Source organism: Phocoena sinus, chromosome 1, assembly GCF_008692025.1.
Source record: "Phocoena sinus isolate mPhoSin1 chromosome 1, mPhoSin1.pri, whole genome shotgun sequence".
Classification (NCBI taxonomy): domain Eukaryota; kingdom Metazoa; phylum Chordata; class Mammalia; order Artiodactyla; family Phocoenidae; genus Phocoena; species Phocoena sinus.
Window position 1 is genome coordinate 32,898,475 of NC_045763.1, and position 124,912 is coordinate 33,023,386.

Genomic DNA, 124,912 nt, shown 5'->3' on the forward strand with positions numbered 1-124,912 from the left:
ATTGTCTTTGAATGATTCTTTGTCCATTTTTCTATTGGAGGGCATTTTATTGATTTATAGTGTAGTATAAGGATATTATCATTTTGTCAGTTTTGTAATACATATTTTTCCAGCTTGTTGCTTGCTTTTATATATAATTTATGATTTTTATAGCACATAGATTTACATTTTTTGTACATGTGAAACCTTCTATGGTTTTCATACTTAGCTAATTCCATGGAAACAGCCTCTAAATAGTCACCTTTACAAAACTCATTTTGAGGGCTTCCCTGGAGGTGCAGTGGTTGAGAATCTGCCTGCCAATGGGAAGGGACACGGGTTTGAGCCCTGGTCCGGGAAGATCCCACATGCTGTGGAGCAACTATGCCTGTGCGCCACAACTGCTGAGCCTGTGATCTAGAGCCTGCGAGCCACAACTATTGAGCCTGTGTGCCTAGAGCCTGTGTTCCACAATGAGAGAAGCCACCACAGTGAGAAGCCCGCGCACCACAACAAAGACCCAACACAGCCAAAAATAAATAAATTAAATAAATAAATTTTAAAATAAATAAATAAAACTGATTTAATGTGTTATAAATTGTGCTTAAAGATATCCTTGCATTCAACTATAATTATTCCTTTTGAATAAATTCATTAAAGTGGAATTATCATGACTGAACATGCGATATTCTAAGACATTTAATATATATTCCTGAATTGTTCCCCAGAATTGTGTTAACAAATCTGTACCCCTCCCCACAGCAGTATACAAGATTACTGGTTTTCTACCTCCTAGACCAAATGAGGGTATCATAATTTTAAAATCTTTGCCAATATAACAGGTGAAACCAATTTTATTATTCTATTAATTTGTATTTATTTCTAGTGAGAGCAAATTTTTTTTCATATGTTTATTGATCATTTTGTTTTTTAGTGAAAGTGCCTGCACATATTACCTACCTTATTTTTCTATTGGGACATTTAATGTATTAAATGCTCCCACAATTGCATTTCTCTGAATTTTTCTTAGATTACTATTTTTGCCTCTTGTTGGTGCTATGTTATTTAATGCATGAAGTTTTGTGACTTCAGTTATAAAGTGGGGTCAAAAAATAGGCCTGCTGCTCATAGTTAATAATAAAGATAGGCCCCCTTTGTTGGGACTTCCTTGGCAGTGCAGTGGATAAGAATCCTCCTGCCAATGCAGGGGAAACGGGTTCAAGCCCTGATCCAGGAAGATCCCACATGCCACGGAGCAACTAAGTCCCTGCACCACAACTACTGAGCCTGCGCTCTAGAGCCCGCGAACCACAACTACTGAGCCTGTGCACCACAACTACTGAAGCCCATGTGCCTAGAGCCCGTGCTATACTACAGGGAAGCCACCGCAATGAGAAGCCTGCACACCGCAACCAAAAGTAGCCCCTGCCCCCATTCGCCGCAACTAGAGAATAGTCTGCGTACAGCAACGAAGACCCAACGCAGCCAAAAATAAACAAATAAAATATATAAATTTTATATTTTTAAAAAAAGGATAGGCCCCCCCTTTGTTAAATACCTACAATATCCCTGATACTTCTTAGGTACTTCTCATATATTATTTCAAATGTTCATAACCACCATTTTAATCCCATGTTAGAGATAAGAACACCGAGGCACATGAAGGTTACGTAGGTTGAGGTCACGTAGAGAGCAAGTGGAGAGCTCTTTATTATTTCTAATCCTCATGACAACTTGTGTGGTGTTATTTTCTCTGCATTCCAAGCACCCGTTTTCCATTCTTTCTAAGGTCACTCACAGGAGCCCCTTGTCCAATATGGTATCTTGTAGGTGGTTTTTGGAAACAGCAGAGGGCTGGTGAGTCAGATAGACAGCAAGAACTGTCTCCAGCCTTTTCAGAGGGCAAAGGTTGGTGGAGTGGACAGTACTCTCCAGCCCCCTCAGAGGCTGTGGAGGTAAATCCCCCACCAGTAACGAGGAGCAGGTGTGTGGCCATGGGATCTCTGTCTCAAGAAGCCATGGAGTGGCTGCCCAGCTGGGTTCAGTACCAGAGACCAGGCCAGAGGAGCCAGGGGAGAAGTCATGAGCTTCCCCAGCCATGACCTTCAGTAGGGTACCCAAACAGAACCAGCCGTACCTCAGGGTACATTAGCACCAGATATGTAGGGATCAGATCAGACCCATCACACCGTTTTGGAGATTAGCAAAAGGCACAGAAGACAGTGTACAAACCTGAGGTCCCTACTCCATGACACCATAAGAGCATGACCAGAAGAGGTCCAGGAATCAATGAGGACTTCAAGAACAGAGGAAAGAGGGCTTCAAGAATGGGTGATACACCTGTTTCCTGGTAAGAGACAAAACCAAGAGAAAGACTGTATTATTGGTGAAAAACTGAATTTGTGTGGCAATTTGCAAATCTGGGCCACTTCCTGTTCAGGCACTAGTTGTATAATATATTTGGGTAATAGGGCCCCACCTTGCTGGATCAAGGGAAATTCCCACCTTACTCGAGGGTACTGACAAAGTTATTTGGAGGTCTGTTGAGTCTACCTGGATGAATATTTCAAGTATATGGTTCTTAAAGAGCTGAGAACCTAAAAGCCTTCTTAAACTCAGGAACTGATTGGAAAGAACCAAAAGAACACCATTGTCGAACAGGTTTAGTCATGTGAAGAACATTTCGGTATCATCTTCTAAAACATTTTTTTATAAAGTAATTTCTCTTTAAGAAAAATAAGCAATAATATTCTGTCCTACTATGCTTGTTCATTCATTACAAATAATGGTTGCAAGCCTCCAGAGTTGAGAGACTTCTGAAGACACAAAGTAGGGAATAGATCCAACTGATCCTACTCTTTACCAGGAATCACAGGGACAAGTCATAGATGAGAAGTTCCTTTGCACTTGTCCCACTCTCCTTGGAAATATCCACCCTGTTCCATTTTTCTGGTGACTTCTTGGTGCAGGGAGTGCCATTCTGGAGTATCCCAGCTTTGGTGGAGAGCAGTGGTTCTTGCATCATAGATGTCCCATCTCCTCCCTTCCCATCATTTGGAAGAGGTGATAGAGGGCAGGACTGAGAGGTTTATGGAGAGAGGAGGAACTCTATGACCTCGCAAGTGTTTCTCACACACTGGAGCAGTACCCATCTCTCTCTTGGCATTTGTTGGAGATTGCCCACTTCAGAGATTTCACAGGAAAGGGCTCTGGACAGGAAAACAGAACCCTGGTTCTAGTCTGAGCCCTATCCTTCTCTAGTTAACCTGGAGCTAGAATCTGGTTGGAGTCTGCATTTATTCTGGTGATACATACAAAATTTAAAGACTAATTCTTTGATTCCTCAAAGAAGTGATTCTTAACCTTGTTTGGGTTATGCATATTTTTCAAATCTAGGACCCACTCCTCAGAAGAGTGAACACACCCACACACCCATGAAATTTGTCTTATAATTTCAGAGGGTTGACAAGGCACTAAAGTCCATCTGTGGACCCAGGTTAAGATACCCTCCAAGCTTTAATGATATTAGGAACATTGTGAAGTTTGACCTCCTCAGCACAGCAGACAAGGTCCTTTATAATATGGCCCTTTGCTCCTTCTCCAGCTTTTCCTAACACTCATCACATGTACCCTTTCTAACAATTCACAGTTCTCCTTTTCCACTTCTGCCTTTTCATGAATACGTATATCTCTGCCTGGAATGTCCTCCTGCTTGATTGCCTGGAAACTAACTCTATTAAGACAGAGTTAAGCACTTCTTTTTGTGTGTTATGGGTACCAAAACAGGGCATTTTGATGGGCTGTTTGATCAATGGTATCAAACAGTCACTATGTCAAATCTCCATGTTAACATGTAAAAACAGTGTTTCTTTCAGCCAGTGTGACTGGAGAGGATTTTCTGTCCCCTCTTTCCTCTATTCCTTCCCCTGCTTATTTCTAATGGAAAGGGATTCTTTCAGCATAATGAATTATGATCAGAACCACCATTCCATGAGAGGCAGATAATATTAATAAGAATTCGATTTCTATGTCTTGTAGATTCTCCCATCTGAAGAATTTGCAAGTTCTAAGGCTACTTTTGCAGAAGAGTGACAAAATCTTCTGCTGCTTTTCCAGGATGGGGTCAGGAATGATGTTATCTATGACTCTGACCATCATAAACCCTGTGGCAGATGCTGTCTGCTGGCTGTCCACAGCCATTCCCAGCCCCCTTCTCTACTGTTGCTTTCCAGTATAGGGCCTGGAAAACCAATCACACACTTTCCCCACCACCTTTGTAGTTAGGGGTTGAGTCATGCAGCCTGGTTCTGGCTAAGGAGCCTTAAAGGAAAGTCTGCTGGGAGGTTCTGGGGAAAACTTTGCTTTCTTGATAAAAGGGATTGAAGACATTCTTTCTTCCTCTTTCTGTCTTCAAAGATGATGTGATATTTGGAGCTGTGGCAACTATTTTGTGACCATGAGGTGATTAGCCTGAGCAGTGGTTCTCAAACTTGAGTGTGCAGCAGAATCATGCAGAGGGCTTCTTAAAACACAGACTGCTGGGACCTATTCCAGAGTTTCTGATTCCTAGGTCTGAAGTGGGCCTGGGAATTTGCATTGCTAACAAATTTTCATGTGATGCTGATGTTGCTGGGCTGGGGACCACTCTTTGAGACCCACTGAATGTGAGAGTGGGAATCCAATAGCCTAATGAGGGCAAAGCAGAATGATAGAGTCTGGATGATGATGGCCTTGTCAGGTAGCGTAATCAATGTAAATAACTGCCCCGCCTGTGGATTTCTTGTTCCGTGAGAAAATAAACCACTGTTTGTTTAAGCCATGGTTATTTGGCTTTCTTATGACTCACATTCAAAAGCATTCAGAACTTACAGAGAGCTGGACTCTGTGGGGAGGGCAGATGGAGAGAAAAATCCAGAAGGATGCTTATTTGAGGCTAACTTAGCATGGAGTAAAAACCGCCTCAACAGGAAATATTTTGAAACATTTCTCAGAGTCCATGGGTATGATTATAGTAAAATTGTGGTTTTTTAAAAATGTTAGGTTAACTAAAAATTTTTTTTATCAAACTAAAATGTTACAATATATTAAAAGTCTAATTATGCAAGGCTTATAATGACAAATGATAATGACCTGCCCTACCCCTACCCACCCTGCTCCTACTCCTCTGAGGCAACTGTTTTCAGGGGGGTTTTATGGGGTTTTTTAATCTTTTTTTTTTTTTGGCAATCTTTTTTTTAAAAATAAATTTATTTATTTTAGTTATTTATTTTTGGCTGCGTTGGGTCTTCATTGCTGCGCATGGGCTTTCTCTAGTTGCTGTGAGCGGGGGCTACTCTTCATTGCGGTGCGTGGGCTTCTCATTACAGTGGCTTCTCTTGTTGTGGAGCACGGGCTCTAGGCGTGCGGGCTTCAGTAGTTGTGGCTCGCGGGCTCTAGAGCACGGGCTCAGTAGTTGTGGCACACGGGCTTAGTAGTTGTGGCACACGGGCTTAGTTGTTCCGTGGCATGTGGGATCTTCCCAGACGAGGGCTTGAACCCGTGTCCCCTGCATTGGCAAGCGGATTCTTAACCACTGCACCACCAGGGAAGTCCCTGGCAATCGTTTACAATGCCTCTTGTTTCTTCTGGAATTTACAAATTTACCTAAATGACATGCTTATACTGCCATTTTATATCTTTTTGGCTTTGTTTATTCATGTCCTGCTATGGAAGATGAGCATTTAGATTTCTTTTTCTATATCCTTCCCCCCCACACACACCACCTACTTCCTGTCCCACATCTTCCCAATATAGTTAAATAACAATATTTTGCTCAATTAATACTCAATGTCTCTCATATTATAACTAAATATTATTGACTGCTGAGCCTTGTATTCACTGATTACATGTTTTCTGGCTAAACTTTTTTTTCCTCTGGAGTCAATAATTGCTCCATTTTTTATTTGCTTAATTCTCTATGAATCTATGATTAATTCATACCCCTTATCCTCTGACAGAAGAGAATTTCGTCGTGGTTCCAACACATCACCTAATCTATAAATTTCATTTTTCTTGGCACTGGCCATTCTACTGCTCCAATCTGGGGTAGCTACTCTGCTGTATAACTGTCACCCTGGAATTTCCCTTCTCCATCACACTGGGAATAACCTCTATCTTTTTCCTGTTGAATTCTCTCTTTTTTGGATTTGGTGTTTCCCTTTTCCTTGATTTACTCTGTCATTTTGGACAAAGTATGCATGGGAGGTGAATCAGTTAGGTTCCAACAGGAAGCATATGGCCAACACAAAGAGGGCAATTGAAAAGAGTTTAAAGAAGGGACCATTTTACAAAATGTGGGCAGGGTTAAAAAAATTCAAGGGGCATGATGTACCTCAGGGCTAGCAACAGCCGGAAGCTGCTACCCTCAAAGCTGAAAGGGGCAAAAGGAGCTGGTGTTCCCAGAACGTGGTGAGAGCCACAGCCACAGGAGAGGGCCACCCCATAGGCACTCTGGCTGTCACTTAGGAATGTGGTGGTTCTGCCAGCAGGGAGAAAGCAGGGAAAATAAATAATTCAACTTCTATTCACTCCTGCCCTCTGATATCCCACTCATGCCTCCAACTGGCTGAATTCAACCAGAAGCCAGTGTGCAGGGGAGCTGAGCTGATACCTTACACAGAGGTTGCCTCTTCGGGCACAGAGCAGGGTGAAGGGTGGAGAGTGGATATGGGGAGTGAGTGCAGTGGAGCACAGCCAGCATAGGAGGTAAAATTTTGAAATCTAGTGTATCTGAAAGTGTCTTTACTCAGTGCTGCCTCTAGAGCAATAGTTCTGCTGGTATAGAATTCTGGGCTGGCAACTCTTTTTTTTTTTTTGCTTTTTGAAAACATTCTTATTGGAGTATAGTTGATTTACAATGTTGTGTTGGTTTCTGCTATACAGCAAAGTGAATCAGCTATACATATACGTATGTCCACTCTTTTTTAGATTCTATCCCCATATAGGCCACTACAGAGTATTGAGTAGAGTTCCCTGTGTTATATAGTAGGTCCTTAATAGTTATCCATTTTATATACAGTAGTGTGTATATGTCATTCCCAATCTCCCAATTTATCCCTCCCCCACCTTTCCCCCTTGGTAACCATAAGTTTGTTTTTTACATCTGTGACTCTATTTCTGTTTTGTGAATAAATTCTCTTGTACCATTGTTTTAGATTCCACATATAAGCAATAACATATTTTTCTGTGTCTGACTTACTTCACTCAGTATGACAATCTCTAGGTCATACATGTTGCTGCATATGGCATTATTGCATCCTTTTTTATGGCTGAGTAAAATTACATTGTATATATGTACCACATCTTTTTTTTCTTTTTGAATTTTATCTATTTTTTATACAGCAGGTTCTTATTAGTTACCTATTTTATACATATTAGTGTATATATGTCAATCTCAATCTCCCAATTCATCCCACCACCACCACCCCTGCCACTTTCTCCCCTTGGTGTCCATACGTTTGTTCTCTACATCTGTGTGTCTATTTCTGCCCTGCAAACCGGTTCATCTGTACCATTTTTCTAGGTTCCACATATATGCATTAATATACGATATTTGTTTTTCTCTTTCTGACTTACTTCACTCTGTATGACAGTCTCTAGATCCATCCACGTCTCTACAAATGACCCAATTTCACTCCTTTTTGTGGCTGAGTAATATTCCATTGTATATATGTACCACAACTTCTTTATCCATTCATCTGTCGATGGGCATTTAGGTTGTTTCCATGACCTGGCTATTGTAAATAGGGCTGCAATGATATTGGGGTACATGTGTCTTTTTGAATTATGGTTTTCTCCATAATTCAAAATTGATTATTTTGAATTGGGTATTTGATATTGGCTATATGCCCAGTAGTGGGATTGCTGGGTCTTATGGTAGTTCTATTTTTAGTTTTTTAAGGAACCTCCATACTGTTCTCCATAGTGGCTGTATCAATTTACATTCCCACCAACAGTGCAAGAGGGTTCCCTTTTCTCCACACCCTCTCCAGCATTTGTTGTTTGTAGATTTTCTGATGATCCCCACTCTAACTTGTGTGAGGTGATACCTCATTGTAGTTTTTTTTTTTTTTTTTTTTTTTTTGTGGTACGCAGGCCTCCCACTGTTGTGGCCTCTCCCGTTGCGGAGCACAGGCTCCGGACGCACCGGCCCAGCGGTCATGGCTCACGGGCCCAGCCGCTCCATGGCATGTGGGATCCTCCCGGACCAGAGCACGAACCCATGTCCTCTGCATTGGCAGGCGGACTCCCAGCCACTGCGCCACCAGGGAAGCCCCTCATTGTAGTTTTGATTTGCATTTCTCTAATAATTAGTAACGTTGAGCAGCTTTTCATGTGCTTCTTGGCCATCTGTGTGTCTTCTTTGGAGAAATGTCTATTTAGGTCTTCTGCCCATTTTTGGATTGGGTTGTTTGTTTTTTTAATATTGAGCTGCATGAGCTGTTTATATACTTTGGAGATTAATCCTTTGTCCATTGATTCGTTTGCAAATATTTTCTCCCATTCTGAGGGTTGTCTTTTCATCTTGTTTGTAGTTTCCTTTGCTTTGCAAAAGCTTTTAAGTTTCATTAGGTCCCATTTGTTTATTTTTGTTTTTACTTCCATTACTCTAGGAGGTGGATCAAAAAAATCTTGCTGTGATTTATGTTAAAGAGTGTTCTTCCTATGTTTTCCTCTAAGAGTTTTAAAGTGTCCAGTCTTACATTTAGGTCTCTAATCCATTTTTTAAAATTTATTTATCATTTATTTTTATTTTTGGCTGCATTGGGTCTTTGTTGCTGTGTGCGGGCTTTCTCTGGTTGCGGTGAGCAGGGGCTACTCTTCGTTGTGGTGCGCGGGCTTCTCATTGCAGTGGCTTCCCTTGTTGTGGAGCACAGGCTCTAGGCGTGTGGGCTCAGTAGCGTGGCACATGAGCTCTAGAGCACAGGCTCAGTAGTTGTGGCACACGGGCTTAGTTGCTCCACAGCATGTGGGATCTTCCCGGGCCAGGGCTCGAACCCATGTTCCCTGCATTGGCAGGCGGATTCTTAACCACTGTGCCACCAGACAAGCCCCTCTAATCCATTTTGAGTTTATTTTTGTACATGGTGTTAGGGAGTGTTCTAATTTCATTCTTTTATATGTAGCTGTCCAGTTTTCCCAGCACCACTTATTGAAGAGACTGTCTTTTCTCCATTGTATATCCTTGCCTCCTTTGTCATAGATTTTCACAGTACTGATTCTTCCAATCCAACAACATGGTATATCTCTCCATTTGTTTGTTTCATCTTTGATTTCTTTCATCAGTGTCTTATAGTTTTCTGAGTACAGGACTTTTATCTCCTTAGGTAGGTTTATTCCTAGGTATTTTATTCTTTTTGTTGCAGTGGTGAATGGGACTGTTTCCTTAATTTCTCTTTCTGATCTTTCATTGTTAGTGTATAGGAATGCAAGAGATTTCTGTGCATTAATTTTGTATCCTGCAACTTTACCAAAGTCATTGATTATCTCTAGTAGTTTTCTGGCAGCATCTTTAGGATTCTCTCTATATAGTATCACGTCATCTGCAAACAGTGACAGTTTTACTTCTTCTTTTCCAACTTGTATTCCTTTTATTTCTTTTTCTTCTCTGATTGCCGTGGCTAGGAGCTCCAAAACTATGTTGAATAATAGTGGTGAGAGTGGACATCCTTGTTTTGTTCCTGATCTTAGAGGAAATACTTTCAGTTTTTCACCATTGAGAATGATGTTTGCTGTGGGTTTGTTGTATATGGCCTTTATTATATTGACGTAAGCTCCCTTTACGCCCACTTTCTGGAGAGTTTTTATCTAAATGGGTGTTGAATTTTGTCAAAAGCTTTTTTTGCATCTATTGAGATGATCATATGGTTTTTATTCTTCAATTTGTTAATATGGTGTATCACACTGATTGATTTGCGTATATTGAAGAATCCTTGCATCTCTGGGATAAATCCCACTTGACCATGGTGTATGATCCTTTTAATGTGTTATTGGATTCTGTTTGATAGTATTTTGTTGAGGGTTTTTGCATCTATATTCATCAGTGATATTGCTCTATAATTTTCTTTTTTTGTAGTATCTTTGTCTGGTTTTGGTATCAGGGTGATGGTGGCCTCATAAAATGAGTTTGGGAGTGTTCCTTCCTCTGCAATTTTTTGGAAGAGTTGAGAAGGATGGGTGTTAGCTCTTCTCTAAATGTTTGATAGAATTCACCTGTGAAGCCATCTGGTCCTGGACTTTTGTTTGTTGGAAGATTTTTAATCACAGTTTCAATTTCAGTGCTTGTGATTGGTCTGTTCATATTTTCTATCTCTTCCTGGTTCAGTCTTGGAAGGTTATACCTTTCTAAGAATTTGTCCATTTCTTCCAGGTTGTCCATTTTATTGGCATAGAGTTGCTTGCAGTAGTCTCTTATGATGCTTTGTATTTCTGTGGTGTCCATTGTAACTTCTCCTTTTTCATTTCTAATTTTACTGATTTGAGTCCTCTCCCTCTTTTTCTTGATGAGTCTGGCTAATGGTTTATCAGTTTTGTTCACCTTCTCAAAGAACCAGCTTTTAGTTCTAGTCATCTTTGCTATTGTTTATTTTGTTTCTAATTTCATTTCTTTCTGCTCTGATCATTATGATTTTTTTCCTTCTATTAACTTTGGGTTTTGTTTGTTCTTCTTTCTCTAGTTCCTTTTGGTGTAAGGCTAGATTGTTTATTTGAGGTTTTTCTTGTTTCTTGAGGTAGGCTTGTATTGCCAAAAACTTCCCTCTCAGAACTGCTTTTGCTGCATCCCATAAGTTTTGGATCATTGTGTTTCCATTGTAATTTGCCTCTAGGTATCTTTTTATTTCCTCTTTGATTTCTTCAGTGATCTCTTGGTTATTTAGTAATGTATTGTTTAGTGTCCATGTGTTTGTGCTTTTTGCTGTTTTTTCCCTGTAATTGATTTCTAATCTCATAGCATTGTGGTTGGAAAAGATGCTTGATATGATTTCAATTTTCTTAAATTTACCAAGGCTTGATTTGTGACCCAAGCTGTGATCTATCCTGGAGAATGTTCCATGTGCACTTGAGAAGAAAGTGTAATCTGCTGTTTTTGGATGGAATGTCTTATAAATATCAATTAAATCTATCTGGTCTATCGTGTCATTTAAAGCTTGTGTTTCCTTATTAATTTTCTGTCTGAATGATTTGTCCATTGGTATAAGTGAGGTGTTGAAGTCCTCCATTATTATTGTGTTACTGTCGATTTCCTGTTTTTTTTTTTGAGGTACGTGGGCCTCTCACTGTTGTGGCCTCTCCCGTTGCGGAGCACAGGCTCCAGACACGCAGGCTTAGAGGCCATGGCTCACAGGCCCAGCCGCTCCGTGGCATGTGGTATCTTCCCGGACCAGGGCACGAACCCGTGTCCCCTGCATCAGCAGGCAGACTTTCAACCACTGCACCACCAGGGAAGCCCAATTTCCTGTTTTATAGCTGTTAGCAGATGCCTTATGTACTGAGGTGCTCCTATGCTGGGTGTGTATATATTTATAATTGTTATATCTTCTTCTTGGATTGATCCCTTGATCATTATCTAGTGTCCTTCCTTGCCTCTTGTAACAGTATTTTAAAGTCTATTTTATCTGATATGAGTATTGCTACTCCAGCTTTCTTAGATTTCTATTTGCATGGAGTATCTTTTTCCATCCCCTCACTTTCAGTCTGTATGTGTCCCTAGGTCTGAAGTGGGTCTCTTGTAGACAGTATATATATGGGTCTTGTTTTTGTATCCATTCAGCGAGCCTGTGTCTTTTGGTTGGAGCATTTAATCCATTCATGTTTAAGGTAATTATCAATATGTATGTTCCTATTATCATTTTCTTAATTGTTATGGGTTTGTTTTTGTAGGTCTTTTTCTTCTCTGTGTTTCCCACTTAGAGAAGTTCCTTTAGCATTTGTTGTAGAGCTGGTTTGGTGGTGCTGAATTCTCTTAGCTTTTGCTTGTCTGTAAAGCTTTTGATTTCTCCATCGAATCTGAATGAGATCCTTCCCGGGTAGAGTAATCTTGGTTGTAGGTTCTTCCTTTTCATCACTTTAGGTATATCGTGCCACTCCCTTCTGGCTTGTAGAATTTCTGCCGAGAAATCAGCTGTTACCCTTATGGGAATTCCCTTGTATGTTATTTGTTGTTTTTACCTTGTTGCTTTCAATAATTTTTCTTTGTCTTTAATTTTTGTCAGTTTGATTACCATGTGTCTCTGCATGTTCCTCCTTGAGTTTATCCTGCCTGGGACTCTCTGAACTTCCTGGACTTGGGTGGCTATTTCCTTTCCCATGTTAGGGAAGTTTTCAACTATAATCCTTTCAAATATTTTCTCGGGTCCTTTCTCTCTTCTCTTTCTGGGACCCCTATAATGCGAATGTTGTTGCATTTAGTTGTCCCAGAGGTCTCTTAGGCTGTCTTCATTTCTTTTCATTCTTTTTTCTTTATTCTGTTCCACAGCACTGAATTCCACCCTTCTGTCTTCCAGGTCACTTATCCGTTCTTCTGCCTCAGTTATTCTGCTATTGATTCCTTCTAGTGTATTTTTCATGTCAGTTATTGTATTGTTCATCTCTGTTTGTTTGTTCTTTAATTCTTCTAGGTCTTTGTTAAATATTTCTGGCATCTTCTTGATCTTTGCCTCCATTCTTTTTCTGAGGTCCTGTATCATCTTTAGTTGTTTTTCTGGGGTTTTATCCTGTTCCTTCATCTGGTACAAAGTTCTCTCCTTTTCATTTTGTCTATCTCTTTGTGAGTGTGGTTTTCCTTCCACAGGCTGCAGAATTGTAGCTCTTCTTGCTTCTGCTGTCTGCCCTCTGGTGGATCTGGGCTGGCAACTCCTTTTCCTTGGGATTTTGGAGGCAATTTCCATTGTTCCCTGTCAGAGTTGCTGTTGAGAACTCTGTGCCATCCTGATTCTTGATCCTTTTTATGTGACTTGTTTTTCCTTTCTGGAAACTTATGATCTTCTCTTTGCCCCAGTGTTCTGCTATTTGGTGAGGGGTAAGTTTCTGTTATTATACAACAGGGTCCACAGAGTAGGCCAGGCCAGGTATACTTGCTGGATCCCTCCTAGGCCTTGAAAATGCAAGAAATATGAATATCTGTGCCCACTCCCCTGCATCATTACATAGTTGCAATGCAACTGCTCACATGTGATGTCTGGTCACTGTTATGCACCTGCAGGCAACATAGCATGATTGTAGTGATGGTGAGTTAGGCTGGGATTCAGACACTGCTAGTACAGACAACTCTGCCTCCCCTCCCAGATTCGTACTGGTTGATAGTCATGGGAGGTTTTATTGTGAAACTAAGAGAGAGAAGGGAGAACAGAGATGTTTAGTAGCGGTAGGGAGCTCAAGTTGTCTTGAGGAAAATGGTGAGTTTATATGGCATTGAAGTCTGTTCCCCTCAGACTCTTCAGGTCCCTGGGCAATGGGCCTGAGTCCTTAGGTTAGAGGGAGAGGTTCAAACCCAGCTAAGCTGCCTTTAAGAAAGACTTTGTGAGGACTTCCCTGGTGGTGCAGTGGTTAAGAATCCGCCTGCCAATGCAGGGAACGTGGGTTCAAGCCCTGGTCCAGGAAGATCCCACATGCTGCGGAGCAACTAAGGCCGTGTGCCACAACTACTGATCCCGCACTCTAGAGCCCACAGTCCACAACTACTGAGCCTGCATGCTGCAACTACTGAAGCCCGCGAGCCTAGAGCCTGTGCTCTGCAACAAAAGAAGCCACCGCAGTGAGAAGCCTGTGCACCGCAACAAAGAGTAGCCCCAGCTCGCTGCAACTAGAGAAAGCCCGCGTGCAGCAACGAAGACCCAATGCAGCCAAACATAAATAAATAAATAAATTTTAAAAAAAGAAAAGAAAGACTTCGTGAGACTGCACACCAGTCATATGGGGCCCAGATGACAATGTGTGACAAAGCTGGGGAGAGGCCATCCTCTCTGTCCTTGCAAGGAACCACCACTGATCACCTGGAGTCCTGAGAAATGCTATGGACAGCAAGAAATAGTGCTGTTGACAGAGACACAGCTTTCTCACAGTGCGCTCCATCAGCAATGGAAAATCGAGGCTCTTCCTAGAGTCTCAGGTTGTGGAAATAGACAAATGGGAAGTGGAGCAGGAGAGGAGGGGCGTGTAGCTCAGCCTCAGAGCTCAAAGAGTTGGCTTCTGGAGCAGATATACATTTGCAAGGCAGTGGATCTGCAATCCACTGCAAGGCAGGGGAAGCTTTTAAGTAATCACAAGTTCTCTACACTGAGAAAAAAAATTGAGAGTTGGCTGAAGAGAGTTATTGAATAGACTATGAGTTCACTTGAGACCCTTAGTTCATTTACATGTGACAAATAGTACAGAGCTAGCAATAAAATGGAGAACCTAATTATCCAGCTTTTATTTTCAATTTTTATTTTACATTGGAGTATAGTTGATTTACAATGTTGTGTTAGTTTCAGGTGTACAGAAAAGTGATTTCATTTTACATATACATATATCTATTTTTTTTCAGATTCTTTTCCCATATAGGTTATTATAAAGTATTGAGCAGAGTTCCCTGTGCTGTACTGTAGGTCCTTTTGGTTATCTCAGCTTTCTTGATGAAAGTTATTTTATTGAGTATTACCCTGAATTGGTAAAGTGTCTGACCAGTGGATTAGAAACTGCTTTATTTCAATATGTGACTCAGAAGATGTGATCTCTTTGCAAGAAGATATACTAATGATATTCTCCCATAGCAACAGTCCCAAAATATTCACCATACCATTTTTTTGGTAGTATTCTGGGCATTTTACCACAGTGACTACTCTAATATAACAGTTTAAAAACAAGTTTCTATTTTGTACTTTTATTTATGTGAGATGGGGTTTCAAAATATTCTGATATAAAGATCAAGAAGAGAAATCACCTGGCAGTTGAGTATATGTGGTGTCAGGTCTCTTCAATTCATCCCGATTTTCTGAATTCCATAGGTATAATCAACCAAACTGTATCCAGTAGCCACTGAGACAGAGAGGGAACTCTTCTCTCTGGCAGTAGCTAATGTGAAATAGTTTTATGACAAGATAACACAGTCAGATTATGGAATAGAGGGAACATTTTTGCAAGAATTGTCAAGGAAAAATTCAAGACTTCAAAAACAAATATATGTCCTTGGGGAGAGGAGAAGTTTGCTTTGGCCATATTCTCAGACCCTGGGATATGTATTCACTTTCCTCTGCTTTTTTTTTTTTTTTGCCACGCCACCTAGGATCTTAGTTCCCCGATCAGGGATCGAACCCATGCACCCTGCAATGGAAGCATGGAGTCCTAACCACTGGACCGCCAGGGAATTCTCTCCTCTGTTATTATTATTAATAATAATAACAATAATAATAATAGCAGCTAATACTTGATGTATCAGTTGGGATAGGCTCCGTTATGCCTGGGGGTAAACAAAATTCAGTGGCTTAACACAAAGAAAGCTAATTTCTTGCTCATGCTACCTATCCTTTATGGGTTGGCAGCGGGCTCTCACTTATTAGCTACTCAGGAATTTAGGATAATAGAGCAACCACTGTTATGGACTGAATGTTTAAGTCCATAATTCCCCAAATTCATATGTTGAGATCCTGCCCCCTAACGTGATTGTATTAGGAAGTTCTGCCTTTGGAAATTGATTAGGTCATAAGGGTGGAGTCCTCATGAATGGGATTAGTGCCTTTATGAAGGGACCCCAGAGAGCTCTATAGCCCCTTCCACCACGTGAAGACACAGTGCTAAGTCCCCTGCTGTGAACCAGGAAGCGGGCTCTCACAGAATCTTTTGGTGCCTTGATCTTGTACTTCCCAGTCTCCAGAACTGTGAGAAATAAATTTCTGTTCATAAGCCACCCAGTCTATGGTATTCTGTTATGGTGCTAAGACAACCACCATCTCGAACGTTGATGGTTTCCATGCCAGAGGGAAAAAGAATCTGAGAAGTCTCAAAGCAGTAAATAAATGCTTCAGGCATGCAGTGACACATATCCTTTCTGCTCAAACTCATTGGCCACATCCAACCTTAAGAGGGCCATGAAATAAAACCCTACCATGCACCCAGAAGGCAGAAAGCCAGAGATACTTAGTGAAAAGCATTAATTGTCTATCGCTCACTGAGTGCCAAGAGCTATTCTAAATATATTACAGGCATTACCTCAGTTCAGCTTCACAAAAATCCTATGAAATAGGTGGATTTAATATCATTATCATACACATTTTACACAGAGAGGTTAAGTTACATGATAAAAGTCATACAGATAGTAAGTGGTAAAGCTCTTTTAAAGCTTTAAAAGATTTAAATCCAGTCATTCTGGTCCCGTAGTCTGTGTGCTTAACCACCAGACTAGGCAATCTCTCTCTAGATGGGAAATTTTGAGAAGGATTGTCATAGATCATGGAGAGCCACTAAAGGGTTTTTAATCAGGAGAGCTAGTCAACCAGATTTGCCATTTAGAAAGCTCTCTCCGAAGAGTGGGGTGAAGGATCAAATTAACTAAGGTTAGACTATAAGTCAAGAAGGCTATTTGCATAGTGCAGGGATGAAGATGAGAATTTGAACAAAGGCACAATGATCACAATTAACCGGGTAATCTTGAGCCTTTCTTTCATCAACTTGAGACTCTGTTTCATCATTTTTTGAAAACTGATTATGTTAATACCTATCCTGATGGGGTTTTCTGAGGATTATAATATATAACATAAGCAAAAACTCTGATAGTACTAAGGCTCTTGAATCATAGAGATCTAGATTTAAAATCCCAGCTCTACTACTCCCTAGATGAAGGAGTTTATTTTTCTAACTCTCAGTTTGCTCATTTGTAAAATATGTGTTAAAATAAGAAAATTTAAGTAAGTTAAAGTAAGAAAAATTATTACAAATGGGATATAGGTTGAGAAAATTAGCTTAGGAGGAAGGCAGAATTCCTTCTAGAGAAAGAACTGATTTTGTTTAGGAAAAATACCTTAATGAACTTTTTTGTTTATGAAAGTCAAATCTCCTCAGGCATGGCTTAGAAGGAAAGAGCTTTAGACAGAGAATCAAATTGTTTTGATTGATAAAGTAATAGAAAATTTTAGTTTTTCTCTGATGAAAGTTTTCAGGGCATCCTGATGTTTTGGGGAAAGTAAAGAGATGGAGGAGAGTTTGCCTAGAGATAAGATAACTCTGAGCATCTGGTCTTACCAGCTTCCCTGATCCATCCTTCCCATAGCAGCAGTGACCTTTTAAAACCACTAATTGAATCATGTTGTTCCCCTTCCCCGCAGGACAGTGCCTGATACTTAGAAGTTTCTCAGTAACAATCTGCTAAACGAATGAATGAATGGAATGAGTGAACAAAAACATTTGCCAGATGGCAGGTGGGTCCCTAAAGAAAAGGACAGCCATTGAGAAATTCTGTACTTACTACACTCTGCAGTGAGGGTGGCTTTGGACAATGGTGTTTAATAATCATTTTAAAGTAGTTACCTCTTCTTTTACTGTAATTACCCCTCCTCTCCACCCCACCTCCCCAAATAACCTTCAGTAAAGGTCTGCTGCACGAAACTGCACTATTTGGGGAGGACTGAGGAGTGAAACAAGAAAGTGTCTAGGGACCAGGCAAAACAATGCCCAAAGATGTCAGTAATCACAAGAGGAGACCTAATGAACAGGGGGACCAGGAATTCAGCAGGAGCATGCATTCCAAGTGAGAGGTAACCAGAATCCTCTGAAAAGCTGGGGAGGTTGTGATGTCCTCTTATCCTGGGTTAGGAGGTTGGGCCCTTCTATTTGGCTGTTGAAGGAAAGAATAAGCTGGAGGACTTTGGAGTATTCACAACCACCACGTTACGTAAGGATGGTAAATATTTAACTCGTAGAGAGGTTTTGGGATTATATTGGGCTAATGCATATAAGGCGCTTAGCATAGCGCCTGGCACATAGTAAGAGCTCAGCTAATGTTAATTGTTGTTTCCCTTCGCTTGCCTCTACTCTCTCCACTCGCTTTCCTCCGGCTCCATTCATTCTTTTCCAAGGACATGCAGGGGGCGGGCCCACTTCCCCTCCGCCCCACCCAAGCTCCGCCCCTCACTTCTGCCCCGATTGGTTCCTGAGAGGCGGAGCGGAGGGAAGAGCCCAGTCCGAAGCGGTGGGGGCGGGGCGCATGCGCGGGCTGGGAGGGGTGGAGGAGGAGAGGAAGAGCTGCCGGAAGTAGGCGGCAGAGGTGGTGGCAGGGCTGGCAGCAGCTGCCAGGGAAACCGAGGCGCGGGACGCAGGGCTCACAGACAGGCAGGCCTGGGAGTCATCTCTGCGCCCGGCACGCAGGAGGCCTGAGCGCCCCCCTTGCCTGGGCTGAGGGTCCCTGCCTGGTCCGGCAGCCTCGTCGGGACCCGGGTCTTTCCCTAAGCCCGCCAGGGGGCGCCGCGCTGAGGGGCTGCAGAGTGGGGGGCGGGCGCGGCTGACCCGAGAAGGGGTGCCGGGCCGGGCGGTGGGAGAGGGCTCTTCCCCGCTCAGGAGGTGCCCCTGGGCGGGGGACCAGGAGTCCTCACCTCTGGACTGAGGCAGGGGTTTCTGGGGGCGAGGAGTGTGCGTCGCCCTCTGCCCCCGCCGGCACCCTGGCCATGACGGGCAAATCGGTGAAGGACGTGGATCGGTACCAGGCGGTCCTAGCCAACCTGCTGCTGGAGGAGGATAACAAGTTTTGTGCGGACTGCCAGTCTAAAGGTAGCGCATCCCTCCTGGCGGGCGAGGGGTCCAGCCTCCGGGCGGCGCGGGGGAGGCGGCCTGTGTGGTGAGGGGGCGGTCTCTGGAGCTTAGGTGGCCCGGATCATCTAAATGGTAACGCGTGCTACCGTTGCTGATGAGGCTGCTAGGTGTTCTGCGGCGCCGGGATTGGTGTGGGGAGAGATTGGGAGGGCGAGTGTGTGTGGTTGGGGGGTGGGGCGGTGGTGGTGTGGGTGGAAGTGGCGTGGTGTGTGCAGGTGAGAATGTCTGTATTTCAGGGCTCTGAATGAGTTCTGGGCCGACTGTCAGTCCAGAGACAGCCCAGAGCTCGCAGCCTTCCGCTTGCAAAGCTGGGGGCGAACTGCGGTGGTGCGCGCGAGGGTGGGGGTGGGGGCGGGGAGAAGCGAGATGACGGGGAGGAAAACTGCTTAAATGATTTTTAAAGGTGGTGAGCGTCGCTGCCTGCTATTTGGTTAGCAGTTCCATCTGTCATTTTACAGCCTTGCTGAGATCTGACAGAGCGCTTAGGTGGCTTTCCTCTTTCTGGATGTGTGGAGGGGGGAACTGCCTTATGCAGTGACACAGTGCGGACTTCTAGACAGCCTAGCCCTGGCTTGTGGAGTGTGTTGGAGGCCTGATGTGTGTGTGGTGGCAGAAACTAGCAGACTGTCTGTAGTGCAGGATTGGTTTAATCAGTGCGGAGGAGGAAGCAAGGGATACATCGAATTTGTTGCTTTCATGGCCATCACCCTTCTAAAGATGAAATATGACCATTGTAGATTGGCAGAGCCATTTAGTCTTTGTTTTCTGTGCCCTCAAAGATTCATGATTTGATACAATTACAGATCAGTATGCTACGAAAGCTTGGTTATTAGTGAAATATTTGCACTCGAAATTGATAGATTATAAATATTTTGTTTCCTTATTTTCTTTCTGAATTCTTTGGAATATAAATTGGAGAAGTTGGGAAAATTCTTTTTGGTTTGGGTAGAAAGGGATATATTTTGGGAGCTATTGTTAATTTACTTTTGTTCATAATGCAGTGAATTTGCCTGGATTGTTTGCCATATAGCATGTTGGGCGTATAGTACATAACAAAGGTTCAAATGTATTTATATTTATCAATATTGAGAAAGGAAGTATATGCTTAATTGACGCTTTCACTTAATTACCTTTTATTTTAGAGAAGTAAGGTTTTGTTTTTGTTTTTTGTTTTTAATTTTGGCTGCGTTGGGTCTTCATTGCTGCACACGGGCTTTTCTCCGGTTGCGGCAAGCTGGGGCTACTCTTCGTTGCGGTGCGCGGGCTTCTCATTGTGGTGGCTTCTCTTGCTGGGAGCACGTTCTCTAGGCACGTGAGCTTCAGTAGTTGTGGCACACGGGCTCAGCAGTTGTGGCTCGCGGGCTCTAGAGCGCAGCCTCAGTAGTTGTGGTGCACAGGCTTAGTTGCTCCATGGCATGTGGGATCTTCCCAGACCAGGGCTCGAACCCGTGTTGCCTGCATTGACAGGCGGATTCTTAACCACTGCGCCACCAGCGAAGTCCGAGAAGTAAGGTTGTTTAAGGAGAACAGGAGACAGAAACTTTAATTTGGACACCTCGTATTATATTTTAGTACCCTTTACCAGTGGATAAATGGCATTTGCCATTAGGAAAGCAGGTCCCCAGACTTCTCTCCTGAATTTTTGCATTGGCAATAATTCATTTTAAAAAGTACTTTAGAATCAATTTACGTTGAGTAAGTTAATTTCTTATAGTTGACTCTTGTGAGATCTTGTGCTAGATCTATTGGAAGATTCGGTTTAAAATTTAAGAGTCTATCTCTTGGTTTTACTCAAATTCCCTTGTGTCCTCAGTTGACAGATCTTGAGTCACAGTGAAGCAACCCACTGGAGTGAGCATGGCTACATTTGGGGAGTCAGATGCCATTCTGATGATTAGTACCACCCCCATCCCCTATTTTGCATACCACTCTTATACTTACTCATATTCCTATAAAACATAACATATGGAAGAGAGGTTGATTCATCACTTCTTCCTCCAAATTTTCCGTTGCTCTTTATCAACAGAATTACTGGGGATCAGGTAATAAAACATTAGTCAATTCATTCTTAATGAGAGCTAGTAACTGCTGGTTTGTAAACTTTATTAACTGCTCTTGATAGTAGAATTCTGGTTTCTGAAACAATTTCTTTTCACAAATTAGCTTTACATTTTGGCTTGGTGGCTTCAGTGACTCGGCCATTGTATTAAAAAGGAGATGACAATGTGTCAGTCAGTCATCTTTCAGTTAAGACATTTGTTGTGGCCTCAGTTTATCCAGTTTGTGAATTAACTAGCCCCTTCCACTCTTTGAACTCCTTTTACTCATTTTCCCTCTCCTTTTTCCTGATTTTAGTTGTTGTAATCATCATGTGGACAAATGTCAGACCATGGAAGGAAGAGACACTTGCATCTGTAGATTAAGTTAGCTGTTAAGCTCTGGTAAAAATAAATAATAATAATACACTTAGTGGGAGGAGGAATTTTAAAGCTGTAAGCTAAAATGAGGTTTGTACTTGAGTATTTATCTGTAGGTCTCATGTCCTTTCTTCCTTAGAAAACTGACAGCTTAATTGTATAGGACCTGGTGAGTGACTGCTTGCTAATCCATTAATATAAAATCAGATGATGTAGCCCTGAACTGCAGACCTTTGAGCAGGTATTTTTGTAATGTTCCAAAATAACTCTGGCAATAAATCTTTTTTAAAAAAATCTTAAACTGATTTAAGAATGATATTATCTTTAGATGTGTAATTTGAACATCAGAATAGAGAATAAACATGTGTTCTCTTTGTATAGTACAAGTTTTGTTGGTCCTGGGGTTTTTTAACTCTCTTGAGTGTAAGACTCACCAGTTTCCGGTACCTCTAAGGCACTGAAATAATTTCTGTGTGGGAACGGAGGCTGCTTTGGTATTGCCTTTAAAAAAATGCTGTGACTTGCTTTAGGCTGAAAGATGTGGTTTCATCACCCAAAACCCTTAAGTTATTGTGACCTTTAGGGTAAAATTTTAGACTGACTTAAGTTGTGGAAGAACAGAGGACAAACATACTGGAAATTTCAGATATGTTAATGGTTAATTCCATCTAGTTGAGGCCAGGTCCCATTTTTGGATAGACCCTTGGTGGGGTTATACTGGTCTAAGGTTTAGTCTTTAGCTCTGCAGTTGCATATTTTATCAGTGTGCCTGGAATAACCCCTAATCAACCTCGTCAAAGACTGGTTTAGGACTTCCCTGGTGGCACAGTGGTTAAGAATCTGCTCTGCCAATGCAGGGAAAACGGGTTTGAGCCCTGGTCCAGGAAGATCCCACATGCCGCGGAACAACAAAAGACTTGTTTAAACTGGACACTATCTTATTTACGATGAAAGGATCTACCTTTCTGATGACCTGAATACTTGTATACACTGTTGGGACACTCCTTTCTCAGTATCAAGGTTAGTGAAAAATTGAGAGCTGTTTAATGAGCAAAGAATTAGAATGGAAGAAGTTTGATGGTCTTGAGGAATACTTACTTCTAACTGTGAAATACCACATGGAATTCTGGAGTCTGACAAAAACTTTGTAATACCTTTTTACTTCTCTGTTCTTCTGCTACATCCCATTTCTGAAATGTTTCACTTTGAATCACCTAACCGTTGCCTTTGTTCCAACTCCCATTATGTATTCTTAAATTTCAATTCACTCTTTGCAAAACCACTTTCATGTGGTTCAAAATTCAAAAAGTTCAAAAGGGAATATGTACAGTGAAAAGTTGTGTTCCTGTCCCTGATCCCTTAGCCACCATTTTCCAGTGCTTCTGCAAGTTACCACTGTTAGTAATTTCTTATGTGACTTTTAAGAGATAGTATATGCATGGACCAAAAAACTACATTTAAATATATTTCTTTTCAGTGTTTTTATGCAAATAGTAGCATGTTGCCCACAGTTCATGGCACCTGGCATTTTTCAGTCCACAGTATAACGTGGAGGGCATGGAGGTTCCCTCTCCATGCACATTAAAGAGCGTCCCCATTCTTTCAGGGTATTAAGTTGAAAGATATGCGTAAGTGATTTGGAAACAGTTACTCTCATTGAAGTCATCTTAGAAAGTGTCCTAGGCCCATCCATAGCACAGGTAGGCTCACCTTTCAGGTGGCAAAGAATCAGAGCTGTAGACTTTTTTTTTTTTTTTTTTATGCGTTACGCGGGCCTCTCACTGTTGTGGCCTCTCCCGTTGCGGAGGACAGGCTCCGGACGCGCAGGCTCAGCGGCCATGGCTCACGGGCCCAGCCGCTCCGCGGCATGTGGGATCTTCCCAGACCGGGGCACGAACCCGTGTACCCTGCATCGGCAGGCGGACTCTCAACCACTGCGCCACCAGGGAAGCCCAGAGCTGTAGACTTTTGATGTTGGAACATACAGTTAAACTCCATTACTCTGATTATTTTAGCTTTGTGACCTTCAGCACACTACCTTTCTCAGTTTAATTTTCCTCATTTGAAAAATAAAAATGCGTCGTAAACTAAAGTGTTACACAAACGTAGGCATTATTTATTATTACCATTGCTGAACTTGTTTATTTTATCTTGATTTTATTCATTTCACTTTCAGACTTTATTCCCTTAAATACTCTAGTTACTGGAAGCCACAGTTAGAATGACTCACTGAATAACTCACCAAATAAAAAACCACCGAGTTTTTAAGCCAAAACCATTTCCTATAGGACTTTATGGTATCCTTGAGGATGTCTGGATGTTTCCTGACTCTTCAAAGCGGTATGAAAGGTTAGACCAGGGAATCTTTCTGTAGACATTTTTTTTTTAATATTAGTCCCAAATTTTAACTCTGGTAAATTAATCTCTAGCTTTGCTTTACTTTTGTTTTCTGTCAATAGCTAAATCATTGCTTGTTAAATATCATTCCTTAGAAATGAACATTCCTATCAATTTTTAATTATTTTAGCTGTATCTGTGGCACCTCTTAAGAGATTTTTTTTAATTGCATCAGATCTGGACAACAGAAGGAATTTTCCTTCCATCTCTGGTTGTTAAATACCCTTCTCCAGCCAAAATCAAATAACTTTCTGGCTTTTTACCTTAACTCTGACGGTTGTAGTCAGGTTGACACAGTTTTACTGAAAGTAATTTATAAAAGTCCCCATTAGGTTGTCTTTTTTTTTCCCATTTGAAACATGAATTATTTTGTTTACATTACTCTTTAGTTCAACAAATTTTAACAATATTTAAAAATTATCTAAATTCATAAAAGTAGTTCATAAATTTCAACATTTAATTATTATGTACATACTAGGTTGTCTTTTAATATTAACTTGTTAAACCTGTTCCCTGGGAGATACTTTCCTATTCGTTCTCCTTGCCATTATCCAGTGGCAGTGGGATAGATAGTACAAAATGCCTTATCTTTTAAGAACTCTTGGCAAGCCTGAGAGTACAATCCCACACTATATTTATTCATTCAGAAAATAGTTCTTAAGCACCTGCTTTGTGCCAGACACTGTACCAAGACATGTAGATTAAAAGATAGGGCCTTTGGTTTCAAGGATTTTATAGTCTAATGGGCAAGCAGATGTGTAAGCAGATACATGATGTAATGTAGTAATTATCATTGTAGGATTGTGTACAGGGAGAGATGAAAGCATTGAAGACAGCAAGAAAGTCTGCCTAGGAAGTCATGGCTCAGAGAGACGAGTAGGCTATGTCTTGAATGATAAGCATGACTTTGTCAGGTGAATTTAGGGCATTCCAGGCAGAGGAAGCAGAATGTGCAGTAGCCAAGATGTGCTGTACCGTGTGTGTGTGTGTGAGATTATTTAGTATATTCTCACTACATGTTGGGGATTGGCAAGGGATAAGGTAGGCAGAGACTCATAAGGTTAAAATTCTAGCTCTGTAGTTGACTTGCTGTATGGCATTGAGATTACGAATATGCTTTAGACTCCCTGTTGTGTAAGAAGCCCCTAGTATTGGAAGCCCACCTGCTACTCAAATGGAATTATAAATATTGCAAACATGAAATGTTCTCTACCTGCTGAGTAGTAAGGAAGGTCTGAGTATTGTGCCCACTAGATCTCCATGGAAGTGTACCCTCATGAGTACATTAAACTATCTTAGAGAAGTCTAGTGAAATGTCAGCAGTAGATGTCGTGCCATTTCTGGAGTTGATGACGTTGAATTTTGGGGCTGAGCACGCTCTCATACTCAAGCAGTCTAAGAGTGTTGAATGTTTGAGTGTGCCCTTGGTTGTTCAGTGCTTAGGATGTGTAAACAGGCAGTCGCAGCCACATCTCTCAGTATACCTTTCAACAAATCTATTGCTTTTAAATAAATCAGGAAATTTCCTTCTTTCTGCATTTTTCATCTGATGTCATTATGGTATGTAGGTGGCAGCTTTCTTGGGCACAGCTGTCTATATTACTGTTCACCACATGAGTCATTGTCGGTTTCTGTTCTGCCTGAAAATTCCATCTTGGAAATAATGTCATGCAGCTGGAGACCACAACACGTTACTCATTATGAACATTGCAGCTGGCTTTGTATGTTATGTTGAAAGCTACCTGTGCCATAAGGAAGAGATAAAGTGACTTATTAAGTGGACTCAGACTCAATTCCTCCAAATGATATCCCCTGTGAAAAAGACGCCCAACAAGAATCTGCATAAAACACAAATGTGTTTTACATTCTAAGCATACAGTGCCTAACTTTTGTCATTGTGTCTGCGTAAATCCTTACCACAGTTATACTTCTGTCTGAGCCAGTGGCCAGTTTAAGTAGATACTAACTTTGAAGAAGTTCTGTGTTGGCCCCTGGAGTGTGACAGTTCAGCATACCACACTGAAAAGGTAGGAACCAAGTCTATGTAGAGTAGAGCCCCTTAAAGTTAATTCACTTTTACCAAATTCCTCTATTGTTAAAGAAATATTCCTCTGCTAGTTAACTTCTTAAAATTGTAACTTGCTACAGTTAACACATCCACTAGAATGTAAGCTCCATGAGGGCAGGGGGTTTGTGCCTGTTTTGTTCACTATAGTATTCCTGGCACCTAGAACAATGGTTGGCACAGGTCAGGCTCTCAGTAAGTATTTGTTTGAACAGTATAAATCCTTTGTTTCTTATTAGAAGAAATCCTTTATGAGTTATCTGAATGTTTGTGTAATTCTTAGGAAATCTAAGTTTTAAAATATATTTTAAAGGTAGGGACCCTTCAGAGAAACAGAAAGCACTGTAGGTAGTACAAGCAGAGGGAATTTAATATGGAATAGTTTCCATAGGTGATACAAGAGCCAAGAAGGTCAATGGGGTGGTGAGACAACCCAGAGATTGGCAACACCTGGGAGCTCCCAGGCCCCTAAGGAAATTAGAAGGTGCTGGTGTCACCAAAGGCTAGAAGCCTGAGCCATCTGCTGTGAGCTAGAAGCCTGGAAAGAAGAGCTGTCTGGTGGCAGCTGGAACTCGGACCAAGTAAGATAGAGAGCATTACCCTGGCTTCCCTCCTTCTCCTGCCTTTCCTCGTCAGTGCCTCCCATTGGTGGAACTTACTCATAAATCAGTTGGCAAGGGAGCCTGGGGGATGTAGTTCCCTGTGATAGTGTAGAGCAAGGGGAGGATCCAAGCTGAGACAGGCAAAGGCACAAAGGCACTTAAATCTCCAAGATGTAATTCTTTCTCCTTGTAAGTAAACAGTTATTTTGGACAAGCAATAAGAAGGGTTTTCAGGCAGATAACCTCTTGTGCTTCAAAAGGATCTAGGATCTTAACTGTTGCCAGAACAGTAATTAGTCCTGGGAAGTAATGTAACTTTGTATAGTCGTGTAACAAGTAATGTAAGTTTTATATAGGCATTGCCTATATAATTAGGATGTGCGGATTCTGTGGAATCTGTATTTGACTTTTGGTCTCCACCAGGACAATTTATCGTTTGGTTACTCAGAAAATAAGTTCCCACCCTGTTAATTCTGGGAAGCCTTAAGCATGATGTGTATGCACTGAGCTTGTCCCATCTACAACTAAAAGCTTTGAGTAACAAAGTAACACTTAAGATGTACAAAGAGAGTTTTGAGGATTGCAGCCTTAAAACCTGGTACAGATTAGACCTTCCTTGATAGTTAAGGAAGTTTTCCTTGTGCCACGTATTTTTTTAAATAGTTTGATCTGTTTGCCCGTGCCGCCCGCCCCCTGATTCAGTCCGGTTACCACTGGGTGAGAGAGGTAAGATCACTGGACATACTATCTTCTATACTGAACCTGAAAAATAAAAAGTATTTTGTCTTATTTGGAAGGTTGCTGCTGCTCCATTTAAAGACAAAGCTTCTCAAGTTATGGCTACTAGTTTTCTCCTTGATTATAAAGTGTTTAATGAGTTACGTGATACAAGTTTAGCACTTTCTAGAAGTGCTTTTTTTGTCAATCAGGTCACCTGCCTTTGGGCGCCTGCCACGTTAATGGAATTGGTGGAACTAGGCCAACAAGGGTTTTCAGTGGAGTGTGAGTATGTTTGCTTTAGGCTGTTATTTTCCACAGAAGCTATGGATAAGGAACCTTCATTGAGTAAAGTTACCAATGGTAAAAAAAAAAAAAAAAAAAAAAAAATTGCATAGGTTTCATTCTTTTTCTGTTTTCTCCAAAAATTAATTTCCTCTTAGCAGGTACTCCTATAATTCGCAGATGTGATTGAAATGTAATTTGGTATTGTAAAAAGCGTATCAGCCTGCTTCCCAGAGTACCAGTTGTTCCCATGCAGTCCATTTTACCTTAAGAGGTACATCTATGCGTTTTTGAAGCCTCATGTTTAACAATTACAATATTTCACTACTTTTGACTTCACTATTTGACTTTTCCATTTTCCAAACTTTCTCCTTCCCTACCCCACTCTTCTGGATCCTATATTTCCCCACAGGCTTTGTGGATGCTGGTCCATTGATGGCTGAACTGCAGGTCCCTTCCCAGTGAAAAACCCCAGAGATGAGCCAAATCTGCCTTCATCTGTGGCCATCCATCAGTGTAAGGTTGCCCTGGAGGTTGTCTTCAGTTTGTCCACCACTCCCCTTGACCCCCATGCTCCCTCCTGTGTGGCTGAAACGCCCTGGAATCCCACCTTTGTAACATATTGCTGGGATTTTATTATTGCTGCTCGTTTTCATTTTCAAGTAACGTTAAGTAGTTTTCTGACCATTTTTGTTGACTGTAGCCCTCTTTTCCCCATTTGTATATTTCCTACGGGTATTCTGGTTTGATTTTTACATACCTGTAGGATATGGTTTATTTAGAAAGTACTGGACTTCATAAGCCCACTTGGAAAATGCTCTGTTGATCCTTATTTAATTTCAAGTCAAAACTTTCAAAAAGAAATGTCTTAATCGGAAACAATGAGAACTGGATCCCTCAGGCTTCATGTCATTTCTCCTCACCCAAAAAACAAATGTGTAACTTACTCATTTTATCATGTGTTGAAAATAGTAGAGCAAATACAGGAGGAAGAGAGACCTACTGTCAGCTGTAGCTGATAAGCCTGTCCCAGCACAGAGATGTGAAAAAATAGAGCACCTTTTCTTTTCCTCTATTGCAAATAGCCATACTGTCTTTCACAGCAGTTGCTAGTGATGGGAAGACCATAAATCCCCATGCCTCTATCTCAGAGCTTATACCTTTAGATGTGAGTTTACATGTTAATCCTACAATGTTACTTCCTGAAGTGCGCACGGAGTAAATTTTAACTTCTTCCTCTTTTCTTGTCTTAGTGTGAGTCCCCTCTGTGTGTGTGTGTGTATTTAGAAATGAGATCTCTAGTGTTTCAAGCCTTGAGTTAAAAACTTTGTCTTAATATTGTTTAGACGGTTTTTGTTCTAATGCCTTCAAAAAATAATTTCGTACAGAATTTTCCATGTGAACTGGTAATATCATATGCTGGTGAGGGAAGGGGCATTGGTGTCTTTTCTTGTTGATACTTTACCACTTGGGTTATAACTGACCCAAGCCCTCTGATGAGAAATAGGAAGGAAACTCCCTGTTCTTATCATGATGCTTGTGTTCAAAATAGCTGGCAACAACGGACCTAATGGAAACCAGTTTGTGTGACGGCTGATTTGAAAAAGAAAGAAAGAAAAGATTCAGGCTCTTCTGCTGTGCTGAAAGCATTTTTATTGAAATAATAGCTGTAAGGACTGGGGACTTTGTCTCTCTGAAGGTAGATGTGAGGGGTTGGGTTGGAGGAACTGTTTCAGACCGAGGAGAATTTTGAGCAAAGGTCTTTCGTAGAGTGTGAGTGCTATTATTAACGTTACTAGCTTTTATGTGAGAGAAAGGAAGCATCATTAAATACAACATTGGAATCAGGAAGATTCCAAATCACCTCCTCTGAGCATTCTGACTTGGTTTTGAGCCTAGTCTGTGAATAGGCACCAGGCACAAGTGACTCAAATCAGGGCAGAGTAAAAATAAGGCTCAGTTTCATTAGACTTCTTATGCATATAAGGGGAAAAAAGGGACTTCCTTGGCGGTCCAGTGGTTAAGACTCCTCGCTTCCACTGCAGGGGGTGGGGGTTTGATCCCCAGTCGTGGAACTAAGATCCCACATGCTGGATGACCAAAAAGGAAAAAAAAAAAATTTGTTACCATAGGAACAGACTCCCAGACCAGTTGTGCTTATTAACTAAACATCATTAAATGCTTTTCTTTAAAGAACAAAAACTTTATTTTTTCTCATTATGAAAGTTATTCATATTTGTGATGAAAATCATTGGAAAGTATGAAAAAGTATGATGCAGAAGGTATTTCATATAATCCTTATCACCCATTTTTTATTTCAGCTTATACTATTATAATTTTGTTCATTATTGTTTTGCTTAACATTTATCATAAGCATTTTTCATGACATTAAAAACATTTAAATGCCTTTATTGTATTCCATTGTTTGAATATATCATTGCTTAACTCTTGCCCAATTGTTGGACCCTTGGGTCTTAATTTTTCAGTGTTATAAGATAATGAGACATTGTGAATTTTTGTGTTGCTGTGAGACTAATGGGTTATTTATGTGTTCAGAGTTGAGTAGTTATGTGGGCCCTCTAATTTTAAGGAGTTGTCAGGGAGTCCTCTGGGTTGAGCCCATGTAGGGATGGCCTTGCCGTGGGGGCAGTTCATTTTGAACTGCCTCATGGCAGTGGACATTTGAGACAAGGAGCACAGAGAGCTGGGGAGAATCCAGGCTTGACCGTAAGGAACAGATTTATGGGACGTGATCACAGCAAGATGGGCCAAGATATATTCTTATATCTCACGTGCAATTTCCACGTTATATACTTGGTATGTGGAAATACTGTTGGGCCGTTGATCAGCATCTTATGTTGTTCGTACAGGCCTCCTTCACTTAAACTCAGTCCACTGAGAAGGAGGATTAGAAGCCCCACATTGGTGGAAAGGGGAATAAGAGCCACTGTGTTTTGTTTTTGTTTTACAAAGCTTTCCTTAGACTGTGAATTCCATGAGGAGAGGGACTGAGTCCCGTGTTTTCCTGTTAGCTAAAGCACAGCATCGGGTACATAGTGTCTGTGTCTCCGTCGTGAACGCTATTTAGTTATGCGTGTTCAGATCATAATCTTGTTTAGTTTTTTGAAAGTCACCCTCATACTCTTAACTCAGATATTTGAAGCTCTGTGACGTTGCAGGAAGCCGAGCAGGTGAATCTCAAGGTTGCTCTGTGGCAGTTGCTTCTGGGCACCATCTCTTTTGTGTGCTCTGGCATCTGTACCACCTTGAAAGCTGGAGCCAGTCGCAGAGCTGGTATTCTGCCCTTTCCGCAGGAGGTTCCCCACCATTTTAGGGGAAATGGAGCAGGGAGTGTAAAACGGGAGGCTGAAATAGCAGTCCTTTAGCCTTTTTGTGGGCTGGGAGTAAATATTTAGACACTGTCCTCAGCTGCTGTAGAGATTAATCATAACCTTGCAACACTTTTAGAAGCTCCCCTTGTTCCTGCTGGAACAGGTTTGTCTAATTTGAAGAACCTTGCTTTGGCTCTTTCGAAGCCACGATTTTTTTTCCCCAAGAGACTTGCTCTGAGTTCCTCTGCGTAATGTCCCCTTTGCAGGAACTTTCTATCTGCACGGCTGGCATCTTTGCGCCGCCCACTTGCACCATACCTTCCGACCCGTACCTCATTATACCCAATTCTGAAACACCTGGCTTTTGAAACATAGTGAATATCTTCTTTTGAAAGGGCAAATCTCCACTTTTTGCTCTGCTCCCTTAAGCCAGGGCTGTTTTGATGATTAACATTCTGCGTGTCCCTGGACTAACCATCTGTATTTTGGTCCCAGAATTCATTTCTATTCTGCTCTTTCTATAGAGATGAAAGTTCTCTAGCTTTTGGATACGGTTGTGATTCAGTTAAACTCTCACTGGTTTTCCATCTGTTTGCCATTGGTTGGGGCTCCTCTGATGTGTTGGGAAAGCTGCACACCGTCGTGGAAGGAAGAAGTTCACACGTCTGTGGTCTTGTACAAGAGTTCATTTGCTGACTCGGAAGGTTTTGTGTAAAGCCTCTCTCTGCCTGTGTGAAAAGCACGAGCTCCCCTTCAAACAAGTGAAAAATGAGTTCTGCCTGGCTTCTTGTTCTTCGCTCTCCTCCACTCCTGGGCTTCCTCTGAGGAAGAGGAACGTGGCTGGGAAGGGGTGTGGATGAGCCTTCACACACAAGCTCAGGCCTTGGGCTTTCCAGCAGCAGAGAATGTGTGTGTGAGAAGAGAAAAGAACCCCTGAAGAATAGGATATCAATTTAGGGACTATTATTGAGCATCTACTATGTATAACACACATTTGGGGTGTAGAAAGATGATTCTCATTCCAGTCCAGCTGATGATTTCTTCTATGAACTTGGGTAAATGACTTGACCTCCCCGGGCCTTAGATTCTCCAGCTGTGCTTGGAATAGATAATCCTTAAGGTTCTTTCCAGTTTTGGAATTCTGTATCAGAATGTTCATCTCTCTGTTACAGAACAAGAGAAACAGCTTTTCCACAGGATTGGCATATTCTTATATCTCACACGCTTCAAACTAAGTGGCTTCAAGATGGTTTCTCAGCACTATTGATGTTTCGGATACTTCTTTGTTGAGAGGTTGTCCTGTATAGGAGGTAAAGCAGCATCCTTGGCCTCACCTACTAGATGCCAGTAGCACCCCAACTTTCTGCCAGTTGTGACAACTTAAAATGTCTCCAGACATTGACATTGTCACTTGGGGGGAAAATTCCTTCAGTTGAGAAGCACAGCTCTAAAGAAAGAAGAGGGGTACTGTTTGAATGTGGCTATTTTTAATATCTATTTTCATATTGGTTCTCTGCTGCTTATTACTTGTCCTGGGGTTGGAGGATGAAGAGCAATCTCATTGGTCAAGAGCTCTATCACCTTTCTTTGGTAGCTTCTTCTAAAGATATGCCTCCCCTCAGTGGGCAGGCTTACTTTGCATCTTCAGTATTTTTTTCAGAATATGAGAAGCTATTGGTTGTTGCAAAGAGGAAGCTAAGGCTTTAACGGGAAGTAACTTAAAAAACATAAAGAACTAAATGTCCCCAGGGAGTGAAGACAATAACTTCTAGCGAATTGAGTTAAACATCTGTTTCCTGAAGTGAGGTCATGGTGATAAGAAATTAGTTTAATTATAATGTCAAGTTTTGAAATGTCAGGTCCACCTGGCCGACTTTGAAATAATTGCCCAGCTGTTAGCTCAGCAATCCATCTCTACACACCTCCAACCCCCAGCCTGATGAAAGCCATTGAGGTAGTGATTGAAATGTTCTAGCTCTCTTATAAGATCTGGGTTTTATCCTTATGCTTTTGCTACAAAATGTTGGTTTTATTTTATTTAAAAAAATTTTTAACCATTTTTTTGAAGTATAGTTAGTTTACAACATTGTGCTAGTTTCAGGTGTACAGCAAACTGATTCAGTTATATATATATATATATTCTTTTTCAGATTCTTTTCCATTATAGGTTATTAAAAGATATTGAATATAGTTCCCTGTGCTATACAGTAGGTCCTTGTTGTTTATCTATCTTATATATAGTAGTGTGTATATGTTAATCCCAGAGTCCTAATTTATCTCTCCCCCACCCCCAAAATGTTCTTTTTAGGTTGAATTACTTTACATTGTCCCCAGTGTCATCTTTTTCTTTTTTTTTTTTTCTTTTTTTTTTTGTCATCTTTTTCTCATCTCTTTTCAATCCACATTCTGGACTGGGTTGGGTGCAGAATGATGCTCTTTGCTGATTGGGGTAGAGTGTGTTCTATGAGCATCCTTGCTGGGATGCTCTGGGATCCCAGAGCCATGACTGAGACACTTGAGCCTGTGTCAGTCTCTATCCCTCAGTCCTGGCAGGCTCCGTGTTCTATTCCAGCTGAGCCTTTGCCGGAGTAATTGGCCACATGGAGCCTTCAAGCCAAACAATTGTTTGTACTGAGATAGTCTCACTGTTTGGCTCCTAATGAAATAATCTCCTTCCTGCCCCCAGTGAAAGCAGCTATTTTTTATTTCCTCCCTCCCCTTTTCAGAGAAGCCATGCCTCAGCTACCACTCTTCTCGCTTATTCATGAATGCTTTAAGCAGGGTCTTTGTGCAGAGGAAATTAGCTAGAGCCAAAATATCCGAGCTAACCAGGATACAAGGAACATTAAGGACACCCTTCCTCCTAATTTTCTATGTAGGACATTTAAATCACCTTTGTGTGGTTTTCTGAGTAATAAGGGATTCAAACCTCAAGTCCACATAAGAAAAATACTCATTCTAGGTTTTTAAAAAGTATGCTAACTTAGGCAGTTGTTACCTAAAGGAGCTCACAAAATAAAAACAAATATAAAACCCAGTGACAGAACAAGCATAGCTGAGTGCCACCGGAGAATGACACAGTGCTGTGAGAGTCAGAAGAGGAAGGAAAAAAGGCTTGATGGAGACAGCAAGATTTTCACAAAATAAGGTTTTGCAAATGGAAGTAATAGCCCACGTAGAGCTATTTGTGAGCAATATTAAGTTGATCCAGAAAGTATAAGTAGTCCAGTTTTCCTTATTTGTCAAACCTGTGAACCTCCAAAACATGAATTCAGGAAAGAGAATCCACAGGTAGAGACAGAAAGTGTCCTGCTTCTCTTTCCCTCTTTGGGTGCTTCTTCTGGATTATCGATTGCTTTCATTATATTGCTGCCTCTGCTCTAAAGCTCTGGCTCGTATATAGACACAGATCACTTCCTTTGATTCTTTTCCCTTAGCCCTGTTAACACCATTCAGAACTTTGAGTACAAAGAGGGAACAAAAAAGGGAACTTATCACAAAATATATGAAACTAAAAAACAGCCACCCTTTTCTTTGAAGGTTTAACTTCTGATCCTACCTCGCTTGGCTTGTTCCCAGTCCCTGTTCTGTTTCAGAATCCTGAGGTCACGTGCCTTAGCTTCACAGGACCAGTGTAGATTCTTATTTACCTTGCTTGATTTTTTTTTTTTTTTTTTTTCAGCACCAGGTCCTCCTCCATGTGAAAGGTACTGTCTAAGGACCCACCACCAGCAATTTTCTCTCTAGAGAAGTTGACCCAGAGGATAAAGCCAAACTAGCCTTCTTGTGCTGCTGCACACTTAGGGCTTTTTTACTCATTTCTCAGTGGATAGGCATCCAGGCCTCTTCCTAAGGTTACTGGCATAATCAGAGACCTCATCCTCCAGGCTGAACTCAACATTCTCCAGAAAGAGAGGGGCTTCCCACTTGGAGCCCCAGCACTGTGTACCACAACTTTCATACTGGTCTCTCATGGGAGCATTTATTTGACAAGAGCTATGAACATACTGGTTTTTTTTAGAAGGGATAACTTTTATTTTGACTTCATAAAAATTTAAAACATTTAAACAGCAAAGCATTTGCTAAACAAAATAACAGAGGTTAAAGAGAAATTTAAAAACAAGAAACAAAAAATTGCAAAATGTCAATTCCCCTAATCTATGCATTTAGGACTAAACCAATAAGAATAGTACTGAGATTAGCTGGGAATGTTGTTATTTAGTTTTTGTTTATTTTTACATTGTTTTAAAAACCAATCAAAATTTGTAGGGATAAATATTGTTACATTTATAGATTTTTAATAACAGCTTGTTGCATTTCCTGTATTGTTTCAAATGCCTCCACCTGGTCACATCAAACCTCAGTTGATGCTTTAAGTAATAGAGGATCTTTTATTGCAGCCAAAGTATAGCAGGTATGCTGTCTAGTTCTAGAGAGTCCAATGAAGTGGAAATAATATATTCTTAAGCATTATATTAAACCCTATCTTAGGAATTATAGTAAAAGCAAATGTAGCATCAATTGAATAACAGCCATTAACCAAAGAGAGAAATCAAGAGGACGTTTAAAGACAGAAAACATTAGGCAGATGTCCTACTATGCTTGTGGATATTTAGGAGGTGGCTGCTCTGTAATTAAACCTGGACATGACCCTGGGTCCCTCAGCCCTCATGGTTTGACCTCCTCCTTCCCTGGGAACTTGATGAAGGAGAGGGATTCCCTGACCCTCTCGGGCCTCTGCTTGCTGAATAGCAGGGCAGAGGAGCCCCTGGGGGAAAGCTGGAATTTAAACCCTGCTTTGGCCAATTTTGTCTCCTGTGACCATTTCTTTTCTTAGCTTGTTGAGCTTTCTCTCAGTCAACAGAGATGCCAGCCAACTTTGTTGAGGGTTTTTTCTCATGGGACATGATCCGTCTTTGATAGAAGGAAATGTTTCTTTCCAATTCTCTCTCTAGGTCTTTGGCCAGCTTTCTGTAGGAGTTGCACTTGGGGAGTACACTGCTGATATTTTCTTACACTTTGGGAAGTTTCTTCTTTACTTCTAAGCAGTAAATTCCCTCCTTGATTAACTTTGTGCGAAGTTTCATTATACGTTCTTGATGTAGTTCAGTCACTATTTGAAGTTTCAGCTGAAGCTTTTGAATTTCACTTTCAAGCTGTGAATATTCAAATTGCAAAGAGGGTTGCTCAGTTTGGAAATTTCTCATTTGACTTGTAAGCTCCTTTTCATTTGATTGTCTTCAATAATTTTTTAAAATTAATTTATTTTTGGCTGCTTTGGGTCTTCATTGCTGTGCCTGGGCTTTCTCTAGTTGCAGTGAGCGGGGGCTGCTCTTCATTGTGGTGTGCGGGCTTCTCATTGCGGTGGCTTCTCTTGTTGTGGAGCACGGGCTCTAGGTGCTCGGCTGCAGTAGTTGTGGCATGCGGGCTTCAGTAGTTGTGGCTCACGGGCTCTAGAGTGCAGGCTCAGTAGTTGTGGCACACGGGCTTAGTTGCTCCGCGGCACGTGGGATCTTCCTGGACCAGGGTGCGAACCCGTGTTCCCTGCGTTGGCAGGCGGATTTTTAACCACTGTGCCACCAGGGAAGCCCATCTTCACATAATTTTTAAAATGTTCCTTGTTTTTCTCCTTCGAGCCTTCTTAAGGAAACATTTAAGTAACAGCATGGATGAGTTTCTTTGAATCTACTTCTGACTCATAGTCTAGGTGGTCTCCATTTTCTGATCCATTCTTTTTGTCTAATCCCAAATTGCCATGATCCACATAATCTCTAAAGAGAGCAGGTAAATTTGTCCTCTCCAGCACAGTTTTTGTCATAGATCTTTTTAGCTGGCTCTTTTTATGATTTACAACCTATTTCACCCGTGTAGTTGAGTTTTCAAGCTTTTTTTTCTTCACTTCCCACACTCTTTGCCCCCATCCTGCAGCTTCTCGGGAAAGGAATCCTAGGCTTTCCTGAAAATGAGTGTTTTCAACCATACCATCCATTTTTTCCCTCTGAAGTTGTTCTGCATTCTTCTGAGGCGCTTTTAGGGTGTTTTGGCACCAGTCACTAAGGGTTGGAGAGAGTTTGACATATCTTTGAGTAACCATGTATGTCCTTGAAGGCAAGCCACCATCCCTCCATGAAATGAAAGTTTAGGGGCTCACTTCTAGTTATTTTTCAAGAAAATCTACTGTGTTCTCAAGTAAAGAGGTGGACATGTTTAGATTATTACGTTTTGCCATACTCAAGGTTTGTAACATCAGAGGACTGGCCTCTGCTGCAGGCATCAGCTTGTGTAATCAGTCTAACCTTCTCACTGACTTTATGAGATTCTTCAACCCGGGCAGAAGATGTTTTGGCTAGCTCTTTCCCCCTCTTTAAAATATATCAGCTCTCTACTATGAAAACAATCATAGCATCACATACCAGAACCTCCCAGGGAAACCCCAAGAGACTTGGGCCTCAGGCTTTTAGAGAGCACCGCCAGCAGTACTGCACAGCTGCTGCTCCAGGACTGGCTGGAAAGACACCTCTGTGGCAGTCGGAGGCCCTCTGTGTAGAATCAGGGACTCACCTTATCCGGGAGTCCCTCAGTCTGCCTCTTGTCCCCAAATCAGAGAAAGGCCTCTGGGTGTCTGTGGGTGAGAGTCACCCTCTCAGATTTCTCTGTGTGGCTGGAACCTAGCAGCTGGCAGCTACACACATCGTTTTAGAGGAAGTGATGTCTTTGTTGGTATATAGAAGTAAGAAGAGGAATAACAAGAATTGATTCTAGAAAGGCCCAGATCATGGAAGAATTTAAGCCACACTTAGTTTGGAGTCCAGTTGACAGTGGGGGTCTAAATTACATGTCTTCGAATGGGGCAGTGACATCATCAGCACATACCTTGGCAGAATGTCCTTTTCAGAGGCAAAAAAAAAGTTCAAACTAGGACCTGGTCCTTTCCCTTCTGAAGTATTCTGGGAAATAGAGTTGAGTAATAAAGATACAGGTTGTTTGATTTGGTAGTCTTTATTACCAGAAACATCACCTAAGTATACATTAGTTACTGTCCACTGCTGGGATAGCCAGAAAGGAAGAGATAGAGCCTAACCTGCAATAAACCTTTACCTTCCAATAATAAATAAGGCAAATAAGATTGATGTGGAGCTAAATTTACTAAAAGTTAATTGCCCTTCCTTCAGTCTTTTCAGAGTAGTTAATTAATTTTAGAGATACAGTTATTATCTTTTAGCCCATAGCTTTGTGGCTAGCAGGGGTCAGGTAAATACCATGAGATATGTACAAGCATGTTACTGGACTAATTCAGAGCAAGTACCGGTTTTCCTAGGATTTAAAGGAAATCAATAGCCAGTGTATAGAGAAGCTAAGAAAGCTGCTGCACCCAGCAGTAGACATGTGCCTTGTTCTAGCGCTGGCCCTTTGGCTGTTTTATTGTTTTAGTTTTATTACTTTGTGTAGGCTTTTTAAAAATTGTATTTAATTTTCTCCACCACCACCCCCGCTCCAGAGCAGAGCAAGGTCAAGGCCAATCCATTGTCTGTAAGCACTGCTAACGGCAAGAGAAAGATTAACAATGTCTCCTCCTTTTTTCCCACTAGCCCCCATTCCACTTCCCTGTTGATTTCCTAGTGTTAAAGCTTTAATGTCTTTAGAGAAAGACCATTTTATTTTATTTTAAAAAGAATTTATTTATTTATTGGCTGAGTTGGGTCTTCGTTGCTGCGCGCGGGCTTTCTCTAGTTGCAGCGAGCGGGGGCTACTCTTCATTGCGGTGCGGGGGCTTCTCCTTGCAGTGGCTTCTGTTGTTGCGGAGCACACGCTCTAGGTGCACAGGCTTCAGTAGCTGTGGCACTGGGGCTCAGCAGTTGTGGCACGCGGACTCTAGAGCGCTGGCTCAGTAGTTGTGGTGCACAGGCTTAGTTGCTCCATGGCATGTGGGATCTTCCCAGACCAGAGCTCGAACCCCTGTCCCCTGCACTGGCAGGCAGATTCTTAACCACTGCGCCACGAGGGAAGCCCCAAAGACCATTTTAAGTTATCTGCTGAAATGGGTTTAGATGTAGACTAACTAATTATTTCATCAGTGAGTGCTCAGCAGTGTTCTACTTCACTAACCACCTTTTTCTGGTTACCTGGTAGGAGGATAATGTTGCTTTGCTTTGTCTCCATGGATATCATAGCAGTTTGTTTGCTACATCTGTTCTGTCATTGACCTCCTGGATTAAGTTGGCTCAACTGGCTTGTATTTTAGTTGAGTGTAGAATAGCTGCTCTCTTCTTCTAGAATCTCCAAACCTCTATCTGTATCTTGCATTTTTTGTTATTTTATATAAATATGAGAGTAGTATAGAAGTAGCACCAGGAGGTAAAAATGGTAAGAAGGCAGATTAATGGGACTCAGTGTAAAGAAGGCATCTCTAGTATTCAATGCCATCCAACAGTAGAATGGCCTTCCTTTTGAAATGGTACATAACTGACTTAGTACCAGAGCTGTTTAGGGAGGAACCAGATAAAAGGATCTCAATGACTAATGAGAAGGTTAGACTCACCGACTTCTAATGTTCTTTCCACCTCTGATCTTCCAATTTTAAATTCCTTGGTGTAGTATTTACCTTTATTCTCTAATCAATCTCAGAAATCTTTCAATTTGTTTTGTCTCAAACATTTAAGAAGATAACTTTTAGGGCTTCCCTGGTGGCGCAGTGATTGAGAGTCCGCCTGCTGATGCAGGGGACACGGGTTCGTGCCCCGGTCCGGGAGGATCCCACATGCCGCGGAGCGGCTGGGCCCGTGAGCCATGGCCGCTGAGCCTGCGCGTCCAGAGCCTGTACTCCGCAATGGGAGAGGCCACAGCAGTGAGAGGCCCGCGTACCGCAAAAAAAAAAAACAAAAAAAGATTAACTTCTGCTTTTTCAAATATATGAACGTGGACAGTGTCTCTTTTTGACAAAAGGAAACAACATTCTTACAAGATGTACCGGATGGAGAGGGACTTACTTCTTCTCTTGCAGAGCGTACTCAGAGCAGAGGTTGATTGAGTAAGCTTTTATTTTGGCCTCATGGTTCCTTAAAATGTTTGTACTTGCAGAGGTTCAAAGTTACTGTTTATTGTTATTTTGGAATAGGGAACTAGGTGAATTCTCTTTTGTGTAGATGGAAATAGGCTGATAAACATACCTCTTAGTAGCCCTACTTAATTTCTCCAAGATGCCACTGGTGTTTATGTGTATTCTTCTTTGTAGTGAATCAAGGTTTGAAGGGATATAATGAGCGGAACTGAGGTACCTAGCGTTAGAATTGTTCTTAAAACAAATACTGCTGCTTCTTTGCTTTGATTCTCGAATTTCATGCTGGAGTTAATGACAGGCCAAGTTCAGGAGAAATTTGCTTCTGTTTTCAAATCAGAATGTGTTGATGGAGGTTCTTCCTTACGTGTCTGTCACGTTTAAACCAGCTTTCAGTGCCAATCATAGGCTCCATGAACTGAATTTGATTTCATATTTTTAGACTCATCAAGATCTAACATCTTCAGTGAATTCCCTGGAGGTCCAATGGTTAGGGCTCCGAGCTTCCCCTGCAGGGGGCACAGGTTTGATCCCTGGTCAGGGAACTAAGGTCCTTTATGCCTCATGATGCGGCCAAAAAAAAGACCTAACATCTTCATAGATTATTTCACGTTGTACCTTCAGAACCACTGAATTTCAAGCAGGAAGGGACATGAAAATTTCCTACAAATCAGCCAGTAGAACAATGGTACTAGAAGGGACTTTACAGCTCATGGTTTACCCCACCCACTGTGCAGGGATCATTTCTCCACCATCCCTGAGAATTGATCATCCGGCCTCTTCTTGAACACTTGCACTTACTGGGATTCCACTGTTTCTGGATATGCTACATTTGTTTTCACGGAACCTTAATTACGAGTTAGGAAATTCTTCCCCAGAGTGTGCCCAAATCAACTTCTACTCACTGGTGCTAGTTATGCCTTTGGAGCCTCACCAAAGTAACCTAATCCCTTTTCTGGGTAATATCTTTGCCTTGAAAGTGTTTGAAAAGTTCTTCTCCCTTCATTTTGCAAAACAGAAAAAAAATTGTATGCTTTTTATCTTGTTAATTGATGACTTCATTTAACAAATACTTATTTTGTATGTACTACTTGCAAGTATGGTGGTAAATGTTTGGGATAAATGATGAAGGGACAAGGTCCTTGCCTTCCAGAGCTGATTGTCTATTTAGGGCAAGAAAGTTTCGTAAGCAACTAATTGTAATAAGATGTTAAGTATTGGAAGAGCAAAGCATGCAATGGACTCTTAGCCATAGCAAAGGTCAAGATTTATTCCCTTGATGGCCTCACAGAAAGAGGTGACATTGGACTAGATTTTGACGTTTTTGAGCAGGGAATGGAGGAGAAAGCCATTTCAGGTAGGAAGAAGGTGTAGGCAAAGAGGCGTGAGTCATGACATTTTTCAGAATGATGACTTGCTCGTCCTGTGTAAAGCACGGGCTCTTAAAGGGCTTTATTATCATGCTAAGGAGTTTCAACTTATCTTTCAGCCAGTAAGGAGCCATGGGTGGCTCTGTTGTTTTGTTTTTAAAATACCTGTACTGTTTTTTCTCATTACAGAAGTAATGCAATTTCATTGCAAACAATTCAGAGAGTATGTTAAAAAATAGGAAAATAAATATTTCACAATCCCACTACCCAGAAATAATAGCTTTTAATATTTTACATATATTCTTCTAGACATTTTTTCTGTGCATACATTTATTCACATTCTTAAACAAAAATGGTTTGATTTGTTCTGTTTATACTGTTTAAAATTGTATTTTATAATTAATATAACGTGGACGTGTTTCTATATTAAATAAAGAGCTACAATTTTCTTTTCCCTGAGTAGTGATATCATAGTTCTTTTATGGAATCTGTTGATGTTTTTTGTTGAAACATTAATATATTACTGAACATTCTTAATATATTTCTTTGTGTACTTGACCTGTTGTTTCCCTGATGAATTCTTACAGCAGGGGTGGGTGGTGTTCAAAGGATTTAGTTACTTTCAATTATTATTATTATTATTTTTTTTTTTTTGCGGTACGCGGGCCTCTCACTGTTGTGGCCTCTCGCGCTGCGGAGCACAGTCTCCAGACGCACAGGCTTAGCGGCCATGGCTCACGGGCCCAGCCGCTCCGCGGCATGTGGGATCTTCCCGGACCGGGGCACGAACCCGTGTCCCCTGCATCGGCAGGCGGACTCTCAACCACTGCGCCACCAGGGAAGCCCTCAATTAATTTTTAAACAAATTTTGCCTCCCTGCTGTGTGCGAGGAACTGTGCTGTGTCCTGGGAATGTAACAGTGAACATCACAGATCTGCTTGCTCTTGTGGCACTTATAGTTTAGCGGAAAAGACATGTTCAGCAATCACACAAATAAATATATGATAAAATATGGTACAACTTAGAAAAAGTAAAGGGTAAAATAAGTGAAAGTCTATAACCTTTGAAAAGTCCTTATTTTTAGAGGTATATACCAAAGTATATACAGATTGCATGGTATGATATTTGGGATTTGCTTCAAAATATTCCAAGGTTGGGAGTTGAGTGTGTGGGAGTATAGCTGAAGTAAGATTGGCCAGAGGTTGATAATTGCTGAAGCTGCTGGTTAATTATGCTCGGCTTTTGTGTGTTTGAAATTTTCCATAACGAAATGTAAAAACCAGAAGAAAAGATGGAAGAGAGAATATAATCTGGTTTAGATTGGGGGACCAAGGAAAGGCTCCTTTGAGGAAGAAGCTTTTCAGCTGAGACCTTCATGATATATAGGAGTTGACCAGGCTACAGGGGGTGGATAGTGGTTGGGGAAGGAGCTCTTTAGGCAGTGAGAGCAGCGTGTACAAAGGCCAGAAGCCCTAAGTAAAGAACATGTTGGTGTTTTGAGGAAATGAAAGAAGGCTGGCATGATTGGAGTTGAGAAGATGGGGAAGTAGCCATGGGCCAGATCATATAAGACCTTGGAGACCACGTTAAGGATTTTGTTCTTTAATCCAACAGTGACAGAAGGCAGGCTTCCCTAGAAAGGTTTTAAGCAGCTGAGTGACAAGGTCACTTTTGCTTCTTTAAGAGCTCAAGCTGACTGTTTTGCAGAGAATGGTTTTGCTTTGGTGTTGGAGGAGAAGGGAATGTAAAAGCGGTGAGAGACATTAATTAGGAGGTTATCGCACTAGTCCAAGAGTCTGGCGCGTTTGGATTAGAGAAATAGTGTTGCAGATGGAGAGAGGAGATACTGATTTGAGAGGTATTTGGTCTTGGTGATGGTGTAGATATGGCGACTGAAGAAGAGAGGTATAAAAAATGATGTATAGGGCTTCCCTGGTGGCGCAGTGATTGAGAGTCCACCTGCCAATGCAGGGGACACAGGTTCGTGCCCCAGTCCGGGAAGATCCCACATGCCGCGGAGCGGCTGGGCCCGTGAGCCATGGCCGCTAAGCCTGCGCGTCCGGAGCCTGTGCTCCGCAACGGGAGAGGCCGCAACAGTGAGAGGCCCGCGTACGGCAGAAAAAAAAAAAAAGGAAGAAAATGATGTATAAATTTCTGACTGCTGCGTTTGATCGGATGGAGGTGTAATTGATTAAGATGGAGGAGAATGGAGGAAGAACAGGTTTTGTGACAAGAGATTGAGAGTTAAGTTTGGAATATGCCATTCAGAAAATTAGCACCAATTTACATTTACACCTCTATATTTGAGACTACATGAAAAGTTTACATTTGGGGGCCTGATCTGTACAGATTTGTGTTTTGGAGAGATTATTCTGGTGGGAGTCTGTTTAGTTGTTACTCTGTGAGCTCTTTGAAATAGGGAATCTCATCTTTATTGTCTCTGCCTTTGTATTCCTGGTACCTAGCAGGCAGAGTGCTTGGCACATAGTAGGTACTCAATAAATAATATTAAAAGAATGAATGCTTAATACAACATTGTAAATTAACTATATTTCAATAAAATTTTTAAAGAAGAGCTAACAAAAAAATCTTATGCCCGTTTTAAAAAAATGAATGCTTATAGGTGAGATATGAGAAGGTCTAGGTAGAAATGGATAGATTCTGGGAAAGTTTCCAAGGTAGATTCAACAGGGCTTGGATGGAAGATGGAAGAGAATTTCTCTCCCTTCCTTCACCCTTCCTGCTGAAGAGCTTTTCAACAGCTCCAAGATGCTGGCAGGTCTAACTTATGGGTATCCATTGATTTAGCAATGTTTTCTTTTTCCCCCTTAACATTTATTTTTTGGAACTCCATGGGTTAGAGATCAACAAGTTGTAATTAGTATAATAGTAGCTTCAAGCTATCTGTAACTCTAGTTCTCTTCTCTCTGCTGATTTCTCAAGCCCAGAACCCTCCTAGGCCTAGTAGCTCTGGTGATGGGGGAAGTTTCAGCAGCAAGAAAAATTTGCAGCTGGGCATCAGTAGTTAACTCGGTTATGTAGAAGCCATCCAGTAGTTGAATGTAAATTGGATTTATTTATATGCTTTCCATTTTACAAATGGAGAAATAAGCCCTGGAGAATCTTGTCAAAAGGCGTGTAACTAGTCAGTGTAAGCCCAGATTTCCCTGATACTGGGCTGGTGCTTACTAGAGCTGATTTCTTGACAGATTAACCAAATCCATATACTTTCTTCATTTTTACTGATCCCTCATTGCAGAGTGATTATTTATTAATTTTAATATTGCTTAATGCTTCCTGAGCCTGCTTGTCGGCCCCTGATGAATATGTTCACTTAGCCATGACCTTGCTCTTATGTTGTGCTAATCACTACCAGTTTATATCACTGTCTATCATCCTCTTTGCTTTCAGAATGGTTTGAAATATTGCCTCTCAGAGTCTCTTTCCATTTTCAACTTCAAAATGGTATCTTTTATATTTTCTCCCTGGTTGCCATGGCCAATGTGTATGGAACAATTGGATTATCTTTGCATGTATCCCATATTTAAGTAGGCTGGCCTTGTAGCAACAGTACCAGGTGCTGTGGAATCCAGGCACATCAGATGGCTGTCAGCTTCCCACCTTCCTCTGTGTGTGCAGTGGAGGCGTGTATGGACACCAGGGCAGGGTGGGGGCGTATAACAGAAAAGGGGAACAGCTGGGGGTTTGAGTAGTATATTCTCAAGGAATATATTGAGGGAGATAAAAGAAGCTGCTTAAAATTTCATGTTTTCTGAAGACTTTGAAATTGTATCGAGGGTAAGTTTCTTTCTGCTCTTCAGTCCGTTGATTTTGATTCTGACGTTTTAGGACTAGAACTCACATTCCTAACAAGCAGCATTCTGTGGTGTTGCATAGTGTTGGCTTATACCTATGAATTCGTTAACATGCCCTTGTCGGACTTCCCTGGTGGCGCAGTGGTTAAGAATCCACCTGCCAATGCAGGGGACACGGGTTCGAGACCTGGTCGGGGAAGATCCCACATGCCACGGAGCAACTAATCCCGTGCACCACACCTACTGAGCCTGCGCTCTAGAGCCCACGAGCCACAACTACTGAGCCCACGTGCCACAACTACTGAAGCCCGCATGCCTAGAGCCTGTGCTCTGCAACAAAGAGAAGCCACCGCAATGAGAAGCCCGTGCACCGCAACGAAAAGTAGCCCCCACTCGCCGCAACTAGAGAAAGCCCAGGCGCAGCAACAAAGACCCAACACAGCCAAAAATAAATAAATTAATCAAAAAAACAAAACAAAACATGCTCTTATCATGAAGGAGATGAATGGGAAATGGGTTCCAGTAATCTCATTCTATGCCATGTTCTTATATGTAGCTCTCTTTTATTATTACCCCTCTATATTCTCAGCACTGTAAGGTGAATATTATTGTACACATTTTGTAGATGAGGAAACTGGGGTTTAGGAAGCTTAAGTATCTCTCTGAAGGTCACACAGCTAATCATTGATGAAGCTGACCTTCGAAATGTAAGTTTTTTTTCTGGCTGCAAAGATTATGCTTTTAATAACAACACCATTTTCCCATAGTTTCAGCCATATAAGTATCTCTCCTGTGTTTTCCTTTTCTCCAATTTCAGAATCCTTTATGGAGCACGCAGTTATTGATTAATAAATCTAGTGGCTTAAAACTAAAGGAGGCTGAGTGAGATAGAACTGTCCGTATTTCACTGGGAAAAGGTTGTAGGAGGGATATGGGAGGGGGAGCAGAGAAGGCTTCCTCTGACCTTTCATGAAAATTTTATTGCCTGTGTTTATATACTGAGGCCTTGTTAGTGGCTCCAGAATATCAGGATTTAGTCTTGTATTCCTCCAAGACAAAGAGACGTTAAATACTCTGGAACGGGATCTGGAGAAATTCCACAGTTGTGACAGTAGCTTAGATGTTTGGGAATCACCTTCTCCAGACTTAGGGTCAGGAAGCAAATAGCATAACATTCCACAGGTAACTTTTTACTTTTTTAATTTTTAATTTTATTTTTGGCTGCGTTGAGTCTTTCTTGCTGAGCACGGGCTTTCTGTAGTTGCAGTGAACAGGGGCTACTCTTCATTGCGGTGCGTGGGCTTCTCACTGCAGTGGCTTCTCTTGTTGTGGAGCATGGGCTCTAGGCGTGTGGCCTTCAGTAGTTGTGGCTCGCGGGCTCTAGAGCGCAGGCTCAGTAGTTGTGGCGCACAGGCTTAGTTGCTTCCCGGACCAGGGATCAAACCCATGTCACCTGCATTGGCAGGCAGATTCTTAACCACTGCACCACCAGGGAAGTCCCACAGCTACCTTTTAATTAGTGTTTTGGGCTTCTGATTTTGTTAGCAAACAAATATAATGTAACTATCTTATGAGTTCTAGAATCTCGAGCAAAGAGAAAATGGTAAAGAAACATGAAATATTAACTTTTAGTCCCATTTTAAATCCTGTATAATTTAGATTTTACCTGAGTTCCTTTATGAAAACTGTAACCCAAAATAGACATACAGCACGCTAAGGAACCTCATTCACATCTATTTAGGTTTTCTGTTTTGTGTTTATGTTAACTCCCACTGAAAGAAGTGTGTGGATCATTTGTGTGTTTATTGGCTACATAGCAGATCTACTGTGCAAATCTGGGGATTTGAAGGGACTGAAGGTCTTTTTAGAAGATAAATCTGAGCCTAGCAAGATTAGAGCAGTAAGAGGGTATTGGGATAAAATTTGAGGCAGAGAACACCACCTGGTGGTTATAAGGAGGATCTGAGCCTTCTGTATTTGTAGTTTTTGCCATAGTATCAGTAATATCTTTGTCCAAAAATTACATTCTTACTTATAATAATTGCAGATTCAAATTTCTAAGAATAATTTTCTGCCATATGATTTTAGCATTCCCTTATTAAAACTGCTGCCAAAACCCTTAGACCAACCAAACTATTATCTGTGTCCAGCAGAAGTGAAACCTCATGTCCTTTGTTGCTCCAAATGCAGGTCCTCTTTATCTCTGTAGAAAATCAATTAGTGTCTTTTCACCTCTTTATCAAAACCTCTAACTCTGACATCATGCTTCTTTTATGTGGTAAATTTCTGCTTAGTGGAATGATGGCAGAGGAGATATTAGTGATTTTTCAGCAGGTGTTTGGCAGGTGTCATATAAAAGTAAGTCAGTTTTATCCTGTATAAAAGTTATGAAGAAGAGATTGAAAATTTCCCAGATTGATTATTAGGGTGAGCAAAGTTGGCAGGGGATGGGAGATTGTGTAACAGAATTTTACTGAGATACGTATCTGAGATTTCTTTTTTATTGCTATAAGTATCTGTATTATTTGACAATCGTGAATCTAAATAATTCTGTAGTTGGGTAAAGTAGGGACATCAGCCCGAGGGGAGAGGATCCTATTAAGTGAATCTGGATGCATATTTTATAGGCCTGGTTGGGAGGGGAAGATAAACAAAGTTTTAAATTTCAGGCTGAGCCTTGAGCTGGCATGGCATGTCTGTATCTTTTTTCCTGGTAGGAAAACTGAATCCAGGTCTCACTACCATTGAAATGTTTCTTGAGGGAGGGCTGTTCGTGTAAGATACTAAATAGAATGTGACATGACTTCCCATTGTTCTCCTGGGATTTTTAAAAACCATGAGTAACAGTATTATAATATTTGCATTTCAACACTCATCAGATACTGTAAAAAGCTGCTCCATATTCAAATGCCCACACATTATATAATCCCATTTATATAAAATGTCCAGAATTGGCAAATCTACAGAGACAGAAAGTAGATTTGTGGTTGCCTGGGGCTGGGGTGGGGGGAAGTTGGGAGGAAATGGGGACTGCTTGCTAATGGGGTTGAGATTTCTTTTTGGGGTGTACACCATCACCAGAATTAGATAGTGGTGATGGTGTACAACTGTCTGAGAATACTAAAAACCACTGTGTTGTACACTTAAAAAAAACTTAAACTTAAAGAAAGCTGATTCTTGGAGGAATGAACAAAACCAATTTTTTAAAGAAAGGTGATTATGGGAATTCCCTGGCAGTCCAGTGGTTAGGACTCAGCATTTTCACTGCCAGGGCCTAGGTTCAATCCCTGGTTGGGGAACTAAGATCCTGCAAGCTGCACAGCACAGCCAAAAAAATAAAAATAAAATCTAAAAAAAAGTTTTTTAAAGATGATTGTGGTAACAGTTCTCTCACTTACGTTCTAGCAGAAATGTTGTCTGATAACCTAAATATTCCACTTTGGGTCTTGAATGTTGTTTTAATTGGTACTTTATTGGCCTGTTCCTGACCGTCACAGGACCACGATGGGCCTCCTGGAACATTGGTGTGTTCATCTGCATTCGATGTGCTGGGATCCACAGGAATCTCGGGGTGCACATATCCAGGGTAAAATCCGTTAACCTCGACCAGTGGACTCAGGAACAGATCCAGGTATTCACACAGCCCAAGAGTGAGTCAACTGCTCCCATATTTCCATGTAAAAGTAGTTCCGGATGAATTTCAGTCAAACTGGGCATAAAGGTGAAGGTAAAGGAAAGTTTAGTTGTTAAACACTTATGTCACATTTAACATTTTTAATCTTTGTATTTAAGACACAAGTTATTCTACTTATATTTTGCTTCCTTCAAAGCACTAATAGTCTATGGACTAGGACCCCATGGATCCGTGAAGGTATAAAGGGGGATCTTTGGATTATTTTCTAAGGGCCTTGGCATTTGCAGATCTAACATTTATAGTTTTAGATACTCACTTAAAAGAAGAAAACCCTCCAACACATAGACTTATAATAGTGTTTTATTGCAGAAATGCATATATGAATCTTGCTTGCTGTCAGGTTGGTGGGCTGGGCATGAGATACTTAAGTTAGTGAGTCCAGCCTGGCCCAAGAGCTGCACCTCGATGTGGCTTCATTGTTCTATATTCTCTTCCTGCATTGAAACTTGTTAAAGTAATTTTATAAAAAAATATTTTTTCCTTTGTTTGGGGGGAAAGAAGCTCCAAACAAAACGAGTTGCTAAAGTTGGTGTTAGAAATAAGAGGTTATTCCTAACAGAAAATGGCTTTAGAAGTTACTTTAGATTATTTTTATGGATTCACTAAAGGACTAAAAGGTTAGTTATATTTTCCAGTTACACTTTACTGTATCTTATGAAGGAAATTACATGCCATGGAGGTATTTGGGAATTTGAAGATTTTTTAAAATCTTGGAATTTCTATCTCACAAGTGTTAAGGAGTCTTTCAAAAGCCTAATGAGAAGCACATTTATTGGTACTACAACGGAATAGGTTAATTACTGCTATAAACTCAGAATTGTAGTTGTTCCTGATTATTGCCTGCCTGATTAGGCACTGATTATTGCCTGCCAAGTAGACATTTTGATTGGCAGCTATGTCTTGGACTTTCAAATGGGATCTTGAATTATTATTGAATTAAATGTATCCTGTCAGACAAATCTTTCAATAAAAGGAGGAGGGGTGACAGGAAAGACAGCTGTGAAAGTAAATGGTTGGGAGTAGAGCAGAGAGAATCATGGATTGGAAACCAGAAGACAGGTTTAAATCTCGGTTCTCCCATTCCCTAGGTTGGTTCTTCAATTGTAAAATGGTACAATTGGGTGAGAAGTTTTTCAGTTCTTTCCTGATGTGACATTCCTTGTTTCCACATCTTTTTTATTGCAGTGCATGCAAGAGATGGGGAATGGAAAGGCAAACCGACTTTATGAAGCCTACCTGCCTGAGACCTTTCGGCGACCTCAAATAGACCCGTATCTTTTCTGGAGCAACTCAGAAGGCTGAGTGGTTTTTTTGGTGTTTTGGGAGAGTCACACAAGACTCAGAACCCATGATCTGACTGGGCCATATTTATATGTGGATTAGTCGAAGTCTGGCTTTTCCTCTCTCCAGCAACCAAGACACACAGGAAGTCCACATATACTTTCTAATGTCAGAATGGTGGTGTCACATGGGGAAGACTTGTTCAGGAATTAAGACTGCAGTGGTTCACTGTGAATTCTTCCATAAAGTGACATCTCCAATAATTTTTGGATCTCTGAAACCATTGTTTGATAAAAAGAATATTTATTGTGCTATGTTGAGTTAGCAAAACTACCATTCATTTTTAACACCTTTTTATGTCCTAGCTCAAAGAATTAACTGTTGTTGACCAGTTAATCCATGACTTTCTTCCCCCATCCCCTCAAAAGGAGATAGCACCCAGCTCACAAAACCAAACCCCCTGAACGCAGTGCTTCTCAAAATGTGGTTTGTAGACCATCTTGTTAGAGTTTGCTTTTGGTGGGTGCAGGTGGAACCTGTTAAATGCAGATTTGGGGCCCTGCAGAGGATCCACTGATCAGAATCTGGCAGTGGGGCACAAGAGGTTATAAGGGGCACTCGGGTGCCTTTGTTTAAGACTTGTTGACTTAAGGGCTTTAAAATAGATAAATGACTGCTTTACCTGTATTCTAGAACAGCCACAGGCTCCACTGATGTCAAAATGAGGATTGATCCCATTTTCTGCTATCATTACTCTGAAGGAAAATCCTAGGAAATGGTGATTCCCTGCAGTAACCACAAAGGAGGCATTTAAAGGTTTTGGTCAGGGAAACCCCACGTGAAGAGACGGGAGCCATATGGGGAAACCAGGCAGGAGGGAGAGAGGAGAACAATGTTCCATGAGATACAAATTGACCTTTTATAGTCATTCCATGAGAAAGATTTGTTTGATTTATCCTTAATAAGCTTTTTGCAGAGCTGTCGAGGGATTTATTCGAGATAAATATGAGAAGAAGAAATACATGGACCGAAGTCTGGACATCAATGCCTTTAGGGTTGGTTGTAAATCTTTCAAGTTTTGTTCATAATAAGTAATTTGCTTATTAATCAGCCCAGGTGGGAATTTGAAGAACAGCTACCAAAATACTCTAAGTCCATAAAGGAAAAAAAAAAGCCAGCTATAGAATCAAGACCATGAAGTATCATGGAGCAAACTTTTGCCGCAGGGATGGACCAACCATCAGTGAATTCTTTACCGTGATTTGGATTTAGGTGTTAGTGATTCCCAGTTCCAAATTCTTCAAATGGACATGTTGGGCATGCTAGATCAAACAGAATAATATGTGTGCGTATGTGTATACACGTGTGTGTGTGTGTGTGTGTGTGCGTGCATTTTTTTTGCTGTAAATGCAGTCAACAAAATTAGGTGTAATTAAAGCACCAGAGTTTCCTTCAGTTTGACCAGCATATTATTTCCAGTGTGTCGACAGACTGCCAATGGGACCCTTGTTCTTGAGAGGGGGTTTTAGGAGACTCCCAGTCGCCAAGTACACTTTTCATCCTAGGCGTGTAGTTAGAATCTGAAATACAGTGTATGATAACTGGACAAGTATAACATACGGGAGGAAGTACAACACGGTTTCTGGAAGAAGAAAATATGCCTGACTAATGACAACTAGAGTGGAACCAATCAATATGACTATTTAGACCTTCAAAAAGCCTTTGACAAGACTCTATAGTAAATTTGCCTTGGAATAATTAACTGTTTCTCTACCCAAGGAAGTATGGAGAATATGGGATTCTCCAGTTCTAGCCAAGGACCTATCTAGCTATCCTCTATCTTCTATCTGTTATTTATTTTAATGGAAGATGTACTAGCCAGTGAAATCATTAAGTTTACACAGGGCTGTAAGCCCTTCCAGGCAATTTAAAGTCAAGCTAATTGGAATCAGCTCCAGACTGATCTTTTGAGCTTGTGTGAAAAGGGACACTAACTGGGAGGTGAATTTCAATGTAGGCAAGTGCAGGGTAATACGTGTAGTTAGGTAAAGATAATTCCTTCTCAACTTAGTATGAAGGACTCTTACCTCACAGTCATCCAGAAAAGGGACCTGGAAGTTATTGTAACTGTCCCAAGAAAGAATTAACCCAGTGCACAGCTACGGCTTGGATGGCATCATCAAAAAGGGTTTGAAACCAAAGCACAAACGTTTTCCTTTCACTTGTAGAAAACTGTGGTCTCTTTCCTTAGCTCTATTCATTGTACCAGACCATATGAAATCAGACAAGGTCAGAAAAAGGTATCTGAGGTAATTCAGAAGGTGGGAGAAGAGGAAAGAGAAGCTATATGGAGATAGATAGTGTTCATTCGTAATTACAACACATGTGCCGTACCCATGAAAGCAGCCTGTTTTACTCACTGACTGTTTCCATTTAGGAAGGAAATATTTCCTATGTGCCAAAGAGCTATTTCAAACTTTTTTATTTGATGTACTTAGATTTTTAAAAAATACTCTTGCAAAGATTTATATGCCAAGAATTAATATTTGCTAAGTGAAGGCATTTATTATCAAATCTAAAAGAAACTGGCTTTGTTAATTAAAGAGTATTCTTTTTAAATGGACAGATAGGACATTTTTAACTTCAAGAAATAAAGTGTTCTGTATTAAAGCATTACACTATGCATGAAACAGACATAGCTGCATGTGTTCTTCATGATTATAATACCACTTTATAGATAATATGAAAGTTAAAGTGGAAAATCCATGCCTACTCTTATCTTTACTGATGATTATCATTTTGGTGTGTTCCCCCATTTTCTCCTACTTTTTGGAGGCGTAATTATAGTACAGTTACATAGAATGTCTCCTGCTTTCACTCGACTTAACAGATCTTTTTTTTGTAACGTTACTTGTTAGTTTTCACAACTTGTAATTGTTGAATCTTATTCAGTGAGTAACTAGATCACAGTTTATTTTACTATTCTCCCCTGTGGCATAAAGGTTAAGTTTTTCTTCAGCATATAAAATTCTGGGATGAAGTTCTTGGTGTATATAACCTTTTCCATGTTTTGGATTATTTTCTTAAGATACATTACAAAATATCGTATTATCTAGGGTAAAGGGTTTCAGCATTTGTCTCTTTGTACTTTTGCCAATATACTTTCTAGAAGTTGTGCTATTTTATACTGTCTTCTCAGCACTGGGTAAGAGTGGTAGTTTTACTCAATCCCTACCAATATTAGATATTATTATTAAGATTTTTCTCCCTCAAAAAGTGCTTTTTTTTTTTTTTTTTTTTTTGGCTATGCCTTGCAGCTTGAGGGATCTTAGCTCCCCAACCAGGGATTGAACATGGGCCCTCAGCAATGTAAGCGCAGAGTTCTCACCACTGGACCTCCAGGGAATTCCCCCCAAAATTAATTTTAGATTTCACTTTTCGATCATTAGCAGGGCTGACCATTTTTCATGTGTATGCTATACTTCCTTTTGTTTTTAGTCAAATTTTATTTTTTAAAAAAGCAGATCAACATTACAATTCAAGAACCTAATGTAAATATGCACTTGACAATGAAGCACATCTGAGTATGGAGTGAAAAAAGTTTTCCAAAAAACCATCAAATGTATCATCTCCAAATACCCAAATAATAAGTCACTTCTACAGGCCTTTTGTTGAGTGGAATCGTAAACAAAGAACAGAAGATTTATTGCTGCGAAAACAAATCTGTAGTACAGTAGTATGAATCTTGGGTATTAAGCATATCAGTTGAATCAAGTTAGGAAGTTGAAAATCTAATAAGAAATTGGTGTGTATAAGAGAAAGTCTATAAGCCAGCTGACCCAAGAGCAACTGAGATATCAAACTTGTTCAGTGAGACCAGACATTATTTTAAATCTCCATATTTTGAAGGCAATTAAAAATTACAATTCCAACAGCCCACAAACTAAATTTAAAAAACTGTAGAAAGCATTAAAACCATGTTCAAAGAGCCACTTTTCCAGCTCAATTTCAGCACCCCAAGGGAAAAGAAAAGCATCCATGACTATCACAGATGAAAACAGAATGAATGTCATCAGAATCAGTTATTTTTCCCCACTGAGGTATAAAATCTATATAGAAATTTGATACTATACTGTAACAACTTGTACTTCTCATAGTTCTATTTTAATGTCCTTTAGACCCTGTTTAATATAGTTTTCTTAATTGTTATAAAAATGTTTTCATGATTCTGAATCTGGTTCCAGTTCTTTTTCATTTTTTTATATCAATATTTAATAACACTGGCTACCAGTTCTAATCAGAAAAAAAATCTTGGACGTCTCTTCATTATAACAGCATATTCAGCAGAAATTACTGATGTGCAAGCAAACCATAAAAGGTACAGCTCTCTGGAAATCACATTTCGTAGATTGTTTCAGTCTGAATATGCTTTACAATGATTCTTGATGGAAGACTCTTCCGATCTTGTAAACATCAGTGTGCACAGTCTTGCTACTACGTAGTTTCATATCCTTGGACAGGAGGGCCGGTTCACAGCTAGTGAAAGCGAGAACAGTCTAAGTTTTAACGACTGATAAACCCTACATCCTACAGGAGGAAAGCACTTTTCCTTTTTTGCTACTTAAGAATGTGGCAGAAATGGATGCTGAGGTAGCCCCGTCAATCCTTATTTTCTTCTTTCTTTGTAAATTTGGTCTCAAAATTCTGGAAGGGAGACATTTCGAAGAAGCCACTGCTAGGACTGGCTTCCACTGCAGTCTCTAATGCAGGGCACCTGGCTATCCTCTTCTGTGGCTTTATCTAGGCACTGATTACTGTTCACAGGCTGCAGGGTTAATTTCGCCGGGTCATACTCCCAAAGTTGGTTGCCTTTTAGGTGGTAGCATTTGAGCATTGTGACTGGGCCAGTAAGTTTGCAGACAAAGGTCATCGGTTCTAATTTCTTTGTTGGCAGTGTAAGAGAAAACCAGATTACCTCCCATACCATGACAGTTAAAAATTCCAACTTTTTCATTCTCTTTTCTAGCCATGTTATACAGACACTGATTTGTTTCCACATTTCGTATCTCTCCCAAAGAGAAATAGTGATGTGGAATCTGAGAATCTGCATAAATATTCTCTAGGTACCAAAAGAAAGGTCTGCATTGGAGTTTGCGTCTTAGACCAAGTCTTGGTGATATATCTCCATAATCTACCTTTGTAACACCTGGATAAATTATACAGAAGAAATGCTTGAATTCATCCATACACACTTCTGCAAGTCATCTGTTATTTTTATTGATAATCTGCCCTGTGCCTCCTGGAAACGTGTAGGGTGTAGCTTTCTGAAACACATGTCCAACATGTGAGCAAGTAACAATCTCCAAAGTTCCTCCACACTGCCAAATCCTAAAGGAAATTTCTAGGTTTTCTCCTCCCCAAATATCCATTCCAGCATCATATGTTCCAATTTCCTGAAAGTAATCTCTATTGAAAAAAGGCCTCCTGCCATTGTAGGTGTTCTCACGGGAAGAATTCCATCCCCTTTCCTTCTGTCCATTTCTCTTTGGGGAACAGGATACCAGCGAAAATTAAGCTTCCAGTTGAATCCACCATAGGTCATGTCAGAACCTGCCTTGTATTCAAAATTATCATCACTGATCACATCAATGATAGGATAGTCCACTGTCTTCCTGTCATGTTTGATCCTGGCTAAGAGAGGCTCCAGCCATCCCACTGTACACTCACAGTGAGCATCTTAAAAGGTGATCACTTGGCCTTTAGACACTTGGCCTTTAGACACTGCAGCTCCTTTTAACCTAGCTCTGATCAATCCAGAGCATTGCTTCATTCGAATGACATGAACTGGTAATTTAATTTTTTCACCTCTCTAGAGGTCTTTTCAAAAAGTCTCTTTCACTGGCCTCATCTACTAGAACAATTTCTTCTCGCATGTGTCTTGGTGAGCGATTAATGACACTATGCACAGTTCGCAGAAGTGTGCTCCAAGCCTCATCGTGGGAAACAATCACCACACTTGTTGTGATAATATTCCTTGTATCCAGGAATATTATCTGGATACACCTTTGTTTTACACCCTTCTAACCTAACATCTGGTAAAGATCTGTTGAGTGCAGTCATCTCACTTGCCGTTAAATTGAACTGATTGATTTTAAACATGTCTTTCATCTTTTCTTGATCCTCTTTAGTAGGAATGACGACTGGTTTCCCCATTTCTCCAGGACTTTCATGAGGCTTTTGTACTGGCTCTAGAACATCCCCAGCAGGAAGTCCTCTCTTTATTTTTTCATCACAGTTGTTGCATTCACTGAAGTGAAACAGCAGGAACATATCCAAGAGTACCCAAATCAAGGAGGTGGCTAGGACCACCTTGCAATACGGCACTTTAAGTCAAACGCAAAATTTTAAAATATATATAAATATACAAAGGTCATGAAAATTATTCCAATCCAGTTTCATCAGCAATCACGCTCATAACCTTGGGCCGCAGCGCGGGCGCTATTTGTCGGGCTACCGTCCGCCGCTTCGCCTCCTCGACCACTGCCTGCTGCTCGCCCGACGCGAGCCCCGCCTCCGCCGCCTCTACTTCCTTTTATATGCCTGTGTTCTTGTTTACTTTGTGGCTCTGTTATGCATTGAGATTTGATGATAAAAATGTGACCAGTAACGGTATAATCTGTGAAAGTATTATGAAACTGCCTCTGAAAGTAACAAAAACTGAGAAAGGCTTTCTAATATTCTGGTTTTGATGTGCTTTTTGGTTTTATACAGATGATGCATTCAGGACACCCTGAAAGGGATACTTGAATCCTTTTACTCATTTTTGCCTTATTTTCTTGATTTTTGTTTTTCTAATCCTTAAGCTTGGTTTATTTTCTTATTTTTTTTTTTTTTTGCTGTACGCGGGCCTCTCACTGTTGTGGCCTCTCCCATTGCGGAGCACAGGCTCCGGACGCGCAGGCCCAGCGGCCATGGCCCACGGGCCCAGCCGCTCCGCGGCACGTGGGATCCTCCCAGACCGGGGCACGAACCCGCGCCCCCCGCATCAGCAGGCGGACTCTCAACCACTGCACCACCAGGGAAGCCCTATTTTCTTATTTTTAAAAAAGGAGATGAAGAGGGAGAGAACTTTTGATGGAAGTTAGAAAATCACAAAGGCTGTATGCCGAGTAAGATGAACAGTTTTCACCCCTGTGCCAAGTTGAGCAAGTTAAACTAGGGTCAAAAAGGGGCAGCAAAACCGGTGAAATGGTTTAACCCCTGTAGATAACCCCATCTGCACACTAGCGGTCATAAGTGTGTTAGACAGAACAAGGAGGGAGGTGCTTAAGAAATTTGAAAGATGCCTCTTGCAGTCTTGAGGCCAGGGTGGAAGAGGCCAACGCTCATGCCTCACACCAAGAAACCCCGAGTTTGTCAGACTCCTACATCGGATTCAGTAGGGATATTTGTGTCCTTTTGGGCCATTTGAGGTTATAATTTGTTGAACTGTTAGTCACCATGGGGCCTGTTCTTTGTCTTGTTTTGTTAAATCATCCTAGAAAGAAAAAGATGACAAGTGGAAAAGAGGGAGCGAACCAGCTCCGGAGAAAAAAATGGAACCTGTTGTTTTTGAGAAAGTTAAAATGGTAAGTGGGGAAGTATGTGCACTGTGTGGACAGCCTTGTTCACATGGCGTGTTCACATGTGGAGGGTACAGGTGGGGTGGTGTTGATATCATATCGCACCGTTGCACCTGGGGCTAAAGGGGGGCCACGTTTGGGTTAGATCACCCGCTGACACTTCTGCTGCTTTCTCATTGCCTTGTTGCTGCCTGATCTGCTCTGTAACACTTCTTTTGGGGTCCAGATGGGAGCTTAGGAAATGCATCTGTCCCATCTGAGCAAGAGGCACGTTTCATGGCAGAATGCCAAGGCTCTGTGACACCTTCTGAGCAGAGGCTACATTAGTCCTTCTCTCCTTAGACCGTCTTTACCTCGTTTTCCTGTTGTGGTTAAGGACAGTCCAGAAGCCAGGCTATCCTCATCCATTTTAAACCATCCCTTCTTGTATTCTTTCTCTGTCATATGGAAGTAGACACCTTTCTTTTCCCACAGGACATATTGTGGCAGTGGTAGTAGATGCTCCACTATAGGAGTTTAGATTCTTGGGAAAGAGGACTTTTTCCTGTTTGCTTAAGGAGGAGTCTTTTATCGTCATTCTGAGTTGCGCTGTCTGTAGAACGCATTCCTTAGTGATACTGGCAGAGTGAATTAGGTAACCTTTAACTGAGCTCCTTTTCAGTATTAAAGGTTTTCTAATCACTGGGAGATGTGCTGGCTCTTGTACCATCGGACACCTGCCTTTATTCTTGGCTTTTCCTGGGACCAGAAACTGCTGCTCCTGTTGGATACCCTGATCTGTGGTTGTCTTGGTTTCAGAAAGATCTGTCTCTTCAGAAAGCCAAATAAGCACAGATGACAGCTTTGTTTTTCACTTTAGCTTTGATTTCTGCACTGTGCCTCCTGACTTGATTTTTTCACACGATACTTCCTGAGTTGTGTTTCTTTGGTAACTCTCTTTGAATAACAGCAGCCATGCCACAAGAATCCCTGTGGCTTTACAGTAGAGAGGAGAATAGAAGGTTCAAAAACACCTGCTTATTTTTTTCTGTAACGTATTTTCACCTTAGCCACAGAAAAAAGAAGATCTACAGCTACCTCGGAAATGTTCCCCGAAATCCACAGCACCTGTCATGGATTTGTTGGGCCTTGGTAAGAGTTAGACTTTTCCACTCCCGTAATCATACAAATTTTGATGAATTCTCTGTGATCCTGGGAAGATAGGTAGAGATGGGACTCTTCGGTTGGTGGCTTTATCACTAAGATTGTTCCCTCGTGTTCTTCCTGTTGTTTTACATCTGAGCAGTTGTTCTAAGAGGTGTTTCATTTTTCACTGTACTGTGAAAAATGTACAGTGATAGAGTAGTGCTTAAGTACAGTAGTGGTGGAGCATGGCCTTTGAAGCCAAAGTCCCAACTCTGCCACTTACTATCTATGTGACCTTGGGTAGCTTACTCAACCTCTAAACATTACTTTCCTAACCTATGTAGTGAGGATGATATGAGTCTACTTCAAAGACGATGTTGGAAGGGTTAAATGAGATAATGCCTCTAAAACTCTTAGCTCCTTGCCCAGCACAAACTAAGCATTCATTAAACGTTAGCAAGTTTCACTAAACCAGCACCTGTGAGCTCTGCCCCCATCCCTCTCATTTTCCAGGTGCATCCTGTTTCTGAGACGGCCAATTACCTTGTGATCATGATTTTCCTCCAAACTTTTGAAACCCTGAGCTAGTGGTTCTACCCCCTTCAGAAATAAGAGCCTATTCTTACCTTTCACAGTACTGATGGCTATACTTTGTTTCAGTCCATTCCTGCTTATTTAGGTTATTGGCTACTTCGGCTTCTAATGTCTGTACTTTTCATTTCTCTCTGAAAATGAGTCCTACACAGCTTTGCTCCTCAAATAGCCCGAAAGGAGCCAGCCAGCCCCCTTGTGGTGGTGCTAACGTAGCCTTCAAGCCTGGGTTTCTGCTGTCCTTTGCCTGAAAGCTGGGCTACAGGCTTCTCCAGACTGTTCTGGGGAATGTGGGGTGAGGCCTCTTGTGAGATGCCCCATCCAAGCTGGGTGGTTCCAGAGCATAGATTTCTGGGTCCATGATGGAGCATGTGGGCCTTCGCTGCTTTGTGTCTAGAATAGAAGGAAGGAATGGGCTTAATGAGCAGTGCTATGTTTTAACTTTGATCTGTCTTTCCAGATGCTCCTGTGTCCTGCACCATTGCAAATAGTAAGACCAGTAATACCCTAGAGAAGGATTTAGATCTTTTGGCCTCTGTTCCATCTCCCTCTTCTTCAGTTTCCAGAAAGGTGAGTCTTGTGGGTGCCTCAGGATTAAAGAGCATTCTGGAAAGGGTGATTCTGATAACTTAATCATGGAACCAAGTCATGCTTCCTTGGTGGAATTGGACTTTGGTTTTCTTGATTCTTCCCTTAACGCTATCATCTCTGGTACAGCCTAAGGTTACTATTCATTCCATGTTGTCTCCTGCCCAAAAAGAGTGGGCCCTTTGAGTGGACTTCTGTTGAAGGTGTGTCAGATTGTAAAGGCTGATCCTGTAGGTCAGCTCCTCAGCCTGAGTTATTGCCAGAGAGTTTGTAAGTAGGAAAGACTTGAAACCTTTAATGGCTACCGTTTGTGGAATACCTGCTGTGTACAACAGGCTCAGTGCTAGGTGATTTTGTATCTCATTTTGTATATTTCATTTATGATTTAAGATACTCACCACAGGGCTTCCCTGGTGGCGCAGTGGTTGAGAGTCCGCCTGCCGATGCAGGGGACATGGGTTCGTGACCCGGTCCGGGAAGATCCCACATGCCGCGGAGCGGCTGGGCCCGTGAGCCATGGCCGCTGAGCCTGCGTGTCCGCAGCCTGTGCTCCGCAACGGGAGAGGACACAGCAGTGAGGGGCCTGCATACCGCAAAAAAAAAAGACTAACATACTCACCACAACCCTGCAAAATGGATCTTTTATAGATGAGGAAATGTTAGTTCAGAAAAGTTAATGTGACTAGCTTCTCGTTGCACAACTAGTAAGTGGTGGCACTGGGATCTTAATTCAGTTCTCTCTGGATGCATCGGTTGTAGGTCATTTTTATTTGTTTATGTGTTAGTTTTCCACCAAATCACATTGTTTTGCTAAAGAACAAAGAATTATACCAGAGCTTAACTATCAGGTGTTTCCAGATATTTGTATGGTAAAAGTGTCAGGAAGCTATTAACTCGAGCCACGAATTCTTTTGTAAATGTTAGAAGCGGCAGAGAGATGCGGGAGGTCCTTACAGAGGCCCCCCATGAGGACCATTCCAATCCCCACCCCCCTCCCTCTTTGCCCTAAGGTTGTAGGTTCCATGCCAACCGCGGGGAGTGCCGGCTCTGTTCCCGAAAACCTAAACCTGTTTCCAGAGCCAGGGAGCAAATCAGAAGAAACAGGCAAGAAGCAGCTCTCTAAAGACTCCATCCTTTCACTGTATGGATCCCAGACACCTCAGATGCCTGCCCAAGGTAGAGTTCATGGGGGTCATGGCAATGTGCCGGACAGAGACGTGAGGCCTTACATGCAGGAATCATTTGTTGTGACAGGGGCAGTTGCTCTGGGGGCCAGGACATCACACTCCAAACAAACCTGAACATGACATTCCTTGTGAAGCTACCAAGTATCAGGAGATAGAGATTAACGTAACTCAGAGCCATACTTCTGTGGTGTCTGGCATCACAGCTCTGTGAAGTCTGACTCAGGGTCCGGATCTGGACCCTAAAGGGGAAGTGGCTGGGTCAGCAGCCCGCTGGAAGCCATAGCAAGTCTTGTAGGGGCTCTGTCTAACCGTTTTGCTGTGTAAAAGAGCATTCTGAGTTGAGGAATTCTAGCTGGAAAGGAGCAGCCAGTGAGAGTTTGGACTCACCTTGTACGCATTCCTCTTTAACAGATCTGTATGTATGTTTTCTTGGCAGCAATGTTCATGGCTCCTGCTCAGATGGCATATCCCACAGCCTACCCCAGCTTCCCTGGGGTCACACCTCCTAACAGCCTAATGGGGAGCATGATGCCCCCACCAGTAGGCATGGTAGCTCAGCCAGGAGCTTCTGGTATGGTTGCCCCCATGGCCATGCCTGCAGGCTATATGGGTGGCATGCAGGCATCCATGATGGGTGTGCCAAACGGAATGATGACCACCCAGCAGGCCGGCTACATGGCAGGCATGGCAGCTGTGCCCCAGACTATGTATGGGGTTCAGCCAGCTCAGCAGCTGCAGTGGAACCTTACTCAGGTAAGCTGCTCCATTTCACTCAGGACAAGAGTTCTGAGCCTCCCTCAAGCCTGTCTCACTTAGTGTCTCTCCCTTACCCTTTGAATCCTTACAGTGTAAATGAGATATTGCCAGAGACATTCTCGGGTTTGCTTCATTTATTTATTTTTTTAACAGAAAATCTGTCTAACCTCAGACTTTCTAAGGCATTTTGGGTTCCTGTAGAATAAGGGTAACTGCCTAATTCTAGGCAGTTACCTATACAGAGAAACAGCCTATACAGAGAAACAATGAGTGCAGATAAAAGCACCCATAACTCACGACTACCGCATCTAATAGAATACTACAAACCTCAAATTACATGACAGTAGGCACATAAACACCGAAATCCAGCGGAGCCAGCATCACAGAGAGACCATGTGAAAAGAGGAGAGGGAGCAGGGGGCTAGAGGTGACAGAGCATAGATAAAATCACCCCCTAGAAAGAGAAGGCCCTGTCGTGATTAGAGACATGCTGAGAAGAGGTCTGAGACGTGGTGGAGTAGAACTCTGGTTACTTGGAGAATCAAAAACAAGGGACTTGAAATATATAGGTTTATGGGTGGTAGCTTTGGAAAAGCATTGTGTCTAGGAGAGATGGGGATGACCTAGAAGGAGGGGGTGCTCTTTGGAGACCTGGTGGCGAAGGGGAAGTAAGAAATGAGAAGTGGAAAAGAGAATCACAAAATCAGAAGGTCCACCATTCTCCTTCCCATCAAATAATCATTTCACTGTACTAACAGAAGAGGGCGCTCTTGTACTAACAAATCTAGTAGTCTCCCCAGACCCTCTCACCTGTCTGTATTATTGCTGATTCGAAAAAATAGAGCACTACAAACTAAACAGAAAGTGGCAGATGACATTCGTACAAAACTACTATGAGAAGAAAATAGAAAATGAAAAATCAAAACATTTCAGGAAGTGGAAATTCTTCCCCAAAAGCAGTCACGAAGTAGAAGAAAACTGTTACACAATCCACCAATCTGAATTAAATGTCCTATAACAAACACTTGCAGATAAGACAAAGCAGCCTGAATCAGAAATTTAAAAACTTACAAGCAAAATGGACAAAAAACTGGAAGTTGTGAAGTGAAAGTTTACTGAACACAGGAAACAAATTGAAAAATGACACAATTATCTTAGAAATAGACTGAATTACAAGGTAGTCAAAGGAGAAAAGATTCAACTGAAAATATATTTGGCATTGAGGAAAGGCATGAAACAGCTCAGAGAAGAGAACTAAATATAGAGAGCTGTAATAAGAATCAGAGAGAAAGTAATGCAGAAGTTAGGCAAAGAAGACCTAACATAAATATATTTGGAGACTCCCAAAGAAAAAGACAAAATAGTGGAACAGAATTAATATATTTAAAACTATAATACAAAACCATCTCTTAGAAATAAAAGACTTGAATATAATATTGAAAGAACCCACTGTGTATCTGGAAAAATTGACTCAGAATGGTCAACTCTAACATATCCCAGTAAACTTTTAGACTCTGTAGACAAGAAAAAAAATCCATGAGTCCATAGTGATATTTTTTAAAAGTGGGTGTGGGATAGAAGGAGGGAAAGCCTTCTTTGCTGAAGAATGACAACTAATAATTGTAGAAAGAACAGGGTATTCACACATTCTCAAAGAAATACCCTTCAGATTACTTATTAAGTACAGTGAAAGAACATATGATGGATACAACCTTAGATAAGTGATCAAACATAGAATTATCAACAGTGGGGCACATTAATTTCATGTGCTTCCTGGTATCTTATACTAAGAAGGACACATTATCACTTACACAGAAGTTTTGCCCAAAATATTTAACTTGGATCCAATCATAAGAAAACATGAGATAAATCTAAATTGAAGTATTTTCTGTAAAATAACCAACCTGGACTCTTAAAACAGTGTCGGGGAAAAATGGCGGGGGAACTCTTCTAGATTAAAGGAGACTAAAGAGATGTAAAATTGAAACGTAATGTATATTAGAATATAGTGTTAATATTAAACATCTTGGACATATTAGTTGTAATGTGGTTCTAGGAAAGTCTTCTTTCTTATGAGATGACTCCTGACTTATTAAGGGGTGAAATGTCACGATATGTGCAATTTTCAGTGCCCATCAAAAATTTTAAAAAGCTGACACATATGTATATATCAGAGAGAGAATAAGGCAAAAATGTTAACAATTGGTGAATTTAAGGAGCGATATATGGGTTTCATTGTACTATTCTTTCAGCCTTTCTGTAAATTTGAAATTTTCTTTAAAAGCTGGCGGAAGAAAAATAGTTATACCTTCTCCTAAAGGAAAAGAACTTAAACAGAAAATGGACCAGGCTTGGGAAATTTAAGGCATTTTTCTTTGAGAAATAGCTGCTTCTGTTCACTGCCAGAGCCCAGGCTTTCAATTGAATTCATAAAGAGGCCCCAACCCCACCCAGGCCTGATGCCACCGACTCTTTTCTCCCAGCAGTTTCCCTTCTCATACACTGAAGTCCTGAAGACATGTTGGTCTTTTTTTTTTTTTTTTGCCTTCCTTTGTTCATTCTGAATCGTCCAGTTTCCTTTTCTTCTTCTTCTTCTCTCTGCTGGAGCTCTTTCCCTGACACTGTCAGTAATGACTCTGCTGGAGATAAGACAGGAGCACCAGCGTGGAGGCTTCTCTTTATACTCTCAGGGTTGGCCACGGCCAGTTCACAACAGGCCCCTTCTTTTCAGGATGAGAGATTGGAAAAGAAACAGAGACTAACCTCCCATGCCGCTTTTATGTTGACTCGCTCCAGGATTCCCCCTTCCCCTTACTGAGCACTAGTCTCAGACAACATCTCCCTTCTGGAAAGTCCTTCATCTTCGTGGTCTGGTATCCTCGGAATGATCCGAGAGGGTTCAGGGCAGTTATGTACCACGACAGAGCTCCCCTTTGTCTCACTCTCCCCTCCCCGCAGGCGGAAGGACTCCTTCCCTGCCTGTTGCTCTAATTGGCCACAGGCCCACAGCCTGGTCTGAGACTCTCCTCTCTCCCTTTCAGATGACCCAGCAGATGGCTGGGATGAACTTCTGTGGCGCCAATGGCATGCTGAGCTATGGACAGTCCATGAACGGTGGGAACGGACAGGCAGCAAATCAGACTCTCAGCCCTCAGATGTGGAAATAAACACAACGCACCTGGATGACTACCACTCTCCTCAGCCGCCTCTCTCCCATGTTTCCTCTTTCCCCAGCTGCTCCCCCACCCCCATCCCCTTTCCTACCTCTCTCTGTTTGGTTTAGAAACTGCTCAATCCATCACTTGGGACTTGGCATTCTGCCCAGCCCAGCCACGTCCCAAACACGCGGACCTCTCTGTTGTTTTCTGTCGTGCCTGTCCCCTAGCTCTCCTGACTCCCTCCCCAGCCTCAGCCCTGGTCCTCTCCTGGCACCAGCACCTTAGCAACTGTTGGCAGAAGGCACTTAGACTGCAGGATCAATGTGCACACCTTTGAGCACCTTTCCCACCAGGTGAAACCTCCTATCAGACTCAGAAAGGTCTGATAAGCTATTTCCATATGTTTAAATTTGGGGTGAAAACAGAGGCATGCTCCCCTGACTTATGGGAATGAAGAAAGTAATGAAATCAAATTAAATATTCCTTGGGTCTTAGAGCAGGTTGGCCCTAGCCCTGGCATGAGGCAAACGCCCTCCTACAAGGACGAGTGAAAATATGACTCTGCCTTGCCCTGAATTGCTTTCTGGATCTGAGGCTTCAGGACTTGCTGCTTCGGCCAGCCTTTATTAACACCAAAGACTCTACGAAGGTTCCCCACAAAAACACACACCCATTTCCCTGCCTCCATACTGCCTTCAGTAGGATCTGACTTTGTGGCTGGAGGACCAACCCCTCCCGTGGGAATGCAGAGCTTAACATGTGTACTGCTTGTGTGTGTGTGTGTGTGTGTGTGTGTGTGTGTGTGTGTGTGTGTGTGTGTGTGTGTGTGTATTCCACCTCCCACTCCCTCCCCATCTGCTCTGGGTATTTTTGGTTTTGTTTTTTTAGTTTTAGGTTTGCAACAGAGAGGAGTTAATTTATCAACAGCCTAAAACTGTTGCCAGTTTTTCTTTAGTTAAAAAAAGGTACAATCTAATTGGTAGCTCCTGTCCTCCTTTCCCCTCTCCGCCCTGCCAGTCGCTCTCTCCTGCCGGTGTGTCCAGGCTGCTCTGTGTCCCCACCTGTCCAGGTGTATGAGGCAGAGTGCCTGGACAGCTTTCCTCTTAGTCATCATTCACCCCACTTGAAAATTAAAACAAGAAAACTTTGCTTAAAAGATTTCGTCTTTGGGAACCACAACTCCTGGTTGCCTTTCTCCTGTGTATGTGTAAATTCCTTAATAAATATTGCAGGGAAGGACCGCTCGCTTGCTCTCACTGTGTCCCTCTTGGAGGAGGGTGAGTTCCACGCAGGTTTTCTGCTTTCCAGGGGCAGTTCCCTCACTTTCCTTATATTTAAAAACTATTACATTTAGGATGGATAAGCAACAAGGTCCTACTGCACAGGGAACTATATCCAATCTCCTGGGATAAACCATAATGGACAAGAATATAAAAAAAGAATGTTATATGTATATAACTGAGTCACTTTGCTATACAGCAGAGATTAGCACAACATTGTGAGTCAACTGTGTTTCCATTAAAAAACAAAAAACTTTGGACAGAACATACCCAGGGGCCAGGCCCAGGCCCAGGCCCAGGCAGTCAGAAAGGGGGCCTTTCTCCAGGAGTGTCTAGAGTTGTGAGGGAGGGAACTCTGGATTTCTGTACCTACTGGAGTCCCAGAACATCAGAACTAGAAGCACTCCCCCCCAACCCCCCAGCCAATAAAAAGCTCAGCCCACACCCACCCTTCCTTGGAGCACACCTTTTGAATACTTCCAGGTGTAAGTGAGAGGATAGCACAGTGGCTAAGAAAGTCAGCTCTGGATCAGGCTGCCAGTGTTCATTTCCCTTCTTACTCTGTGATCTGGGCAAGCTACTCAGCCCCTGGGTCTCAGTGTAAAATGGGACTCATGGTAATACTTAAAGTAAAATGAAGCAATTCCTGTGGTGCATTTAGCACACAGGGCACTTTGCACTCAAATGTTAGCAAATATTATGTACCATTATGTGTTAGGTATTAATTCATTCAACAGATATTTAACAAGTGCTTACAATGTGCCAAGTACTGTCTTAGGCTCTGGAATGAAGCACTGAATCAAAACCCCTTGATCTCGTGGGGTAGAGTGGTAGGAGAGATGGACGACAAACAAGTAAATAAATTATTTAATTTCAGGTAGTAATAATACAAGGTAAGACAAGTTTAGATGGTGGGTATGGGACCGTTTGGATGGAACAGTCAGAAGGAGGTTACATTGGAACTGAGACCTGAATAAGGAGCCAGTCGTGTGGAGATCTGGAAAAAAATGAGAGCAAAGGTAGGCGTCTGCGTTGGAAATCGTTTGGTGGAGGTATTGGTTTGGGAGTCATCAGGGTGTGGATGGTATGTAAAGCCATGAGACCAGTTGAAATCGCCTAAGGAGAGAGCATAAAGAGAAGAGGACTGAGCCTTGGGGGCCATCAGCTTTTAGAATTTGGGAAGAAGAGATAAGAAGAAAATGAATCTGACGTAGTCCCTGCTCTCAAGAAGCTTACAGAATCATGGGGCAACAGACTTAGAATCTCTTTTACATGTTTTATGGGAGCTAGGAAGGTCAGGGAAGCCTTCCTAAGGTCAGAGGCATTTGAGCTGAGTCCTGGGGGCCAGGGAGGAGTTAACCAGTGGGTGAGGTGGGGGTGAGGAGAAGAGTCATCCAGACAGTACCATGTGAAGGAAGAGACAGAAACCTGCAAGAGCACAGAACATTCCAGGAAGCACAAGCAGTTCTGTTTCTAAGATCTGATGTGAGTCAAGGTGTGGTGAGAGGTGAGACGCAAGTGGGTTTGGGCCAGATCACGGGGGGCTTCCTTCACCCTAGGAAGGAGTTTAGCCTAAAGCATTGTAAACAGTGGAGTGACATGGTCAGATCTGAGTATCAGGCGGCTCGCTCTTGGATTGCTGACAACAGTGTGTTTTGAGAGAACAAGACCAGGTCTAGGGAACCAGAGCAGGGCAAGAGCTGAATGAGAGCCTTGGCAGTGGAGATGGGGAGACTGGAGCTGCTTGGAGGAGCATTTCATGAACAGCTTATGAGGCACATGGAGTGCTAAAATGTGTAACACAAAAATGCTAAAATAAGTTTGGAAAAGACTGCGTGTTGTATCACTTCTTGTACTGACAGATCTAGAATATAATATCCAAAAAAAAAAAAAAGGAATTCTCTGGCAGCCCAATGGTTAGGACTTGGTGCTTTCACTGCACCTGGTTGTCTTGGGTCTACCGTGGTCGGGGAACTGAGATCCTGCAAGCTGTGCAGCGCGCACCAAACCAAACCAAAACAAAAACAAATAGTAATGGCTCCAAAAAGTCCTGTGGTAAAACTATTTAAAACAATTAATAGACTATATTTTTTAGAGTGGTTTTAGGTTCACAACGAAATTGAGCAGAAAGTACAGAGAGTTCCCATATACCCCTGTCCCCCACCTAGCCTCCTCCGCTTTTGACATCCTGCACCAGAGCTGTACATTTATTACAAACAATGAACCTACACCAACAGATCATTATCATAATTTACATTATGGTTCATTTTGGTGTTGTATATTCTATGGGTTTTGACAAAAGTACAATGACATGTATTCACCATTATAGTATAATACAGAATAGTTTCACTGTCTTGAAAACCCTCTGTGCTCTGCATATCCATCCCTTGCTCTCACATAACTCCTGGAAACTAATGATTTTTTTTTTTTTACTGTCTCCATAGTTTTGCCTTTTCCAGAATGTCATAGAGCTGGAATCATACAGTTTGTAACCTTTTCAGATTGACTTCTTTTACTTAGTAATATGCATTTTTGTCTTTTCATGGCTTGTTAGCTCATTTCTTTTTAGTGCTGAATAGTATTTCAGAGCCTGAATGTGCCACAGTTTATTTTATCTATTCACTTACTGAAGGACATCTTGGTTGCTTCCAAGTTTTGGCAATTATAAATAAATTTGCTATAAATATCTGTGTGCAGGTTTTTGTGTAGACATAAATTTCCAATCCATTTGAGTTATTACCAAGGAGCATGATCATATGATAAGAGTATATTTAGTTTTGTAAGAAATTGCCAAGTGTCTTCCAAAGTGGCTGAACCATTTTGCATTCCTACCAGTGATGAATGAGAGTTCCTATTGCTCCACATCCTTGCTAGCATTTGGTGTTGTCAGTGTTTTTGGATTTAGGCCATTCTAATAGGTGTGTAGTAGTACCTCACTGCTGTTTTAATTTGCAGTCACCTAATATGTAGTGTTGAATATCTTTTCAAATGTTTGTTTGCCATCTGTATACTTTGATTAGATTAAATTTAATAACTGTTTATCAAAAGATTCCATTAACAGAGTAGAAAGGCTTACCATAGAGTAAGGGAAAATATTTGAAACACATGATAAAGGGCTTGTATTCAGAATATATGAAGAACTGCAAAACGAGAAAAAGACAGGCAAGCTAATGGAAAAACACAATGTGGACCTGGCTAGGCACTTCAAGAGGCTACCCAAATGACTACCAAACATATGAAGAGATGACCAATCTCATTAGTAATTGGGGAAATACAAATAAAAACCACAATGAGACATCACTAAACACCTACCAGAATGGCTAAAATGAAAAAAGATCATCCAAGTGTTGGCAAATATGTGGAGCAATGGAAACACACAACTGGTAGGAGCATAAATTGATACAACTACTTTGGAAAATGGTTTAGTATTATCTACTAATGTTGCTACATAGATATACCTATAATTCAGTAATTCTGCTCCTAGGTATACACCAAATAGAAATGCATGTACATGAGCATAAGAGTGTTCATCATTATTCATGATATCGCCAAACCAGAGACAATCCAGATGTCCATCAGCAGAAAAATGGGTAAAGAAATTGTAGTATATTTATGTAATAGAATACTAAACAGCAATGGAAATTGCCAAACCAGAGTTATATAAAACCACATAGAGAAATCTCACAAACTTAATGTTGAAAACATTTTTCACTGTGTCATTTGAAAGTATGTTGCAGACATAGTGATACTTCACCATTAAATATTTGAGCATGCACCTTCTAAGAGTGATATATTCTTCTATATAACCACCATACCATTTTCATACCAATGAAGATTAACAATAATACCACCTAAAATTCTGTCCATTTTTAATTTTTGCCAGTTATCCCAAGAATGTCTTCTGTTCCTTTTTTTTAAAACCCAGATCCAATTTAGGTTTATGCATTGCATTTGGTTATTATGTCTATTCAATTTCTTTTCATTTGGAACAATGTCTCTACCTTTTTTCCCCATGACATTGACTTTTTTTTTTTTTTTTGCGGTATGCGGGCCTCTCACTGTTGTGGCCTCTCCCGTTGCGGAGCACAGGCTCCGGACGTGCAGGCTCAGCGGCCATGGCTCACGGGCCCAGCGCTCCACGGCATGTGGGATCCTCCCGGACCGGGGCACGAACCCGTGTCCCCTGCGTCAGCAGGCGGACTCTCAACCACCACGCTACCAGGGAAGCCCGACATTGACTTTTTGAAGCCAATTCGTAGAAAGTTCTACAGTTTTCATCTACCTGGAAACTAGAAAGTAGGTCTAGATTCACATGAAATATTTTGACAAGAATATCTCATAGTTTATCTGGAGTACATCATATCACATCAGGGAGCAAATAATACCTGGAAGAAGGGACTTACACAGTCATTGGCAAAAATATGAGGAATCCATATGAAAATATTGAGTGTTCGATCAAGAAGACCAAGATTTAATTTAAGGTCAGGTGGTATGTATTGGCATGCATGCACGTACCACAGATCTTAGATTTAATGTCCTGGATGCAGCATCTGGGCATATTTAAAATAGATAAACATTATATTGGCCAATCCTAAAAGCTGGGAAGACAGAAATTCCTTTGTATAATGTAGAGAAAAGATTCCAAAACTCAAGGAATTCTGGAATGAATTACCAAATATGTCATCCCTTTTCCCAACCTGTCCCTGGCAGAACCCTGAAGGCATTCCCTTTACCCAATGGCTTGAGACATACTTTCTTATAGAAGTTCTAGAATCCTTAAAACATGACTTAGCAGGTGTTCTCTAGAGGCCAAGAATGCTAAAGTGTACTCCCTATCTTCAGTGGAGTTGGGATGTTTCCAATAGTAGCCTTTAACAGTGGCCCACCTGCAATTTATGGTAATCAGAATGGATACCAAGATCTTTGGAGGTGATTAATTGAGGATAGGAACCCAGATAAGTAGCAGCTCACTAAAGCCCTGCTTGATCTGCATAGCCAAAATTTCTCCAGGTTTGGAGACAGATGTCATCAAGATAAAAATGTAGCCCTGTATTCTATTGCTAGACCTGAGCTAGTTCAAAGACCTAGAGCCTATGGAAAAATGGAGAGGCCAGGTGTCCTTGAGGAGGGGCTTATAAAAGCCCCATAAGTGTACAATGTGTATCTTACTTCTGGCTTTCCCCAAAGGGACCCATTACCATTTTACCTGGGTCAATACACTAGGGAAACTACACAAACACTTTGGCAACAGTTGGACACTAACTGTTAGCTATCACTATGTCCTGAGTACCCATAATGTTGGCCACTTGTCAGAGTGGAAGCATATAGAGATCAGGTAATGATGGAGTTTTGAACTAATTCAGTCTCACCATAGGCCCGATGGAACCTTAAACCCCTCCTGTAGTAGTTTCCCCATTTCTGAGTGTCTAGTTGGAAAAGATGCCCTTAGCAACTGAAAGAATTCCCACACTGGCTTGCTGACCAGTGAAGTAAGGACTGTTGAGAGAAGAGTGGAGAAGAGGAAGCTCCTGGAGCTCTTCCCTATCAAAATAATAAATCAGTAGCAGTATTATATCTCTGGAAGAATTTAAGAACCACATGTCCATTTAACTTCAGTCTAGCTGGTGCAAAAGATGGATGGGTTTGGGAGAAAGACAGTAAATTACCATTAACTTCTTCAGGTTAATACCTCCAAACTGGGTGATACTCATTACAGGTGCTTTTCCAGAAGTTATTTCCTTATTGAATCTAATCAGGATAGTGTTTGACACATGATATATGTCTATTAACATTATAATTTTGGAGAGGGATTTTATCCTGATAAACAAAAATATCAGAAGGAATTTGCTTTCCCTTGGTAGAACAGCAGTGTGAGTTTACCACCCCATCTGAGGAATATGACACCTCTTAGATCTATGCAATAGTTCAATCTGTAGAGGCTTTGGCTCTCTCACCACAGTAGATTGTATTTTCCAAGATGGCTCCCACCAACATATACCCCATCCCACACTGGCATTCTTCCATTGAAAGGTGGGATCTATTTTCTCTCCCTTTGAACATGAGTAGTCCTTGATAACTGCCTCAACCAATAGAATGCAGCAGATATGACACTGTGTGACTTCTCAGGCTAGGTTATAAAAGGGCAATACATATGGCTTCTTCCTGGCTCTCTCTCTCTGTCTTGGGACTCTTGCCCTTCATACAAAGGCAACAGATTTTGAGAAAGCCCAGGCCACATAGAGAAGTCATATGTGGGTTTCTGGCCAACAGCCCTGGCCAGGCCTACGTGGCAGTAAATAACCTTCAGATGATTCCAGCTCTTTGCCTTTTTTTTTTTTTAACGTCTTTATTGGAGTATAATTGCTTTACAATGGTGTGTTAGTTTCTGCTTTATAACAAAGTGCATCAGTTATACATATGTTCCCATATCTCTTCCCTCTTGAGTCTCCCTCCCTCCCACCCTCCCTATCCCACCCCTCTAGGTGGTCACAAAGCACCGACCAGCTCTTTGCCTTTGAGTCTTTCAGTTAGGCTCCCAACATAACGGCACAAAGACAAGCTGTCTGCACTGTGCCCTGACTGTATTTCTGACTTATGGGAACTGTGAGAGATAATAAATGATTATTATTGTTTTAAGCAGGAAGTAATAGGCAATCTATCATGTAATCTAATCTACAAGGAGTCCTGCCACATCAATGAATTATTTGAGGCATGTTGGGCTGATTCTTTTATTTTTTGGCCACACCGTGACCAGTGATCAAACTCGTGGCCCCTGCATTGGGAGCGTGGAGTCTTAACCACTGGACCACCAGGGAAGTCCCCGGGCTGACCCTTTTAAAGGCAAGAACACGATGCTGAACTTGCTACCCTCTGTATTAAAAAAGAAGTACTGCACTTGGTGAGTCCCTTTGGATTTGTAAAGCAAATATACCATAGTTGGGTGTGTTGACACAACGGATTTTGGAGGTGACCTGAAAAACTGCCTACTTCAAGTGGAGTCCAGAGTGACAAATGTTCCTCTTGTTCAGGCTACAGGTACTTCTTCCCTCAGTCCGCATGATTCAGTAGATCAGTAGCAGATCAGGATACTGTTTGGACACTCTTATAAGCCCCAATTAAAGAATCACCAAGAAGGCAATTAGGGTTTTCAAAGCTATGCCCTCTTTGGCAAGTAACTATTTCCCCACCTGGCCTTGGTGGGGATTGAATCCCAGATCGTGAGACCCTAGGTGCTATGGGACCAGAGCTGCCCATGATGAACTGGGTAGTGGTCTGCCTGGGCCATATCTTTGGAGAACCTTCCATGTCAGTATCTTTAGATCTTTTTCTCTTAGGCCGATTGGAGTCACTGGAGAAGTGTTTTCAAATTTGCTACCCAGGGAGTATAGACCTGTGTGGAAGCATTCTGGGAAGAAGATTGGGAGTCTCAAGTTCAGTGTGCAAATTTTCATGTATCCTTGCCCCATTCCCTCCTCCATTTCCAGCATAGTACCCTGCCCTCAACTGTGCCTGGTGTTCTTCAGTTCAGAGACCCCTCTGTTTTATCTTCTCCTTAAACTACTCCTCCAGTCTCCCACAGAGAGATAAAGGACAGTCACCTGACTGTGGAGTACTGTAGAGATGCTGGAAATCTAACTGCTTCTAACAGATTTGCAACCAATATTCTATGTTTAACATTGCTTTCACTCCCCATTTCCAGAAGTCCCCCAGGCAACCAGTTTGTTTGCTTTTGGGGATTCTGTAATGTAAATCAGGTTGCTTCTTGGCTTTCCCCACTGCTCACTTAGGATTCAGCCTTGTAAGAACTCATAAAGCTATCATCATTCATCCATTTCTTGTCTTCTGGATTTATGCTTTTGGTTTTAAATCCCTTTTTTCTGCAGTTATGATGAGATTTTGTGAGGGAGTGGAGCTAAATACATGTGTTCCATCTGCTCCCTTTAACTAGAACTTAAGACCACAAAACAAGGGCTAAGAAGGCGGAAAGGCCAGAGGATGGGACCCTTCTTTTGGAAAAGGGTACAGTTTTCCCTGGGAAGAGAGATATGGACTGAGAGCCTCAAGGAAAACAGCACCTGTGGGATGAGGGTTGTGACTACAGTCCTTGTGAAGTCCAAAGTGTCAAGTACTTTCTTTCTAAGAGAGTTCAAGTTCATTATGATTGTAATTCTGAACTTCCCTGACTCTCCCATAAAAGTTTTCATAAGACTGTTCAGTCTGGTTTATCAATATTGTGGGAGTTTAAGGAAAGCAAGAAGAAGGTGGCTTTAATCTCTCCCATTGTCTCCCAGGATGGAGAAGGGGCATTAGCTTTGAGTGCCCACCCCCTAGTGAAACCAATGGACCCCGGAGGATTGTTCCAGAGAGGACAAGAGAAGAAAGAGTAGCCATCTGTTAATTCTCATGTGTTAGTGAAGGTTGTTCCTTTGAGGAGAAACGACTCCAGCAAAATTCTGGATTTTTTAAGTGGAGTGGCAAGATGATTTATAAACTGAATGAATTCACTGGAAGCAGAAGCTCAGAACCAGGGGTGACTTTCAGACAATTTTATTTTTTATTTTTATTTTTAATTGAAGTATAGTTGATTTAAACTGCTGTGTTCATTTTTGCTGCACAGAGAAGTGACCCAGTTATACAAATATATACATTCCTTTTTATATTCTTTTCCATTATGGTTTATCTCAGGACATTGAATATAGTTCCCTGTGCTATACAGTAAGACCTTGTTGTTCCTCAATTCTATATGTTATAGTTTGCATCTACTAATCCCAAACTCCCAGTCCATCCCTCCCCCACCGCCCTCCCCCTCGGCAACCACAAGTCTGTTCTCTATGTGAAAGACAATTTTAATTGCTACATATTTATCTTTTTAACTGTTTAATTGAAGTATATCTTACATATAGGAAAGTATACAAACTATACATGTATAGCTTGATGAATTTTCTATGTATTTATTTTTAATGTGTATTAGAAGAAATATAATTGGTACATTAAACATGGAATTTCAAGGATATTATTGCTTGGGATTAGGGTAGTGTAGGCTGGTAAGGCACTCACCTTACAAGGACTGCATGACTTGTAGGATCATTGTTCACACATTCAGTGACTGATTTGGGTTCTCTCGGAAACACATCCTGACAAAGGGTTGGGCACAAGTAGTTTATTTGGGAAATACCAATAGGGGGTGGGGGAAATGAGACAGGGAAAAGAAGATAGCCAGTAAAGGATACACTATTAAGCTAGTTATCTCTGTAGGAGGCTGGAGCTTAATCACACTGAAACTCTGGGAAACTGAGTTACAAATCTCAGAATCATTCCACCTAGTGGTGAGCAGACTGGGTATTGTCAAACCAACCGGCAAGAGTCATCGGTTGAGCCCCGGTGGTGGGTGTAGTGGGAGGGTTGTCAGTGTTAATTCCTTGCCCAGCCGCAGAGATGCAGATACTGGCAGCTGGCATCGCTGAAGCACACTGGGAAGTCTGAAGGGTATGCACAGGACACAAACAGCGTCGGCTACTATAACTAAACTTACTATCATAAGCATGGATAGCATAGATAGTATAGTATAGATGATTCTGAGTGCTAGCACAGTTCCTTCTGCTGGAAGTTGACAATCATTTGTGAAGGAAAATATGTAGAAGTTTATATAATTGTAAATTGAATTGGGCCTTACTCTGTCACTAATCATAATGTTAATTTCCCTTTGACACTATCATGAATCAGTGGTGAAAATGGTATTTCTAAAGGATAAGGCTGAAAATTGTAATAGAAATGTGAACAGTAGTGGTGATTTGAATAAAATTTACCAATTATAAAAAAAAAATTACCAATTATGCACAGGGAGAACCTGGGCGTGAAGGTTTAAGATAAATACCTAATGCCTAACAAAGTTCAGATTATCAGTCCTATAAGAGAGGGTCACTGAATTCTCCCATTTTCTCAGATCCATGAAGAGATGGGCAATGATTTCAAACACGTTCTGTTTCATTCAGAAGCTCATTGGTTCTGAATGAAACCACCGAAGAGCAGCATCTCTTCAAGATGCTAAAATGACTTCATCTTTCTGGATCACATTTGTAAGAGCATGTTCCTAACTGGCACTGGCTCCAGATAGATTTATCCTTTGAACAATCTAAATGCAGTCCTGCAAGGCAAGGTTTAAACCAGTTTTCCACTTGAAAGATCAAAATCATTGAATAGCAATGTTGTGTAACTGGAGCCGTGGGGTGGACCTCTTTAAAATGGTGAGTTGGGGGATTTCCCTGGTGGTCCAGTGGTTGGGACTCAGCACTTTCACTGCCATGGACCTGGGCTCAATCCCTGGTGGGGGAATTAAGATCCCACAAGCCGTGCAGCGTGGCCAAAAATAAATAAATAATTTTTTAAATTAAAAAAAAAGTTCTTTTATCTATAAAAATAAAATAAAATGGTGAGTTGGGTTCCTTTTGTTTGGATGATATGCTGATTAACTCATCTGAACTACTCTCTCGTACTATATTTTGAAGATTATGAAGAGACACTTGAAAGACTTGCTAAAATGTCTTCGTAGGGATTTTCTGAATCTGGTGGCAGAGATGAATAGATAAGGAGCCCTCTCTTCAGTATCTCCAATCTTTAATCAAACAACTTGACACATTTTGAAGATCAAATTCTAGATGTCCTATTGAAATAATTATTAAACAAAAATTTCTCATAATTTTGGTTAGTTTCTAACTCCATCAGAAATGCAGTTATCTTGTACTTCTATACCATGCATGCAAGTGAATTAGGATTTCCAGTGCTGGCTCATATCAAATCTGAAAAATGGAAACATTAATGTAGAAGCCCATCTTTTTTTTTTTTTTGGTAAGTGACATCAATCCAAATATCTCTCCCTACTTTTAAATTGATAAACAATTCCATTCTTTGCATCGAGAAACTTATTTTCAGATATGTACTTTTGTAAATTGACTGTTATTATTTCTTCTTTTCATTGTTTTATTTAAATTTTTAATTTCTTGGATTCAGTATTTTTATTTATTTTGTGGCATGTAATGCTTTCCTATTTACAGTAGAAAAATTTGTTCTCTTTTTCAACACATTTATTGAAATAAAGGGAGTTGAGAGCTTCAATATAATGCAGCCAGCATCATTTGGCATAAATCCCCAGTTCAAGCACGGAGTTACAATGATCTGCTTTAGGATCATGTTATGTTCCTTTTGTTTAATTTGTGTATGTTAACAGTGTAGCATGTATTTTTCTCTACATTCAGATACTCTGCACCAATGTAAGTATGCATATAATAAGTAGTATATTTACATACACACATATACCTGTATATATACACACAAATATACATATTTGGGGGATAATTATTAGTCTGAATCATATATTGCCTTTTTGTATGTCAAAACTGATCAAATATTAAGAAATTCACATGATTTAATTTAATACTTTCTCACTTAAAAATATCTCATGGAAATCCCACCAAGTGATGGTATAGCTCCAATTGATTCGTTTATAAGGCCTTTTTAAAGTTCTTGGTGTGGGCCAATCATCATTTATTCAGCAGTTTCCATACTGGTGGGCATTTACTTTCCTATTTTCTGCCAGTAAAACCAGTTCTGCAATAACCATTCTTGTACAGCTGTCCTTTGTAACAACGCTATTTTTTCCAAGGGATAGATTCTCAAAGTAGGAATGATTTGTAAACAGAGTATGTATTTTTTATTTTAAGAGATGTTTCCAGATTACTTTCCAGAAAGACAGGTGTCCACTTCTATAATCAACGTATGGGAGTAATCTCTCCCTGCATTCCCACTTGCAATAGCTGTTATAGTTCTTATTTTTGCCCAGTTTGGGTGTAAAGTGATGTCTCATTATTACTTTTAATTTGCATGTTTGGCTATCTTTTCATATGCTTGTTGACTATTTGGATTTCTCTTCTGTGAATTGTCTAATCATCATGTTCTTTGCCCATTTTCTCACTGGATTATTTTTTTCTCCCCCCCCACCTCCACTTTTTTTACAGGGATGAAGTTGACTTGAAATCAGTAGTTGAGGTATTGTTGTTATTGACTGTCAGTGCCCAAGCATTGGTTAAGTTATGTGCATTGTTGGTACTGGAACTGTTGAGTTTAATTACTATGCTAAATGTCGTAAAAGTTACAGAGTGGTTTGGCATTACAATGAAAAAAATTATGATGTACATAAAAAGGCACAGAAACAGAGTAGCATTATGTGTAACAAAAATCCATGCCTAGAAATAGTCTGGCTGAAAGAGCTCCTTCATTAAGTATAAAATAAAATTCTACACTGTAAAAAACTGTGTATTAATTTAATTGCAACATTTTTCTTTATTAGTAGTACATAAATAATGGTGTATTTAAAATAAATGATATTTTAGAGTCAAATACATATTTTTGTCTATCTGCATTGCAAATATTTTTTTCAGATGTCATCTGTATATTGACTTTGTTTAAGTGATCTTTTGCCTACAAGAGTTTTTAATTTTTATCTAGTCAAGTATGTTGATCAAGTTTTCAGACTTTTTGTGAAAAATGTTTCTCCCACTAATAATTGTATACGTACTTTTTTCCAACATTTTTATTGGGTATAATTGATATACAAGAAAACTGCAAGTATTTAATGTCTACATTTGATGAGTTTGGACATGTGCATGGACCCATGAAACCATCACCACAATTAAGAAAGCAGAATCTATATAGAATCTATTTTCACCTCCAAAAGTTTCCTTGAGTCCTTCTTTTTATTTTTGTGTGTGTGATGAGAACACATAACATGAGATCTACTCTCAACAAATTTCTAAGTGTGCGATACAGTATCGTTAACTATAGGCACAATATTGTACAGTGGATCTTTAGAACTTATCTTGCAGAACTGAAACCTTATAGCAATTGAACAACTCCCATTTTCTTCTCTCCCCAGCCCCTGGTAACTACTGTTCTATTTGTATATGTACTCTTTTGGATTTTCTTGCAAGATTTTTGTTCTGTTATTACATGTAAGAGTTTAATACAACTGGAATATTTCTGAATATGGTTTAGATAGGGATCCGTTTTTATTTTCTTCCAGATTGATAAGTAATAAAATTCCATAGGCTTCACTTATTAAACAATTCACCCATTTCCTTCTGAACTGAGCTACCATCTTTGTCATTTAATAAATTCTCATATACACTAGAATCTATTTTTCGATTCCCTAGTCTGTTCCATTGGTTTATTTTTCATTTCTCACACCAGTATCATAATTATATGGCTATGATGACCCAAAGACACTTCAGAATCCTTTCAATAATCATCACCATCATCATCACCATCATCATCATACTTTTAACTTAGAAAGCAATTCTGGTGAACTTGTTCTTTGCAAATAAAAGAGACTTAATCACAAAACTAGGCATAGAATCACCTTTCTTTGAACATTTTAATAGTTTACTTTAAAACAAAACTTAACTTTCCAGAAATTATATGATGTGTAACATGTACAGTAGAAACCCAACTTGATTTGTTCCTGCTGTGGACTGAATGTTTGTGTCCCTGCCCAATTCAAATTCAGTTTGAAGCCCCAGTATGACTGTACTTGGAGATAAGATCTTAGGTTAAATGAGGTCTTAAGTAAAGGATTTGTGTCTTTATAAGAAAAAACACCAAAGAGCTCACTCTCTCTTCGTATATGCCTACAAGAAGAGGTCATGTGAGACCTCACATGAGGTCTCACACACAGCAAGATGGCAGCTACCTACAAGTCAAGAGAAGAGTCCTCAGAATGTAATCTACCTTGCCAGCACCTTGATCTTGGACTCCCCAGCCTCCAGAACTGTAAAAAAAAAAAAAAAATTCTGCTGTTTAAGCTATCCAGTCTATGGTATTTAGTTGTAGCAGCCCAAGTAGACTAAGACAGTTCCCTAAGTGGCTAACTAGTTGTCCTAATGACACTTACTGAATAATTCATCACTCCACTAATTTGTAATGCCACTTTTATAATATTTTAAATTTAAGTAAATTACCAAGTCTGTTTCAGGGGTCCCAATTTCATTTCATTAATTTATGAGTATATTTTGGCGCTAGTTTTATCTTATTTTGATTATTGTGCCTTATATTATATTGGTAAAACAATTTATACCAATTATATTGGTAGGTCAAGTCTGACATCATTATTGTTGGAAAATTTTACTGGCCATTCTGGAATACTTACTATTCCAGGTAAACTTTAGGATCATTTAATTTAATAAGAGGAAAAGTTGAGATTTTGATTGTGGAGCATTAAAGGAGGGAAAGTGACATATTTAGAATGTTCTATTCCAATCCATGAACATGGTGTACATCATCATTCTCGCCATTTAAATCAGTAACTTTTGTGGTTTTATTTATAATGTCCTGCATAACTCTTGTTGTTCGTTCTTAGCAATATTTTCCAATATTTTATTATGAAAATATTCAAACATACAGGAAAGTTGAAAGAGTTTTACAGTGAGCATCCATGTACCACTACCTAGACTCTACCATTAACTTTTTACTATATTTATGCTGTTTTTTTGTTGAGTAGTAGACAGAAGCACAGACTGCCTAGATTCACCACTTGCAAGCTGTATGATGCAGGGCAAGTTACTTAACTTCTCCAAACCTCAGTTTTCTTATCTGCAAAGTGGGAATAATAATAGCATTTACCTCAAGGGGTTGTTATGAGGACTACATTGGTTAAAATATGTAATGCGGGACTTCCCTGGTGGTTCAGTGGTTAAGAATCCGCCTGCCAACACAGGGAACACGGGCTCAAGCCCTGGTCTGGGAAGATCCCACATACCACAGAGCAACTAAGCCCGTGCATCACAACTACTGAGCCTGTGCTCTAGAGCCTGCGAGCCACAACTACTGAGCCCATGTGCCTAGAGCCCATGCTCCACAACAGAGAAGTCACTGCAGTGAGAAGCCTGGGCACCACAACAAAGAGTAGGCCCTGCTTGCTGCAACCAGAGAAAGCCACATGCAGCATCTTAGACCCAACACAGCCAAAAAAAATAATTAATTGATTAAAACAATATGTAACGCACTTAGAACAAAGCTTCATACTCTGTAAATACTGTATGCTGGTGTGTTCGTCTGCTTGGGCTACTATAACAAAATATCGTAGACTGGGTGGCTTAAACAATGGAAATTTTTTTTTTCACAGTTCTGAAAGCTAGAAGTCCCAGATCAAGATTTGGCAGGAGCTATTTCTTTGTTTTTTTTTTTTTTTTTTTTGGTACGCGGGCCTCTCACTGTTGTGGCCTCTCCCGTTGCGGAGCACAGGCTCCGGACGCGCAGGCTCAGCGGCCATGGCGCACGGGCCCAGCCGCTCTGCGGCATGTGGGATCTTCCCTGACTGGGGCACGAACCCGTGTCCCCTGCATTGGCAGGCGGACTCTCAACCACTGCGCCACCAGGGAAGCCCCGGCAGGAGCTATTTCTGATGAGGGCTCTCTTACTGTCTGTATATGGTGACTTCTTGCTAAATCCTCATATTACCTTTCCTCAGGGTCTGCCTTCAGAGAGAGATTAAGCCCTTTGATGTCTCTTCTTAAAAAGACACTAATCCTATAGGATCAGCGCCCCACCCTTATGACCTCATTTAATCTTAATTACAGACAGTCCCCAACTTATAATCTTTCAACTTTACGGTTGTGTGAAAGCGATATGTATTCAGTAGAAACCATAATTTGAATTTTAATCTTTTCCTGGGCTAGCAATATTTGGTATAATACCCTCTCTTGATACTGGGCAGTGGCAGTGAGCCTCAGCTCCCAGTCAGTCACAGTCATAAGGATAAACAAGCAATGTACTTACAGCCATTCTGCACCCACACAGCCATTTTGCTCACTTTCAGTACAGTATTCAGTAAATTACATGAGATACTCAATACTTTATTATAAAATAGGCTTTGCGTTAGATGATATTGCCCAACTGTAGGGTAATGTAAGGGTTCTGAGCACGTTTAAGGTAGGCTAGGCTAAGCTATGATGTTTGGTAGGTTAGTTGTATTAAATGCATTTCTGACTTACTGTATTTTCAATTTATCATGGGCTTATCTGGATGTAACTCCATCATAAGCCCAGGAAGGTCTGTACTTTTTCCTTTTAATTTATTTTATTAATTAATTTATTTTTGGCTGCATTGGGTCTTCGTTGCTGCTCAGGGGCTTTCTCTAGTTGCAGAGAGTGGGGGCTACTCTTTGTTGCAGTGCAGGCTTCTCATTGTGGTGGCTTCTCTTGTTGCAGAGCAGGGACTCTAGGCACGTGGGCTTCAGTAGTTGTGGCTCCCAGCCGCAAGGGCTTTGTTGCTCCGTGGCACGTGGGATACTCCCGGACCAGGGCTCCAACCTGTGTCCCCTGCATTGGCAGGTGGATTCTTAACCACTGTGACAGCAGGGAAGTCCAAGATCTGTACTTTCTTACTCCAAATATAGCTACACTGGGGATTAGAGCTTCAACATATGAATTTGGAGAGCTGGGTGAGGAAACACGGACATTCAGTTCATAATAGCTAGCATTCACATAGTTTTTTTGTTTTGTTGTGGATTTTTGTCTTTGGACGCACCGCGCGGCTAGCGGAACTTCCCTGACCAGGGACGGAACTCGCGCCTCCTGCAGTCCAAGCGCAGAGTCTTAACCACTGGACCACCAGGGAAGTTCAGCAATCACATAGTTTTACTCTATTTTCTGAATTGTTATTTTTGTAGGCTATTGATGTAGAAAATAAAACAGCATTACAGTATAATCGTTTTTGCAGAAAATACATAAAAATGCATTTTAAAAATTGTGTGTGTGTAGGTGTCTGTGCACCAAATGTTAGCAATGGTTACTCTGCTTGGTGAGATTACAGGTAACAGTTATTTTGTGGCATTTTAGAAATATAAGGAAAGCAATTAACGTAAGAACTTATTGAATACTAGGACAAACAACTACCTGACCGTGGTAGTCTTTTAATGAAACACTGGATTCCATTCCACTTTCAGTCTTTTCCACGTACATATTAAGTGAAAGTGGTATGGATTCTTTTACACCAATGTTGTTTCGACAAAAAAGAGATACAGATGTTTCCCTTTGTCAAGTGTTTCAAATCTCCCGGCGGAAACATACACACATCTATGCCTGGCAGAGGGGAGCCGGTTCTATTCAGTAGTCTTGGCGGGGACGGGAACACAGGCTTTGTTTCCTTCCGCAGGAGCAGGCTGCTTCTCCCTGGGTTCGGGTCCCGAGCTGCGTGCAAACGGAGAGTGATGGGACAGTATCCCGGGGCGCATCCCGGGAGGCGCCGGCGAGCTGGCAGGCTGCCCCGCAGGACGCCGGGAACCGCGCGCGGAAGCTGCTGCCGCGCAGGCGCACCGGCCGGGCTGCGCTACGTGGGGCATCTTGGCCCTGCGCGGAGACCGGTCCGTCGCGGCGAGAGGGCTAGGGCGTGCGGCCCGAGCTGGTGAGAGGGGTGAGCCAGGGATCCCCTGGGTCTGGGGAGGGGACAAGCTGGGTAGCGCCGCCTCGGCCCCGCCCGCTGTCACCCGTGGCGCGCAGTGTGTCCCGCGCCCCAGAGTCGGCTCAGACAAAGGCTGCGAGGGCAGGGCCGGGCGGTTCAGCCCTGGAGAAAAGGTTTATCCTCTCCATTTCGGGAGGAGGAAACTGGATTAGCGGGGTTACGGGATTTGCCGCAGCCGGCAAGGGAAGGAGCTGGGATTCAAAGCCAGATCATTTTTGATTCCAAATCTCAGACTACTTTAAACCTAGTGCTGCCTAAGACAAAGAATTGGGTTTTATTTATCCCTTTATGCTTCATGACCCCAGCACGGTGTTTTGGACCATATGGACTGTATATATCCACGGTCACCATGTATCTTTTGTAAACAATGTTCAGTGATTGGTGCAAGTTCTAGAATTCTGACCATGTGATTGAACTTTCCGGATCCTTTTGCTGACTCTGATGTTTTCTAACCAGCATGGCTAGGGGCCTGTAGACTTGGCGATTTAGAATAAACGTCTGGAGCCTCCCGCTGCCTGCTGAGGAGACAGATGGAGCGCAAGGATGGGAGGTGTTTCTGAGAGCCTAGGGAGTAAAAAGGTCCAGACTCTGGATTTTGGTGCTGTATGTTCGCCGGGTTCCTGAGAGTGGAGGACACCTGTGCAACTGTGAAGCCTCCCGTCAGTTTCCGGCAGTTTCCTCACCAAAAGTGGACAAGCCCAGTCAGGACTCTCTGCCCTGTGAGCTGAGCTACAGTTCGCCAGAAAGGAGCGCCGAAGTTATCATGATTCAGAGACTCCTAATCACCCTGCCCGTCGAGGCCAGCACCTGGGTGAAGTTGCGCCATCCAAAGAAGGCCACGGAGGGGGCGCCCCTGTGGGAGGACGTGACTAAGATGTTTGAAGGAGGAGGTGAGAATAGACTGCTGGGTGGGAGGGAGGCAAAGCAGCATCGTCTAGGGTGGGAAGGAAAGTGGGCAGCTGAGAGGAAGCATCTGCTTAGGTAAAAGGTCTCTGGAGTTCTTGATTGTTGCTCCTGGCTGGGGTTTTCCCAAGTAGTAGTGGTTAGTTCAGACTAAAACTAATATTTCAGTGTCATGACTGTGTATGTTATTTCTTTTTATCTTCCCCATGGGTGCGTGGGGCTGAGAGGACTTGCCTGATTTTCCTTATTTTACAGTGAGGAAATGTGAATCAAATGAATGACCTGTCCAGGTATTGGGTGGGTAGGTCAGAAGTAGAAGGCAGTAGGGAAAGTACCAGGTGAGACCGGAGTATCTTGTGCTAGAATAGCAAGGAAGAGCTCAAAGACCAATGGACGTCTACCAGAAGGATGCAGAAGCCCGGTTCAAATTGGGGACAGTTTAAGTGTCCAGATTTTTTTTTAAAGGACCTTTTATTTATTTATTATTTTATTTATTTTATTTTTGGCTGCGTTGGGTCTTCGTTGCTGGGCGCAGGCTTTCTCTAGTTGCAGCGAACGGGGGTCACTCTTCATTGCAGTGCGCGGGCTTCTCATTGCGGTGGCTTCTCTTGTTGCAGAGCATGGGCTTCAGTAGCTGTGGCTCGTGGGCTCTAGAGTGCAGGCTCAGTAGTTGTGATGCACGGGCTTAGTTGCTCTGCGTCATGTGGGATCTTCCTGGACCAGGGCTCGAACCCGTTTCCCCTGCATTGGCAGGCAGATTCTTAACCACTGTGCCACCAGGGAAGCCCTAAGTGTCCAGATTGATTGTAACACCTTAAATAAGTAAAATTCCACGCATTCATGATGACACTTAAAATAGAGAAAGAGAGTCACAGATGTAGAAAATAAACTTATGGTTACCAAGGGGGGAAGGGGGGATGGGATGAATTGGGAGATTGGGATTGACATATATACACTACTATTTATAAAATGGAAAACTAATGAAAACCTACTCTGTATAGCACAGGGAACTCTACTCAATGCTCGGTGGTGACCTAAATAGAAAGGGACTCTAAAAAAGAGTGGATATATGTATATGTATAACTGATTCACTTTGTTGTACAGCAGAAACTAACATAACATTGTAAAGCAACTACACTCCAATAAAAATTTTTAAAAATGAAAAAGAATTTAGGAAGCCCCCCCAAAATAAATAAATATAACAGAGAAGGGGGGGAGAAAACTCATCTGCCACGTTGGAAGTGATTAATACACTGATTTCTTATGTTGAAAATAGATTTTTATGGGAATGAAGGATGCATTTACCTTGCTTTTTACATCCTTTTCAGAGAATACCTGCCAATAATACATGTAGAAAGAATGATAGAATATTTTACTGTAAATGAAGTAATTGGAAGGTTGGTAGGGAACAGGATATTCACATGGTGTCAAGGTATGGCCCCCACAAATCACTTGCTAAATGCCAGGGAAAGGGCATACTTTTTCAGGGACAAGATCTAGTGGTCACTATCTTTTTTTTTTTATAATTGTATTTATATTTGGCTGCGTTGGGTCTTCGTTGTTGCGTGCGGGCTTTCTCTAGTTGTGGCGAGCGGGGCTACTCTTTGTTGTGGTGCGCAGGCTTCTCATTGCAGTGGCTTCTCTTGTTGCGGAGCACGGGCTTCAGTAGTTGTGGCTTGCGGGCTCTAGAGCACAGGCTCAGTAGTTGTGGCGCACGGGCTTAGTTGCTCTGCAGCCATGTGGGATCTTCCCGGACCAGGACTCGAACCCGTGTCCCCTGCATTGGCAGATGGATTCTTAACCACTGCGCCACCAGGGAGGTCCTAGTGATCACTATCTCAACCAAGTGTCCCAGTGATGGGATAACCTGACATTTTGTGCCTTCTGGGTGATGTAATATAAAGCACATTGTATCCCCCATGAAGAATCCCTGCCTAAAATGTTTAACCTGATCCAAATTAATCTTAACGGTGGAACTTCTGGTTTAAAGAAAATACAGGGGATGGAGAAATAAGAGAAACCCCACCATGAGGATACAGTAAGTCGATGCCAGTGTCATGAAGGAAAGGCAAGTACTGTCTAGAGTAAGAGAGTCTTTGAATAATAACCGCTTAAAATGTGTGAGCCTTAATTGGAAAAACTCTAGGATAAAAGACAGTTTGGGAACAATTGAGGAAATCTGAATATGGACTGAATATTTAGATGATCCTATGGAATTATTGTTAATTCTCTGAAGTGTGATAATTGGTATCATGGTTATGCAGGAGAAGACTCTTTGAAGTATTTAGGGAGGAAGTATCATGATTTCTGCAACTTTGAAATGGTTCAGAAAAAAATATAGATAGATGAAACAAATATGGCAAATGTTAACGATCATTTAATGTGTCAGATATATGGGTGTTCAATATTCTTGATGAAAAGTTAAGGGAAAAGTACAAGGACAATAATTCATGTGCCTTAATTGCTAGTTCATATTTTTAATATGTCAAATTTCAGCCAGTATTTCTTGAATTCTAGCAGCCTGGCGTAATTTAGTTGTGTTTAAGTAGCAGATGGGAAAAAATGAACCAGATACAGTTTCTATGCATATACTCATACTAATACTCAATTGACAGTGGTAAGTATAAAAATAAATATAATAGGAGACAGCCTGAGATAGATACCAGAGTAGAGATAAAAACCAAGCTTTGGGGCTTCCCTGGTGGCGCAGTGGTTAAGAATCCGCCTGCTAATGCAGGGGACACAGGTTCGAGCCCTGATCAGGGAAGATCCCACATGCCGCGGAGCAACTAAGCCAGTGTGCCGCAACTACTGAGCCCGTGCTCTAGAGCCCACAAGCCACCACTACTGAAGCCCACGTGCCTAGAGCCCGTGCTCCGCAACAAGAGAAGCCACTGCAATGAGAAGCCCGCGCACCGCAACGAAGAGTAGCCCCCACTCGCCGCAACTAGAGAAAGCCCGTGCGCAGCAATGGGGACCCAATGCAGCCAAAATTAAATAAATTAAATAAATTAATTTTTTAAAAAGCTTTGGAGGAATTCAGGGGAGAGGAAGCTTTCCTCTCATTAAGGGGCTCTGAGAAAACTTCACTCAAACTGGTCTAGAAGGATACCTCAGTTTTTCACCGAGTAGGACTTGGGGGAAAGTACTGAGGTGGGTGCTATCCAGGTATGTTCAAAGAATGGTGAATAGGATTATGTGGTGGGTGTGTCCAGAGGATGATGTTTAGAGGCAGGTAATACTTGAAGAAGCAGTTTTGGACTGGTTGTGGAGGATCTTGAAGTCTATGGTAAAGTGTTTGGATTTTTCTTTCTTGAAAGTGGGGAACCTTTCAGGATTTTTGTACAAAGGAATGGCCTGGTAGGTCTGTGCTTTTGGACCAGCGTTGGCCATTGGGAAACATTAATCCCCCAATCAACGCACTGCAGATCCTCCTCATTAAGGAGGCGCCAGCCTGCTCTTGAGTTGCTCTGAATGTCCCTCATTGTATTGAATGTATTGAGAGAGGGGCCAGATTCAGCAGGTCTGCAGACAGTTTTTCTATTTGGGGGATCTGGGAAGATGCAAACCTCAGAGCTCTTTTCCTTTCCCAGTTCTGCTATCTCAGGATGCTGATGAGACCCGGGGAGAAAGTTTTGAGGATGAAGTGGCATCTGGGTCCCTGACAGCAGAATCCCAGGTAGGTTGGAGTTTCCTGTCACTTTCTTGAAATTGTTTCTCAGATTTTAAGAGCCCTGGCTTCAATTTTCTTTGACTTGACTTCCTGGATTGGATTTTCTTAGCCTGTTAGAAACCAGGCTGCATGGATTGATTTCACAGGCATTTTCCCCACCTGTAATAACCTTCCTCAGAAACCCTCTTGTTTCTAGCAAACCTCTAGCCATTTATACAACAAATTTAAAAATCATGTGTGTGAGTGTGTGTGTGTGTGTGTGTGTAAGAGAGAGAAAAAGTATATAATATAATTCTTGCCCTTAAGCATCTCAAGATGTCATCCAGGGGAAAGACAAACATTGTAAAATATTTAAAGCAACACTTTAAAATGAACAGAGAGGTTCTGATATTCTTGGAGATGTATACACTTCATTAATGACCTTTAAGAAAGGATTTTTGGTCATGTCCTGGAGCAGAATTACAGATGATAGAGAAATGAGTAGAGAAGCTACTGACAGGTCCTAAAGGACACAAACTAAACAGGTTAAGAAGAAAAGGAAGGAGAACTAAAGAGCAGTTTAATAGTGTCTGTGTATCATACATGAGCTCATCAGAAAACCAGTGACACTAGCAGGCAAAGCTCTGCACAGCCAAACCCCGGAAGCATAGAGAAACTCAAGAGAATTAGAGAGTAATCAGAGAAAACCACTATAGAAGGAGATATTATTAGAGAACAGAAGAGTTTTAAAGTGGAGTGACCATAACTTCCAAAATCACATGGTACAGGGTTTAGTCCCATGTCTTTAACCTTCCTCAAATTCATCAGTTATATATGGAGGCTAGTGTCTAGTAGGCCTAAAATGCATTCCAGAATTATTTACAATACATAAAAAGCATTAAAATAGTCTTAATTCCATACTTAAGTAATTTGTTATTATCTCAGCCTTCCGGCTTCTGGGGTCTCTTTGCATTTGGTAATATTTTTAAAAAATAACCCAAATGGTTATTTAATTTGTGTAGATCATTCATAACAGGCTCTTGTACCTCACAATGCAGTGTCTGCTTTGGTCAAGGAATCTTCCTTACTAGGCAGAATTCGTGCTCCCTCTAAAAATGTGCTGTTCTCACATACTTTTTTTACTAACAGAAATACCCAGCTAAGGGTCTTATCCATGCTGAAATGTTCTCATTTTTTAAAAAAAATTTATTTATTTGGCTGCGTCAGGTCTTAGTTGTGGCACGCAGGATCTTTCCTTGCAGCAAGCGGGCTCTTCGTTGTGGCACGCGGGCTGTAGAGCGCGCAGGCTTAGTTGCCCTGCAGCACGTGGGATCTTAGTTCCCTGACCAGGGATCAAGCCTGCTTCCCCTGCATTGGAAGGCAGATTCTTAACCACTGGACCATCAGGGAAGTCCCGAAATGTTCTCATTTTAACCAATTCTTTCAGCCCAACCAGGGTCCCTGTTTTCTCTTGTGGCCTTAGCCCCTTTTGAACCCTTTCCTTTCTCAAATATTCCTGATTTTTATTGTCCTTAACCTAAATTACTATATACTGTTCTGTGACCTTCTTTAATATAGTTCATGAGTATTTTGCCTTCAACCAAATTGTGAGTTGGAAAAGACAGCTTACACACTCCCTGCATTGTTTTGTAACCTCCAGCAGAGAATCAGCCAGTTTTCAAGAGGGTGTCCGTAGGAACTGGCAGAGGCTTGATGACAAAGAGATCTCTTTCTAGCCTTTCCTGCATCAGAGATGGGCTCCCACATGTGGCAGGCTACCTCATAAATTTAAGTCCTTACATACAGACTGACATAGACTAGACCTGTCTAGCCTGAGGAGAATCTCTGCTGAGTTTCTCCAACCCTATGATGGATTTGCTTTTATTTAAAAAAAAAAAAAAAAAAAAAAAGAGGGTATCCAGGAAAACTTGGCTAAAATCTCTTAGCATCTAGACAAGGTTAGAACAACTTCCTAACTCTGGCTGAAAAGGAACATATTTGATGTTCTAGGAACTGTTAACCTTCAAAGACATATCTGTGGACTTCACCCAGGAGGAGTGGGGGCAGCTGGCCCCTGCTCACCGGAATCTGTACCGGGAGGTGATGCTGGAGAACTATGGGAACCTGGTCTCAGTGGGTAAGGATGGGTTCCCTTTGTAACTAGAACCTGTCTATTGGAATAACAATCTTTATTTCTAAGTTAAGTGGTATGCTTGGTCTTTGGGTTCTGTGTTAGAGATTTCTAATTCCTTCTGAACATCAAGTCATGATTGCTGTGGTCTTTTCTGCTCTGGTCTTTCTACTCTACCCTTCAGAAGGCCTGAATAACAAAGAACTATCTTTAAATTCTTGGGATGCCTCTCTGACCTCAGCACATGTAGTTTTCTTCTTCTTCACAAGCAGGGTATCAGCTTTCCAAACCTGGTGTGATTTCCCAGTTGGAGAAGGGAGAAGAACCATGGCTGATGGAGAGAGAGATTTCAGGAGGTCCAAGTCCAGGTAAGAGCAAGGCAGATGGAGCCTTTGTCATGCTTGCCAGAGAGTTCGGCTTAAAGGCTTCTTCAGGCCACTGGGGAGGTTGCAGCCACCTGGGTGAGACCCACAAGAAACCTGATTACCACTCTGTCCCCCCTTTCCTGCACTTGCCTCTTCTCATTAGTTTCTTTGGAGTCAGAGGAAAAGAGCTGCCTTTCTCATCAGGGTTAGCAGCCTTCACCATTTCTCCTGACCTGACATTTGTGGTTTTCTTGCTTTCTCCAGCATTCTAAACCTTACCCTGATCATAGTTTCTTTCTCCTGTACATTGAGTTATCCATGGATCTCGCCTCATAAAGACAGTACCCTTCACCAGATCCTTATGTTATTGTATCCTGACTTTCACTTTCTCTGATGATTCCATTTAAAATTTTTTCCTAAATCTTATTCTATGACCATATCTTCAATTCTGATTCTCTTTTTAACTTGTGTAATTTAACTTTTATTTCAGATAATTTATGACTCATTGAGAAGTCACTACAGAATTCCTTCTTACCAAATCCAATGGCTTTTAATAGTCTTCTTCAACTTCAGTAATAATGTAACAGTAATAATGGCACTGTTTTCCAAGCTGGCTTCTGCGAGTCCTGTGCCTACTTTAACCCCACCTTACAAATGAGGAAAAGAAGGCTCTTAGGTTAAGAAATCTGTACATGATTGTTTAGCTACTACTTGGTGGAATCAGTATTTGTCTAATCATTCTGACTCCACAGTTTGTGTTCTTTTTATTTTTTTAATTACAACCCATTTTTATTTTTAAATTATTTTTAAAATTTTTATTTATTTATTTTATTTTTGGCTGCATTGGGTCTTTGTTGCTGTGCACGGGCTTTCTCTAGTTGCAGCGAGTGGGGGCTACTCTTCGTTGTGGTGCACGGGCTTCTCATTGCGGTGGCTTCTCTTGTGGAGCACAGGCTCTAGGTGCATGGGCTTTAGTAGTTGTGACATGGGGGCTTCAGTAGTTGTGGCTCGTGGGCTCTAGAGCTCAGGCTCAGTAGTTGTGGCACACGGGCTTAGTTGCTTCGTGGCATGTGGGATCTTCCTGGACCAGGGCTTGAACCCATGTCCCCCACATTGTCAGGCGGATTCTTAACCACTGCGCCACCAGGGAAGCTGCCACAGCTTGTGTTCTTATGGTGCTGTCCTGCAGGGCAGCATTAGGTTATATAGACCACACCACCTTCTTGGTATCTTTTCTTCCACCAGCTAATTCAATAATTTTTGTCTCCTCTATCTCTCTTATTGCTTCTTCAATGCTTCTCATCAGTCTCCTTTTTTAATGCAGATATATAATTGACACCTTTTTTAGGCTAAGCTAAACTACTATAGTATATAGACTCTAAAGTTTGGCTCACACAGAGTAGGACTTTCTTGCTCATGTATTGATCTGTTTAGTTCAGTGGACAGTTCTTTTCCCCCTGACAATTCAGGGACAGAGATTCCTTCCACATGGTGGTTCCATCATCCTCGAGGGCCTCCTCATCAACTAAGTTTGGCCAGCAGTAGAAGAAGAGCACAGAGGGGTTCATTTGGGTGGTTTTTACGGGCCAGACTGGAATGGCTAACATCACTTTTCACTCTCATTCACTTAATGGGGGAGACCTTTGTCACTTCACTCAATCAAATTCAAGGAAGATTGAGAAATATAGTATAGTTGTGTGTCCAGAAGTAGGGAGAAGAGATTTCAGAATGGCCAACAGTCTCTGCCACAATCCCTGAGGAGCCTCTGTCTTTTACACTGCTGTTCTGTTTCTGCACAAACTCCCACAAATGCATTATGATGGTCTCAACTATCCCTTTGACATCTATAGTCCCCATATTTTCATCTTTGTCATATATGTTCATATGAACTCTATTCTCACATATCCCTGGTGTTTGGGACATCTCTATATAGACATGCTGTTGTTACTTCAAGCCCAGCATATCCAAAAACAGAAGCTATCTTCTCTCTCAAACAAAGTTCTTATCCTGACTCCTCCTGTTCTTTTAGCCTCTGAGACTAGAAATCATGGTATCAGCAAGAATGTTTCATGCTTTCTACTCTGTTTTCCCCTCATTCTCCGTGGTTTTTTCTTTGATATTACCTGCTAGGTCCACTTCTACTCTTCATCTCTGTTGACCTTGCTAAGCCAGGTTCCCATCATCCCATGCGAATTACTATAATTTCTAGTTGCATTTGTTGACGTCCTCCTTTTCTTTCTGAATCATTTTGAATGTTACTGCCAGATTTGACCACTTGAAATATCACATTTATCTTTTTTTTACCCTAAAAAGAAAAGTTAAATGCCTTCTTATTCCCTGTAGTAAGTAATCCAAACACCTCTACTTGCTTTTTGAGTCCACTTCAAAATTTATTCAGCTATTACCAAGTACTTTGTATGAGCTATTACTAAAATGAGGTTAGACATTCTGGGGACTAAGATTTTGCCGTGAACTGGAAATGTTGGTGCTTTAGGATGACAGGGTCCAGAATGGTTGGATAGGAATAGAGAGTAAAAATCCAGGAAACTCCCTCATCCAAAAATGCTGTGTCATATATACTACGGATAAAATACATATTCTCTATCTTTTAAGAGTTTACAGTGTAATTAATGTTTTGTCACAAATTAAGAAATCATTTTTCACCTCTTATGTAGGCAGAAATTATGAAGATTGATAAAAATCCAGTGAGTTTGCAGGGAGGGGCACCCATATTCAGTGATAGCCCACATACTCATACCCAATACTTTCTTTTTAGTAAATCCTATGAAACATCGACAAGAGTGTACACCAACTTACATATAATGACAAAGTGAAAAATCAGAGACAACCTAAATATTTTTTAGTAAAGTCAAACAAATATGTTTGTAAGTAGAATGTAGTACAATTGTTAATAAGAATGAGATAAATCTAAATGTACAGACATATAATTGAGCTTAAAAAAAAACAGATGCCGAACTATATGTATTCCATGATTCCCTTTTTTGGGTAGAAATGTATATTTATGACCATATATACACAAATGCACACATTCACATTTGTATATTATTGAGAAATGTCTGAACAGATGCATTCCAAAATCCTAAGAGATTAAAGGAAATGGGGATGAGATTGAGAGAGGCTATCCTTTTTCAGTGAATGCATTTCTATATTATTTGATGTTTCATTTTAACATGCACAGAGTATGAGATACTTAAATTTTTCTAAGTAAATAAAATTTTGTCGTAGAAATATAAGCTCGAGATGATATCGTGTTAGAATTCTTATCTCCTTGTTTTATCTCTGATATTTGCCCTTCCAGTGATGCTTTCATCTTAGTCCATTTCCTCTTGCAATTCTCATGGATGAACTCCTCCCAATTTTTAAAGTCACCTTACATACTTTTAACAGCTTCTTTGTGTTGACCACCTTGTTACTTTCACATCAGCTCTCTAGGTGGCAGGATCCTATTTGAAGACAGTCCAACCCTCCTGTACCTAGTATATATTATTTTTTTCCCCTCCTGTTCTCACTGTGGCCATTTATTTTTTAAAGTTCAGTGAATATGAGTTATTTATATTTTTGGATTTCTTTCAGACTTGGAGGATGAAACAGAAACCAAAGAGTCAATCTTAAAGAGTGACATCTCATGGGAAGAATTACACCATGACCTGATGATGGAAAGGTCCACAAGAGGAAGCACCTTGGTTTCCACGTTGGGAAGGGACTCCAAATGTCATAAGTTAGAAAACCACGAGGAGAACCAAGGAATGGGTGCAGGGCAAATCCCCTTGATCCACAAGAAAACACTCACACAGGAGAGAGGCCAAGAATCTAACAGATATGTGAAAAGTATTCATGTGTACTCAAAAGTTATTCCAGGACCAATAGATCCTCCAAGAAAAAGACACCATAAATATGACATATCTAGAAGGAAAAGTAGATACAATTTAGGTTTGATTAATCACTCAAGGAATTATACAAGAATGAAAACCTTTGAATGTAATATTTGTGAAAAAATCTTCAAACAGCTCATTCATCTTACAGAACACATGAGAATTCATACTGGAGAGAAACCTTTCAGATGTAAAGAATGTGGAAAAGCCTTTAGCCAAAGTTCATCCCTTATTCCACATCAGAGAATCCATACTGGCGAGAAACCCTATGAGTGTAAAGAATGCGGGAAAACCTTCAGACATCCATCATCTCTTACTCAACATGTTAGAATTCATACTGGGGAGAAACCCTATGAATGTGGTGTATGTGAGAAAGCATTCAGCCAGAGCATTGGGCTGATCCAGCATCTGAGAACTCATGTCAGAGAGAAACCTTTTACATGCAAAGACTGTGGAAAAGCATTTTTCCAGATTAGACACCTCAGGCAACATGAGATTATTCATACTGGTGTGAAACCCTATGTTTGTAATGTATGCAGTAAAACCTTCAGCCACAGCACATACCTAACTCAACACCAGAGAACTCATACTGGGGAAAGACCATATAAATGTAAGGAATGTGGGAAAGCCTTTAGCCAGAGAATACATCTTTCTATCCATCAAAGAGTCCATACTGGAGTGAAACCTTATAAATGCAGTCATTGTGGGAAAGCCTTCAGGCATGATTCATCCTTTGCTAAACATCAGAGAATTCATACTGGAGAAAAACCATATGATTGTAATGAATGTGGAAAAGCCTTCAGCTGTAGTTCATCACTCATTCGACATTGCAAAACACATTTAAGAAATACCTTCAGCAATGATATGTGAAATATGTTCAACATCAAAGAATCCCCAAATCGGAGCAAAAACCTCTAAATCTATGGTTTTCTGACTTTTGGATTTCAAGAACCAATAATTATTTTTTAATGGTTTGACCCAATGTTACAACTATTAATTTTGCCATATTAAAAAAAAGCACTACCTATTATCTGCATTGTTTCAGAAAAGAAAGGGCATTTTAATATTTAAAAATACAGGAAGGATATATTCATAGAGAACAGCCCTTTACATTTGAATTAACTTAGCTTTATGAAAATCTCCCAAATTTGTCTTTATTTTTCTCATTTCACTGTGGACCAGTGAAATCATCACAACAGGCCAGTGATCTGTGATTGGCTTTGAGAGTCACTGTTTTAAATATCCCTTTAATGAATCAGAATAAAATATAATCTTTACTATAGCTCTTTATATGGCTGGAAGAGGTATAAATAAAAATGTCAGTTGTCTCATTTCTAGAAGAAAAAATGTTAAAGGGGTTTTTCTAGACTTGATAGATAATGTGCTATACATGGGATACTTATATTTTATGGTTTTCTATAGAGAGGAATTGGCACACTTTTTCTATAAAGGGCCAGATAGTAAATATGTTAGGTGTTGTAGGCCATATGGCCGCTGTCAGAACTACTCAACTCTACCATTTTAGTGCAAAAGCATCCAGAGGCAATATATAAATCAGGGTATCTCAATCTTGGTGCTGCTGATATTTTGGGGCCAGATACTTTGTTATGGGCAGCCATCCTGTGCATCGTATGGTGTTTAGCAGCATCCCTGGCCACTGGATGCCAGTAGTCCCCTCATCCATTGTGATGACCAAAACTTTCCCCAGACATTGCTAGATGTCCCCTGGAGGGCAAGGTAGTTCCTACTTGAGAACCACTGAGAAATGAATGGGTGTAGCTGTGTTCCAATAAACTTTATTTAAAAGACAAATTTGAGTTGCATTTAGCTCGAGGGTTGTAGTTTGCCACTCCTGCTATAGAGTATGTAAAATGATTAATACTGACAATGGACTGTCATTTAATGTCAAATTTGTATGTTTGTTTATATCTATGCCAAAAATCTTATTTCCTTACCAATTCCTTTGGTATTTTGTTGCAAAAAAAATTTTTTTAAATCACAATTATGATGCTATTTTGGAAACCTAGGAATTATTTATGGAGATATTTACGCAGACTTTAGTTCATAATGATGCTTTTTTGTTCATCCACAAGTGCTTTGAGATGTATCTCTAAAAGATAACCACCACTCTGTTAAGACTTAACTGCAATGCCATTATTACACGTAAGAAAATTAAGCCATAATTCCTTAATACATATTGATGTTTTTTTGAAGATAGATATATTAAGATTGGTGGCTGCCATTTTAATTGTTTTTGACTTTCCATTTGCCAAATGTACAGTATTAGATTCAAAAATGTGCTTTCTGCTGAGTGGGAGAGTCTTTGAGATAGCCCCAGAAAAACACATCTAGAGGCCCACCAAAGAGGACCAGGGAGAAAGTGACCGTGGGCCAAACTGAGGCAGGGAAGTATGAGAGAAGAAGTGGAGGAGTTGATTCATAGTACTTCACTGTATTTATAAATACTGCATCCTTCCAAACATAATTGAAGATTGGTCAAGTTCAACTTCTTACTCTTAAATGGAAGAACAAACAATTCAACTGCCTGAGCATTGTGTGAACTATCAAAAGTAAAGCTGCTAATCCAGAATGTATACCATTATCTCTAGGTATTTTCTATTAGTATATTTACTTTAAAAAAAACAAAAAACAACTGGCTCCTAACTCTTAGGTCCTGTATGACTTTGATGGGCAGAGGACAGAGTGAGGATGCTCACTGTTCCTTATATATGTTTGTCCATGTTTCCATGGTCTTAGATTTCCCAAGAATTTGGGTTTCTCTGATTGCTTCTTTTAGTGAAAGGCATGACCAACACTTTTCTCTGCCTCAGTGAGTCCCTGCCTCAGTGATCTCATATAAGGTCTTATAGCTTAAAATACTATCTCTGTTTAATTGACAAATTCACGTCCCCAGCCTAGACCTTTCTTCTGAACTCCAACCTCTTCCTGCCATTGAGCCTTTGCACTAGCTGTTCCTTCAGACATCCTACCCTTCCCTTCTCATCTTTGCTCAATGTTGCCTTTTCACTAAAGCCTGTTCTGACCATGCTACTTAATACTGCAATCTGTCCCTTACCCCCTAACTTCAATATTCCCAACCCCCCCTTAATTTGTTCTATTCTTTCTTTGTCCATATCACATATCACCTAACATACTAGATAATTTACATATTTACTATGCTTATTATTTACTATTGTCTCCCCTTACTAATATGTAAGCTCCATGAGAGCAGGGATCTGTTTTGTTTGCCAGTGTATCATAAGTGCCTAGAATAGTGCCTGGCACACAGTAGGGACTCAAGAAATATTTGTTGAATTGCTTTGATTTGAACTGAATTGAATTACGTATCTATGACAGTAGAGAAAGGCAGTTCCTATACTGTCTCACCTAGATTTTATAGGTGAGGAAACCTTTCCGTTTCCTTTTTTTTCTTTGCAAATGGATCAGAATTTATAAGCCTCATTATAAGAATGGTGAATCATAACTGACATACTTTTAAGATAGAAGGGTATTTTTAAGTTAATTTGTTTAAAATGCAGTTAAGTAGGGCTGATTAACTACATGACTTTATCTTTGTTTTTGTAAAAGAGTTTACATTACCACCTTCCTTCATCCCAAAGGAGACTAGAGTTTATTCTCTGGAGAAGGACAATTTGCTCTGGAATCAGAGACACCAGACACAGAAGAGACAGGGGTAAGAAACAGGGCTGAAATGGAGACTGAATGGTGGCATGCGCAGCCCCTCTCCCGGGCGAAGGCAGGCTCCACCCCTTCAACAGCCCCCCACTCCAGTTTAACTCATCCCTTCATATATAATTTATTTGTATGACTGTTGTTAGTCTTGGTATCACTGAAAAGGTTATTTCCTATATTTTGAGTTTGTGTATTTACATCTGATGCAACTGAGGATCTAAACGCTTCTGCTTTCCAAATTTCTAGTCAATTATCCAAATACCCCTCATTGTCATCCTCTTTCAACTGATTGTTTGTGCCAAGCACACTCTGTACATCTACAGAGGTGACCTTATTTAAATGGCATCATTCCTATGAAATGGATACTATTATTTTCCCCCATTTTATAAATGAAGACACTGAAGATCTGAGGGGATAAATGATATGCCCAAGGTTGCACAGCTAAGCAGTTGAAATGCTGGATGGGTTAAACTGCTGGGACAGGAGCTGGGCTGTGTGTGACATTCATGTGTCTTTTAATTTCTCTGATGAGACATTTTAATGAAAATATATGTAGTTGATTTAAAAACACAGGTAAGTTTCCTCTATTTACCTTTATTTTTCTAAAAGTTTCTTTTCAAAATATGTATGTTGAAGCCCTAGCACCCAATGTGATTGTATCTGGAGAAGGGCTTTTGGAAGGTACTTAGAGTTAGATGAGGTCATGAGAGTGACCTTCATGATGGAATTAGTGCCCTTAAAAGAAGACACCAGAGAACAAATTCCCTTTCCCTCTCCCGCCGTTACTAACAGTCTGTTACTAACGGACCCTTAGTCTGTTCCGGTTGCTGTAAGAAAAATATCATAGACTGGGTGGCTTATAAATAGCACAAATTTATTGCTCACAATTTTGGAGGCTGAAAGTCCAAGATCAAGATAGCAGCATGGTCAGGTTCTGGTGAAAGCCCTCTTCTGGGTTGCAGACTACCAACTTCTCCCTGTGTTCTCACATGCTGGAAGGAGCTAGGGAGCCCAGTGGGCTCTTTTTTAAGGTCACTAATCTCATTCATGAGGGTTCCACCCCCCTGACCTAAGTGCCTCCCAATGCCCCACCTCTTAACTACTGTCAGTTGGGTATTTTGGATTTCAATATATGAATTTGGAGGGGACACATTCAGATCACTGCACACCCAAATTCATGTTTCTGACCCCAAACAGCACTTCAGACTCTTAATTCCAAGTGCATAATTGACTCTTGGATGTGTATTAGGCATCTCAAATTTAACAAGTCCATTTCTGAACCTGCTCTGTTTCCAGTATTTCCTGTCTCAGTAAATGGGAGCATCCAATTGCCCAATCAGAATCATCTTGACTCCTCAATCCCTCAGAAAATTCTGTTGGCTCTATCTTCAAAATATATCTTTTCTCATCACCTCCACTGCTGCCACTTAATTTAGTTCACTATTTTCTTTCACAATGGGTTATTGCACACTTGCATCCCCTACAGTTTATTCTCCAGATAGTACCCATATGACTTATGTTCTCACTATGATTTGCCTCAAGCAATACAGCATTTCTTGCTGGTCCATGCATATGCCCATCCCTGCTCCCACCTCAGGGCCTTCGCCTTCTCTAAGATGCTCTTTCTCCAGATATAAATGTGGCTCATTTCCTGACTTCTTTCAGGTCTCTGGTCAAATAGCATCTCATCAGAGGGATCTTCCTGAGTTACCCTGTATAAAATAGCTCCCCACTTATAGCTGCTCTTTTGGGTTGATTATATATTATCACTTCTTTCCCCCTCTTTACTAGGTTTGAAGTTAGATATTCTACTTCTGTTCTTTTAGTGGTTACCCTGAATGTTACAACATGCTTTTTTTTTTAATTTTTAAACTAAGTTTTATTGGAGCATAGTTGCGTTACAATGTTGTGTTAGCTTCTACTGCACAGCAGAATGAATCAGCCATTCATATACATATATCCCTTCCCTTTTGGGTTTCCCTCCCATTTAGGACACCACAGTGCATTAAGTAGAGTTCCCTGTGCTATACAGTAGGTTCCCCTCAGTTGTCTATTTTATACATAGTGTCAATAGTGTATATGTGTCAATCCCAATCTCCCAATTCCTCCCACCCCACCCCTTTCCCCCTTGGTATCCATACATTTGTTCTTTACGTCTGTGTGTCTATTTCTGCTTTGCAACATGCATTTTTTAGAAACTTTATTAAATTATGATACTCATACAGAAAAGTGCGTATATAGAGATAAATATCTTAATGAGTTTTCAAAATGTTAAACACATCTGTGTAACCAGCTCATAGGTTAAGAACAAATTATAGCCGTCCAGAAGCAGTGCTCCCTTCCAGTCACTATCCTCTAAAAGGTAACTTCTAACACCATAGGTTAATTTCACCTGTTTTTGTACTTTATTTAAATAGAATTACATGTATTCTTTTGTATCTGGTTTCTTTTGCTCAATACTATATTTGTGAGATTCATCAATATTGTTGTGTGTAGTTCTAGTCTCTATTTTCATTGCTGTGTGTACTCTATTGTATGATATAGCAATATTTATTTGCTCAGTCCACTGCTGATGGGCATTGGGTGGTTTCTAGTTTGGGATTAATATAAAGAATGTTCTATGAACATTCTAGTATATGTCTTTTGGTAAATACATGTATCCATTTCTGTTGGTTATATAACAAAGGATAGGATTGCTGGATCATAATGTTCAGCTTCAGTAAATGCTACTACCAAATGCTTTTCTGAAATAGTTGTACCAATTTATACCCTCATCAAAAATACCTGAAATCTCTGGTCCTTGATTTTAATCTGGGTTAACTTATTAATTTTGTCCTTTATGTTTAGCACTTTTTATTCCATGTAATAAATCTATGCCCATTTCAAGGTTGTACAAATACTCTCCTACTTTCTTCTAAAACATTTTGTTTTATCTATCACATTTAGATTTGAAATCCATTAGGACTGATTTTTGTTTATGTTGTAAAGTAGAGGTCAATATAAAGGTCCAACTGACCCATCACCAACTTATTTAAAAGACCTTCTTTTCCTCCACCCTTTTTCTAAATCAGGTGATTGTCTATATGTAGGTCTGAATTTGGACTCTTGTTCGTTTGTCAGTTTATCTATTCTTGCACCAGTACCTACCTCATTGTCTTAATTACTGATACTATAACTTTATAATAGGTTTTCACATTCAGTAATATAAGTCTACTGGCTAACAATATACATTTTCTACTTATCAGAATGTATGTTAATGAATACCTCTACTCTTGTCTACAATAGTCCTTAGAGCACTTTAACTATAACACTTTAACTTAGAATACTTTAACTCAATTCACCCTCTTCCCAAGCTCTATGCCGTTGTTTTTGGATATTAAATCTTTTTCTTTAAACATCTTTACTGGAGTATAATTGCTTTACAGTGGTGTGTTAGTTTCTGCTTTATAACAAAGTGAATCAGCTATACATATACATATATCCCTGTATCTCCAAATCTATTTTTTTAACCTCACAAATTATTAAGATTTTTACTCTACATCATTAATGCTCCTTTATAGTCACATATTTTTTTTCTTTGTTCCTTTTTACATTTTTGTCCTTTTGTCTGGAATCATTTTCTTTCTGCCTAAAGTTCAGCCTTGAAAATTTTTCTTTAATGTAGTCTGTTGGTGGCAAACTCTCTCATTTTTTTGGTCTGAAAATGTCTTTATTTCTCCTTTATTCTTGAAAGATTTTTTTTTAATTCTGCATTGAATTCTGTGTTGTCAATTATTTCCTCACAACACACTGAAGATTTCATCCCACTGTCTTCTGGCTTCCATTATCACAGATGATAAGTTAGCTGTCACAATGCTGCTTGTGCTAGTTATCAAAATTTGCCACTGTATTAATTAGGAATATCTGCATGATAAGTAACTCCAAAACTTAATGGCTTAAAAAAATAAACATTTTTTAATCTCACATTTTTTAATGAGTCAGTAATTCAGAGCCTGCTTAGTTGGGAGGTTCTGGCTCAGAATTCAGTCAATATGAAGTTGCAGTAAGATGTCAGCTGAGATTGGAGTCATCCGAAGGCTTGGTTGGGGCTAAAGGATACACTTCCAAGATAGCTAACTCAAATGGCTGGCAAGTTCCTCAGAGCAAGCAATCAAAGAGTGTGCAAAGCAGAAGTGGCAATCTTTTGTGACTTAACTTCTGAAATCACATACTGTCACTTCCACCACATTCCACTCTTTTTTTTTTTTTTTTTTTTTTTGCCACTCTGCATGGCATGTGGGATCTTAGTTCCAAGACCAGGGATCTAACCCACGCCCCCTGCAGTGGAAGCATGGAGTCTTAATCACTGGACTGCCAGGGAATCCCACATTTTATTCTTTAGAAGTTAGTCTGACTCACATTCAAGGGGAGAGGGAGGAAGGAATGGGCATATTTTAAAACTACCACAGACACTTTTAAGATTTTCTCTTTTAGTTTTTTTCAGTTTCTCTATGATGTGTCTAGGTGTAGATTTCTCTTTATTTAACTCATTAGAGAGTTATTTGGCTTCTTAAATCTGTGATCTGTTTGCTTTCACAGGTATTAAAAAATATTTAGCCATTATCTCTTCAAATACTGTCTCTCTCTTAAACTTATGCTAGATCTTTTCACTGTAACATCTATGTCTCTTATTCTCTCTTCTATATATTTCATCCTTTTGTTTCTTAATGCTTCATTCTAGATAATCTCTTCTGACCTACCTTCCATTTCATTTATTCTCTATTCATCTATGTCTAATCTGCCATTATATGCATTCAATGAATTCTTAATTTTGCTACTGTATTTCTTTGTCATAGAGTTTCTATTTAGTTTTTAAAAAATATGTTATATCACTTTTTATAGTTTCCAGGTATCTGCCAAAACTGTCTGAGTTATCTTTTATTTCTTTAAACAAAGAAAACATAAATTGTTTTATACTTTGCATCTGGTAATTCCAAAAGCAGTTGTCTTTGTAGGTCTATTTCTGTTGTTTGTGTTTCTGCTGAAATACTCACTAGGAGTCTAGTTTCCCTGTGTACCAGCTTATCTTTAACTCTGTACTCACCATTTCTACAAAAACTTACATGTAGGAACAATCTAAGGCCTATAATTATAATGCTTTCCTCCAGAGAGGATTTGTATTTGTTTTTGCCAGGCATCTGATAGCATCTCAGTCAGAGCCCACCTTAAACCAAAATCAATACTTGGACAGGCAATTTGACCCTAGCCTGTAAATACCCCTGAAGCTGTTCCACTTCCAATTCATTCTTCTCCTGAGTGTATAGCCCTTTGGGGTCCCAGTTATTATACAGAGGGTCTTCTGTTTCACTCTCCACACACTGTATTTTATTTATTTTTTCTTCTCTGAAGTGAAAAATTATAATTTTCCAGTTAGGTAAATACCCTCAGCAAAGGCATCTTCCAAGTCATATCATGTCCCTGGATCCTGGCTTTCCAGCTTTTGGTCTGGCAATTCCCTAATATCATGCCATCTCTTAGACAGCTTGCTATGGGCTGAATAGCATCCCCCTAAAATTCAGATGTTGGAATCCTAACCCCCAGTACTTCAGAATGTGACTGTATTTAATCACATATTCAAGTGATTAAGCTTGGTCACTTTAAAGAGGTGATTAATTTAGAATGAGACATTGGGGTATACTCTAATCTGATCCAATCTTCATATGAGGAGATTTTAAGAAGTGTCCTTATAAAAAGAAGAAGAAAATTGGACACATAGAGGGACACTAGGGGCATGAAAGCACACAGAGGAAAGACCATGTGAGGTCATAGGGAGAAGGGAGCCATTTGTAAGCCAAGCAGAATGGCCTCAGGAGAAACCAGTCCTGCTGAGACCTGGATCCTGGGCTTTTAGCCTTCAAAACTGTGAGAAAATAAATTTCTGTTATTTAAGCCACCTAGTCTGTGGTATTTTGTTGTAGCAGCCCTAGCAAATTAATACATTCCTTTAAGAACTTCACATACTCTGCATGTATTCCAGAGTTTTATTTTTTAATTTGTTGTTTCCTGAGGTGGGTTGATATAAAGACGCTAGCCCACTGTTACCAGAAAGAGGAACTCCAGTCATCGCCTATCCCCCTCTCCACACGCTGCCTCCTTTTTCTTCATAGCCCTTACCATCACTTGGGGGATTATCTCTTTATTTTTCTATTTATCGTGGGCTGAAGAAAAGTGCACAACCTAAAAGTTGCATGTTAAGTTTCATTTGGGGAACTTGCTGAGGACTATAGCCTGGGAGACAGCCTCTCAGATAGCTCTGAGGAACTGCTTTGAAGAGGTAAGGGAGGAGCCAAGATACATAGGATTTTTTGCTGAAGAAAGACATGTAGTCAAACATAAAAAGATTACTGTTAATCTACGGACATCTCAAAAAATCTTAATGATTTTAGTGCTTTCCTGTCTATGGGAAGATGCAAGAGTCTGGGCTCATTGAAATTATTCCTTAGATACGCATCTTAACTATCTAGGGCCAGTATCCAGAGTGCAGAGCGTTTCCTGTTTGTCTCCATCCTGAATTCCCCTCAGTGGAGGGCTGCAGTGGCTGATGGCTTGATGGCAGGCAATTTGTTGTTTACTGGACTGGCAGGCAATATTCCCTTTCTACATTATTATTACCTATTTAATTTTGCCAGAATTAAGATCCAAGAAAGCAGGGATTGCGTCTTGATAACTGGTATCTCCCCAGAGCCTGTAACAATGTGTGGCAGATCTAGGCACTCAGAAGATAGTTGAATAAATGAATGAATGAACGACAGAGAAAGGGCTTCCCCACCAGAAGAGCTGGGCGGGCCACCTAGTCTCTTGGGACCACAGTCAGGAAACGCAGGCGGTCCCGCCTGGGTGGCCGCTGACCAGGGTCTGGCAGCCCTGGGGGTACGCGTGCCGTGGGGCAGTCCGGCATAGTCCGGGTTCCGGGTTTTCCGGAGCGCCTGCCTCCCTGGAGAGGGCGGGGCCCTCGCGGCTCCCCGCGGGCGGCGCGGGCGGCCAGGCGTGCGGAGCCGCCGGAAGAAGGGCGGGCGCCGGGGTTTGTGGCTGCACCGCAGCATCTGGGGCCGCACCCCGAACCCGCCAGGGCCCGGGCGAGAGCGACCGGGACACGGGCAAAGGCCACGGCGCGCCGGGAGGGTGGAGGCGCCGGGACACCCGGGCTGCGGCCCAGGAGGCTGGGCGCCGGTGGGCCTGGCTGCTGCCACCGGGCCGGCATCAAAGCAGCGGCCGGCGAGCTGTATCCTCGCCCGGGTCTGCGGGAAGCCGGTTCTGGGCACCCCTCGCATTGTGGCCCCCAAAGCCCTGCTCCCGGGGGTGCGGTCTGGAAAGGATACCTTGGAGGGGCGGTGGGTTCATCTGGTGCCGCAGCACCCGCCCTAGGCCGCCTCTTGGGAATTTGGAAAAGATTCCCCGGTCCCGTCCGGAGGCCGATAGTCCTCTGAGCTTCCGAAGGAAGCCTGCGTGAACGTTGGGCGTTTTTAAAAGAATCATTGTGTTGGGTGGGGATGTGGTCTGTCTCTAAAAGGCCGGGAAAGAACAAAATCCATCACCCACGGCCCTTCTCTAAAGAGACACCCTCTGGAGCTGAAAGCCTCAAGAACGGGCTCTCTCACGCCCCCATCTCTCGTCCTGCCAGCGTCCAAGGCCGGTCTGGTGAGTAGGAAGCTAAGCTGCCTGTGTCTGCAAGTCTCTAAGTCCGAGGGAGGCACGTCTGGGAGCAGTGAGAAGGGGCATCTCGAAATGAAGCTTCTCTGTTTTTAACCCTTTCATAAGATTCGAAAGTTTCCTCACTTTGGTAACAAGCCATTTTACTTTCTATTTAATCAGGGTTTAGGATATTTTCCACATGCTCCTATCCATAGGATGCTGCTCCTTTCTCTGCATCAGTCACAGCTGAAAACAAGAAGGAGCCTGCCCCACAAACTCCAAAAAGTTAGGCCAGCTCCCTTTCCGGGGAGCTAGGACTAGGACTGTTCTTGGGGCCGGGATACACTGGACCTGGTCGCTGTGGAGGCACATGTCCAGATGCCAGGGGTTTCGATGAGATGATGAATTTGGGCTGTTTCCAAATTTTCCTGCTACAGACAGTTATGCAATAGTCCTCATTATATTCAAAGTACTATATTTCCTCCGTTTGAAGACATACCCCTCCTCTCCCCCAGTTGAACATTTCTGAAAGCAGGTTGTATCTTAACCCAGAGGTTAAAAGGACTTGCCAGCTTCTGGGCATCCACGTGGGTGGTGATGTGTCTGTCACTACTTGCCCGTGTGAAAACACAGCTATGTGATTATTCCATCAGTTGAGATACTTGAAGTTTAAATTCAGATCTGTAATTGTTTTTTAAAAATAATTTTAAAAGGTAATACTATGATTGCAACATTAAAGCAAAAGCTTTCTAATAATGTCTATGAAGGCAATGTATTCCCCACATTGTTACAGCCCTATGAAGTACATTTGTTATCTGCATTTTCTAGATGATGGGACTGAAGCTCAGAGAATTGAAGTGTCTTAGAGCTTTGAAGTGCAAGTGTCAGGATTCTAACCTAGGCTGTCTGGTTTCTAAACTTGCCCTCTTAACTCCCACGTCTGTATCCAGGCAGAAGATGCATGCAGCTTACAAGGAAGGAAGTCAGGGCGGGGACTGTGTATGTTTGTGTATCCTTGGTGTTTGTGTGTCACTGGCTGTTTATGAAAGTGTGTATAGAACTGGAAATTAAAGCCGCATCCAAAGCACCAATTATACTTACTTCCACATTGATGCCACATCTTTGTTTTTGGATCTTTTGCAGTTTTAAATATATTTCCGCAAGTTCTGGAGTTCTAGCTCTATGATCAGTTTTCTGGGTCCCTCCTCTCCTACCTTTTGCTCCTCTAGAAGAATATGAAGAGGCGTGTACTCAGACCTACTCAACCGGCCGCCTCCCAAGCAGGCAGTACTTAATTTCAGAAAGGAGTCACTTTTTCAGGGCTGTTAAAGCCACATTAGCCTCTGGGAGCCCCCAGGTTCTGGTGCCGCAGGGACCAAAGTCCTCAGGCCAAAGTCCTGAGGGCAGGAGATTGTGATCAGAGGAGGACCATACAACTGTGAGGCGTCTCAGCAGAAGCCCTGGCAGTGTCCTCCCCAGAAGTGGACAAGGCCAGTCGGGTGGTATCATCATGCTACAGCAGCTCCTGATCACCCTGCCCGTCGAGGCCAGCACCTGGGTGAAGTTGCACCATCCACAGAAGGCCAAGGAAGGGGCGCCCCTGTGGGAGGACGTGACCAAGATGTTTGAAGGAGGAGGTGAGAGAGGCTGATGGAGGGAGGGGATGGAGGTAGAGGAAGGGGTCTCAGTTTGCTTGCAGAAAGATAGATACACACATCATTGAGGTGTCTCTAGGGGAGAAGATTGGAGGAAAGGAGGTCCTTGGGGCTCATGCTTATGGCTTTGGGGAAAGGGATAGCTGTGAGAGAAAATGTGGGGCTCTGGGCACTGGATCTTTGCAACACGTGTGCCATGCTGCTCCCATCTCGTGTCCTCGAATAAACAGGACAGGAAGACAGAATTCAGGGTGTTCCCCACCAGCGGCTCCCAAGTGTGTAAGCGTGACTCACAGACATTGGGGTCAAAAGTTTCTACTTTCTTAAGCCCTCCAGTGGTTTTCCTTCACAAGTTTCAGTCATTTTAACCCCAAACCAATATTTTTTTCTTTCTTTTCATCTCCTGCCAGGAAGAAGGAATGACATGCTTAGTTACTCTCATTTTACCTTGAAATATATGAGTTCAGTGGGAAACATAACCAAGATTACACAGTATTTGGTGGTTGGGTCAGAATAGATGGGTGGACAGAGGAATTTGTATGTCTCATGTGGTCTCTTAGTTCATACCTATAACACTTCGAATCCAGCTTGTATTTGTTATATTCTAACTCTGTCAGGCAGGGGACTTTGCTAAGCATCTTGATGGATGGAAAAATGAATAATGATCTCTAATGCTAATTATTAATTGATGGAGATAGACACATACTCAGATCAAAAGAATAGAAAGTAGCCTAAATACATTCTATGGTAAAATTCTTTTGGAAGACAAGAGACAGGAAACATTCTTCTGATTGTACTTATCAGAGAAAATTTCACAAAGCAGGTAGCATTGAATTGGGCCTTAAAAGATGTCTAGGTTTTTTTTACGGAAGAATTGAGGAAAAGATACAAAAGTGGGTACCTTGAAGAGTGGTTCAGAGAATGGAGACTGTTCTAGTCTAACTAAGGGTTAAGAATGTGGTCAGTGTATGTGTCCCACAGATAAAGGATGGTGGTTAGAGGAAACTAATGCTGGGAAAATGTGCTTCAGGCAGATTATAGAGTGCCTTGAAGTCCATGGGAGGTGTTTGTATTTTTCTTTCTTGTCGGGAACCTTTGAACAAAGGAGTGGCCTGGTAGGTCTGTGCTTTTGTACCAGCACTGGCCATTGGGAAGCGTTAATGCCCAAAGCAATGCCCTGCAGATCCTCCTCATTAAGGAGGCTCCAGTCTGCTCTTGAGTTGCTCTGAATGTCCCTCTGTGAATGTTTTGAGAGGGGGGCCATATTCAGCAGATCTACAGGCAGTTTTTCTTTTTGGGGGGTTTGGGGAGATGCAAACTTTCTGGCTCTTTTCCTTCCTCAGCTCTGCTGTCTCAGGATGCTGATGAGACCCAGGGAGAAAGTTTAAAGGATGAAGTGACTCCCGGGGCCCGGACAACAGACTCCCAGGTGGGTCGAAGTTTCCTGTCACTTTCTTGACATGCTTTTTGGTTTTTAAGATTATAACTTGCCCTTTTCTGGGGAGTTGGGGCATATTGAGGCTAACGAATTTCACCCAGGGAACTCAGTGCAAGTTAGTCTTTTACAGAAAACTGGGCCGCAGTGGTAGCAGTTTCCTTACTCATAGAAAACGCTTGTTTCTAACCAACATCTAGATCTAACGTTGTGCGAATTTTTGTAGAGAAAGCAAAATGAGTGATATAAATTCTAGCCCGTAAAAACTTGGGACCTAAGATAAACCTCAATTTTTGAAAAATTATTTATTTATTTATTTTTGGCTGCATTGGGTCTTTGTTGCTGCATGTGGGCTTTCTCTAGTTGAGGCGAGCGGGGGCTACTCTTCGTTGCAGTGTGCGGGCTTCTCATTGCGGTGGCTTCTCTTGTTGTGGAGCATGGGCTTTAGGCGCGTGGGCTTCAGTAGTTGTGGCTTGTGGGCTCAGTAGTTGTGGCTCGTGGGCTCTAGAGCGGCAGGCTCAGTAGTTGTGGTGCACAGGCTTAGTTGCTCCGCGGCATGTGGGATCTTCCCGAACCAGGGATGGAACCCATGTCCCCTGCATTGGCAAGCGGATTCTTAACCACTGCGCCACCAGGGAAGTCCGATAAACCTCAATTTTTATGAGTATTTCATACTCAAAAACAAACTTAGTGAGAATAAAGGTTTGACATTTTTAGTGAGGTACATCTATCACTTCATGAGGTGGCCCTTAGAATAGTGTCTGGAGCAGAGGTCAAACTGCAGCCAAAGACGTGAGAAGAGAAGAAATGGTCAGGCCACAGAGCATACACATTAGACAGGCTGGGCGGTTACAACAGGGTGTGGAAACTGTGTCCTTACCACCTGGTAGAAGCATAGGTGAAACAGAAGGAAAACTGTAGAATAAACGAGAAAGGAAGACTCTTAAAGAGGAGATGTTATTCGAGGACAGAAGAGTTTTAGGTGAGAACTTGGGTTCTGAAATTAGATGGTTTTGAACTCATCTCCTGTATTTACTTGCTTGGTGATTTTTTTTAGCTGTTTACAAGCCCAGCTTCCTCTGTTAATTCAGATGCTAACACCTTTTAGGATTGAAATGTGTTCCAGGGTTATTTCTGGTAATATGGAAGAAGTAATAATATTCTAATTATTTGAAGAGGTATCTTATATCTACATTCCACTTATCTGGAATTCTTACCACCTGACTGACATTTGTCAAAAACTGGTGGGATTCTTAGCACTGGGATAAGATTAAATTTCTTAAAATTGAGTTGTAATTTACATATAGGAAAATACACTTAAAGGAGTACATAGTTCTATCTTGACATATATATATACCATGTAACCAAATCAAGATATAGAGCATTTCCACCATCTCAGAATGTTCCCTTGTGCCCCTTTCCAATTAAAACTCTGTTTTACCCCCAGTAGAGAGTACATGGGATCTCTGTATTATTTCTTACAACTGCATGTAAATCTACAATTAGAATTATATAATAAATCTGTAATCTCAAAATAAAAAGTTTACTTTAAAAAAGAATCTAAAAAATAAAAGAATTTATATGCTGCAGTGGTTAGGTATAGTGCTCTACAAATGTCAGTTAGGTTAAGTTGGTTGATAGGTTGTTCAAATCTATATCCTTGATAAATTTTTGTCTACTTGTTCCATCATTTACTGAGAGGAGTGTTAAAATCTCTAATTATTATAGTTTCATCTATATCTCCCTTTAGTTCTGTCAACTCTGCTTTATGTATCTTGAATTCTGTTATCAGGTGCATAAACACATAGGATTGTTGTCTTCTTGATGGACTGACCATTTATCATTACGAAATGTCTCTTCTTTATGCCTCATAATATTCTTTTTCCTAAGCCCACTTTGTCTGATTTAACACAGCTCCTCCAGTGTTTTTAGTTATTGTTGGTATAGGATAGCTTTTTCTCATTCTTTTACTTTCTTTTTTTAATTTTATTTATTTATTTATTTTTGGCTGCATTGGCTCTTTGTTGCTGCGCCTGGGCTTTCTCTAGTTGTGGCGAGTGGGGGCTACTCTTCATTGTGGTGCACGGGCTTCTCATTGTGGTGGCTTCTCTTGTTGTGGAGCATGGGCTCTAGGGTGCGCGGGCTTCAGTAGTTGTGGCATGCGGGCTCAGTAGTTGTGGTTCGTGGGCTCTAGAGTGCAGGCTCAGTAGTTGTGGCACACGGGCTTAGTTGCTCCGTGGCATGTGGGATCTTCCTGGACCAGGGAATCAAACCTGTGTCCCCTGCATTGGCAGGCAGATTCTTAACCACTGTGCCACCAGGGAAGTCCCTCATTCTTTTACTTTTAACTTATTTGTGCCTTTATATTTAAAGTGTGACCTTCTTAAATATAGCTGGGTTGTGCTTGCTTAGTAACATTTATATTTACAGTTACATAATCATTGATGTGGTGGAATTTAAGTGTATATTCTTGTTCTTTGTTTGCTGTTTGTCAAATCTATTCTTTTGTTTATTTGTTCCTCTCCTGCCTTCTTTTGGATTGTGCAGTTTATTTAGTATTCTATTTTATGTCCTCTAATGACTTTTTTAGCTGTTTCATTTGTTTTTAGTGGTTGCTCTAGCTATTACAATATGCATTTTTCACATGTCACAGTTGAATTATTACTATACTGTTTCACATATAATTTGAAAGCCTTATTTTCCCATTTACTCTTCCCATTCTTTGTGTATTGTCATCATGCTTTTCACTTTACATCTTATACACCCCGTAATACATTGTTCTTATTTTTGCTTTTAACAGTAAATTGTCTTATAAGAAATTAAGAAAAGGAAAAAAAAACGAGCCTTTCATCTTTGCACACATTTACCAATTCAAGCACTTTTTATTCCTTCCTTTAGTTCCAAGTTTTTTTTTTTAACTTTTGAATTTTATTTTATTTATTTTTTATACAGCAGGTTCTTATTAGTTGTCTATTTTATACATATCAGTGTATATATGTCAATCAGTATCTCCCAATTCATCCCACCACCAAGTTCCAAGTTTCTAACTGACATTATTTCCTTTCAGCCTAAAGAATGTCATTTAGCATTTCCTGTAGTGGGGGTGTTCTGATGATGAATTCTCACAGCTTTGGTGATCTAAAAATGTCTTTATATGGTCTTCCTATTTGAGAATCTTTTACTGAATATAGAATTCTAGGGTGACTGTTTTTTCTTTTAAGCACTTTAAAGATGTTCCATGATTTTGTGGCTTGTATTTTTTCAGATGAGAAGTCAGCTATTATTCTTATTATTTCCCCAGATGTGACATGTCTTTCTGTTTGTTCCTTTGTTTTATACCAACTTTTCTTTTTTTTTTTGTTCCTCCTTTCCTACCTTTTTTTGACTACTTTTATGTTCTTCCCTTTTATCTTTGCTCTTCAGCAGTTTTAATGATGTGCATAGACATGATATTCTCTGAATATTTTCCCCCCTGTGGAGGGTTCGCTGGCTTTTGGATTTGTGGGTTGAATTTTTACTCAAATTTGGAAATTTTTCAGCCTTTATTTCTTCAAATATTTTTTTCTGCTTATTCTCTCTTCTCCTTCTTAGATTCTAATTACATGTATATTAGACTACTTGATATTATCCCAGGTGTTTTTTGGTTTTTTGGTTTTCTTCTTCTCTCTTGGTGCTTCCATTTGAATACTATCTGTTGACCTGTGTTAAGTTTCACTGATTTTGTCTTCATCAGGGTCCATCTGTTATTAAGCCCATCCAGTGGATTTTTCAGATATTGTATTTTTCACTTGTAGAATTGTCTTTTAGTTCTTTTTTAGCATTTCTCTCTCCTCAATTAACCCCACATTTTCACCTATTCTATCCATATTTTATTGTAAATTCTTCAACATATATTTTATTTTTAAAATAAATTTATTTATTTATTTTTGGCCGCGTTGGGTCTTCATTGCTGTGTGCAGGCTTTCTCTAGTTGCGGGGAGTGGAGGCTACTCTTCCTTGCGGTGTGCAGGCTTCTCGTGTGGTGACTTCTCTTGTTGTGGAGCACGGGCTCCAGAGCACATAGGCTTCAGTAGTTGTGGTGCACGGGCTTAGTTGCTCTGCAGCATGTGGGATCTTCCTGGACTAGGGCTTGAACACGTGTCCCCTGAATTGGCAGGCAGGTTCTTAACCACTGTGCCACCAGGGAAGCCCTCTTCAACATATATTTTAATAATTTATTTAAACTTCTTTTCTGCTAATTCTAATGACTTGGTTACCTAGGTGTTTGCTTCTTATGTTTTTATTTTCTTGATTATAGGTCAGATATTCCTCCTTCTTTGTATGTCTAATAATTTTTTATTGTAGTTCAGATATTGTGTATAAAAGAATGGTGGAGGATGAAATATGCATAGATAGGTCCATTTCTCCATCAGCCTGGAAGGACGTTGGTGTTGAGGTGAATAACTACCATGGTTTCCAGTTCTTTGATGAAACCTCAGATGCATGGCCTCCTGGCCAAGCATCTGCTATTTCATACTGTTAGAGCATTCATTGTATCCCTGGGGGTTGCAGCTTTCTACAGGATTGCTTTGGCTGAACCAAGAAAGAAGGCATATGCAGATTTCTACAGAAATTGTGGTTCCATGAAAAATTTTGAGGCAATGAGGAAGGCTGGTATCTTTCAGAGTGCAAAGTGATTTTAGAATGTAAAGAATTTCTTTGGGTTGAGTTGCATGAAGTTTGTCACTGATCTGTGTTCCTGAACTATGAAACATGAATATCTGGTCTAAGGAATAATTTCTCTTGTTAAATAAACAATTAACAAATAAAGGTATATATGGATAGATAGATATAGTCTGTTTATTTCTTTTGTTTGTTCCATTTATTTACAGAAGACTCTAAGCCTTTTCCTCTGACTGGTGGTTAAGGTGAGGGACTGATTATTCATATTTTTCCTAGAGCTGTGGCTGAGCTCTGGCTGAGATACACTTTAATTCGATTGAGTTCACTTCTGATTAACCCAACTACCAGTGCCCCATGCCACCACTGCTGAGGGGCTGATCCTTTTTACCTCTTCAGTATTTGAGCTAGGGAGGGGTTAGACCACAGTTCCAGACAGTTTTGTTCATCTTGCATTAAACTCCAGCAGGGCCCCAGAATTTCAACTCAGCAGGGATGCACTGGTCTTTGTGACAATAAGTGCTAAAAGCCTCTCTTCCCTCCCCCAGCCCCTCTGATCTCATATCCTTGCATTCCCCTTCACTAGCCCACCTCCAGCAATGCTGGCTACTCTTCTGTTCCTCAGACAAGCCAGGGACACTCTCACCTCAGGTCCTTTGTCCCCATCTGGAAAGCTCTCCCCTCAGATTTCCACGTGGCTTTTCCTCACTGAGCTCATGTCTCTGTTCAAATATCACCCTTTTAGGAAGGCCTTCCCCAGCCACCCTACGTGAAAGATCCTCCCCATCCACACTGTGGCTCTCCCTGTTCCCCTTATCCTGCTTAATTTTTTTCTAAGACATATATGACCATCTGTCCTTCTGTATGTTTAATTACTTATGGTAGTCTCCGAGAATCACCAAACAGATCCAGAGGAGGCTCCCAGTAAAACTAGTTTAGAATCTCTCAGAATTTAGAATACTGTAAGAACATCTTGGATCTTGATGGAGGTGGTCTCAGACTGAAAAGGAATATATTTGATATTCTAGGAACTATTGACCTTCAAGGACGTATCTGTGGACTTCACCCAGGAGGAGTGGGGGCAGCTGGCCCCTGCTCACCAGAATCTGTACCGGGAGGTGATGCTGGAGAACTATGGGAACCTGGTCTCAGTGGGTAAGCATGGGTTACACATACGTCCAGAAACCTACCCATTACAGGACAGTTACTATTCCTAAATTATCAAATGCTGTAGATTCCCTGGAGCCTGGCCTTGGGTTCTGTGTTGGAGATAGACGTCTCATTCCTTTGAAAATCAAGCCAGAACATTCCTGAATCTCCTCCCTTGGGGGAACGGTTTTACTTTGTAGAGTGAGAACAGAAAAAAATGCTGTGGTGCCCCTTTCTGTTTTCAGAGACCCTAAATACCAGAGGATTGGAACTACATTCCAGGGATGGTTCTTAGACCTCAGCATAAATATTCATACCCTTTTTTTCACTCCATAAGTAGGATGTCAACTTTCCAAACCTAGTGTGATTTCCCAGTTGGAGAAAGGAGAAGCGCCATGGATGACAGAGAAAGAAGGCCCAGGAGATCCCAGTTCAGGTGAGATCAAGGCAGATGGTGCCTTTCAATATGTAGGCCAGAGTGCCCAGCATCTTCCCAGGCTGCGGGAAGGCTGAGAGGATGGACAGGCATGCACTGAACCCGATTTTACCCCTCCCTTTGCACCCCTTTCCTTCACCTAACCTTGCAAAAGTCTCTGAAGTTGGAGGGAAAAGAAGTCTTCTCTTCATTAAGGTTAAACTTGATTTTCCTTCTTTCTTCAGTATCCTGAAGTCTGCCAATCGAAAGCTCCCTTCCCTAGGCAGTCAGATGTACGTGGTCTCTCCTCAAAGAAAACAGATCTCTTTTCAGGACTCTCACTGCATTCTACAAATCTTTAATCTCTCTTGAATTCTATTTCTACTTTTCACCAATTTTTCAGCTTATAATCCTAGCTTTGATTCTCACTCTCCCTTTAACTCAAGTATCTTTATTTATTGTAATAACTAGTTTATGGAAAGTCCTGCAAGAGAAATTACCACAGGATTCCTTCTAAGCAAATCCAATGGTTTTTAACAATCTCCTTAAACTTTGCTTTTATTATGAAATACTTTAGATATTCAGAAAGGCATAGAGAACATTATAATAAATTTCTATGTAACTTCCACCTAGATTAAGAAATAAAACAGAGTTTAAGCCCCGCTATTCCCCTCCTACCTTTTGAAACAACTAACTCTTCTGAGTTTAAATATTTTCATTTGTATATGTATCTTCATACTTGTATTGCATGTGTATATCCCCCAAGCAATATATAATGTTGTTTTGCATGTTCTTATTCTTTAAATAAATGGTATATAATACTTTTCCACTTGCTTTTCTCATTCAACACCGTTGATATTTATCCATATTGTTCTGGTTCATTCATTTCTGTTGAATTAATAAAGCACAATTTATCCATTTTCCTGTTGATAGACATTTGTACTGTTTCTAAATTTGGGGATTACAAAGATACTGGAGTAAAACTTTGTGTAAAACTTCTCGTGTTTCTCTGAGATATTTGATAGAAGCAGACTTGTTGGGTCACCTTCATTTTGCTCGGTTTTACAGAATTGTTCTTCAAACTAGTTGCACCAATTAGTACTCCTATCAGCAGGTTTTGAGAGTTTCCAGAACTCAGCATCTTTGTCAACACTTGGCATTGTCAAAGTGTCACATTTTTATAAATTCAGTGGGTGAATATCTTGTTGGTTTTTTTCATTTTCCTGATTACTAATAAGAGGGGGCATATTTTTCATGTTTATTGGTCATCTAGCCAGGATTCCTTTTCTGTAAATTACTTGTTTATATCCTTTGTGTATTTTTATATTATCTTTTTTCCTTATTGATTTATAGAAAAAATATATTATTTTATATCTTTAAGATTTTGATTTTCATACTTAGGTTAAATCTGAATTTATTTTATATGTAGTATGAGGTGAAGCTCTAGTTTAACTTATTACATGTGGATAATCAGTCCAAGAACCAATTATTGAATAGTTAATGCCACTCTGTCACCTGCCAAGTTTCTAATGCCAGGCTGTCTTAATTACTATATTTAATAGTGAGACTTAATATCTTGTTCTTCAAAATTGTCCTGGCTATTGTTAGACCCTTGCTTTTCCATATGAATTATATAATGAGTGCATCAATTACACACACACACACACACACACACACACACAAATACTCTGGTGGTATTTTGATTGGAATAGAATTGAATTTATAGATCAATTTGGGAGGGAATTGATATTATGATATTGAGTCCTACTGTCCAGGAGTGTGGTATATTGCTCCACTTACTGAGATTTCCTCATTTTTTTAAATAAAGGATTTTCCCCCATAAAAGTCTTGTACACATTGAACATCTTTTGTCAGATTCGTCCTGAAGAACTTATATTTTATTGCTATTTCATTTTATTTTTTTGGCCACCCTGCACAGCTGGTGGGATCTTAGTTCCCCAACCAGGGATTGAACCCGGGCCCTTGGCAGTGAGAGCATGGAGTCCTAACCACTGGACCGCCAGGGAATTCCCTGCTATTTTAAATGGTATAACTTTTTTCAATTATGTTTTCTCTTTTTTGCTAGTGTGTAATAACATAACCAGTTTTGATCTTCTAGCCAGCCACCTTGTCTCACTCTGTTATTAATTCCAATAATTTGTACATTCTCCTGGGTTTTCTCTTTTTCAACTTATAATAAGGAAAATAATAATAATAGCTACCATGAATGTTCTTTCTCTGCCTCTGGATGAAATCTCAGAGAGGTCCCATAGGTGGTCCTGTCCCTTTAAATAATAATAGTCTGTCTTTTAGTGAAATGTGTAATTCAGTATAATAATAAAAACTCCCAACTTCAAAGTTATATCTTCTCTCCTCCCCTAGCTTGGGCCTGCTTCAGCTTGGATACCGAATTGGGAAGGGGTCATAGATGGCCTGTTCTCTCTTCCCCTATCTTCTTCTTCTTGTCTTCCTTCTCCCTAATCCAGGCCCAGAATCAGGGGCCTGCAGAACATAGACTTTATTTTTGCATCTATTCATTTAGAATTTGGAATTTGGAAGTACCAATGATCCTTCTGTGTTAACCAAATCTCCTACAAGAAGTTATACTTTTCAGGAATATGGAACTGTCAGTTGAAGCATTAGTAATGGTGCAATAAATTATTTAAAAAAACAGAATTTTAAATATCCTTTAAAGAAAGGATATTTTCATAGAACATAGCAATAGTAGCAACATAGCAGTCTGGGTTTCTTACAAGTCTCCTTTGTATAATTAACACTTCCCGGGACAGATTAATAACTACAGGAAGCAGAACAATATGTAAATATTAATATAAGCTTCAGTAAAAGACAGCTTGACATTCTTGTGAATGTCCTTAGTTCAAATTTTTTTGTTTGTTTTTTTTTTTTGGCCACACCGTGCAGCTTGTGGGATCTTAGCTCCCTGACCAGGTATTGAACCCGAGCCCTCGGCAGTAAAAGCGCAGAGTCCTAACCACTGGACCACCAGGGAATTCCCTCAAACCTTATTTTTGAACTAGCTGGAGTGGGAAGAGGGAAATCTTTTTATCTTTCTGAGAATGTTTTCCAAAAGTAGTTATCAATTAAAAAGACACTGTTAAGACATAGCCCTGAAATTTCATTATTTAGTATTAATAGAAAGAAGAGGACTAAAATATTCAAATTTTTACCCTATATATAAAATCACACTTTTACCTGGTTCATTGTTTCTTAATTTCCCATTACCTCTCCAGAGTGCCTAACCATATTTAAATATACTCAGAACTTCATGTACTTTATATGTATTGTTATCTAAATCTCTAGTCCATACCCAGTATAATAATTGATTTTTTGAAGCATAATGAATATGAGTTATTTGCATTTTTTCCATTTCTTTCAGACTTGAAGAGTAAAACAGAAACAGCTGCATCAACTGCAAAGAATGACGTTTTACAGGAACAGTTCTATCATGGCATGATGATGGAAAGGTTCATGAGGGATGATGTCATTTTTTCCACATTGAGAAAAGTCTCAAAATATGATCATGAGTTAGAAAGCCACCAGGATAGCCATGGAAGAGACGTGAGACAAACCATCTTGACCCATAAGAAGAGAGGCCAAGAAACTTACAAATTTGGCAAAAATATTGTGAGTTCAAATGTTGTTATAGAACAGAAGCACCATAAATATGACACATCTAGAAAGAGAAACAAATACAAATCAGATTTGATTAATCATCCAGTAAGTTACATAAGAACAAAAACCTACGAATGTAATATATGTGAAAAAGTCTTCAAACAACCCATTCACCTTACCGAACACATGAGAATTCATACTGGTGAGAAACCTTTCAGGTGTAAGGAATGTGGAAGGGCCTTTAGTCAAAGTGCATCCCTTACCACACACCAAAGAATCCATACTGGTGAGAAACCCTTTGAATGTGAAGAATGTGGTAAAGCCTTCAGACATCGCTCATCTCTTAATCAACATCATAGAACTCACACTGGTGAGAAACCCTATGTATGTGATAAATGTCAGAAAGCTTTCAGCCAGAACATTAGCTTGATCCAACATTTGAGAACTCATTCTGGAGAGAAACCCTTTACATGCAATGAATGTGGGAAAACCTTTAGACAGATTAGACACCTTAGTGAACATATAAGAATTCATACTGGGGAGAAGCCCTATGCATGCACCACATGTTGTAAAACCTTTAGTCATAGAGCTTATCTAACGCATCACCAGAGAATCCATACTGGGGAGAGACCCTACAAATGTAAGGAATGTGGGAAAGCCTTTAGGCAAAGGATACACCTTAGCAACCATAAAACTGTTCATACCGGAGTGAAAGCGTATGAATGCAACCGCTGTGGAAAAGCCTACAGGCATGATTCATCCTTTAAGAAACATCAGAGGCATCACACAGGAGAAAAACCTTATGAATGTAATGAATGTGGAAAAGCCTTCAGCTATAATTCATCACTTACTCGACACCATGAAATACACAGGAGAAATGCCTTCCAGAATAATGCCTAAAAACAGATTATTCAACATGAACAAAAGCCAGGTCTAAATCAGTGATTCTGTGCTTCGAATTTCAGGACTCTAAATTGGAGGAATTGACATAATGATGCCAACTTCTGATTTTGCCCATTGTGTAAATAAACATTACATTGATAACTACTGTCTACTAATATCTCCACACAAAGTACTTAAGAATAAAAGTTGGCCCTTCAAGTTAAATTCAACAATATTATAGAAAATTCACACATTATTACTTTTATGATTTCGTGGTAGATTAATAAATTATTCATCATGGGCATTCGCTGATTTACAGACCAGCATTTGGGAACTACTGTTTAAAACATCACCACCCCTATATTTTTTTAATTAAAAAAATTTTTTTTAATGGGGAAAACTTTCACATGGTATAAACTTCAAAAGGTACAGTCAGTTGTATAAGTGAAAAGACTTCTTCCTCCATCCCCCATCACAAAATTCTACCAGAGGCAACCATTTGTTATAACTAAGTTTTCTGTACACCCTTCCAGAGATCTTTCTGTTTAAATCCAAGAGAACACATATATACATTTTTTACTTTTTAAGTATAAATGGCGGCCCCCCATACAAACACATATTACTTTTATTACTTCACTGTATATCATGGAGGTCATTCCATATCAGTAAACAAAGTGCCTCCTCATTCTTTTTTTTTTTTTTTTTTGTGGTACGTGGGCCTCTCACTGTTGTGGCCTCTCCCGTTGTGGAGCACAGGCTCCGGATGCGCAGGCTCAGCAGCCATGGCTCACGGGCCCAGCTGCTCCACGGCATGTGGGATCCTCCCGGACCGGGGCACGAACCTGTGTCCCCTGCATCAGCAGGTGGACTCCCAACCACTGTGCCACTAGGGAAGCCCCTCATTCTTTTTTTATAGCTGATAGTATTCCATGGTTTGAATGTACTTTAGCCACTTCACTATAGATGGATTTTTGAATTTCCAATCTTTTATTTATATGATATTGCAATGAATAGTCATGCATTTTTATTTCTCACAATGTAAGTACATGCATAGGGTAAATTCCTAGAACAGGAATTTCTGTGCTAAAGGGTATGCACATTTGTATGATGGATACTGCCAAACTGACCTTCATAGAGGTTGGATCAATTTATTTTCCCACCAGCAAGATACAGAACTGTGGGAACCGTATCTGGTGCTGAAGCATCTCCTGAGCCAACAGCCCCATCATCCATTAAAGAAGTATCAGCTTCTCTCAATAACATAGCCTAGAAGTACCAGCCGAGCTGCATCCCCATAAAGAGCGGCACGTGCCATCCCTGGAGCCAGAGAGAAATCTGCATGTTATCAAATAGACCAACCAAAGTCTCAGCTGGAAAAGGAGAAGACATCTCTCCACCAACTGTTACAGCCCCTGACTTCTGAGTCTGGAACTGTTTGACGAATTAGAGTTCCTTTAAAGAGACTGATCCACCTGCCTTAGCAAGTATAATCTTGGCTGCAACCCCTTTGGAATGGAGGAAAACTGACAATGGAGTCAGGGTACTTAATATAGCAGGATATACCACAGCTGATTAACTGACCATACGTAGCATTTTACAGGATGGCTGTGTTAGCGAGTTACAGTTCACATGTGGAAGGAGACAGAAACGAGGTAGGACACGACTTTCTAATTAATAAACATTAATTAATGAAGAGAGCATTAATTAATTAGTTGACATTGCTTATTATGTGTGAAAGCTGACTGCCAAGGTCAGGACCACAGTAATTTTGTATATGTTCATTTTTCATTCTGGTAAAGTTTTAGTGATTCTGTGAAATGTTGATGGATTTCCCCTCATCTTCATCCCCACAGCCACTACTCAGTTATAAACCAAAACCTGGCACTTAAGATCCTTCATTACATCTAGTTGTACCTTACAGCTTCCTCTTCCATTTACTTATCTCCTTCCCCTATGGGCTCTGACTACACTCAAATATATTAGTTGAGAATCTTTAAGTTACACGTAACAGAAATCAACTGAGGTTAGTTAAGTCTCAAAGAGAGGTGTTAATAGAGGGATATTGGGGTATCTCATGGAATTCAGGGCAGCGATACATTATAACAGTGGACTGAGGCCAGGATCTGAAATGCTTTGGAAAACCCAGGCAGTTTTCTCTCCATCTCCGACCTCTGCTTCCTGTGTTTTCTTCATTCTGGCTTTTCTTTTTTGTTTTCAACACCTCATTGCAAATCACGGTTACCATCAGCTTTAGATTTTACATATATTCGGTTTCCATCACTCAGAGAAAAACTGTCTTCTCTTTCTCACTTCTTATCTCAAAATCATGGGGAAGCTCTCTTACTGGCCCAGCTAGGTCAGGTGCCCACCACTAAACAAGTCAACTGTAGGCAGAGATCTCAGCTTCTGTGGGAACCATGTGGATGATGTGGTGGTGAATGGGGCCGGGGAAGGAGGGGGGGAGGTGCTGGAGGGGCAGGAGAGCAGAAGAAAGGGTTACTGTTCATAGCATTCCATATCCTACTCACTCTTCAATGCTGGCTCATCAGATCAGAACTTTAGAACTGGAAAGGATCTAGGAACTCACCTAATTGAAACTTCTCTCTTTATAGATGAAGAAATGGAGACTCCCCTTCTTTAATTACTCACATCTTTTCACCTAAGTCATATTTTTGAGCATTTTTTCCTCTAAGTTTGTTAGCCTGGCTTTCCAAACACTTGCCCTTAATGGATGAACATAGCTGCTTTTTGCCATTGTAAGACTTTTACTTCTCAGATCTATTGCCCCAAGGAAGTCTTTCATAAATTATGCTTCAGAGCCTACCCACTGGCTTTGCCTTTTATCAGTGCTTATTCATTCATTCGATTTATCCCGCAGGAACTTCTCCTTCTGTTGGTTATGTGAATGTTCTTCCCCAGAACTGTGTCCTTAGGCATAATTCTCTTCTCAAGCTAGACATTTTGTCTGATCTTGTTAACATCCGAACGCCTCTTACATCTACATCTATATCTTACAAATCTCTCCTGAGTTCCAGGAGAAAACATTATGTTCAATATCCCACTGGATATCTCCACTTGGGTAACTCATAGTCACCTCAAAGTGTGTCCAAAACTCAACTCAATTTTTTCAATAAAATCTGTATTCCTTAATCCAGGAAGTGGTATCACCACTCATCCAATTCTCCAGTTTAAACTTCTCCCTCTCATCCATCACCTTTCCCAATCAGTCACCAGGTCCTATACATTCTGTTCAGGATCTCTTCAGTTTATATCCTCTGCTCTATTCCCATTGTCAGTACTTTAATCAGGCTCTTAGCATTTCCTAACTGCTTAAATAGATTCCTAAATATTTTTATATATCTAATCTGGACTCATCTCTGTCGTCCCCACTGCTGCTAGAGTGGTCACACTAAAACATATAACTAATCAAATTATTGCTTGAAATCCCTCAATGGTTTCTTATAACTTGAAGCTAAATGTCAGATTCCTTAATAGAATACTTGGTATAGAGCACTGCCTATTTTTCTAGTAGTGGCTCCCAAATTTCCCCCCAAGCATACCTCTCTCCAGCCATAAACATATTATGGTCCTCCAAGTATTCCATGCTATTTCATGGTTTCTGGTGATCAACTACGCTATTTTTTCCTCCTTCTGCCTAGCTTCTTTGTTAGCTCCTACTCATCCTCCCAGATTTAGTTTGTGTCACATCTTCAGGAAATACTACACAAAATCTATGAAGTTTTGGATGAACAATTGAAGTCTTGGCTGAATTTAATAAATATCTAGGCCTTATCCTACAGGATTTTTGACTAGAGAGTGATAGCAAGGGATTTTAATTTTATAAAATTACTCTGGAATCACTATGGAGGACCATGGCTCAACATGAAGCAATAGCCAGGGCTATTCAACTTCAATTTGCTTCACACTGTTGCTTGCTACACTTCCTTCTTTTCTTACCCTTGCTACCATGGGTTTGCACCTAAAAAAAAAAATCATTGAATCCTTGCCTCAGGCTCTGTTTTCTTGAAGACTGTGGTTAAGACAAGCACACAGCCCCAGTTTGAGTAATCAGGGCCAATTGGACAATTTCTGGACTTATCTTTGAGGTATTAGGGAATGGACTTCCTATTTTTCCACTGGACACAAATCTGGAAGACTGTGGCCCTGGAAGCTACTGGCAGTGGAAGAGGAGAAAGACTGCCTATAAATGCAAAAACACAGAGGAAATAGATCCAAGAAATGGAGAGAGAAAACTCAGTTCTGGTCTCACTGTTTGACATCTGGATCAAGCCTCACCTGAAGCTAGAGCTCCTGGGTTTTCAAACTGAAAAATGAATAAACCCTAATTGATTCAAGAGTTCAAATGTCCTACATCTGAGGCTGCCTCTTTTAGGAGAAGCATAGCCCAGTCTTACATCCTTAACTCATTCCCAGCTCCCCCAACTTCCTAGCTTAGGGCTACCTTTTCTGGCTTTCTCCAACTAAGCAATGCCCTTTTCAATTACCAGAAACTGGTGTTTGGCTAAAGAGAGGCTGACCTTAATACTGGGAAGAGAAGATTCCCAAATACAGAATATTGTCAGTGGGTTTCTCTTAAGCATATAAAAATTATGTCAATAATTGTACTAGCACCTGTAAGGAACACAAACTTGAGCAGGATAAATTCCCTGCCCTTAGGTCTGATGCTCAAGAGCAGCACTGTCCAAGAGAAATATAATGTGAGCCACAACATGAATGCGAACCACATAATTAATTTAAAAATGTCTACCAGCCACATTAATGCAATAAAAAGCAGTAAGTAAAATTAATTTTTAAAATATATTCCATTTGATACAATATATCCAAATATTACTATCTCAACATGTAATCAATATAAAAGTTATTAGTGAGTTAACTTTTTTTTTTTTTACTAAATCTTCAAAATACAATATTTTATAGTTACAGCAGATGTCATTTTGGACTAGCCACATTTCAAATGCTTAAGAGCCACACGTACCTAGTGGCTACTGTGTTGGACAGTGAAGCTCTCAAGAGCATTCATATAGATAAACACTTTTATCATATAAACACTTCAATGGAAGACTGTAATCAGTGTGATTTAGAGGTACAAATTCTACCCTCTGAAAGAGTAAGTAA

The 124,912-nt window shown here is 40.9% G+C and overlaps 3 protein-coding genes, 1 non-coding gene and 1 pseudogene across 11 annotated transcripts; 4 read left to right on the forward strand and 1 right to left on the reverse strand.

The window, feature by feature from the left end:
* Positions 1 to 18,220: 18,220 nt before the first annotated feature.
* SMAP2 (small ArfGAP2) lies at positions 18,221 to 68,818 on the forward strand. 2 transcript variants are annotated; one of them, XM_032626699.1, is made up of 10 exons: positions 18,221 to 18,753; positions 48,348 to 48,481; positions 49,730 to 49,815; positions 50,802 to 50,880; positions 57,367 to 57,453; positions 58,497 to 58,578; positions 59,624 to 59,733; positions 60,762 to 60,927; positions 61,375 to 61,691; positions 64,736 to 68,818. In XM_032626699.1, exons 1-10 carry the CDS (start codon positions 18,651 to 18,653, stop codon positions 64,859 to 64,861), a joined length of 1,290 nt encoding a protein of 429 aa, XP_032482590.1. In that variant the 5' UTR covers positions 18,221 to 18,650; the 3' UTR covers positions 64,862 to 68,818. The 2 variants fall into 2 exon arrangements, with proteins under 2 accessions (XP_032482590.1, XP_032482679.1); XM_032626788.1 differs by lacking the exon at positions 18,221 to 18,753 and adding an exon at positions 39,520 to 39,638 and having other exon boundaries at positions 64,736 to 66,031.
* LOC116751106 lies at positions 50,887 to 56,704 on the reverse strand (annotated as a pseudogene).
* A 14,678-nt stretch (positions 68,819 to 83,496) lies between the features above and the next one.
* Positions 83,497 to 96,751, forward strand: ZFP69B (ZFP69 zinc finger protein B). Of its 3 annotated transcripts, none has more exons than XM_032631951.1 (6): positions 83,497 to 83,592; positions 84,097 to 84,530; positions 88,137 to 88,222; positions 90,206 to 90,332; positions 90,596 to 90,694; positions 94,286 to 96,751. In XM_032631951.1, exons 2-6 carry the CDS (start codon positions 84,404 to 84,406, stop codon positions 95,452 to 95,454), a joined length of 1,608 nt encoding a protein of 535 aa, XP_032487842.1. In that variant the 5' UTR covers positions 83,497 to 83,592; positions 84,097 to 84,403; the 3' UTR covers positions 95,455 to 96,751. The 3 variants fall into 3 exon arrangements, with proteins under 3 accessions (XP_032487842.1, XP_032487847.1, XP_032487851.1); XM_032631956.1 differs by having other exon boundaries at positions 90,599 to 90,694; XM_032631960.1 differs by lacking the exons at positions 83,497 to 83,592; positions 84,097 to 84,530; positions 88,137 to 88,222 and having other exon boundaries at positions 90,191 to 90,332.
* Positions 89,869 to 89,964, forward strand: LOC116745574. The gene has a single exon (XR_004347487.1). It is a non-coding gene; the product is annotated as a small nucleolar RNA SNORA12 (small nucleolar RNA).
* An 8,574-nt stretch (positions 96,752 to 105,325) lies between the features above and the next one.
* On the forward strand, positions 105,326 to 120,503 carry ZFP69 (ZFP69 zinc finger protein). Of its 5 annotated transcripts, none has more exons than XM_032631980.1 (6): positions 105,821 to 105,954; positions 107,092 to 107,585; positions 108,947 to 109,032; positions 114,726 to 114,852; positions 115,187 to 115,282; positions 118,659 to 120,502. In XM_032631980.1, the coding sequence occupies exons 2-6, from the start codon at positions 107,459 to 107,461 to the stop codon at positions 119,792 to 119,794; spliced, it is 1,572 nt and encodes a 523-aa protein (XP_032487871.1). In that variant the 5' UTR covers positions 105,821 to 105,954; positions 107,092 to 107,458; the 3' UTR covers positions 119,795 to 120,502. The 5 variants fall into 5 exon arrangements, with proteins under 5 accessions (XP_032487859.1, XP_032487863.1, XP_032487871.1 ...); XM_032631974.1 differs by having other exon boundaries at positions 115,184 to 115,282; positions 118,659 to 120,011; XM_032631977.1 differs by having other exon boundaries at positions 105,911 to 105,954; positions 106,899 to 107,585; positions 115,184 to 115,282; positions 118,659 to 120,011.
* Positions 120,504 to 124,912: the final 4,409 nt, after the last annotated feature.

What these genes read in the sequence shown, in the direction of transcription:
- SMAP2 (XM_032626699.1), top strand. Translation starts at nt 18,651, where the DNA reads ATGACGGGCAAATCGGTGAAGGACGTGGATCGGTACCAGGCGGTCCTA. An exon ending in GGACTCAGGAACAGATCCAG is followed by an intron (nt 48,482 to 49,729) that starts GTATTCACACAG and finishes TTTTTATTGCAG; the next exon opens with TGCATGCAAGAGATGGGGAA. An exon ending in TTTTTGAGAAAGTTAAAATG is followed by an intron (nt 57,454 to 58,496) that starts GTAAGTGGGGAA and finishes TTTTCACCTTAG; the next exon opens with CCACAGAAAAAAGAAGATCT.
- ZFP69B (XM_032631951.1), top strand. Translation starts at nt 84,404, where the DNA reads ATGATTCAGAGACTCCTAATCACCCTGCCCGTCGAGGCCAGCACCTGG. An exon ending in TAAGATGTTTGAAGGAGGAG is followed by an intron (nt 84,531 to 88,136) that starts GTGAGAATAGAC and finishes TTCCTTTCCCAG; the next exon opens with TTCTGCTATCTCAGGATGCT. An exon ending in TTCAGGAGGTCCAAGTCCAG is followed by an intron (nt 90,695 to 94,285) that starts GTAAGAGCAAGG and finishes GATTTCTTTCAG; the next exon opens with ACTTGGAGGATGAAACAGAA.
- ZFP69 (XM_032631968.1), top strand. Translation starts at nt 105,807, where the DNA reads ATGTGGTCTGTCTCTAAAAGGCCGGGAAAGAACAAAATCCATCACCCA. An exon ending in CAGCGTCCAAGGCCGGTCTG is followed by an intron (nt 105,955 to 108,946) that starts GTGAGTAGGAAG and finishes TTCCTTCCTCAG; the next exon opens with CTCTGCTGTCTCAGGATGCT. An exon ending in CCCAGGAGATCCCAGTTCAG is followed by an intron (nt 115,283 to 118,658) that starts GTGAGATCAAGG and finishes CATTTCTTTCAG; the next exon opens with ACTTGAAGAGTAAAACAGAA.